The sequence below is a fragment of the Papio anubis genome, chromosome 17, assembly GCF_008728515.1.
Source record: "Papio anubis isolate 15944 chromosome 17, Panubis1.0, whole genome shotgun sequence".
Taxonomy (NCBI): Eukaryota; Metazoa; Chordata; class Mammalia; order Primates; family Cercopithecidae; genus Papio; species Papio anubis.
The window spans coordinates 43653790-43780527 of NC_044992.1; the positions used below are offsets into that span (position 1 = coordinate 43653790).

Below are 126738 nucleotides of genomic sequence, written 5' to 3' on the forward strand. Positions count from 1 at the left end.
TAAACTCTGAACTGTCCATAAACTTATTTACTAAGAGAACAATTTCACTCTACCCAGCAATAACTAAGATTACCATCTCAGTAGCGTTGTTTATTACATGGAAAGTTTTGACTGGGATGCAAAACTTGATTCTCCCTGACAGATGTGCTGAGCGTTTTTTAAACAAAAGCTCAGCCAGCTGGAATTGCAAATCTATATCCAGTAATAGGGGAGTTTTCATGGGACCTATCCATTTGAGTCCATGCTGCACCATCATCTAACTCTTTCATTAAATTTGAGTATACTGAAGCTGATAACTTCACATCATGTTAAGCAGGCTTCCAAACTAATTAATGACTCATTAATCTGCATGATGTAATCTGTAGCAAATGATTGTAACCTCTGTATTGTACCCTCCAATGAAAAGAGGACAACTCAGGTATCAGGAGGAGTTACCCTCTCCCTTCTTTTAAACTTTTCTTTTAAAATCTACCTTGTGACAAATTCTAGAGCACCTCCAACTTTGTTGATACGTTTTCCACACCACTAGACCCTACCCTTTCTGAACTTCCTTGCTCTGAACTCTCAATTCTCTTTCTCCTCCCTTGCTTTTGGATCCTCCTGAGAAGCCCCCTGTCCATTCCAGACAAAACCTACTAACTGAGGCACACCTGCTCTTGTTTATACTCCCTGAGATAAAACAGAACATAAAAATTGGATCATAGCCAGGCACAGTGGTTCATGCCTGTAATTCCAATATTTTGGGAGGCCAAGGCAGGTGGATTGCTTGAGCCCAGGAGTTCAAGACCAGCCTGGACAACATGGCAAAACCCCATCTCTTCAAAAAATACAAAAATTAGACAGGCATACTGGCACGTGCCTGTGGTCCCAGCTACTAGGGGACTTCTGATTTCAGAAGAGAGGGATACCGAATGGATTAAAAAGGCTAATTGACAAAATCCTCTGGAAAACTTTAATAGAGTAAATGAGGGTATACAACAGAATAGAAGCTCGCACTTTAGCCAGAGAACTTTTAGATGCCATCCCAAAAGTCTCTCCCCAAAACACGTAGATTGGGTAAAATTTGGCAATGTTGTCAAGGTCCTAACATAAGAGATTTAGATCATTTTGAAGGATTCAAAAAGACACTTAAACAATACTCTGGTGTGTCTGATAACAGTGTTAATAATAGAAAAAAATGAGTCTATGTTAAGCTCAGCTTTTCTTACTGGCCTTGACTAAGAGTTTGTTACCCTCGTTAAGTGACATCAGATAAATTGGGTAACCACTCAGACATGTGATCTAGTTAATATTGTGGCCTTCTCCACAAAAAAAGAAAATTCTAAATCTGCTAGGATTACAAGCTTTCAAGTAGCAACAGTTGGCCAGTCCACAACAGGGATTTCAAAAACAGCCATTTCAGCAGTTCAGAGAAACGTATGTTTTTATTGTAAGAATCCTGGTCACATCAAAAAGGATTCCAGGAAGCTGAAATGGCAACCAGAAGAAAAGGCCATGACAGAACCATCAGAGTAGGACTGCTCCGAGGAAATTCCAGGGTCCTTTCCTTTCCTTCTAATGCCCTTGGTGAAATGAATTTAACTATTAATGGTGAAAAGACCAAGGTTTTAACTGATACTGGAGCAACTTTATCTGTTTTAAATTCCACCTCCTGAAAGGGCCTCTTCCTTGGAGTGCAGAAACCTTAAACATGGTGGAAATTTCTAATTGACCCATGACCAGGCACAAAACCTTACTGTTGCCTTTCCAATTAGATACCTTAGTCCATTATCTTGAATTTTTGCTTCAGCCCCAACTCACCTTCTTGGGAGAGATTTCCTAGAATTACACAATGCACGTATTTCTTTTTTTCCAAAGGGATAATGTATTTGAACCTGTCAGTAGAACCAACTGAAGCAGAACCAACTGATGTGTCACTTAAATTTTTCTTCCCCTGCTTATTCTATTTAAATTTCTTCAGCAACCTCTGGCGCCTCAGAAAAGTCTTCTGAGTCCATGAAACAATTGCTTGATACCTTGCTAGCCCATTGTGGTCTCAGTCTTTCACTGATATTGGGGAAATTCTTTCAGCTACTACCATTAAAATGGAAGTAAACCCTTAAAAATCAAACATCAAGTAGTATCCTTTGTGACCAGAGGCACTCTAAAGAATTAAACCCATAATTGAAGAGTATATCAAGAAGGAATTTATCCTTCTGTGTACCAGTCCATGCAGCACCCCTATTCTGCCTGTTCAAAAGCCTAATGGTGAAGGATGAGGATTTGTACAGGACTTAACGGCTATCAGTAACACTGTAGTGCCACAGCACCCTGTGGCTCCCAATCCGCACACTTTGTCAGCTAACATTCCCGAGAATCCCGAGAATAGCACTATTTTTATAGTAGTATACTTACGTAGAGTCATTATTAGAATTATTGTGGATCCTAATAGCCAGTATCTGTTTGCCTTACTCAGAATAATTGACCGTATACTTGGACTGTTATACCTCAAGGGTATACTGAAAGCCCCATTTATTTTTCACTGATCCTGAAAGTTTATCTAAATGATGTCTCACTTGAAATGTTTCCACTTTACTTTAGTACATAGATGATTTACTTCTTTGTTCACCTAACTTGTTTGTCTTTCAGCAGGATAGCCTGCATCTTTCTAAAGATGTTTTATTTTTAATTATTATGGATACATAATAGTTGTACATATTTATGGGGTACATGTGAGGTTTTGATATAAGCATACAATGTGTAATGATCAAATCAGGGTAATTAGAGTTATCCACTACCTCAAACATTTAAAATATACAATAAATTATTGTTAACAATAGTCTCCCAACTGGGCACAGTGGCTCACGCCTGTAATCCCAGCACTTTGGGAGGCCAAGGCGGGTGGATCACAAGGTCAGGAGTTCAAGACCAGCTGGGCCAACATAGTGAAACCCCGTATTTACTAAAAAATACAAAAATTAGCCAGGCATGGTGGCACATGCTCGTAGTCCCAGCTACTCAGGAGGCTGAGGCGGAAGAATTGCTTGAACCCAGGAGGTGGAGGTTGCGGTGAGCCGAGATCATGCTAATGTACTCCAGCTTGGGCAACAGAGTGAGACTTTGTCTCAAAAAAAAAAAAAAAAAGTATCCCTATTGTGCTACCAAATACTAGATCTTATTTCTTCTATCTAACTGTATTTTTTTACTCATTAACCATCCCCTTTTAATCCCCCTCCCCACTACCCTTCCCAGCTTCTGGTAACCAGTTTATCAAAAGAACATCCACACTCCCATGTTTACTGCAGCACTATTTACAATAGCCAAGATATGGAATCAACCGAGGTGTCCATCAATAGATGAATGGATAAAGAAAATGTGGCACATACATGCAATGGAATATTATTCAGCCATAAAATAGATTGAAATCCTATCATTTGCAACAATGTAGATGGAATTGGAGGACATTACATTAAGTAGCTTATTTAAGCCAGGCACAGAAAGACAAATACCACATATGCTCACTCATATGGGAGTACCTGCATCTTCTAAGGCAACTCACAGGCAAATGTCACAAATTATCTAAAGAAAAACTCCAGTTATGCCAAGAACAAGTTAAATGTTTTGGTCATTCAATATCTAAGGAGGGGTTTTCCATCAACTCTGATAGAGTTAAAGGCATAATTGTCTTTCTAAAACCAAACACCAAGAAATGGTTACGAGGCTTCCGCTGATTGGCAGGACATTGTCAAAACTGTAATCCTAATTTTTCTCTAATGACCCAACCTCTTTGTGAATTACTAACAATTGACCAGCCAGAGCTATTAATATGGACAGAAAAAAGTCAGAAATCCATAAATCAAATTAAACAAGCCCTAATGGAACTCCAGCTTTAGGACAGGCAAATTACAAAATGCCTTTTTATTTGTGCACTAGACACATAGGAGTGCCTTGAGAGTTCTTTTTTTTTTTTTTTTTTTTTTTTTTGAGATGGAGTCTTGCTCTGTTGCCCAAGCTGGAGTGCAGTGGCACGATATCAGCTCACTGCAACCTCTTCTTCCCAGGTTCATGACATTCTCCTGCCTCAGCCTCCAGAGTAGCTGGGACTACAGGTACCCGCCACCATGCCCGGCTAATTTTTTTTGTATTTTTAGTAGAGACGGGGTCTCACCATGTTAGCCAGGATGGTCTCAATCTGCTGACCTTGTGATCTGCCCGCCTCGGCCTCCCAAAGTGCTGGGATTACAGGCATGGGCCACTGCGCCCGGCAAGAGATTCTATACAAAAACATGGGAATCATAACAGAACCACAGGGTATTACAGTCAGAGGTTGGACTCAGTGGCTCAAGGCCTGCCCCCATGTCTAAGTGCTATTTCAGCTACTGCCCTGCTATTTAGGTCTATAGAAGAAACGATAATGGGTCCCCCATAACTATACACGCTCCATTCATTCCACTGAAGCACTCTTAAATGCATATCACATCCAATGTTAATCAATGAGTCCACTGACTTCTTATGAGATCCTTTTACTTTCATCTCCTAATGTAACTATTACCCAATGCAAGAGTTAAACTCTGCTACTCTTTTGCCCTTTCCATTCAACGTATCTCACCATAACTGTCTGACACTTAACTGCTCAACTCCTTCTCCCCAGAGCTGATTTACAGGAAAGACCCTTGGACAATCCAGATTTTATTTGGTTCACAGATGGATCCTACTTGAGAAATAAAGATAGAAAATTTTCTGCAGGTTATGTAGTAGTTTCAAGTATGTGATCGAGGACTTTTATCGAGGATGGATGGCTCCCTAATGTTTCATCAGCCCAGCAGGCAGAATTAGCTGCTTCAACTCATGTTTGTTTCTTAGTTGAAGGAAAAACCACAAATGTTTATACTGACAGCAGGTATGCCATTGGTGTGGCTCAGGATTTTGGTACGCTATGAAAACAAAGAGTATTCCTCACCTCTGCTGGGCAGAGCATTAAAAATAAAAAACAAGTTTCAGAGCTCTTAGGTGCTGTTCAAAAAACCTAAAGCTTTGGCCATTATCAAAGTCCTGAAGCCAAGTGCAGTGGCTCACGCCTGTAATACCAACACTTTAGGAGACCGAGGCAGGCAGATTGCTTGAGCCCAGGAGTCTGAGACCAGCTTGGACAACATGGTGAAACCCCATCTCTACAAAAAATACAAAAATTAACCAGGTATGGTGGCACACCCTTATAGTCCCAGTTATTCAGGAGGCTGGGGTAGAAGGATTGCTTGGGCCTGGAAGGTCGAGGCTGCAGTGAGCCATGATTGCACCACTGTACTCACTCTACTCTGGGCAACAGAGTGAGACCCTGTCTCAAAAAAAAAAAAAAAAAAAAAATTATCCTGAGACACTCTAAAGCAAGCTTGTCCAACCCACAACCCACGGGCCACGTGAGGCCCCGGACAGCTTTGAACGCAGCCCAACACAAATTCATAAACTTTCTTAAAACATTATGAGTTTTTTTGTGATTTCTTTTTTTAGCTCATCAGCTATTGTTAGTGTTAGCATATTTTATGTGTGGCCCAAGACAACTCTTCTCCTTCCAATGTGGGCCAGGGAAGTCAAAAGACTGGATACCCCGCTCTAAAGGAAATGAGCCTGAAGCTAGAGGCAACTATTTTGCAAATCAGGTGGCTAAAGAAGCTGCCTTAACTAAGAAATTTCGTTCCCCAAACTCTTATTTCATACAAATATTCAAATTAACCCCCTCAATATTGAGGGAGGCTCAACAGGCTGCCCCAGATACAAAAATAAGGTTTGGGAAGGAAAATGGAGACAACGTGCTTCCCAGACTCGTATATGGTACGGCCCAGATCCAGGTAACAAACCCATAATGCCCACTGGATTGCAGTTTCCATTGTTGGAGTGTGTATACAAGTTGGGGACCCATTGGGGTCCCAAAAAGATGAGTGAACGGGGATTGAAAACCATCATTTACTGTAGCAGAGAAGGTGGCATCTAGATGTATCAACCAGTGCCCCTGGTTGCAAAAGATTATCACCTGGGCAAGTCTTTCCATAGCACTGCCGGGCACTTTCCCTTATCCTTTGGACCTTCTGAGATGTGGCAACTGGATTTTATCCAGATGCCACCCTCCCACAGCTACAAATATGTCCTGGTTATGATTTGCATGTTTTCTTACTGGGTGGAAGCCTTTCTATGCAGAAGGGCCACCACCTTCACAGCAGGAGGAATGCTATGAGAACACATTATCCCATGTTGGGGAATCCCCTTGGGACTCCACAGTGATGAGGAATCATTTTATAGGACAATCATGAAATCAATTTGTGAAATCTTGCCTCTTATACAACACTTCCATTGTGCCTCCAACACCCAGTCTCCTGGGTTGGTCAAGCACACTAATGGGACTATAAAAATCCAACTGGCTAAGCTAACAGAAGCTTTTAACCTTATATGGCCTAAGGCTCTTCCACTGGTCTTGCTTAACATGAGATCCACTCCTTTTGGAAAGCACAAATTGTCTCCTTATGCAATCATTACTGATTAGCCTTCATCATCACAGGACCCTAGTTTTAATTCAACAGGACTAAAAGGTGAAATTCTACACTATTGTAAAAACTTTGTTAAGTTTCTTAATAACAGCTGGCTGGTAATGGACTTTCCATAGAGCACTTCCAAGAGGTGAAGATAAAAAATTTCATAACTTACAACCAGGTGATTTTGTATCCTGGAAAAGATTAAGGATTCTCTCCAGCCTCGTTGGAGAGGTCCTTATCAGGTACTTCTCACACTCCTGCACTGCAAAATTAAAAGAAGTCCATTTTTCTCATTTTAAAAAATACTAAATATCCTGAGTGGGTTGTTTCATCAAAGAGTGACCTCCAGGTCAGGAACAGTGACTCATGTCTGCAATTCCAGCACTTTGGGAGACCCAGGCAGGAGGATCACTTGAGCGCAGGAGTTCAAGACCAGCCTGGGCAACACAGTGAGATTCTGTCTCAATTTTTTAAAAAAATTTAATTAGCCAGGCAATCTTCCTGCCTTAGCCTGGGCACCACAGGTGTGTGCCACCATGCCTGGATAATTTTTTATTTCTATTATTTTTTAGTAGAGATGAAGTCTTGCTATGTTGCCCAGGCTGGTCCCAAACTCCCGAGCTCAAGTGATCCACCTGCCTAGGCCTCCCAAAGTGCTGGGATTACAAGCGTGAGCCACCATGCCCGGCTAGCACTTCGATTAAACTATCCCAAAGTATTGCCACTGGAGGAAACATAGCCGATTGCTGGATCTGCCATATGATTCCTAGATCTATTCATTACCAATATATGCAATTAGTGACACCTGTCACTGATTTTCCAGATGTCCCTGGTGTCACCACTTATTTAGAATAACCCTTTGGGGATTAACTTTCCAGGTCTAACTTCATAACCCCAATACTATCACCCCCTGTTTTAATTTGTCTCTGGGTTGTTAACGTTGGCCTGAGTTTTAACCCAGGCTATACCTTGATCCACGTGTTATTGGATAAACAAACGTGTTAAAGAAGATAAAAATGAGCCTCTACTATGCCAACAATATAAATCAATAGGCTACCGCATACATGGATTCCGGAAGGCTTGCAAAGGAGGAAATTCCTGATTTAATTTGTTATTGTTACTCCCCATGAATTCGAATTAGTCTATTAACAAAAATACCTTGAGGGGAATCACCTGCCTCCCATGGGTTCTGTGTTTGTATGTGGCATTGGGACTGATTTGCCTACATAAGGATGGGCACGTTGCTTTAATAGCTGGCAGATAGAAGGCGTATGCTTGTTAGGACATTTTCTAAATCCCTTGTCATTGCATAAAAATAAATGAAAAGATCCCCTTTTTCCCTCTCTTACGGAGCTAAGAGGACTACATCAAGCTAAGAGGATCTACATATGATTAGAAACACGTCAGCTACTATTGATCAGATAGCTGGAGACACTGGAAAAAGCATTGTAGCTCAACAAAAGTCTTTAAATTCTTTAGCCCAGGTAGTACTAAATAACAGAATTGCCTTGGACTATTTATTGGCTAAATAAGGAGGTGGCTGTACAGTAGCTCATACTACCTGTTGTACCTATATTAACACCTCTACAGAAGTGGAAACTTGAGAAATAGTAACTTAAAAGGCTAACTGGTTACAGGCATAATTACAAACTGATCCTCTAAATAACTTTTTTTGTTGGTTACCCTCCGGACTAAGTTTTGTTTGTTTGTTTGTTTGTTTTTGAGACGGAGTCTCGCTCTGTCGCCCAGGCTGGAGTGCAGTGGCCGGATCTCAGCTCACTGCAAGCTCTGCCTCCCAGGTTCACACCATTCTCCTGCCTCAGCCTCCCAAGTAACTGGGACTACAGGCGCCCGCCACCTCGCCCGGCTAGATTTTTGTATTTTTTTTTTTAGTAGAGACGGGGTTTCACCGTTTTAGCCAGGATGATCTCGATCTCCTGACCTCGTGATCCACCCGTCTCAGCCTCCCAAAGTGCTGGGATTACAGGCTTGAGCCACCGCGCCCGGCCCGGACTAAGTTTTTATTCCATTCTGGTCTTCAAGTTGTTATTACTAAAATCATAAGCATAATTGTTATTTTCCTGAATATTAAGTTACTAATGAATTACATTTTCGTTTGCTTTAGGTCAAAGACTAAGGCCAGAATACTGCTCTCCTAGTGCTGAGGATGATTCATTATTCAAGAGAATAACATGAGAATAGCCTCAAATCACGACCTACCCCACTTTGCTAGCAACCTGGCCCACCTGCAATAACAAGGCTCTTTCTCCCCTGCTGAGAAACATGACTTCCTGCCAATGAGACTTCCCAGTGCCAAGGAATGAAGAACTTTCACCCCAACCTAGCTGGTACCACAGGTATGTGCCACTCCAACCTAAGCAGAGATTGATCACCAGTGTTTTCATGGGAAGAGTTTTGGTGCTTTTTTTTTGGTTTTTGGTTTTTGTCTTTTTCAAGACAGAATCTCACTCTGTGGTCCAGGCTGGAGTGCAGTGGCGCAATCTTGGCTCACTGCAACCTCCACTTTTCATGGGAAAAGTCTGATCAAAAGGGGGGAATTGATAACCTGCAAGTCACATTATGTTAAGCAGGCTTCCAAATCAATCCACCTTGGAGAGGTCTTGTGACTTGGAGATACTCTGCCACTGAGTAAGGAATCTTATTGTAAGTTCCTCAGATTGTTGATGTACTGATCATTGCATGGCCTGTTGACATTGACTAGGACGCTGATTTAGGATTAGCTGAAGTATGAAGTTCTACTGAGTGTCTTTCATGTAGACCTTTCTTTAGCCTGTATGATGCAATTTGTATCTAATGATCATAACTTCTATATTGTACCCTCCAATGAAGAGGGGAAAACTCTGGTGTGAGGAGTCTCCCTCCCTTCTTTTAAACTTTTCTATAAAAATCTTTCACTATGTGACAGACTCCAGAATACCTCTGACTTTGTTGATGTGTCTTCTAGGTCAATTCTCACATTTTGCTTTCAATAAACATTTATAAAATTATTTATTGGTACAGAGGCATATACCCATAGTCCCAGCTACTCAGGAGACTGAAGGGAGAGAGTCGCTTGAGCCTAGGAGTTAAGTCCAGCCTGGGCAACATAGCAAGATCTTGTCTCTAAAAAAACGTGTGTGTGTGTGTATGTGTGTATGTATGTATTTCTGCCTCAACATCCTCAATTCAGTTGACAAGGTCAACCCTCACAAAGATTGCATCAATTTCCTCATTGCTTGGATGGATTTTGCATTTCTTTCATTTTCTTAAGGAGCAGTAAGTTAGGGTAATAAGGTGGGTAAGAGTATAGACTCTGGAGGCAGACTGTCTGGGTAAATTTCTCTTCTACTTTGTAGCTGTGTGACAATGGGCAAGTCCCTTACCCTCTCTGTGCTTTAGTTGCTTTATCTGTAAATTGATTATGATAATAGTACTTAAAGGGCTATCAATACATTGGGAGTTAATACAAGTAAAGCATTTAGAACAGTGTTTGGCAAAGGAGTGAATACTAAATAGTTATATATACTTATTTGCTAACATTTTTAAGACTCTAAAGGTTTCTTTAATGTTATTTCATTCACTCCTTCACATCCTTACATAATTCCACCATAATGTCTTCAAATTCTGTATCCTGAGCACATTATCCCTTTCTCTCTAGGCCTAAATGCACCTGAATGAATCTGCCCCCCTCCAAGGCTTTGCTTGGCATTACACAACACATGGAAAGAGCAAGATGAGACAAATGGCTTGAGTCACAGAGTACAAGAGCTGAGTGGCCTTGATCTCCCTAACATTGTTCCAGACTTTCCCACTAACACTCATTTCTAGAGTTAACAAGGAATGAGATCTTCCTCAGAGACAAGGAATGACCTAGGGATAGGAAGGTGGCTTCTGGGATTCCAGCAACATTTCTCCTTCTGAAGCAAACACCACCAGTTCTGAAATTGTTGGAATTCCTAGCCTGGAACTTCCACACTTAGGAAAGGAGTTTGAAACATCAGGATTCCAGCAGTGCTCCTCTTGTGCCAGACTTTTCTACGTGGCTCAGCCAGGGGCTAGGCCTGGGGCTGGGAAGAAGCTTCGGGGAAGTGTACCAGGAACCTCAGGGAAAGATTCCCCCAAGAAAGAGAGTTCCTGACCCACTCACTCCATCTGGGGAGATGCCGTCTTAGTCTCCACCATGAAGAGAAACACTGGCTAGAACAGCAGAGCAGGAAAAGAGTATGAGCTTAGGTCCTCAGTGAGTCACCGAAACCTCCCTGGAGCAGGCTGTCCTGGCTCCAGGCAAAGTGGTGATCAATGGCCTGGCTGCTGTAGCTGTTTTAGCCAGGTGTTAATTATAGCTGAAAAAAAATTCATTAATATGACACTGGAGTTTGCCCAGCTCTTAAATTCATATCTACAGATAACAAACTAAACGTGGAATAAAGGACAAAGTGGATTTATGAGGATCCACAGATCTCATTGGGCTATCTAATTGTGGCAGAGCCCTTAAGCCAAGATGCAAGAGACCCAACCCTGATCCCAGCTCCAACCGTGCCCAGCTCTGTGTGCCCTTGAGCAGGTCACTTCACCTCCCTGGGCCTCAACTTCTACTCTCTCCTCTTGGCCCATCCTTTCCCTATAATATGTAGAGATTATTTAAATCTCCACCTTCTCACACCAACACTCTTAGAATAAAGATAAGAAGAATAAATATTAATTTGCATATTGATGGCACTTGATACGTGATTCAAAGACAAGAGGTGTAACTAATATACTAGATGACAGAAACAAAACCAATGTTGGCTCTATCTAGTAATGAAACGTTCAGAGGAACATTCAGATTTGTGCTGATGGTCTGTTACTGGAAAATGGACTCAGGGAATAACCACACCACTTGTGAAAAGGATGAGGGAATTGATGTCACCTCTAAGTTCATTATCAATCGAGTAGGACCTGGTGAGGTTCCTCTCCTAGTCACAGTTCAAGTCCTACTTGTTCCCTGTGTCCCCTCCTCCCCCATTCTCAGAGCCTCACCCTTGCGATAGTCTCTCAGTCTCCTGTATCTTCAGCTTTCCCTCTCTACTGGACCCTTCTGGGCAATATTTAAACATGCCCATATCTCTCTTATTAAAAACAAAAAAGTCTGCTCTGTTTTTCTCTTCAGCTGCTGTTCTCCTTCCTTTATTCCTCCCTTCCTCCAGATTTTCCTAAAGAGTTGTGTATCTTTGATGCCGCCTTTCCCCCACCTGCCATGCTTCTTAATCCAGGACTCCATGCCGCTGTGTCACCAGCATTGCTTTTGCTAAGATCACCAATGATCATCATGTTGCTAAGTCTAATGTATGCTTTTACACATCAGACATGTTTTTATCTTTCTCAACCTCTCGGCTAAACTGCTGATGAACATTCCACCTACAGTAGATGGTGTTTTTTTGTTTGTTTGTTTGTTTGTTTTTGTCAGAGTCTCATTCTGTCACCCAGGCTGGAGGGCACTGGCGCCATCTCAGCTCACAGCAACCTCCACCTCCCGGGTTCTAGCGATTCTCCTGCCTCAGCCTCCTGAGTACCTGAGATTACAGGCACAAGCCACCATGCCCAGCTAATTCTTGGATTTTTAGTAGAGATGGGGTTTAGTAGAGATGGGGTTGGCCAGGCTGGTCTCGAACTCCTGATCTCAGGTGATCCACCTGCCTTGGCCTCCCAAAGTTCTGGGATTACAGGTGTGAGCCACAGCACCTGGCCGAGGTAGATGATAGTATAGTTCCTAGCTGTATCTGTGCTCTCTGTGATGTGACTTTGTATTAGTAGTTCCTCTCGTCAGAGGTTAAGTATACTTTCCCAGTCCACTAGTGTTGGGATTGGCCATGTGACTTGCTTTAGCCAATGGGGTATGGGAGGAAGTGTGCCAGAACAAGCCCAGAACTTCAGGGGCATTGCATGTTTCTATTAACTTTGCTTATGCCACTGCAATGTCACGGGAAGAAAATGTTGCGGCTTCTGAAGAATGAGAGACGCATGAAGCAGAGCTGCTCTGGCTGACCCACTGACTGACTGTAAGCATGAGTGTGATATTTACTGCTTACTGTTGGTCCCACTAACTTTGCAGTGGTTTGTTACACAACACTGTTATGGTAAACAGTAGCCTTATACACCTCCTTAAAATAGCCATCGGCTTCAAAAACTGGTCTAGAAATCAAAGTTGTTCACCAATGGCTTGCTTTTTTAATTTTATTTACTTATTTTGAGACAGGGTCTTGCTCTGTCACCCAGGCTGAAGTGCAGTGGCACCATCACAGCTCACTGCAAACTCCACCTCCCAGGCTTAGGCAATCTTCCCACCTCCACCTCCCGAGAAGCTAGGACTATAGGCACATGCCACCACGCTCAGCTAAGTTTTGTATTTTTTGTAGAGACAGGGTTTCATCAGGTTGGCCAGGCTGGTCTCTGAACTCCTGGGATCCTCTCACCTTGGCCTCCCACAGTGCTGGGATTACAGTGTAAGCCACTGCACCCAGCCAATAGCTTTCTTAAGACTCCATTTTTTCTCTTTCTATATCTGAGTACTGGAAGAAAATGGAAGGTTCCAAGGAGAAGACATGTTGGCTTTTGAAATGTTATGAGAATCCCAAATTTCAACATAAGAATTTGAGATCTAGGATCTGTGGGTTTGGACCACATGGGAGGTGATTTTAAGCATTAACATCACAGCTTTCTTACCCAGAAAGCACCAACCAGGACATAAGGTAGCTGAACTTTCACTTTTCTACAAACAGGTGTTCTTTTTTTCTTGGTTGGCATTTATGACCATAAATTCCCAGTGTTTGATATTTATAAACATTAACACTGTTTCCTATACTTCTGAAAATAGTAAAATGTTTATTATTAAATTCTGAAACCACGTCCCACAATTTCTGTTTCCAAGTTATGTACCTTTCTGGCACCAGTCACAGAGTTTCATCAGCAGCAGTGATTTCAGCTGTATTTTATAGCTAAGGCATAAAGCTTTTATTTTAAAATTATTCCATCCTTGCAGTACCAAGCTACTACATTTCTTAGTGATCTTTTTCTAATATTTGTGGCCTATCCATGAAAATTGTGAGGGAGAATTGAGCTGGCTCCCTAAAGAAGTACCCGTCATGGGGCCGGGCACAGCAGCTCATACCTGCAATCCCAGCACTTTGGGAGGCCAACGCGGGCGGATCACGAGGTCAGTAGACCAACATGGTGAAACCCCATCTCTACTTAAAAATACAAAAATTAGCCAGGCGTGGTGGCACGTGCCTGTAGTCCCAGTTACTCAGGAGGCTGAGGCAGAAGAATTGCTTGAACCCGGGAGGCAGAGGTTGCAGTGAGCTGAGATGGTGCCACTGCACTCCAGCCTGGCAGAGCAAGACTACGCCTCAAAAAAGAAAAAAAAAAGTACCCTTTGTATATATGTGTATATATTATATATATATATATTTGTACACACACAAGGGTATATTATATATCTTATCTATAATATATAAGTATATATCTTATCTATAATATATAAGTATGTATCTTATCTATAATATATAAGTATGTATCTTTAATATGATATATACTATGTATCTTATATATAATAAATATGTATCTATCTCATATATAAGATGAGATATGTATCATATATTATATATAATTGTATATAATATACAAGTATATACATCTTATAAATTATATATAAGTATATGTCTTATATATAGTATACATCTTATATATAATATATAAGTATAGACATCTTATATATAAGTATATAAGATATATACTTATATACACATATATGTATATATACTTATATACATATACTTTTATATATACTTATATACACATATGTGTATATATATATTGTGTGTGTGTGTATACACTTTTTTTTCCATATATTCAGTACCTGGCTCTAAAGGGGATTTCTATGGCTGGATGAGGATGTTAAATACTACATCAGGTTATAAGCTAGAATCCTCGTGTCAGAGACCGAGTGTTAACTGATACCAGTGTTTTCCTCTTCGACACACAGCTCAATATCCTCCAGCCTATGCTGCAGGAAGCCATGTGATTTTTTTTTTTCAGATGAGGTCTCACTCCCTCACCCAGGCTGGAGTGCAGTGGCATGATCATGGCTCACTGCAGGCTTCACTTGCTTCTTGGGCTCAAGTGATCCTCCTACCTCAGCCTCCCAAGTAGCTGGGACTACAGGCATGTACCATCACACCCAGCTAGTTTTTTGGTTTTTGGTTTTTTGGTTTTTTGGGTTTGTGCGTGTGTGTGTGTGTGTGTGTGTGTGTGTGTGTATGTGTGTAGAGATGAGGTTTCACCATGTTACCCAGGCTGGTTTTGAACTCCCGGGCTCAAGCAATTCTCCCGCCTCGGCCTCCCAAAGTGCTGGGATTATAGGCATGAGCCACCATGCCCAGCCCACACAAATTTTAAGAGAGAATTATCCTTGTGCCCTCTTCTGTTTAGCTTCGGTTGTTGCTCATTCTGGCTAATTTATAATGCCCCAAGCAGTGGCCGCAACTCTCTCACGTCTCTTGTCCTGTGTAATGGAGCCACACAGTCTTTATGCTATCATGCCCATGAATCTCAGGCCCCGGCTAGATTTGGAATATTTAATAAACATCCATTCCTTCCATAAATCCTCAGCTCTCCATGTACCACTGACTCCCCGTTCTACTCAAGCATGTTAAGAAAGTCTCTTGGTTTGTCAGAGCTGTGACTCTCTTAAGGGGATCTCTTCTGCCCATGCACAGGCCCAGACAGGAAAGCAGGGACAGAGATGATCTAGGGGCACTGCTTTTCATCACCTGGACCTGGCAACTTCTTCTAAAGTAAATAAAGAGAGCATAGTACTAGTAGGAGAGCCAGTCACAATTACCACCAAAGCTACACAGGCGACTTTTGTCCATGCTTGGAGTCATTCATCCATTACTCAGTGACACCCTCATCAGCTCCCAACTTCTCTAGGGCCATTTTGCTGAGGAACAAAATGACCTTCCACTCTAAAGCATTGTCTGCCTGTAATCTGACTCCCCTGGGAATACCACACAGTTGCATTTATTCCATGGTTAGTTCAGAGGCTCCACTGAGAACCCAGGTAGTCAAGTGACGAGTGTGTAGATTTTGTTTGCGGTTATTTGTAAACATATTTTCTACCTGCACAGTTTACAAAGGTGACTCTTCCAAACAGGTGGCACTGCGTAAGCCTCAGGGTACCTGACATCACAAGGTTTGGTGGGTGCCTGATGGCCGTGCTGTAAGGTCCCAGGCCTAGGAACCGCAGGAGGACTACAGAGAAGTGGTGAGCTGGAGTGGAATTCTGCGTTGCTTTGGATTTAACCATAGGAAAAGTTCCACGAGCTCCTAACCACATCTGTGATAGATTAGCAAGCCAGGGCTTATCTGTCCCATTATTCAGTCTTGTTTATACCCTGTCTCTGTTTATGCACATACTCTCAGGATTCTAAGCTCCTTTTAGCTTTGAGTACTTAAAGACTGCTGGGGGGCAGGCATGGTGGCTCATACCTGTAATCCCCCCACTTTAGGAAACCAAGGTAGGAGGATTACTTGAGCCCAGGAGTTTGAAACTAGCCTGGGCAATCTAGTGAGATCCGCCCTTTAAAAAAAAAAAAAAAAAAAAAACATACACGCTTGTTCCAAAGATTTTGGGTTACATGCAGGGTCAGGAGATCGAGATACTTGAGCACATGGAAATCAGTTTCACTAAAAATACAAAAATCAGCTGGGGTTGTGGTAGTGCTCAGAATTAGCTACCGGGAGGTTGTGGTGAGATGGAACTCGGGAGGCGGAGCGAGTGAGTTGCACCCAGCCTGCAACACAGACTGTATTCAAAAAAAAAAATTCACACACACAAAAGAGACTCTGTCGTGACTTGAATGTGGCTGAGACGGAGTTCGGCCTGTCACCCAGGAAGGAGTGCAGTGTCGATCTCAGCTCACTGCAAGCTCCCGCCCCGGCTCACACCATTCTCCCGCCTCAGCCTCCCAGTAGCTGGGGACTACAGCCTCGCCACCGCCCGCCAAGTTTTTTGTATTTTTAGTAGAGACGGGTTTCACTGTGTTAGCCAGGATGGTCCTCCCGGATTCTCCTGACCTCGCGGATCCTACTCGCCTCGCCTCCCAAAGTGTTGGGATTACAGGCTTGAGCCACCACGCCCGGCCTGCTGTTTTATTTATCTCACATAACTCTGAAAACTGTGGCAGCTTTATCTCATATAATAAGTCATTCAGAGGAAGGTAATTCAGAGCCGATAAGGCAGTTTTACATCACAAGGGACCTAGGGTCCTCAAGCTCCCTACTCTTTATTTTTTGAGACAGTGTCTCACTCTGTCGCCCAGGCTGGGGTGCAGTGGTGCAATCATGGCTCACTGCAACGTCTGCCTCCCCAGGCGCAGGTGATCCTCCTACCCCAGCTTCCCAACTATCTGGGAATACAGACTCAAGCCATCACACCTGGCTAATTTTTGTATTTTCAGTAGAGACAGGGTTTCGCCATGGTGCCCAAGCTGGTCTTAAACTCCTGAGCTCAAATGATCCACCCTCCTTGGCCTCCCAAAGTACTGGGGTTACAGGCGTGAGCCACTGTGCCCGGCCTGAGCTCCCCGCTCGTATTCCTAGGGTGAGCTTTCAACCTCATGTCTACCTAATGGCTGCTAAGATGGAGGCAATTCCAGTAGGGGCGAGGGAAGAAACAGCTAAGTACAAAAGGCTGGGATTGCCTGTTGAGTCGACCTCTTTTTAGCAAGCCAGTGATTTCCTCTGCCATCTTATTGGCCAGAATTGTATCATGACCACCTCCAGCTTCAAGATAAGCTGGGAAATGTATTTTTTTTAGCTGGACTTTTTGACACCTTGAATAAAATTGAGATTCTGTTACTAAGAAAGAAGGGGAAAATGGATATTGGCAGGTACAGCAGTCCCTGCCACACTAGGCAAAGGCTTTGCCACTGGACTTGGGGACACATACAACACCTATGGGGAGGAAGCTACTCTAATACCCCTAATGGGAGGTGTCTACTTTTGCCCAAGGCAGGAATTAATTTGAGCCATTTATTGATCCTTACCCTTTTAAAAATAAAGCAACTATGTAAACATCTTTGATAAAACTGAGTTTGCACTGCTTACCTGTGGAAACTCTCAGCTGTCAAACTAAATCAAAAACTGAGGCCGGGTGCGGTGGCTCAAGCCTGTAATCCCAGCACTTTGGGAGGCCGAGACGGGCGGATCATGAGGTCAGGAGATCGAGACCATCCCAACATGGGCTAACATGGTGAAACCCCGTCTCCACTAAAAAAATACAAAAACTAGCCGGGCGAGGTGGCGGGCGCCTGTAGTCCCAGCTACTCGGGAGGCTGAGGCAGGAGAATGGCGTGAACCCGGGAGGCGGAGCTTGCAGTGAGCTGAGATCCGCCCACCGCCCCCCAGCCGGGGGGACAAAGGGACGCCCCACCGCCAAAAAAAAAAAAAAAAAAAAAAAAACTGAATCAGGCACAGGCACAGTGACTCACACCTATAATCCTAGCACTTTGGGAAGCCAAGGCAGATGGCTCATTTGAGGTCAGGAGTTTGAAACCAGCCTGGCCAACGTGGTGAAACCCATCTTTACTAAAAATACAAAAATTAGCCAGGCGTGGTGGTGCATGCCTGTAATCCCAGCTACTCGGGAGGCTGAGGCAGGAGAATCACTTGAACCTGGGAGGCGGAGGTTGCAGTGAGCCAAGATGGCGCCACTGCACTCCAGCCTGGGCAACAGAGCAAGATGCCATCTCAAAAAAAAAAAAAAAAAAAACTGACTCCAAACAGAATCCTGTATGACCCCAAAAGAGGAGACCACAGAAAGATACCACAAGAACATATTTCTAACCAGGGATATTAATGAGACTCCTACAAGAGAGAATACCCTGAGAGACACCCCCCAAAGAAAAACTCAGGAATAAAAATTACAAAATATAGAGGAAATCCAATACCATGAGAAATAGTTAGCAAATGCAACAAATTGTGAACTAGAAATCATAAGACAATTTGGAATCCACTTTAAAATAACTGTGTTTACATTTTTCAAAGAGAATAAAGGAGAAATTAAATCCATAAAACAAGGCCAGGGCATTATGCAAAAACCAGCAGGCAGATATGAGAAAGATTCAAATAGAAAATCTATAAAGTTTTTTTTAAATAATTAAAATTGTCTGGGCGCAGTGACTCATGCCTGTAATCCCAGCACTATGGGAGGCCGAGGCAGACAGACCACATGAGGTCAGGCATTCGAGACCAGCCTGGCCAACATGGCGAAATGCTGATTCTACTAAAAATACAAAAATTAGCGAGGCATGGTGGCGCATGCCTGTAATCTCAGCTACTCAGGAGGCTGAGGCAGGAGAATCACTTGAACTCAGGAGGCACAGTTTGCAGTAAACCGAGATCACGCCACTGCACTCCAGCCTGGGCAACAGAGCGAGACTCCATCTCAAAAAAATAAATAATTTAATTAATTAATTAATTACATAAAATAATTAAAATGAAAACTAGTGAATGGATAAAAGCAATTTGAACTTAGCTGAAAAGATATTACATAAACCAGAAGACAGATCTGAAGAAATTCCCCAGAATAATACGTAGAGAGTTAAACAACAGGGCTAGGCCCGTGGCTCACACATCTAATGCCAGCACTTTCAGAGGCTGGGGCGGGAGAATTGCCTGGGCCCAGGAGTTCCAGACCAAACTGGGCAACATGGTGAAACCCTGTCTCTACCAAAAAAACAAAAATTAGCTGGGCGTGGTGGCATGTACCTGTGATCCCAGTTACTCTGGAGGCTGAGGCAGGAGGATTGCTGGAGCCCAGGAAGTCAAGGCGGCAGTGAGCTGAGACTGCGCCACTGCATGCCAGCCTGGGTGACAGAGCGAGACCCAGTCTCAAGTAAATAAATATTTTTAAAATTAAAAGTTAAAAAGAGAATTAAACATCTGGAAAAAATGGAAAATAGGGTAAGAGGCATGAAAGTTAAATGAAGAGGTCCAGAAAACATCTGACAGAAGTTCCAGTAGAAAAAAATAGCAATAATTGGCCAGGCATGGTGGCTCACACCTGTAATTCCAGCACTTTGGGAGGCCAAGGCAGGAGGATCGCTTGAGGCCAGGAGTTCAAGACCAACCTGGCCAACATGGCAAAACCCTATCTCTACTAAAAATACAAAAATTAGCCAGGTGTGGTGGTGCACACCTGTAATCCCAGCTACTCAGGAGGCTGAGGCACAATAATTGCTTGACTCCAGGAGGTGGAGGTTGCAATGAGCCAAGATTGCACCACTGCACTCCAACCTGGGCAACAGAGCAAGACTCTGTCTCAAAAAAAAAAAAAAAAAATTAAAAATAAGAAAAGAATAGGCCGGGTGCGGTGGCTCACGCCTGTAATCCCAGCACTTTGGGAAGTTGAGATGGGTGGATCAGGAGGTCAGGAGCTCAAGACCAACCTGCCCAATTTGGTGAAACTCCATCTCTACTACAAATACAAAAATTAGTCGGGCATGGTGGCGCATGCCTGTAATCCCAGCTACTCGGGAGCCTGAGGCAGGAGAATCTTGAACCCGGAAGGTGGAGGTTGTAGTGAGCTGAGATCGCACCATTGCACTCCAGCCTGGGTGACAGAGCAAGACTCCATCTCAAAAAAAAAAGAAGAAGAAGAAGAAAGAAAAGAAAAGAATAGCAATAACAGAAAGGCACAACATTTAAAAAAGTGAATAGCTAGGAATTGTCCAGAACTGAAGAAAGGAGTATGCATCCTGTTTGAAAAACACATGCCAAGTTCTGAGCAGGATAAATAAAAATAAATCCATAGATTGTGGTAAACTGCAGAAGACCAATGATTAAAAGGAAAAACTTAAAACTGCCAGAGAAAGAGGCAATTGCTAATAGGTTTCCTTTTTATTATTTTTATTTTTTATTTTAAAAATTTTTTTGGAGACAGAGTCTTGCTCTGTTACCCGGGCTGGAGTGCAGTGGCACAGGCTCAAATGTAATGGCCCAGGCTCAAGTGATCCTCCCATCTCAGCCTCTACAAGTGTGCACCACCACGCCCAGCTAATTTTGGGTTTTTTTGTTTTTTTTTTTTTTTTTTTTTTTTGGTACACTCGGGGCTTTGCCATGTTGCCCAGGCTAGTCTCCTGGGCTCGAGTGATCCTCCCGCCTCAGCCTCCCAAAGTGCTAGGACTACAGGTGTGAGCCATCACAGCCGCCCCAAATAGGTTTCTAACAAGAAAATGATACCCAGAGTGGCAGCAGCCTTTTCATTAGTAACAACAGATGTCAGAAGACAACTGAATTACACCCTCAAAGTGCTGGGGAGAAATAACTGTCAGTTTAGAATCTTATACTCAACTTCAAGGGTGAGGTGAATTAGACATATTCAGACTTAACAAAGACTAAGAGTGTTTTTTTGACACCAATATTCCTTCTGAAATATCTACTAAAGGAAGTACACGAGTGAAAGAAAATAAACCCAGAAAGAAGTTAGTGGGATGCAACAAGAAATATAAGCGTAGAAGCTAATAAAACAAATTGGTTTGTCTAAATATTAATAATTGCATGATTAAGGCCAGGCGTGGTGGCACACACCTATAATCCCAGAACTCCGGGAGGCTAAAGTGGGAGGATTGCTTGAGTCCAGGAGTTTGAGACCAGCATACGCAACATAGTGAGACCCTGTCTCTACAAAAAAAATTTTTTTAAATAGCTGGGCATGGTGGTGCACGCCTGTAGTCTCAGCTACTCGGGAGGCTGAGGTGGGAGAATTGCTTGAGTCCAGGAGGCTGAGGCTGCAGTAAGCCATGACTACACCATTGCACTCCAGCGTGGGCCACACAGCAAGACCCTGTGTCAATAAATAATAATAATAACAATAATAACATGATTATAAATGATGACTATTTTGTGTGTGCCTGTATTCATCAAAGTTCTCCAGAGAGATGAATAGGAGATATATATATATATATATATATAGAGAGAGAGAGAGAGAGAGAGAGATGAGAAGGGATTCATTAGGAGAATTGACTTACATGAATTTAGAGGCTGAGAAGTCACACAACAGGCCATCTGCAAGTTGGAGGCCCTGGGATACTGGCGGCATGGCTCAGTTCAAGTCTGAAGGACTGAGAACCTGGGGTGTCACTGGTCTATGTCCTGGAGTCCATCGGCCAGGGAAGCTAGAGTTCTGATTTCCAAGGGCAGGAAAAGGGTATACCCCAGCTCCAGGAGAGAGAGACCAATTCACCTATCCTCTGTTTTTGTTCTCTCAGGGCCCCCAACCAATTGGATGGTGCCTGCCCACATCAAGGGTGGGTCTTCTCCACTTAATCCACTTAGACTCACACATCAGTCTCCTCTGGAAACACTTCCCAGATACACCCAAAAATAATGCTTTACCAATTTTCCAAGTATTCATTAATCCAGTCAAGCTGACACCTAAAATTAAACAGCACAGTGCCTAAAACTCTAAACTTTAATATTAAATATTTATAAATGTAAGTATTAGAAAACAAGAGCATAAAATATGGAAAAGGAATGTTTGGAGTGAAGCAACAAAGGGAGTAAAATTCTCATCTTGTTTAGAAAGACAAAAGGTGTTTTAATCAGCATGAGATTTTGATGGAAGACTATAAGGATGAGCACATTATATTAAAAATGTAAGAGTAATAGTTAAAAGTATAGAAATAAATGCATATCTTCCAAACCAATAGAGAAGGGGAAAAATGAAAAAGAAAAAAAGTCTTAATCCAACAGAAAGCAGAAGAATAATAGGGAGTAGGAAAGTAAAAAAGCATGGATATCCAAAAACTCCAAATAAGATGTTAGAAATATGTCCAACTGTATGAGAAATTACGATCAACATGAATGGACTTAACTCATGTAAAAGACAGTCTTGTAATAGGCTATAGAATCTTCGTAAGGGACACCTAAAAACAAAAGAAAAACCATGCAGCAAGATTAAACAGGAAAGAATGGGAAGATATTTACTAGGCAAGTAACTAAAAGGAAGCTGGTAAAACAATACTAAGATCAGAAAAATAAAATTTTAGACAATGTCTATTGACAGAAATAAAAAATAGCATTTTGTAAAGATAAAAGGAACACTCTTACAAGAATATATACCAATCAGGCTGGGCGTGTTCGCTCATGCCTGTAATCCTAGCACTTTGGGAGGCCAATGCAGGCGGATCACAAGGTCAGGAGTTCAAGACCCACCTGGCCAATATGGTGAAACCTCGTCTCTACTAAAAATACAATAAAATTAGCCAGGAGTGGTGGCAGGTGCCTGTAGTCCCAGCTACTTGTGAGGCTGAGGCAGGAGAATGGCATGAACCTGGGAGGCGGAAGTTGCTGTGAGCCGAAATCACACCACTGCACTCCAGCCTGGGTGACAGAGCCAGACTCCGTCTCAAAAAAAAAAAAAGGGGGGGGGCTGGGTTCGGCGGCTCACCCCTATAATCCCAGCACTTTGGGAGGCCAAGGTGAGCAGATCACGAGGTCAGGAGATCAAGACCATCCTGGTGGCTAACACGGTGAAACCCCATCTCTACTAAAAATGCAAAGAATTAGCCGGGCATGGGCGCCTGTAGTCCCAGCTACTCTGGAGGCTGAGGCAGGAGAATGGCGTGAACCCGGGAGGCGGAACTTGCAGTGAGCTGAGATCGCACCACTGCACTCCAGCCTGGGCAACAGAGCGAGACTCTGTCTCAATAAAAAAAAAAAAAAAAGAATACATAGCAATCAGGAACTCACCAGTCCCCTTATAACAGGACCTCAAAAAAATAGAATTATAAGGAAAAATTCATGTGTTCAATTGTAGCTGGAGATTTTAACATAATTTTCTCAGTAACAGTACAAGTACACAAAATTCTAGTGAGGGCCAGAAACTGTGACTCATGCCTGTAATCCTAGCACTTTGGGGGGCTGAGGCGGGCAGATCACTAGAGGTCAGGAGTTCGAGACCAGCCTGGCCAACATGGCGAAAACCTGTCTCTACTTAAAATACAAAAATTAGCCAGGCATGGTGGTGCACACCTATAGTCCCCTACTTGGGAGGCTGAGGCAGGAGAATCGCTTGAACCCGGGAGGTGGAGGTTGCAGTGAGCCGAGATCACGTCACTGCACTCTAGCCTGGGCGACAGAGACTCTGTCTTAAAAAAAAAAAAAAAAAAATATATATATATATATATAGTGAAAATGTAGTAGACTTGAACAACACAGTTAAGTTTGGTCAAAATTTGTATATGTAGCCGGGCACAGTAGCTCACACCTGTAATCCCAGCACTTTGGGAGGCCGAGGCAGGCAGATCACCTGAGGTCAGGAGTTTGAGACCAGCCTGGCCAACATAGTGAATCGCTTGAATTCACTGAATCGCTCGATTCAAGAGAATCGCTTGAACTCAGGAGTCGGAGGTTGCAGTGAGCCGAGATCGCATCACTGCACTCTAGACTGGGCGACAGAGTGAGACTCGGTCTCAAAAAAACAAAACAAAAAACAATTGTATACACACACACACACACACACACACGCACGCACCCCCAAAATAGGGAATGCACCTTTTTTCTTTTTTTTTTTTGAGACGGAGTCTCGCACTGTCACCCAGGCTGGAGTGCAGTGGCGCCATCTCGGCTCACTGCAAGCTCTGCCTCCCGGGTTCACGCCATTCTCCTGCCTCACCCTCCCGAGTAGCTGGGACTACAGGCGCCCGCTACCACACCTGGCTAACTTTTTGTATTTTTAGTAGAGATGGGGTTTCACCATGTTAGCCAGGATGGTCTCGATCTCTGACCTTGTGATCCACCCACCTCGGTCTCCCAAAGTGCTGAGATTACAGGCGTGAGCAACCGTGCCCTGCCTACTTTTTTGGGTTTTTTCTTGTTTTTTTTTTTTTTTTTTTTTTTTTTTAGACAGTCTTGTTCTGTCGTCCAGGCTGGGGTGCAGTGGTGAGATCTCAGCTCACTGAAACTCCGCCTCCCAGATTCAAGCGATTCTCCTGCCTCAGCCTCCCAAGTAGCTGGGATTACAAGTGCACACCACCATGCCCGGCTAATTTTGTAATTATTTTTAGTAGAGAAGGGGGTTTCACCATGTTAGTCAAACTGGTCTTGAACTCCTGACCTCAGGTGATCCACCAGCCTCGGCCTCCCATAGTGCTGGGATTACAGGCGAGAGCCACCGTGCCCAGCCAGGAATATACATTCTTTTTAAGCACACACATGAATATTTACAAAATGGACCATAGTAAATGGACCATTTACTATGAGCAAAAGAGTTTCCCCAAAAATGGATAAATTACAGATCATATTCACAACCACAATGCACTGCAGTTAGAATCCGCACGCACACAGGCCAGGAAATTAAGACGCACAATCCTAAAAATGAACAAATTAAAGAGAAAAATCTCAACTGAGGTTGCTATTTAGAAATGGACTATGATGTGCTTCTGGTTTTTACCAATATGCCGAACTAACCATAGAGGAAAGACACCATGCAATGGGAAGTTTGTGAAAAGCCCCAGAGGCGTAGGGGTCTGTGCCAAGCATAGGGCAGGAGCTTTGGCTGGCGGCCAGACGCCTGTGGGTGTTTAAAGTAGGAGAGTAGCCGTCGGAGTTGTGCTTTTGCTTCTCCCCCACCATTACCTTGGGGCAAATGTTGTCTGCCTCACATCTGTGGCCACTCCGGAGACCCTGGAGTTCTGATTTCCAAGGGCAGGAGAAGAAGCGTGTATCCCGGCTCCGGGAGAGAGAGACCAATTCACCTTTCCTCTGTTTGGTCCAGGTGTCCTCAGCAGTAAAATCAGGGCAGTGCAGGTGCAAGGGGGAGACAAAGGAAAACAAGGAGGCCAACTAACTTGGATATTACCTCTCTACCACCCTTTGCATCTCTCTTTCCAAACTTTCAGAAGGCAGTTTCAGCTCCTAATTCAGAAACCATGACCGTGCATTCCAACAAGAACACTCCTCTGTGCACTAGAACCTTCATATCCCCCAAACTCAAGGTCGTGGGGATGGGAAGCAGAAATTATTCAAGCAGGCTACGAGGTATAATAGTGAGGGAGATACTTCAACCTTCGCGCTTTGTTCCCCAATCCACGCACCTGGGCTAAAGCAAAGAAGACAACATGTTCCAGCCACTGGTTTACGGTGGATGCCGGTTAGACCCTGGCAAAAGGGGCCCTCACTTAGGCCCGTGTTTCAGAGGACCTGCTGTTTCTCCTGTGACACTGACCTCACAGGATGAGGAGTCTATGTCAAGGGGTTGTACTTGCTTAGAGCCCACGTGCCGCCCACCCCTGCCCCAGCCCAGGCACCTCCAGTGCCCAGGACCCTACAACTCCCTGCCCACTTCCAGAGTCTGTGCCGTGCTCTTCCTGAGATGTGTGCCACTGCCAGCAGTGTGCACACCCCTGGGCCCAAGGGGTGGCCCCGAGTCAGCTGTTTGCAGGACATGTGGACAGAAGCTTGGGGGTTCATACCATATTATGAAAGGACAAAACCAATGATTGGAGAGGGAAGGGAGTGGCCCACAGGCTGCTGTAGGGAACTGACTTGCCTTGCACTGCAAAGACAAAAACTCTCAGTTCAAATCTGGGTTCACAGTTCCTTACGAAGATGTCATTGTTAAGACAGGAAGGCAGAAGGTGAGCCTCATTTATAACTTTAAAATATTTAGACATACGGTGTGTCTGCCTCTACTCCTATTCTTGCCTTAGCCCTGCAATGTTAGGGGAGGGTCCGTGTGCTGCAGGGCAAGCCCAAAGGCACAGGGTGTGGGCTCCAGGCCACTGGGCCTTCAGCAGACCCTTCCTCTGTTCTGTCACGCTGCTGCTTCCTGCTGAGGGGCCACTTGCCAAGACAGGGAATTCTGTGGGCATTGGCCCATTATCACACTTCCTTTGCCATAAAATGTGTCCCCTGGTTGGCATTTTACATTCTGTGAGGGACACGAGGGTGTTAGATGAAGCGTTCTATAAGACCATGAAAGAGGATGCCGGTGAAGCGCTGAAGATAGGGCATGCAAATCCGTAGCCGGGATACGTGTCTATCCCCAAGTGGACAAAGTGCTTCTCCCCACCCCCATGATGGGAAAGGGCCCAGTGAAATCCACTTGTCCCTGGTTAGCCAGCTGGTCCCCCAAGGAATTTCAGGAGCTTAGTGTTGATCTCTGCTGTTGGTGGGTTGGGCACTCGGAGGTAACCAAATCCACCTTGGGAAGAGAATAATGTGTCTCCACTATGACCGCTTTGTACCTGGACCCATTGAGCAAACACTGGTATGGCTGAGCAGGAAAATAAAACCCATGCCTGGAATACATGCTGATATGGTTTGGCTTTGTGTCCCCACCCAAATCTCATCTCGAATTATAATCCCCATGTGTCAAGGGAAGGACCTAGTGGGAGGTGATTGGATCATGGGAGTGGTTTTCCCCATGCTGTTCTCATTATAGAGAGTTCTCATGAGATCTGATGGTTTTATAAGGGACTCTTCCTCTTTCGCACACTCTCTCTCACCTGCCACCATGGAAGACGTGCCTGTTTCACCTTCCGACATGATTGTAAGTTTCCTGATGCCTCCTCAGACATGTGGAATTGTGAGTCAATTAAACCTCTTTTCTTTATAAAGTACCTAGTCTCAGGTAGTATCTTTAAAGCACTGTAAGAACAGACTAATGTGCATGGCAATTCCAGTTAGGGCAGATCACTACCCACTCCAGAGCAGAAAGGCTCTGATGTAATCAACCTGTCTCTGAGTGGTAGATTAATCTCCTCAAGAGACAGTACCATATCAGTGGTTTAGCCATGGTTTCTGCTGCTGACAGGTCAGACATTCAGGGGCAGCAGCAGAAGCTAGATCAGGCTTGTTCAAGGGAGCCCAAGCATAGACCCATGCATAGCCTACACCCCTGCCACCACGGATACTCTGCTGACAGAGCCATTTGTTAGCCAGCACTGGGGTACGGAGGAGCAAAAGAGAACAGCTCATATCCACTAAGTGAGTTAGTGTATCCACCTGGCTATTGAGATTTCTGAGGTTGATGCCTGGTATTATTTGTCTCTGTGTCCCCACCCAAATCTCATGTCCAATTGTAATCCCCAGTGTTGGAGGTTGGGCCTGGTGGGAGGTGATTGGATCATGGGGGTAGATCCTTCATGAATGGTTTAGCACCATCCCCTCAGTGCTATTCTCGTGATGATGAGTGAGTTCTCACAAGATCTGCTTGTTTAAAAGTGTGTGGACCCTCCCCACTTTATCTTTTGCTCCTGCCCCTGCTCCTGCCATGTAAGATGCCTGCTCCCGTTTTGCCTTCCACCATGAGTAACAGCTCCCTGAGGCCTCCCTAGGAGCAGATGCTGCCATGTTTCCTGTACAGCCTGCAGAACTATGAGCCAATTAAACCTCCTTTCTTTGTAAATTACCCAGTCTCAGGTATTTATTTATAGCAGTGCGAGAACAGACTAGTGCAATGCCCTCTGATAATTATTGACAGAAAACATACGTGTCTCCAATGCTGGTTCTTAAAAATAGACTACAAAAAAATTTTATATATATATATATATATAAAATATATATATGTGAGATATATATATATCTCACATATATATATCACATTATATATATATAACTTTAAAAAATAGGTCAGGCGTGGTGGCTTATGCCTGTAATCCCAGCACTTTGGTAGGCCGAGGTGGGCAGATCACTTGAGGTCAGAAGTTCAAGACCAGCCTGGCCAACATAGTGAAACCCCATCTCTACTAAAAACTACTTAGGAGGCTGAGGCAGGAGAATCGCTTGAACCTGGGAGGCAGAGGCTGTGGTGAACCAAGATTGTGCCACTGCACTCCAGCCTGGGTGACAGAGCAAGACCCCGTCTCAAAAAATAAAAGACAAATAAACAAACCAAAAAAAACCCTACTTGTAATTGTTGCTAAATGGAGCATATATTCAGGACAACTTGAATATATGCTCCCAGGTTGCAATCCTCAGTCTTGGCCCAAATATACTCTCTACTTATATTAATTTTATATTAATTTTACCTGAGCTTCTTCGTTTTAGGTCAACAAATGAAAACCTAAAATACACAATAATGGCCTTGAGAACAAGCAGCCAATAAGTAGCAAAGATATACAGAGTGTTGGGAAAATGGTGAACTACTATATAGCAAGACACTTGGTCTAACTGCTGCCTGGCAAAACCTTTGGTAAAATTGCAGACTCACATCTCAAGAAAGATATGAGCTTATAAAATAACTGGCCAGTTTGCAAACAGTCAAGAGGAAATATGGACAGTGCAGAAATTAAAATTGTTTAATTTGAAATTAAAATTGAAATTAAATTAAAATTAAAACTGTTTCCTAGCATATGAAAGGCATGGCCATCAAACTATAGCCTCAAAAAACACCCAGATGCAGCTGGGTTCGGTGGCTCACGCCTGTAATCCCAGCACTTTGGGAGGCTGAGGCGGGTGGATCACGAGGTCAAGAGATCGAGACCATCCTGGCCAACATGATGAAACCCCATCTCTATTAAAAATACAAAAATTATCTGGGAGTGATGGTGAATACCTGTAGTCCCAGCTACTTAGGAGGCTGAGGCAGGAGAATCCCTTGAACCCAGGAGGTGGAGGTTGTGGTGAGCTGAGATGGCACCACTAGACTCCAGCCTAGCAGCAGAGCAAGACTCTGTCTCAAAAAAAAAAAAAAGAAAAGAAAAGAAAGAAAAGAAAAACACCCAGATGCTGCCATTAAGACATTAAGACACAGCCTGTATTCGTTAGATTTTGCTGCATAACAAACTACTCCAAAACCTAATGGCATGAAATATGCATTTTTCTCACAATTCTGTACAGGTTGACTGGGCAACTCTTCACATCTAGACCGGCTTGGCTTGGGCTGAGGCTGGATAATCAAAGAGTCTCACCCACGTGTCTGACTGTTGTCAGACTGAGTAGCCTGAAGAAACCTCAGCTGGAACTGCTGATCTCTGCTTTATCTGGTCTGTCATCTTCCAGAAGCCTTCTTCACAAGTGGCAGAAGGGTTCTAAAATGAACAAGCGAGGGCAAAGCTTTTTCAAGTCTCTCCTTTCATTGTTTTGCTTATGTAGAGCAAGCCACCGGCTAAACCCAGATTAAAAGCATGAGAAATCAAATCCACCTTTTATTGTGAGAAGTGGCAGAATCACAATGCAAAGGGGTGTGCGTACAGCAACCAGAGGAATTTGCGGCCATTTTTGTAATCTACCACATGGCTTTAGGGCAAAGACTAAATCAAGGGTGTGATTATCGCACCCTATTTTGAAGATCTATGTAAGGATTAAGGTGGTGCCATTCAGCTAGACAAAAGAGTTCCTAGAACGATGAACTGTGTGGTCCCACAGAAGCCTGATATGCCTATTATTTAGTATCTGGTATTAAGTCTAGAGAGGAAAGGATGAAAGAATTGTGAACATGGCTTTTGGCCCATGAAGTTGTCTGAAATCAAATACATAGAAAATACTCAGTTCAGCCAAGCGTGGTAGCTCATGCCTGTAATTCCAGCACTTTGGGAGGCCGAGGTGGGTGGATCACCTGAGGTCGGGAGTTTGAGACCAGCCTGACCAACATGAAGAAACCCCGTCTCTACTAAAAATACAAAAATTAGCCAGCCATAGTGGCGCACATGCCTGTAATCCCAGCCACTTGGGAGGCTGAGGCAGAAGAATCGCTTGAACCCGGGAGGCGGAGGTTGTGTTGAGCCAAGATCTTGCCATTGCACTCTAGCCTAGGCAACAAGAGCAAAACTCCAAAAAAAAAAAAAAAAAAAGGAAGGAAGGCGGCAAAGTGCCCCCAACTTGGACTGAAGGAGACAATGTGTAAAGTAATATCTATGTCCCCAACTTTCTACAGACAGAAAGAGGCTAAAAAAGCTTCCAGCCAATACAGAGGGCAAATGTTCCAGTGCCCTCTTCCACAGTGCCCAAGGAGGAGGATGAAAAAGGAAGGACTTTGTGAATATCGAGGAAGGTGACAAGAAGGACACCCAGGGGTAAATACTCTACTGAGAATTTCGTGTTGCCAAATGCAATGTTCATGTAACTGTAATAGGTTTGTTTCCCGATGCACACAGCAAATCAATAGGCCAAGACACTGGGCCACAGCAGAGAAACAGGTTTAATCATAGGACTGCTGAATGAGGAGATAGGAGGAAACCTCAAATCTGTCTTCCCGAGGAATTTTGGACTACGGTTTTAGGGGTTTGGAGCAGGCTGAAGTATGATCATTGGTTGGTCAAAGAGTAAAGGATGAAGTTATGGGACAGGGAGATAAAGAAACTGTATTCTCATGCTGATTCTATTCCACTGGGGAGGTCTTCAAACTGATTGGCATCAGCTGTTTCACTGGAAGTCAGGATCTGCTTAAGAAATTTTTAAACAAAAGTCTTATGATTCCAAAACCAGAGATCCTATCTTAAGCAAAAGCCTTAGGATTTTTTTTTTTTTTTTTTTTTTTTTTGAAACGGAGTTTCGCTCTTGTCACCCAGGCTGGAATGCAATGGCGTGATCTCGGCTCACTGTAACTTCCGCCTCCTGGGTTCAAGTGGTTCTCCTGCCTCAGCCTCTCGAGTAGCTGGGATTATAGGCGCCTGCCACCAAGCCTGGCTAATTTTTGTATTTTTAGTAGAGACAGGGTTTCACCATGTTGGCCAGGCTGGTTTAGAACTCCTGACCTCAGGTGATCCACCTGCCTCGGCCTCCCAAAGTGCTGGGATTACAGCTGTGAGCCACCTCGACCGGCCTCTGAATTTTTTTTTTTTTTTTTTTTTTTTGAGGCGGAGTCTTGCTCGGTAGCCCGGGCTGGAGTGCAGTGGCCGAATCTCAGCTCACTGCAAGCTCCGCCTCCCGGGTTTACGCCATTCTCCTGCCTCAGCCTCCCAAGTAGCTGGGACTACAGGCGCCCGCCACCTCGCCCGGCTAGTTTTTTGTATTTTTAGTAGAGACGGGGTTTCACCGTGTTAGCCAGGATGGTCTCGATCTCCTGACCTCGTGATCCGCCCGTCTCGGCCTCCCAAAGTGCTGGGATTACAGGCTTGAGCCACCGCGCCCGGCCCTTTTTTTTTTAAGACATGGTTTCACTCTGTTGCCACACCAGGCTGGAGTGCAGTGGCACAATGGTGCTCACTGCAGCCTCAGCCTCCCAGGCTCAAGCCTCCCAAGTAACTGGGACTACTCTTACCTCAGCCTCTCAAGTAACTGGGACTACAGGCATGCACAACCATGCCCAGCTAAGTTTTGTATTATTTGTAGAGATTAGGTTTCACCATGTATCCCAAGCTGGTCTTGAATTCCTGGGCTCAAGTGATCTGCCCACCTCGGCTTCCCAAAGTGCTGGGATTACAGGTGTGAGCCACCACACCAGGCCCAAAGTCTGATGATTCTAACATCAGAAATCCTATTTATAGGAACCATGAAGATACAAACAGCCAGTATCTAGTGCTGCTACATGACTTTCAGTGACAAGGAAGGGGATCAAAATGTAGCCTGATGATTAATGATAACTATATTTCTGTTCAGAATTCTTGTTACCCCTGTGAGGCTGGCTTCAGTCACTTCTCTGTGTTCACACTATTTGCCTTCTTGGAAGATTTTAGCACAGTTGACTTCTCTCTCTGATTTGGTTTAAATGTTTTGTTCCATCTAAATCTCATGTTGAAATGTAATCCCCAGTGGTGGAAGTGGGGCCTTGTGGGAGGGAGGTGTTTGGGTCATTGGGTGGATACCTCATGAATGGCTTGACACCCTCCTCTCGGTAATGAATGAGTTCTCACTCTGAGTCCATGTGACATCTGGTTATTTGAAAGGGTAGACCATCCTGCTCTTGCTTTCTCTCTCACCATGTGACAGGCTTGCTCCTGATTTGCCTTTCTCCATGAGTAAAAGCTCCCTGAGACCTCACCAGAGACTGAGCAGATGCCAACACCATGCTTCCTCTATGGCCTGCAGAACCATGAGCCAATTAAACCTCTTTTCTTTATAAATTACCCAGCCTCAGGTATTCCTCTATAGTGACAGAAAACAGACTAACACATCCTCCTTCTAGGAGCCTGTACTTCTTTTGGCTTCCACTGTACCACATCCTTCTGTAACCACCTGACAGGTTCCTCCTGCCCACTGCACAAACAAAATCAATTCATGGGGACCATGGCATTGAGTAAAGACAGAGTTTAATTGACCCAAGGCCAGCCATGCCACACTGGAGATAGTTATTACGTAAATCAATCTCCCTGAAGGCTTAGAGCTTAGGAGTTTTACAAAGATAGTTTAATGGGCAGGGGGCTACAGTGGAGGAAATGCTGATTGACTGGGTCAGAGATGAAATCATAAGGAATTGAAGCTGTCTTCTCGTGCTGAGTCAGTTCCTGGGTGGGGGCCACAGGATTGGTTGGCAGGTCCAAGTGGGTCCATCCAATTGTCAGAAACGCAAAAACCTGGAAAGACATCTCAAAAGAGGCCGATCTTAGGTGCTACAATAGCGAGGTTATCTGCAAGAGTAATTGGGAAAGTTGCAAATCTTATGACCTCTGGAACCATGGTTGGTAATTATTTAGAATTCAAGCCCCTCTCATCCTCCTAACTTGATGGCCTTTCATTAGTTTTACAAGAAGAGTTTAGTTTTGGGGGAGGGTTATTATCATTTAGACTATAAACTAAATTTCCCCCAAAGTTAGCACGGCCCGCGCCCAGGAATGAGCAAAGACAGCCAGCCTGGGAGGCTAGAGGCAAGATGGAGTCAGCCATGTCAGATTTCTCACACTGTCATCATTTTGCAAAGGTGGTTTCACTTCAGGTCATTGAGGCTCAGAAGCTGATACCCCAAAATATGGTACTTTGACATACTGAACTGAAGAAAGCTTGTTATCTCTCTGACCATCTCCCCACACCACACTATCTCCTTTATCTGCCTAAGATCCAGACCCACCAAAAAGAACGATTGTTTTTATTTCCCCTCCCTGTAAGACCAAGAATGTAACTATACCTGAACAGACCCTTTCACTGACAAAGAGAACTATTTACAAGTGAATCTCTGTTCCTGAACCCATTCATTCTCCCTAGTAATCCTTTACTGTCCCTCAACAGTATTCCTCTATCCTGACCCCCTAATCTGTTTTGCCAGCATGATGAATCCCATTGCAGGGTAGATAATCACTCTGTGGTTCTCCCCATGTACATGTTAATAAAATTGGTATGCCTTTGTCTTCCATTAATCTGCCTTTTGTGAGTTTCTTTTTCAGCAAACCTTCAAAAGGCAAAGGGGAAGTTTCCCTTCACCCCTACAGTTGCCTCACTGATGCAGGATTTTTCTCAACCACTTTGCCAACCAGGGTCCTCCACGGCTGGTGACACCCCCATGCCCAGGCCTCACTTGGTCCCAGGCCTGTCGCTGGAGGTGCCTCACCAACTCAGCCCACCTGTGCTATAGCTCGTACCCACATACTGTGGTCCTGAGCTCTTGTCCTGCGTCCAAGAAGAATGAGGATATGCTGACAATTGAAAGGTGAGGATGGGCAGAGAACAATTTTATTGAGCAATGGAACAGCTCTCAGGGAAGAGGGGATGTGGAGAGTGGTCTCCTATCCCCTCAGTGGGGTGGTTTCTTTCTGTCAGTGTGGCTGAGTCTGGGGCTTTTATGGCTCAGAATAGGGGAGTGTGTGCTGATTGGTTTGTGAGTATGTAAAGAAAAGCTAAAGCAAAGGCACCACTCAGAGGTGGGCACGGCAGTATAGAAAACCAATTAGGAAAGGGTTGGCATATGTAAAATAGGCAAAGGGTAGGGATCAATCAGTGGAAAGTGCACCAAATGGGAAGACAGGTTCTCAATTCAGTTGGAGACTTATAGCTAGATTTTAAACTGTCTTCAGCTTGAAGGTGGGGTTTCACTGGAGACCCTCCCGTATCTGCCTAGGCATTTGCCTGCCTCCTGCCACTATCATCGCCACCTCTTACTCCCTGAAGAATGTAAGCATCCTGAGAGTAGAGACCTCGCTTATTTTGTTCATTCTATTTCCCCCATACCAACACCAGGCCTGGAACATAGTAGGCATTCAGTGAATGAAGAAATTAAGTGAACTATTCTTGCCCAGCCTAAGGCTAAGGTCTCAGTTTGTCGTCATTGCCCTGCATTCCCTGGCCTTTCTGTCTTGGAACAGCACAACTGGAGTTTACTGTCATCATGTTTGTCTGCAAAACCAAGATATCTTGCACATATCTTAGTGGTTTCTGATCCCAAAAGAAAGCACATCTGATGACTCAGAAAGGGTGTGGAAGCTGTGCCTGGATGTCACAGACGCCCTTGATGTTTGCCTTCGCTCTTTCTGCTGCTGTATTGCATCCTTTGTCATTATTACTGCTAACGTAAGGGTACTGCATGAAGTCTCATGAATCCTTTCTTCCATCTAACTATCAGAGGTGTTTGAACCACAGTGACTCCATCTTGAATAAGGACTGGGTAACATAAGGCTGAGACCAACTGGGTTGCATTCCCAGGAGGTTAGGGCATTCTTAGTCACAGGATGAGATAGGAGGTCAGCACAAGATACAGGTCACGAAGACATTGCTGATAAAACAGGATGCAGTAAAAAAAAGCCAGCCAAAACCAAGATGGCAACAAAAGTGACTTTTGGTTGTCTTCATTGCTCATTATACACTAATTATAATGTATTAACATGCTAAAAGACACTCCCACCAGTGCCATGACAGTGGCAACATCAGGAAGTTACCTTATATGGTTTAAAAGAGGGAGGAACCCTCAGTTCCAGGAACTGTCCACCTTTTTCCTGAAAAACTCATGAATATGTCCTTTGTTTAGCATATAATCAAAAAGTAACTATAAGTATTATCAGTCAAGCAATGCAAGCTGCTGCTCTGCCTATGGAGTGGCTATTCTGTATTCCTTTACTTACTTTTTTTTTTTTTTAAGTGAAAGCAAGTTTATTAAGAAAGAAAAAGAATAAAGACTGGCTACTCCATATGCAGACCAGCCTATTCCTTTACTTTCTTAATAAACTTTCTTTCATTTTACTCTATGAACTTGCCCCAAATTCTTTCTTGCACAAGGTCCAAGAACCCTCTCTTGGGGTCTGGATCAGGATCACTTTCCGATAACATCTTCCTGTGGAATCACAAAGGCACTATAATGAGGAGACCCCCGACCCAAAGGAAGTAGACTGCAGCACCAATTGGCCGACCTTGGGTAAGTGGTGGGATACATTTTACCCAGTTAAAGGATGGGATTGGGTTAGAGTCCTTCCTAAAACAGAGAGGGTAAAGGTCCCTCTTAATAATAAGGCAAGGATGCTTGACCAAACTTGTATTTGAAGCCCAACTTAGGAAGGTTAGAGTCCTTCCTAAGATTTAGGGGGTTAGAGACCCCTTTCAGTAAAGGCCCTCTTGGTTAAAAATGAATTTGGCGACCAGGCGCGGTGGCTCATGCCTGTAATCCCAGCAGTTTGGGAGGCTGAGGCAGGTGAATCACAAGGTCAAGAGATCGAGACCATCCTGGCCAACATGGTGAAACCCTGTATCTACTAAAAATACAAAAAATCAGCTGAGCGTGGTAGTGCGCGCCTGTAGTCCCAGCTACTCAGGAGGCTGAGGCAGAAGAATTGCTTGAACCCCGAAGGTGGAGGTTTCAGTGAGCCAAGATCACGCCACTGCACCCTAGCCTGGCGACAGAGCGAGACTCCATCTCAAAAAAAAAAAAAAAAAAAAATGGATTTGGCATTATGGGATGTTAACCCTTAGTCTCTTTGGATTAATCTGTCTTGCACTCTTTGCTGATGGCTGTGAGTGACAGGATTAGGCATGTACAGGATCATTGGACATGGGGAGCTTTTTTCTCCCTAAACAGGGAAACTTGAGAGCTAATGGGACTGCTGGGAAAGATCCCTTCACTACCAACAAGGAACTGCCTGAACTTTTGATTCAGTGTGGCTGCAATGGGTGGTTTTTTCTCTGGCCTCCCTGAGCTCCTTGCCTTCCCCATCCTGCCAACCACCCTGTCACAGGAAATGTCTTCCTCCCTTTCTCTCCTTTCTCTTTCCTACCTTTTCTGTTACTCAGGGCAGCTGTCTGCTCTTTCATCTTGCCCAGAGACCATATGTTAAATCTCCTGGTCAGAAGATCATTCCACCCCACCCTGAGTCGATCAGAGTTCACAGGGCCCAACCAGGGGTAAGTTTGAGCCTTGCCAGGTCAATATTGCAAGCTAAGTGGAGTGGCTAATGTCTATGTTTTATCACATGTGTTCTGCTCTGGCCAGAATGGAAAATGTTAATTTGGTTACCCCATGTAAACCTCTTGGGCAGCATCTTACAGAACTAAGAGGATTTTGCCTATGGTTCCATGAAACAGAAAAAGATGATTTTCTTTTGTGTGGTGGCTTGGCCTCCAGGGCTATGGTGTGGCGAGCAGGGAACTGCTCAGGGAAAGGGAACCCAGAAGCCTGGCATGTGCCCAAAGGGTAAGAATTTCTTACCAGTCAGGCTTTTGGTCTCTCTCTTGCTATGCAAACTGGTTGAATGCATGGTAAAAATCACTGTTTATCTCCTCTGTAAGGTTTTAACTAATGGGAAAAGGGATTTTTTTTTTTTTTTTTTTTTGAGACGGAGTCTCGCTCTGTCGCCCAGGCTGGAGTGCAGTGGCCAGATCTCAGCTCACTGCAAGCTCCGCCTCCCGGGTTCCCGCCATTCTCCTGCCTCAGCCTCCCGAGTAGCTGGGACCACAGGCGCCGCCACCTCGCCCGGCTAATTTTTTGTGTTTTTAGTAGAGACGGGGTTTCGCCGTGTTAGCCAGGATGGTCTCGATCTCCTGACCTTGTGATCCGCCCGTCTCAGCCTCCCAAAGTGCTGGGATTACAGGCTTGAGCCACCGCGCCCGGCCGGGAAAAGGGATTTTTGAGGCTGGTCTTAAGCCACAGCAAATCTGGTATACTTTGTGCTATAAATGTATCTTGCTGTATCATTCAGTCATAAAGAGGAGTACTTTAGGATAGAACATGGGCTTAGGACCCCATAAGCCCACTGTTCAAGCCAGCCCAGCAAACTGGCCAGTAACAAACTTTGCTGCAGGTCCCTGAAATTAAAAAACAAAACAAAAGACTAGATGAGGGCTCCTTCTTGTTTTATGTCCTTGGGAGCTTGACCTTGTAACCACACGGCAGTACTTTCTCTTGGTCTTCACCATTCGGAAGACAGGAATTTTGGATTTCATGTCACAGTTACCCCTAAAACTTGTCTTGAGCATTTAAAAGCCATTGCAAGCACAGAATTGGCTGCTTCTAGGATCCTTGTGGGAAGAGCAGTGGTGACTGCCCATTGCTGTAGCTCATTAGCTACAGCTTTCTCTTTTCACAATGGCATCCAGGGTTCAATTCCTGGCTTAAGGAATGAGTCTTTTCTGGTTTGATATCTGCACGACCTTTACCATTTGTTTATTCTCTTCCCCTCCACAAACTGTCTTGAATTTTCCTTTCTCTGAGCACCTGGGAGGTTACCTTTGGTAAAGTTCAAAAAGCCAGAAATATTGGCTGTTTGGCATGGCTAAAGTTGGGTAATAAGAGATTTTAAAGGATTTTTTTAGTGTTATGGCTAAAAGTCAGCTTAATTCAGGCCAGGAATGGCAGCTCATGCCTGTGATCCCAGCACTTTGGGAGGCCAAAGTGGGTGGATCACTTGAGGTCAGGAGTTCGAGACCAGCCTGGCTGACATGGCAAAACCCCATCTCTACTAAAAATACAAAAATTAACTGGACGTGGTGGCACACATCTGTAATGCCAGCTACTCAGGAGCACCAATGGGATGGCACTAAACCATTCATGAGAGATATGCCCCCATAATCCAAACACCTTCCAGTAGCCCCACCTCCAACAGTAAGGATTTCATTTCAACATGAGATTGGAAGGGTACATCCAAACTATTTATCAATGAGGAAAAGTGGTGCGTGTGTGTGTGTGTCTGTGTGTGTCTGTGTGTGTCTGTGTGTGCCTGTGTGTGTTTTGGAGACAGGGTCTTGCTCTGTCACCCAGTCTGGAGTGCAGTGGTGCAGTCATAGCTCACTGCACCCCCCAACTCCTGGGCTCAAGGGATCCTCCCCTCTCCACCTCCCAAGTAACTAGGTCTATAGGTATGTGACACCACACATGGATAATTTTTAAAAGCTTTCTGTAGGGACAAGGTCTTACTATGTTGCCCAGGCTGCTCTCAAACTCCAGGACCCAAGTGATCCTCCTGCCTTGGCCTCCCAAAGCACTGGGATTACAGACATGAGCCACTGTGCCCGGCCAGGAAAAGTTTTTATTATAGAAATATTTCTGCTAATACAAAAAAAAGAAGAAAAAAAAAGAAATATTCCCACTAATAAATAAAGAAGAAACCAAACATGCTGGTGTACACTTGTAGTCCTAACTACTCAGGAGGCTGAGGTGGAAGAATCCCCTGCACCCAGGAGTTTGAGTCCAGCCTGGACAACATAGTAAGACCTCATGTCTAAAAATAAATAAATACATCCATAAATAAAGAAGGAATGGTGGCATTAGAATATCAAAATAAAGAAGGAATGGTGGAATTAGAATATCACAATATTGCATTCTCTAATGAAATAATGAATCTAGGCAGTGATTAAAAGCAGCTGCTAGCTGGGCGCGGTGGCTTACATCATACCAGTAATCCCAGCACTTTGGGAGGCTGAAGTGGGCGATCACCTGAGATCAGGAGTTTGAGACTAGCCTGGCCAACATGGTGAAACCCCATCTCTACTAAAAATACAAAAATTAGCTAAGCATGGTGGCAGGTGCCTGTAATCCTGGCTACTCGGGAGGCTGAGGCAGGAAAATCACTTGAACCTGGGAGGTGGAGGTTGTAGTGAGCAGAGATCAGGCCATTGCACTCCAGACTGGGCGACAAGAGTGAGACTCCATCTCAAAAAAAAAAAAAAGCAGCTACTGATGAGTGGGTAGGGTGGCTAATGCCTGTAATCCCAGGACTTTGGAAGGCTGAGGCAGGAGGATTGCTTGAGGCCAGGAATTCAAGACCAGCTTGGCCAACATAATGAGACCCCTGCCTCTACAAAATAATTTTTTAATGTTTTAATTAAAATAAATAAATAGACCAGGCATGGTGGTTCATGCCTATAATCCAGCCCTTTGGGAGGCTGAGGTGGGCGGATCACTTGAGGTCAGGAGTTTGAGACCAGCCTGGTCAACATAGTGAAACCCTGTCTCTACCAAAAATACAAAAATTAGCCAAGCATGGTGGCAGGTGCATATAATCCCAGCTACTTGGGAGGCTGAGGCAGGAGAATCACTTGAACCGGGGAGGCAGAGGTTGCAGTGAGCCGAGATGGCGCCAGCGCACTCCAGCCTGGGTGACAGAGCAAGATTGTCTCAATCAATCAATCAATCAATAAATAAAAGCATTAGGTGAAAAGTTGTATGTATTTTCATTGTTGCTTATGCATAAGAGTAACATATAATGGATAAAACAATGTCTAAATAAATCTAAAAAGGCTCTTTCAATAAGATAAAATGTCTAAGTGACTGGAAGCAATGGCAATTCTCCCCATGATGAGCCATCAGAGAAATGCAAATCAAAGCAAAATGAGGCACCACTCCACACTCACTAGGATGGCTACAATCAACAAGACAGTCATAAAGAAGTGTTGATGAGAATATGCAGAAATTGAAACCCTCATGCATTGCTGGTAGGAAAGTAAAATGGTACTGCTACTTGCAAAATTTTGTCGGTTCTTCAGAAAGTTAAACATAGAGCTACCATATAACCCAGCAATTCCATGCATAGGTATATACCCATAGAAACAAAAATATATGCCCATGCAAAAACTGATACAGGAATGTTTACAGCAGCATCATTTATAGTAGCCAACAAGTAGAAAAACCCTAAAATATCCATCAACTGATAAATGAATACACAAAATGTGGTATATCCATACAATGAAATATTATTTCATAATGAAAAGAAATGAGAAGCTGATCTATCTATGACAAGAATGAACCTTGAAAACATTATGCTAAATGAAAGAAGCTAGTCATAAAAAGCTACTTATATCATGATTCCATTTATATGAAATGTCCAAGATAGGTAAATCTATACAGAGAGACAGAAAGTAGATTAGTTACCAAGGATATCAGAAGAGAAAGAAAAAAGAAAAGAAAAGGAAAGAAAAAAGAAAAGGAAAGGAAATTAAAAAAGAAAGTAGGTTAGTTGTTGCTAGGGATCAAGGGAAGGGAGGAATGGAAAGTGACCACTAACAGGATTTCTTTGAGGACGGGAGAATGAAACTGTTCTAAAATTAGACCTTGGTGATAGCTGCTCAACTCAGAATATATTAAAAACTATGAGCTGAGCATGGTGGCTCACTCCTATAATCCCAGCTCTTTGAGAGGCTAAAGCGGGAGGATCACTTGATCCCAGGAGTTCAAGACAAGCCTGGGCAACATAGCAGGACCCTGTCTCCACAAAAATGTGTTTTAGGTCAGGTGCTATGTCTCATGCCTGTAATCTCAGCACTTTGGAGGCCAAGGCGGGTGGGTCACTTGAGGTCAGGAGTTGGAGACCAGCCTGGCCAATATGGCGAAAACTTGTCTCTGCTAAAAATACAAAAAAAAAAAAAAAAAAAAATTAACTGGCTGTGGTGGCACGCACCTGTAATCCCAGCTACTGGGGAGGCTGAGGCAGGAGAATCGCTTGAACCTGGGATGCACAGATTGTGATGAGCCAAGATCAAGCCACTGCACTCCAGCCTGGGTGACAGAGTGAGACTCCATCTCAAAAAAAAAAAAAAAAATTATTTTAAAAATGAGCTGGGCATGGTGGTGCATGCCTGTAGTCCCACCTATTCAGGAGGCTGAGGTGGAAGGATTGCTTGAGCCCAGAAGGTCAAGGCTGCAGTGAGCCAAGATCATGCCACTACACTCCAGCCTGGACAACAAAGCAAGACTTGCTGTCTAAAAACAAAAAAAAAGAGAGAAGCAGTGATGACATTTTCCTTTCATGATGATATATAAAATAAAGCTGCATGCTGCATCTTACAATTGATGACATCTTAGCATTAAGTATGGTTGTTGGTTTTCTTTTTTCTTTTTCTTTTTTTTTTTTTTTTTTGAGACGGAGTCTTGCTCCATTGCCCAGGTTGGAGTGCAGTGGCGTGATCTCGGCTCACTGCAACCTCTGCCTCCTGGGTTCAAGCGATTCTCCTGCCTCAGCCTCCTGTGTAGCCGGAATTACAGGCATCCACCACCATGCCCAACTAATTTTTTTGTATTTTTGTAGAGACAGGGGTTTCACCATGTTGGCCAGACTGGTCTCGAACTCTTGACCTCAGGTGATCCACCCACCTTGGCCTCCCAAAGTGTTAGGAATACAGGTGTGAGTGGTGTTTGTTTTCCTAACTGTGAAAACAATTCTGGGACTTAGTATTAATACGTGTCTCTTGTAAAGTGAACAGCCATTTTCCTGTATGACTCCTACATTCTGCCCAGGGAAAGTCTGAGTAATTGCAAACCCAGGTTAGTGCAGAGTTAGGCAGGAAGCCAGCTGTAATATGAAGGAGCAAAATCAAGCCCAAGCCTAGGGGTCTCACAGAACTGCTTTGGACTCCAGGAATCCAAGTGGAGGAGAATTAGACAGATGTCAATTTCATCCAGAAGAAGACATAGGCAAAAATGGAGCTGGAAACAAAGTATCATTATCCTAAGCTCAGTAGTTCCCCAGGAACCTGCCTGGTGCTGGCTATGGGACCCACTCTCAACCCTCAAGCCCCAGTGTCAAGGATGGAGTCATCATAGGCCTTCTCTGTTTACCCCCATCCTGAGGGCAACACCACCAGCTGTGACTCTCCCTCAGAACGTTTTACCCTGTTCTGTTGGAACGTTACAACCAGAAAACTTTTTCTCTCTTCCGCATGAGAGGCCCAGGAGTTTAAGACCAGCCTGGTCAACATAGTGAGACCCCAACTCTACGAATTTTTTTTTTTTTTTTTTGAGACAGAGTCTCACACTGTCGCCCAGGCTGGAGTGCAGTGGCGTGATCTCAGCTCATTGCAAATCTCTGCCTCCCGATTTCAAGCCATTCTCCTGCCTCAGCCTCCCAAGTAGCTGGGATTACAGATGGCTGCTACAGATGCCCGCCACAGATGCCGCTATTTTTTTGTATTTTTAGTAGAGATGGGGTTTCACTACGTTGGCCAGGCTGGTCTCAAACTCCTGACCTCATGATCCACCCGCCTCAGCCTCCCGAGGTGCTGGAATTACAGGTGTGAGCCACCATGCCTGGTGAATTTTTTTTTAATTGGATGGGCATGGTGGCACAAACCTCCAGTACCAGCTACTAGGGAGGCAGAAGCAAGAGGATAGCTTGAGCCCAGGAGTTCAAGGCCACAGTGAGCTAGGATTGCACCACTGTACTCCAGCCTGGGTGACAGAATAAAACCCTTTCTCTAAATAAATAAGCCATTCTGAGTCATCATAGACCTCTGTTCTCCCCCTTCTTGGGGGTAACACCACCAGCCCTGATTCTCCCTCAGAACGTTTCACTCTGTTCTGTTGAAACATTACAACCAGAAAACATCTCTCCTCCCCATGAGGGGCCTGTCCCCTTGGGCATGGCGTGGGTTCTGGCTTAGGAGAAGCCTGCAGATGCTCTCACAGGCTAGGGGCTTCGTCTTTAACTAAATGCTCTTATCAGAGGCTTCCTCCCCCAGCCCATCCTTAGTGCACAGCAGACAGCTGTTTGGAGAGTTTCTGGAGCCTCATTTCAAGTGATGGCTTGGGACTGCGTTAGAATTTTGGCTTCATACAAGTAGCAAACCAGCCACAACAGCCATCTGAGCAAGGGGGAGGGAAGAAAAGGCAGATGAGTAGGTGTTTGCTTAAGGAGGTATAGTTTCATCCCCAGATGATATCCAGAAAACAAGGATCCTCTGAGCAAGGCCGGGATTCCTGGAGGGTAAAAATAGTATCTAAAGCCATTCCAATGGCCAGGTACAGTAGCTCATGCCTGTAATACCAGCACTGAGAGGCTGAAGCGGGAAGATCACTTGAGCCCAGGAGTTCAACACCAGCCTGGTCAACATAGTGAGACCCATCTCTACAAACATTTTTTTTTTTTGAGACAGAGTCTCGCTCTGCCGCCCAGGCTGGAGTGCAGTGGCGGGATCTTGGCTCACTGCAAGCTCCGCCTCCCGGGTTTACACCATTCTCCTGCCTCAGACTCCCGAGTAGCTGGGACTACAGGCGCCTGCCACCTCGCCTGGCTAGATTTTTTGTATTTTTTAGTAGAGACAGGGTTTCACTGTGTTAGCCAGGATGGTGTCGAACTCCTGACCTCATGATCCGCTCATCTTGGCCTCCCAAAGTGCTGGGATTACAGGCTTGAGCCACCGCGCGCGGCCTACAAACATTTTTTTTAAGTAGGTGGACACGGTGGCACAAGCCTGTAGTTCCAGCTACTCAGGAGGCTGAGGTGGTAGGATAGCTTGAGCCCAGGAATTCGAGGCTGCAAGGACATAGGATAGCACCACTGTACTCCAGCCCGGGCGAGAGAACAAAACCCTGTCTCAAAATAAATAGATAAGCCATTCTGAGTCCCCTCTCTTTCCTGACTTCTCTGGGTTAGGAAAAAGAGCTCGGCCAAGCGCAGTGGCTTAAGTCTCTAATCCCAGCACTTTAGGAGGCCGAGACGGGTAGATCACTTGAGGTCAGGAGTTTGAGACCAGCCTGGCCAACGTGGTGAAACCCCATCTCTACTAAAAATATAAATTTAGCTAGGCTTGGTGGTGCACTTCTGTAATCCCAGCTACTCGGGAGGCTGAGGCAGGAGAATCATTTGAACCCAGGAGGCAGAGGTTGCAGTGAGCCGAGATCACACCACTGCACTCCAGCCTGGGCAGAAAGAGCGAAACGCAAAACTCCATCTTAAAAAAAAAAAAAAAAAAAGCTCTGGGTTCCAGCTTTTTTTTTTTTTTTTTGAGACAGAGTCTCGCTCTTTTTTTTTTTTTGGAGTGCTGTGGCCGGATCTCAGGTCACTGCAAGCTCCGCCTCCCGGGTTTACGCCATTCTCCTGCCTCAGCCTCCGAGTAGCTGGGATTACAGGCGCCCGCCACCTCGCCCGGCTAGTTTTTTGTATTTTTTAGTAGAGACGGGGTTTCACCGGGTTAGCCAGGATGGTCTCGATCTCCTGACATTGTGATCCACCCGTCTCGGCCTCCCAAAGTGCTGGGATTACAGGCTTGAGCCACCGCGCCCGGCCGGTTCCAGCTTTTTAGACCAGTTTTCTTGTGTGTCTCCCAACCCCAACTCCCCTGAAATCTGCTGTATTGCATTCTTTTTCCTTTCTGAGGCTCAACTTTGCCCTTGATGGCATGGGTAGATTTACCCTGCCCTGGTAACTATTGCGGCTGGGAATTTGCCACCTCCTGGTTCTTCCCAGCCTCCTGCAAGAGCATCTGTTCAAACCTCCCTGCCCTGTCTGCCCCTGCCACTGCTGAGCTGCCAGGACTCTGCTGTGGGGTTCCTCTTATCCTGCATTCTCCCTTCAGGGTGGGACAGACGTAGTCTGTGCCTTGGTCAGGAAAAGACCGACACACGGTTCAGACAATTGGAATGAATAGTGCAGCACCTAGAATCAGTTCGCACTGCAGCATGGCTCAGGCTTCCAGGTGAAAATGTTGGTGGTAGAATCTGTACACCTGAGGCCGTCCCTCTCATTACCAAGAGAATAATGACTCAGCCCTGGGCTAGGTTTACGGAGGGGAACCCCCAAGGGGGCCTTCTCTACAACTTCTTCGGGAGCTGGCCTTATACCTTGTTGCAACAGAAGAAGACCCACTTGGTGGGGTTTAGAAATAATAGGAAGGCCTATCTAGCCCCACAAATCTCTGCCCACAGCACTTGAATCCCTCTGCTTTGTCAAGTTGCCTGGCTTAGCCTCATTAGGGATGCATTCCTTTGAGTTAATTGAATCCAGAGTACCACCCAGGTGGCCAAGATTGTTAGGTTTAACCTAATCTAATATAAATCAGTTAGCTTTGCATAAAGGAAAATGCCATTGCTAGACCACTGCATCCCATTAGGTTTGCTCCAGCCCAGGACAGGATGCAACATCAAAATATGATGGAGACAGAGGAAGACGGGAGTGGCTTAGTCTACCATGGGGGTGCTTGGGGCATAGAGAAAGAACCCAGGTCACACAGGACTATGCTAGGAACACCTTAGGAGTTGTCACCTTGTATTCATTGATTATTATCATCAGTGTTCATAGTTGCCCAAATCCAGCAAGCATAGCTGGGAAGGAGAGTACGACAAAAGGACCACGAGGTTAGAGTAGCCAACCTCCCTCTCCAGATCTTCTTTGTTACTTGCAAGTTCCAGGAGCCCAGTCTCCCACGGGTAGATGTGGATGGGAAAAGGTAGAGTGAAAATGGTTAATTGTGTGCTTCAAGTCTCTTACAACCATTCTGGGCCTTGTCCCCTCCTTCTCAACATTTTATTTAGATAGGAGGTACCTTTTTGGGAATTGCCACATTCAGAAACAAACTGTGGGTCTTTTGTTTTGGGAGGTGTGGAGTTTCGCTCTTGTCGCCCAGGCTGGAGTGCAATGGCACAATCTCGGCTCACTGCAACCTCCGCCTTGCAGGTTCCAGTGATTTTCCTGCCTCAGCCTCCTGAGTAGCTGGGATTACAGGTGTGCAGCACCACACCCGGCTAATTTTTGTATTTTTAGTAGAAATGGGTTGCACCATGTTGGCCAGGCTGGTCTCGAACTCCTGATTTCAGGTGATCCACCCACCTCCGCCTCCCAAAGTGCTGTTATTACAGGTGTGAGCCACCACACCCGGCCTAAACTGTTGGTCTTAAGTGTATGTGGTGCTGGGAGCTGAAGTTTGGTTATCCAATTATCCATTCCAACTTTTCCTTTTCCAAGAATCGATACCATCCTTTAATGGCACCTGCTACCTGGGGACAATATGGGGCCTGAAAGGTCCAGTGAATGTCCCAGGTGCTGCTCACTGCTGGGTAATTTTTGCTCTGATGTCACCATGGTTTGACTGGATATGTTCAAGGAATCAAAAATGTAACATAGTCCGTCTAAGAGTCCTTGCATAGTATGGCACTCATCTACTGTGCAGATGGAGATAGTAGTGTCAGATCCTGAAGAGATATCTATAGTAGGCAAAATAATGAACCCCCAAAGGTGTCCAGGTACTAAACCCGGGAACCTGTGAATATATTGTGTTACATAGCAAGGGACATTAGAGATACAGATGTAGTTAAGGTTGCTAATCAGCTGAATCTGAGACAAGGAGATTATCCTGGATTTCCCGGCTGGGGCCAATGTGATCATAAGGGTTCTTATAAGTGAAAGAAGGAGACAGGAGAGTTCGCATCAGAGAGAGTGAAGAAGGGCTGGATCAGCCGGGTGCAGTGGCTCACGCCTGTAATCCCAGCACTTTGGGAGGTTGAGGAGGACAGATCACTTGAAGCCAGGAGTTTGAGACCAGCCTGGCCAAATGGTGAAACCCTGTCTCTACTAAAAATATAAAAATTAGCTGGGCGTGATGGTGGGCACCTGTAATCCCAGCTACTTGGGAGGCTGAGGCAGGAGAATTGCTTAAGCCTGGGGGGCAGAGGTTACAGTGAGCTAAGATCATGCCACTGCACTCTATCCTGGGCGCCAGAGCAAGACTCCATCTCAAAAAAAAAAAAGAAAACAAAAAAACAGAAGGACCAGATTGACCATGGCTGGCTTTGGAGATAGAAGGGGACCAGGCACCAAGGAATGTGAGCCGCCTCTAGAAAAGGTAAGAAAATTATTTCTTCCTAGGACCTCCAGAAAGGAATGCAATCCTACCAACATCTTGATTTTAGCCCAGCAGAGACTCATTTTGTGCTTCTGAACTACAGAACTGTAAAATAATACATTTATGTTGTTCTAGGCCTCTAAGTTTGTGGCAGGTTGCTACAGCACCAGTAGGGTATGAACATGGTGTCTGCTGCAGTCAGCGCCCAGCAGTACTCTTACAAAGAAGGGTCGATGTAGTCCATCGCCAGGACTAACAGGATCCGGTACCCCTAGCTATATGCTCTGAAGTTCACTTTGCCACTCAACTATGTGGCTGACATTTCAGGCATGTTTGCCAGGCTTCCTTGGCCTCAGGTGCTGGAACCACTAGGCCTGGTTTTGGGGCCCAGTCCTGAATTGTACATGAATTACATGTGTGACGGTATATCCAGGGAGCTATGGTCCTCTCCTGGGCAGCGCAGATCTGATTACCTCACTGATTTCATTGATGTTCATCCTTGAAGGGTCCTTTCTCAGGGGCATCCACATGGGTCATGAAGTGGGGGTAGGGGTAACAGGCTACATTGGCCGGGTGGGGTTGTGTTAACAAGGACAAGTGCCACAGCCTGCCACCCTGCCCATCGAGCCGAATTCTCTTGCCCATGCACAGTTTGAAACTGTTTTCTTTGAGGCTGCCCAGCAGGAGTGGTCCAGGACACTCCATCAGCCATTAACTAAGTGGATCCATCCATGAACCAGGCCCAGGCATCTTCAGGAACTTTGTGTACCAAAGCCCCCAGGAAGCCCAAGACGCCAACATAGACTGGCATCTGGGGTAGCCACATCTGGAGTGTGACTGGTCACTTTTTCATGTTGCTGTGGGGCACCACTAATGCTCAGTTTACTTCTTTCCCAAATATACCGCTTGCACTTAATCATGAATGACTGCTGGGCAACACCCACATGTTGGCGTTCTCATTTCTGATGCATCCAGTGATAGGGCTGTCAGCGCCTGACACCACCTGTGTTGATTTATTAGTCTCTCGGTGTCTGCTCATCAGTGATGTCCAGTAACAAGCCAGTAATTGCCTCTCAAATGAAATATACTGGGTGGCAGCGTCAGCCACATGCTGTACCAAAACCCCAGGGTGCCTTTTGCCACAGTCTCCAGTCTGCATAATTGTCAGTCACTGACACGTGTAGTTCAAATAGCTCATTAGGGCTGATGGCCCCAGCAGAAGTCTATACAACTTGTTAAATAGTTTCTAGGGCCTGTCATTGGTCAGGGTGCCATTCAAAGGTGGCTGCCTTGTGAGAGATCTTATGAAATGGGTTGAGCAGGGTCCCCATGGGAGGTAGGAGCTGCCTCCCATACCCAAATAGTCCCATTAGATGCTGTGCCTCCTTTTTGTTTGCTGGAGGTCTCGAGGCTGACAGTTTTCCTTCAACAGTTTCCAGTATTGTTCTCTGAGGATCAGCCCACGTGGTTCCTACATTAGTCTGTGAGGCCTGCCACAGGCAGGTTTGTGTAAACCACACTGTGTGGTTTAAACAGCAGAAGTTCATTCTCTCACACTCCTATTTTCAATTTTTTTTTTTTTTTTTTAGAAACAAGGTCTTGCTCTGTCACCCAGGCTGGAGTACAATGGCATGATCATGGCTCACTGCAGCCTGAACCTCCCAGGCTCAAGCAATCCTCCTACCTCAGCCTCCCGAGTAGCTGGGACTACAGGCACATGCCACCACACCCATATAATTTTTGTATTTTTGTAGAGACAGTGTTTTACCGTTTTACCCAGGCTGGTCTTGAACTCCCAGGCTCAAGTGATTGGCCTGCCTTGGCCTCCCAAAGTGTTGGGACTACAGGCATGAGCCACTATGTCCAGCCTCAAATTGTCTTTTTTTTTTTTTTTTTTTTTTTTGAGACAGAGTCTCGCTCTGTTGGCCAGGCTAGAGTGGAGTGGCGTGATCTCAGCTCACTGCAACCTCTGCTTCCTGGGTTCTCCTGCCTCAGCCTCCTGAGTAGCTGGGATTACAGGTGCACACCACCACACCCTGTTAATTTTTGTACTTTTAGTAGAGACGGGGTTTCACCACGTTGGTCGGGCTGGTCTCGAACTCCTGACCTCGTGATCCGCCCGCCTTGGCCTCCCAAAGTGCTGGGATTACAGGCGTGAGCCACTGCGCCCAGCAAATTGTTTCTTCTTAAAAGGATGCCAGTCAGATTGGATTAGGGCCCACCCTAACAGCATCGTTTTAATCACCCCACTACAGGCTCTATTTCCAAGTGCATTCTGTTGACAATGGGGATTAGAGCTTCAACATATGAATTTAGCAGTTCAGCCCCTAATAGTTCCCCAGAACTTGCCTTGGTTGGCTGGCCCCTGCTTCATGTTGGAGTTAATCTTCTAGCCCTATTTACTCAGGTATTGAACCATCTTATCTAAGCCATTAGTTTGCTTGCCCTTAGCCATTAGTCTCCTCTTTGGAGACCCCCTGGCATAATTGCCAGGTCTACATTGCCCTGTGGTCTGAACCTTCAATTTTTCTCTTTCTCTTCCCTTTAGCCTGAAGCACATTTACCTTGGCCTGTATCCAGGCTTCTATTGGAGACAGTTTGTTGCCCAGTAGCTGAATGGCTTTCTGGACTTAATTGTCCATGACAATGCCATTTGAACAAACTGGTCAATCTGACCCTGAGTGACTATGTCATCATCTGGACACTTGTGTTTTCATTGTAAACCTAGCCCGTGGTTACAAAGACCCTAAAAGCTATGGGGTCTGTTTCCCATGAGTGCTCCTCAGACAACAGAAGCTTCTCTTGGGTAGGCCACTGTTTTCATTGTAGATATAAATACTCACCGACTGTGCAAACCTAAAATACCCTAAGGAAAAAAAGGCAAGGCATAGTGGCTCACTCTTGTAATCCCAGCACTTTGGGAGGCTGAGGCGGGCGGATCACCTGAGGTCAGGAGTTCGAGACCAGCCTGACCAACATGGAGAAACCCCATCTCTACTAAAAATACAAAAGTGGTTAGGGCATGAGGTGAGGCAATGCCTGTAATCCCAGCTCGGGAGGTGAGGCCAGGGAGAATTACCCAGACAGGGAGGTGGGGGTTAGGGGTGAGGAGCCAAGGTCCATGCATTGCCTCCAGCCTGGGCAGCCAAGGCCCGAGAAACTCTGTCTCAAAAAAAAAAAAAAAAAAAAGAGAACTCTAGCTTAGCCGGGCACAGTGGCTCACACCTGTAATCCCAGCACTTTGGGAGGCCGAGGCAGGCAGATCACCTGAGTCAGGAGTTCGAGACCAGCTTGGCCAACATGGCAAAACCCCATCTCTACTAAAAATACAACAATTAGCCGAGCTGGTGGCAAGTGCCTGTAATCCCAGCTATTTGGGAGGCTGAGGCAGGAGAATCACTTGAACCCAGGAGGCAGAGCTTGCAGTGAGCCGAGATCGTGCCATTGCACTCCAGCCTGAGTGACAGAGCGAGACTCCATTTCCAAAAAAAAGACTCACTGACTGCAACAACCTTGATTAGTCTTTTTTTTTTTTTTTTTTTTTTTGACAAGGTCTCACTCTGTCAGCCAGGCTGGAATGCAGTGGCGTGATCTCAGCTCACTGCAACTTCTGCCTCCAGGGTTCAAGCCATTCTCGTGCCTCAGCCTCCAAACTAGCTGGGATTACAGTTGTGTGCCACCACGGCCCAGCTAATTTTTTGTATTTTTAGTAGAGATGGGGTTTCCTGATTGATCTTTACATGTTCTTCCTCCACGTTCGTGTCATCAGCAAGGTGGAGGTGGCCAGGCTGGCCTGGAGCTTGGGGTCAGTCATTAGGCAACCAAGTGATTTCTATTCCTCAAATAGCACAACCTGTGTGGCTTCCTAATCTATAGCCCAGGAAGCAACCTCTCTAGTCTCAACCCTCCTTTCACACTCACTGCAAAAGTGGACCTCAGTGCATCTCTGCATAACTGACTGCTCTTGATGACCAGGGAGCATCTCATCTGTAGTCATGGTTACTGGTCAGAGGGAAGCAGTTTTGCTTTCCCAGTAGCCCTAAAGGGCCTTGAACAACAATCACAATGTGCTTTTCATAGCTTTATGGGGCCCTTTTCCCATTATCTCTAAGTCCAACCACCAATGCAAACCATTAAGTTTTTCAGGGCAATAGGCGAGTGCCACTTGTCCCCCTTGTCACTAAATGCTTCAGCATGCAGGTCACTACCATCCAAGTGTCCTGATCTGTACCTGGCTGGTTGGCCTGCTGATCTCACCTGTCTTTCTACAAAAGGGCATTGTGATCTTACTTCCTCCAGGAGGAAAGGGTTAAAAATCCAATGTTGCCAGCCTGTCAGGAGCAGGTGGCCCAAAGCTTCTTGTAGTATGACCTCTGTCATGGGTTAAATGTTGTCCCCAAAAGACAGGCCTACTGGGGACCTTAGAATGTGACTTGGAATAAGTCCAACACTTTATTTGGAATAAGGGTTCTTGCAGATATAATCAAGGTAAAGATTTGGGGTTGAGATCAGCCTGGATTAGAGGGGGCCCTAAATCCAACAATGAGTGTCTTTATAAGAGAGAGACAGACACCAGGAAGAAAGCCATGTGAAGAGCAGGCGGGGTAGAGTGATGTGTCTACAAGTCAATGAATGCCAAGGATGGCGAGGAGAGAGACCTGCGGTGGATTATCCTTTAGGGCATTCTACCGACACCTTGATTTTGGACCTCTGGCCTCCACAACTATTGTTTTCAGCCACACATTTTGTGGTAACCTGTTACAACCACCTTAGGAAACTAATAAAGCCTGTATTACAGCAAGACAAACAGGCCTTCTTTGGCCAACTTTTGCTGAGTTAGAAGTTCTGTATCAGGAACGTAGAGTTTCTTACTTTGTAAAAGACAGAAGTTTCTCCTGGACTGCCAGAGAAATTCAGTGTTGTAAATCCACCTACATTGTTTTAAAATACTTTACTTGGCAAGCAGGCCCTGAGTGTTACTGGGGCTTATGGGTCGGGGCTGCTCCCACTGGCAGGCAGCCAAGGCCACTAAGAATGAGGCCTTTAACTTGCCAGTCAGCAAGACATCATTATAGACTGGAAATTCTGGACACCAGAAGAATTTTCCAGCACTTTATGCACATTCAGAATCAAAACATGTAGCTACTCTGGGCACACTGCCTACAGCCCTGCTCTGCAAGGGGCAGGAAAAAGAAAAAAAACAAAACAAAACAATTCAAACTTGTAACACATTTCAGCACCAATGACACATTTTTACAATAGTTCATTACAGTGAATGGGCTGGAGTCTCATTTGCAAAGTCACTTTATCCTTTTTCCCCCCTCTTCGCTGCAAGTTTTTTGCCTAATATGTTAGGTAGTTTTTTTACAGAAACACAGACCAAGGACTTTTAACACAGGTACTGCAGGAGTTATGTAGTAGCTAGAAGCACACGGAGTAATGTACACTAGGGAGCACAGCTTTGCACTACTTTTGGTTTTAAGTGACCATTAACTCAGCCTCCAACTCACCTTCAACACCTGGGCGCCAATCCTACCTCTAGCTGCTGGACCTCCCAATGTGGATCCAATACATTTTTTGAGTTTTGTTTAAATTTTATTTTATTTTATTTTATTTTATTTTATTTTTTGAGATAGAGTCTCCCTCTGTCACCCAGGCTGGAGTGCAGTGACACAATGGTAGCTGTAGCTTCGACCCTCGGGATCAAGGAATTTTCCCCTCAGCCTCCTGAGTAGCTGGGACTATAGCCATGCACCACCATGCCCAGCCAATCTTTTTAATTTTTGTAGAGACAGGGTCTCACTGTGGTGCCCAGACTGGCCTTGAACTCAAGCGCTGTTCCCGCCTCAGTCTTTCAAGTGCAGGGATGACAGGTGTGAGCCACCACCCTGGCCTGCCTCCCAATGTTTATCAACAAGGTGGCATGAGCTGCCAGCTCCCTGGAAGTCCCATCCCCTAACTGGATCCACGCAGCCCCTGAACGAATAGGAGAGTGGGAAGATCCTACTCCTTCTCTCTCACCTGCCACTCAGGTGAAGGCCATGCTAGCAGATACTGGGACACACAAATCATCCCCTTATATTATCTCACAAAGCCTCAAGTCATTTTTTTTTTTTAAATTTTATAAAGTAGAGACAAGGTCTCGATTTGTTGCCCAGGCTGGTCTCGAACTCCTGAGCTCAAGCCATCCTCCTGCTCTAGCTGGGATTACAGGTGTGACCCACCATACTCAGCTTTGGGTAATCTTTTAAGGGCACTGTAACTTTACAGTCCCCACCATTGGGTGGCAAATTTGTCAAACTCCTGAGTACAAGATAAGGCAAGGCCAAGATCTGACTGATTCAACCAGTAAAGATACAATGAGGCTGGGTGCGGTGGCTCATGCCTGTCATCTGAACACTTTGGGAGGCCGAGGCAGGTGGATCATGAGGTCAGAAGTACAAGACCAGCCTGGCCAACATGGTGAAACCCCATCTCTACAAAAATACAAAAATTAGCCAGGCGCGGTGGCGCCTGTAATCCCACCTACTTGGGAGGCTGAGGCAGGAGAATTGCTTGAGTCCAGGAGGTGGAGGTTGCAGTGAGCCGAGATTGCACCATCGCACTCCAGCCTGGGCGACAGAGCAAGAATCCGTCTCAGGAAAAAAAAAAAAAAAAAAGATACGAGTCACTCTTAGATTTCCACGTTAGTACTTACATCAGTGGTGAAAAGAAGGATAAGCCAAAGGCACCTGCTCCCATGATCCTTGTCCTACGAAGCATGGAACACCCTACTGAGGAGGAGCCAAGCTGAGGCTGCAGCTCTGTGGTTTGGTATCCTGCACTCTACTCTGAGGGAGGGAGGGGGCAGACTGAGTAATCAGAATCCAGGAGTCATGAAAAACAGTTTCATGACAGTCTTCTGGGAGAGAGAGGCAGGTGGGAGTTGACCTCATAGTAGCCCTTTACAGGCCTGCAGTCCCCTCGTGTTCTGGGAGGATCACAAGGCATTCTGCCAAAACTCAGGGAGGCTGTGTCTCAAGCCTTTGCCTGCGTGAATACATGCAAGGTCACCATGGTGCCATAGCAGAGTTATTCCCCTACTAGAAAACAGAACAGACAGAACAAAGATCCCTGCCTGCATGGAGGTTAGATTCTAGAGGTATGGCAGAGAGCAAATAAGTTAGAAGCCAGAATGGTGGCAACCTTTGCTGGGGATGGGAAAGAGATGAGCATGAGTGGCTTTCAGGGGTGCTGGTGATGTCCTCTTTCTTGATCTGGGTGTTGGTGATAGCGGTACATTTTCAGTTTGTGAATTCGTTAATTCACTTATGATCTGTGCACTTTTCTGTATGTGTGCTATTCTTAAATTCAAAAGGTAGGGCCGGGCGCGGTGGCTCAAGCCTGTAATCCCAGCACTTTGGGAGGCCGAGACGGGCGGATCACGAGGTCAGGAGATCGAGACCATCCTGGCTAACACCGTGAAACCCCGTCTCTACTAAAAATACAAAAAACTAGCCGGGCGAGGTGGCGGGCGCCTGTAGTCCCAGCTACTTGGGAGGCTGAGGCGGAAGAATGGCGTAAACCCGGGAGGCGGAGCTTGCAGTGAGCTGAGATCCGGCCACTGCACTCCAGCCCGGGCTACCGAGCAAGACTCCGCCTCAAAAAAAAAAAAAAAAAAAAAAAAAAAAAAAAAAAAAAATTCAAAAGGTAAAATAAATATACAATGAAGTACAGATTAAATAAGGAAAGTATACAGTATGTCAGATAATGGTAAATTAGAGAATTTTCTTTTTTCTTTTTTTTTTTTTTTTGAGACGGAGTCTCGCTCTGTCACCCAAGCTGGAGTGCAGTAGCGCGATCTCAGCTCACTGCAACCTCCACCTCCCGGGTTCAAGTGATTCTGCTGCCTCAGCCTCCCGAGTAGCTGGAACTACAGGTGCGTGCCACCACACCCAGCTAATTTTTTTGTATTTTTAGTAGAGACGGGGTTTCACCGTGTTATCCGGGATAGTCTCCATCTCCTGACCTCGTGATCTGCCCCGCTCAGCCTCCCAAAGTGCTGCGATTACAGGAGTGAGCCACCACGCCCCAGTCAATTAGAGAATTTTCTGTAGAGAAAAATTGAAGTTGACAAAGGGAAGAGAGCATGTTGGGTTTGGGAAAGAGGTTGCAAGACCCCTCAATGGTCATAGAAGGTGTCTCTGAGCTCTCAGGTGACATTTCAACAAAAACCTGAGGCTGGCCACCATGTCCCTCCTATCTCCCCCAGGTTCCATCTCAGGCCTCTTGTTACCCTCTGCCTTGCTTTTCTATTCCAAATAGCTGACCTCTTTTCATTTTCTTTCTAAATCCCTTATTAAAAAAAAAAAAATCCGACATGCACCTGTAGTCCCAGCTACTCAGGAGGCTGAGGTGGGAGGATCACCTGAGTCCGGGAGGCAGAGGTTGCAGTGAGCCCTGCAGAGGTTGCCACTGCACTCCAGCCCAGGCAATAGAGACACAATCTTAAACAATCTTAAAAAAAAAAAAAAAGCTATCTGTCTGTCTCCATCATCAGCACACTCACACACCGCTTGGTTGCTTCCTCCAGCTTCGTGGTGCTAATATTTCTAGACTTATCTCTTTATTTCTGGATTATAATGGATAAAACTTTTCTTTTTTCTTTGGCCTCAGTTAATTCTGTTAAGACAACAAACTCTCATACATCTCTTACAGTATCTCCTTGTCTTGTCTTGTCTCACCTCTTCTTTTTTTTTTTTTTTTTTTTTTGTGACTGAGTCTTTTTTTTTTTTTTGAGACGGAGTCTCACTGTGTCTCCCAGGCTGGAGTGCAGTGGCGCGATCTCGGCTCACTGCAAGCTCCGCCCCCCAGGTTCACGCCATTCTCCCGCCTCAGCCTCCCAAGTAGCTGGGACTACAGGCGCCCGCTACCGCGCCCGGCTAGTTTTTTGATTTCATCCAAAACTGCTTATTTGCTTGTAAGACCTTGCAGGACAAAACTTCTGAAGCCTTGCATTCCTGGGGATCTTACTACCAGGCACCTATATTTGAGCACTTTGGCTGGATGTAAAAAACCTGTATTTTAAGTTATTGTGCTTCCATATTTTTAAAACTTCTTTACTTCTCCAATATCTTCTTGTACCTAGTATTACTGTTAAAAAATATAATATCGGTCTGGTTTTTTTTTTTTTTTGAGACAGAGACTCTGTCTCCCAGGCTGGAGTGCAGTGGCACGATCTCAGCTCACTGCAACCTCCGCCTCTCAGGTTCAAGCAACTCTCCTGCCTCAGCCTCCCGACTAGCTGGGACTATAGGTACCCGCCACCACACCTGGCTTATTTTTGTATTTTTAGTAGAGACGGGTCTTCACCATATTGGCCAGGCTGGTCTCAAACTCCTGACCTCATGGTCCACCTGCCTCATCCTCCCAAAGTGCCGGGATTACAGGTGTGTCACTGCGCCCTTTCTTTTTTTTTTTGGAGACGGAGTCTCCCTCTGTTGCCCAGGCTGGAGTGCAATAGCACGATCTCAGCTCACTGAATCCGCCTCTTGGGTTCAAGCAACTCTCCTGCCTCAGCCTCCCGACTAGCTGGGACTATAGGTACCCGCCACCACACCTGGCTTATTTTTGTATTTCTAGTAGAGACAGGGTTTCACCATATTGGCCAGCCTGGTCTCAAACTCTTGACCTTGTGATCTACCCGCCTCAGCCTCCCGCTGGGATTACAGGCGTGAGCCACCCGCCCGGCCTCTTATTTCTTTATATGCAATTTGCTCTTAGAATTTTCTCTTTGGCTTTGATCTACTTAAATATCACTAGAATGTATGTAGATGTGATATTTTCCAACTCTATTAGCTTTGGCAAGCTATGGGCCCTTTCAATCTGAGGTTTGACAAGTTTGTGAACTCTCAGAAATTAATCTCTACTGTTTTTCTTTAATATTTCTCCTGCTATTTCTCTCTCTTAACACAAGTATCTGGATGTTAGCACTTCTACAACTATCCTTTGTATTTCCTAGCTCTTCTTTTCTATTTTGTATTGCTTTGCTCTTTTGCTCTTTTTTTATTCTAGATATCACTGCTGTGGTCTTCTAATTCTTCTTCTTATTTATTTATTTTAGATGGAGTCTTGCTCTGTCGCCTAGGCTAGAGTGCACTGGCTTGATCTTGGCTCACCGCAACTTCCGCCTCCCTGGTTCAAGTGATTCTCCTGCCTCAGCCTCCAGAGAAGCTGGGACTACAGGGACACACCACCACACCCGGCTAATTTTTGCATTTTTAGTAGAGGTGAGGTTTCACCATGTTGGCCAGGCTGGTCTCCAACTCCTGACCTCAGATGACCCACTGCCTCAGCCTCCCAAAGTGCTGAGATTACGGGCGTGAGCCACTGTACCTGACCCACTTATCACATTTTTTTTTTGAGACGGAGTCTTGCTGTCGCCCAGGCTGGAGTGCAGTGGCGCAATCTCGGCTCACTGCAAGCTCCGCTTCCCAGGTTCACACCATTCTCCTGCCTCAGCCTCCCGAGTAGCTGGGACTACAGGCGCCTGCCACCACACCTGGCTAATTTTTTTTGTATTTTTAGTAGAGACCTGGTTTTACCCTGTTAGCCAGGATGGCCTCGGCCTCCCAAAGTGCTGGGACTACAGGCGTGAGTCACCGCTCCCAACAGCCCACTTATAACTTTTAAAATTGTTTTTGTTTTTGAGACAGATTTTCGCTTTTGTGCCCAAGCTGGAGTGCAACGGCGCTATCTCTGTTCACCACAATCTCCGCCTCCCGGTTCAAGTGATTCTCCTGCCTCAGCCTCCCAAGTAGCTGGGATTACAATCATGCACCACCACACCTGGCTAATTTTGTACTTTTAGTAGAGACACGGTTTCTCCATGTTTGTCAGGCTGTTCTTGAACTCCTGACCTCAGGTGATCCGTCCGCCTAGGCCTCCCAAAGTGCTGGGATTACAGGCGTGAGCCACTGTGCCCAGCCTGGTTATTTTTCTTTAGGATATTTAAGTGACCCCTTTACTAAATTATAAGTTTATTAAGGGCCGGTACAGTGGCTCACACCTGTAATCCCAGCACTTTGAGAGGCCGAGGCGGGTGGATCACTTGAGGTCAGGGGTTCGAGACCAGCCTGACCAACATGGTGACACCCTGTCTCTACTAAAAATACAATTAGTTAGGCATGGTGGTGGGTGCCTGTAATCTCAGCTACTTGGGAGGCTGAGGCAGCAGAATCGCTTGAACCCAGGAGGCAGAGGTTGCGGTGAACCAAGATAGTGCCATTGCACTCCCACCTGCACAACAGTAAAACTCCATCTCAAAAAAAAAAAAAAATTTATTAACTTTTTCGACTTCCTGAAAATGCAGTATTAATTGCAAATAATAACTATGCTTTTTATATTAATTTTTTTCCATTTAGTATCTCACTGTATTGTCCTGCCCATAAACTTTAAAATGTAGTTATGCATTATCTTTGGGGTTTTGTTCTTGATCTTAATGGATCGGTTCAGTAGTCAGCATGAAGTATATTTGGACTGATTATTTGAATTAGAGTATCTTAATCATGTTATTAAAATATTTAAACCAGCTGTGGTGGCTCACACCTGTAATCCCAGTACTTTGGGAGGCCAAGGCAGGTGGATCACTTGAGGCCTGGAGTTTTGAGACCAGCCTGGCCAACATGGCGAGACCTCATTCCGCAAAAAAAAAAAAAAAAAAAAAAATTAGCCAGGTGGCTGGGTGCAGTGGCTCACACCTATAATCCCAGCACTTTGGGAGGCCAAGGCAGGCAGATCACAAGGTCAGGAGTTTAAGACCAGCCTAGCCAATATGGCAAAACCCCATCTCTACTAAAAATACAAAACTTAGCCAGGCATGATGGCAGGCACCTGTAGTCCCAGATACTCGGGAGACTGAGGCAGGAGAATCTCGTGAACCCGGGAGAAGGCTGCAGTGAGCCAAGATCACGCCACTGCACTTCACAGCCTGGGTTACAGAGCGAGACTCTGTCTCAAAAAAAAAAAAAAAAAATTAGCCCAGCATGGTGATACATGCCTGTAATCTCAGCTACCTGGGAGGCTGAGGCAGGAGAATCACTTGAACCTGGGAGGTGGAGGTTGCAGTGAGCCAAAATCGCACCACTGCACTCCAGCCTGGGTGACAGAGTGATATCCTCAAAAACAAACAATCAAAGAAAAAACCAAATTGGGAAAAAAAAAAAAAAAAATGGAGGGCAAGGTCAGAATAGACCTTTCCCTTAACAGGAAACCCAGAAACATAGGTCACTTACATGGTTTTTTTTCTTAGGGTGTTAGGAAGAGTGACACATCCTCATCACTTCTTGGACAGCTACTTCTCTGCAGTGATGTCCCAACATCTTCTTTAATGCTGGAACCCTCATTCCAAACACCTGACCTGCCCCTCCCAACATGCAAAGGTAATTAAGAGCAGGGCACCATTTAAAAACCACTCTTCTGTATGTTGAAGGAAAATGCCTACTTTGCATTTGGATGACTCAGGTCCCTGGGAACCAGGGCTCCCATGCTGAGGTTGAGCATCTCAGCTCCCAGACCCAAAAATCCTGAGACACAGACATACTTGTCTTTCAATATAAGTTTCCTTTTATTTTGAAATTGAAACAGCAAAATGAAGTGGTTTGTGGCTGAAACAACCTTCACGGGAAAGAAAACTGGAGTGTTCCTTCATCCATCAAAGAACAAACTCCAACGTGTGAGCCAGCTGCCCCACCTCCCCCAAAGCAATGAACAGATTAAAGGATGGGAGGAAGGGTACAATCAAAATCGGGTGGTGATGGCCGGCAGATTTCCAGTAAAATACAATTTTCAAAGTTGCTGCAACTACAGAATAAGGTAGCACTCATATTTTTAAAAAACCAGTCCCAAGCAGTAGGCCTCCAGCCCTTCCCGATTTGCACTCATCAAAATACATCTTTCCCTCTTCTGAGTAAGTGATGTTTCAGAACTGCTTACAAATCCACTTTGCCTCAGGGGAGGAAGCTCTTTTGATTCATTCTGGTTTTGGGGACCAGGATCAAGATTCTGGAGAAAAGGGAGACTCCAAATGTGGTAGAGGACATTTATTCATTATGGTAACACATAATCTGCTGAAATTCATTTTGAACGTGCTTTTACATAGCAGTGGCTAACATAAAATCTGCACAGAAATGTTACAAGTGGCTCCCCAGCCCCCAAAGCGGGGAAGTGCAGTCAAGATTTAAGCATCCCCAAAACAAAGCCTTTATTCCTAGGGGGCTTGTTGGCAGGGGGGAGGGGCGGGGGTGACTGAAGTCAGCTGGCTAGGAGGGGAGAAGGGAGAGAAGCACAGGAAGGACTCACTGGCAGGAATAGGGTGGGGGATGGGGTGAGACAAGCCAGGGGCAGACAGTGAAAGCTGTTACCTGTTAGATTAGCTGGCACGTTATCTTAAACAAGTGAAGAAAATCGCCAAAGAGTGAAACTTATTTATGGGGGGAAAAAAAGCTTGGGAAATTAAAACAATCCAGTGGTCACTGGAAAATGTCTCCCTCTTTAAAAAAAAAAAAAAAAAAAAAATTTTTTTTTTTGGTTTTTTTTATTTTATTTTTTGGAAAGTATTCTCAAGGTAATATTTTTTTTCCTTTGGAAAAAGAAATCTTTTTCCCCCCCTAACCTAAGCAAGTGGAGTTGCCACTACCTAATTTATCTATTGTTTTGCTAAGAGGTAGATAAAACAAAAGTGAAATGGGGCTTCTATGAGGAGGTCCATTAGAGGGTGGGGAGAGGCTGGGATCGCCCAGTGAAACTCCCCCAACTACAAAGACGGCCTGAATGAGTCCAAGGACTGGGCCCTCGGACTCAACCAGGGCAAAGGATCCTGCTCCACCTCTTCTCCTTCTAGAGCCAACTGGGCCTCCCTTGAAGACTGAGAAAGGGCCCAATGGAGGTGTAGGATCTCAAAGAAACCCTGTTGAAGAGGTCTCAGCTCTGGCTTCCCCAGGCTTCCTGACTTTGGGGCTGTGTGGTGGGTTCCAGGCCAAGCCCCAGGTCTCACTCCAGCCAGTCCCCTCTAGAAGGGAGGAGGCCATTCCCTTCCTCACCATCTGGTTCAACAAAGCTATAGAAAGTGAGAGAGAGACAAGCTGGAGGCCAAAGGGGTGACACATGGGCAAGGAAGGCAGAAAGTGGGGACCTCACAGCCAGCCCTCCCAGCCCAATCGATATGGGGGGGATCCTGGCAGGCCTGCCTGTTCCCCAAGGACAAACCTTTTGTGGCACAAGCCTCAACTCACTTGTCCTGGCTGGGATTCATACCCTTATGCACGAGTCCCTGCCCTTAGTTCCAATCTTACTGTAAGGATTGAGGTAGTTAATCCATTTATACTCGTAGCATCCATCACCTGCGGTTAATCAAAACACATGCTCCCGAGGAGCTTCCTGCTATTTCATTCAAGAAAAAAATTTTCTTTTGTCCGTCCGGAGTCAACCATACTAAGACGCCAGCAAAGGCGCCATCAGACTGTGCCCCAAAGCGGTGCACAGGGCCAAGGGTCAGGGTTGGGGCTCTAGCCCCTAAATCCCCCTTCAGACATGAGGCCTTCTCCCTGTCCCGTACCCCGATAGAGAAGCCTTATGTATCCAAAGGTAAGAAACTGAAGTTTTCAGCTGGTGTTACTCTAAGAGAAATGTTCTGCATCTAAATTATCGAGTATTTGGAAGGGAAATGGCTTTTATGTTCCCTGGCACTGATGAGGATTTTTCTTCAATCTTCCTGCAATTACTGTGACAGGCTGTGCTGTTTTCCTTCTACTGGTTTTCAAGAAACAGGCAACAGTCGAGTGGTTTGAATGGCAAAGCCACTAGGATCTCCCCATAAACACTTCAGGGGAAAGAAAAGAAAACCCCCACCCCTGATGAGAGGTGGGAGGAAGGGGTTGCCTAGAGGCACCAGCTTCTCCTGTGGAGCAAGAAGGCTCAAGCAGGCCCTCTGGGGCTCTGTGAGGTAGTTACTAGCACTGCTGGTTCCCAGTTTGGCAGAGGGTGTGTCTGGGGTGGGAGGAGGGGAAGGCACCCTTGAGAGCTAACTGAGGCCCCTCCTCACTGCCCGTCTGCCAGGCCTGAAGGGAACTTGGCGGTGCTATCTCTGCAGTAGGGGCAGGGGACCGAGAGCAGTCCCACAACAGGGAGCTACCTGGAGCCCCAAACTTCCTCTCCTTCCCCAAAGTGCAACCAGAAGCTGACAGACCAATTTCTCGGCTCCCTACCCCTTGGCTTGGCAAACACCACACCCTAGTCCCCCAGGAGCCTCTGAAGGGAAGGGCCTTACCCTTAGCTCCCAGTTTCCAGGAGGCCTTCCTCCTCAGACAGCCAGGTATGTGTCGAAAGCTGGCTATTGCTTTGATTCAGGAACAGCCTCTCTCAGCCTCTGTCTGTCTGTCTTTGGCACAGAGGAAAATGGACACAGAACCAACTAGAGGATCCCCCCCTCCAGTGTTCTCTTTTAAATGGGGTCTTTTCTGCCAATAGTGAGGCATAAACAAGAATAGTTCCCAACTGCCTCCAGAAGGAGGGGGTCAGGAAAAAGGAAAAAAGATTGATAAGGACTGGGAGGAGGGGAGGAAAGAGTAGAAAAGGGCTATAAAACTCCCTGTCCTTAAAAATGGCTCTCTCCTAACCAGACCCCTCACAGGAGCTGAGTCCACAACCCAAACTGCAAAAGGCAACCAGACCCGAGAGGGGATTAAAGCCATTTGGGGTGTAACTGGCAGATGCAGCTTCAAAGTCAGTCAGTGAATCAAACCATTTTGGTTATGTGTTTCAAAGAATTTAAAAATATATCCTAAAGAGATGGTCCTTTCTTAAAAATATATATGTAGCACACACACACACATATATATCTTAGAGCACAGAAGCATTTTTTTTTTAAGTCACTCTTCTCAAATCATCCAAATCTCCCAAGTGCTTTTCGCGATAGCTTGTTATCTCACCAAGGATGGGGAAATGGAGGTGCTGAGCAGGAGGGCGAGGAGTTGCCCTAAGACCTAGCCTATGGGACACAGGAGGGCCCGGCCCACCAAGACAGGTCCTTCATCCCACTAAACCTTAACCACCAAACCATGCTCCTTTTGCTTTCTGGTGGTATAACTTTCACGATTTTCCTGCTGGGCAAATATCAACGAGTGGAGCCTTGCCTAATCCAAGCAAGTGAAGTTTTCCAGTCCCTTGCCACACACTTCCTGGTCTCTTCTGGGAGCTGAATCAGCCAACGGAAAAGGACTTTGGCTCAAGGTGTGAAGGGAGCAGGCCCCCAAGGAAACTGAACACTGCAACAATCACATTTCAGGTACTGTGGGATTTTTTTTTTTTTCTTCCTGATGATAGTCTGAACCAGATATCAAAGCATGCTTGCTGCTGGAAATTCGCTTTAAATTATTAAATGGCCGACGTCTGAACGTTATCTGCTTTGTTTTGGGACAAAGCATACAGAGCCAGAGATGGAGAGCTGGGAGACCCTTTTTATGGTTGGGACAGGTGGAGAGGCTTAATTCTACTGGCCTGATGTGATCCCTAAATGCTTTTCTGCTTCTCTTCAATTTGGGCCAGTTCTGGGGGCTACAAGGGAATGTCCTAGGGAGAAAGTGATAAGGCAGGAACCTGTCCCAGTCACGTCCCCATATTCCCTGCCCCTCCTTGCCAGGAGCCACCCTAAATCAAGAATTCCCTAAGTTTGGGTCCACTTTTAAAATCAATCAGACCGATCTAAAGAAGACAGGGAGACAGAGGTGGGGGCAGTAGTATCTGTTTGCCCCTTGGATCTATGGATATAGATTAAGAAGAACAGCAAGACTGAATTGAAATGAAACAGTAACAACAACAACAAAAAAAAATGAAAAGCACTGCAATGACAAACCAGGTGGACCTCTCTGAGGGCGAGAGGGTGGCCTTGTCTTTCTTCCATGAACGGAATCTCGGCTCCCATATTTTTAGACGGAGAAATATAGATTTTTTAAAAGGGTATATTTTTTAGTTATTATTTCTCTCCTCGATAAAACGGAGGCAATATTTTAAAATATCTCAACAGCACCACTGGTGGGAAAAGCTTGCTGAGATGCTGTTTAACCAAAGGAGGAAAGAGAAGAGACCAAGGGCCAGGTGGTTGGTTGTTGGGCACTGTTTAACCACTGAGAGCCCCCAGCTCTGCTAGGCCTTTTAATCCTATCAGGTAGGATATTCCAGCAGTGGCCAGCAGCTGGGGCTCTAGAAGTCAGGGATCAGGGCCAAACAAGGCTCTGGGCTCTGCCCCTCTGGGCTCTCTCAAACCCAGGCCTTTCCTCTTAGCACTAGCCTCCTCCTAAGGGGGCAGCCCCCAAAGCCTTTCCCATCAGGCCTGTTCTCCATAGAGAGTTCCTAAAGGGTTACTGGCTCATGTAAGAAATTATGAAACATAACTTTGTTTTTTCTTTTCATTAAAAAAATAAAATATTCAAGACTATCAGCTTCTCTTTTGTTTTTTCTTTTTTATATAAAATATCAGCAAGCCGCAAAAAAACAAAAATAAAAAAAATTTTTTTTTAATGGGGTTGGGGGGAACAAAAAGGAAAATAATTGCTGAGGTAACTTCATACCTTGAGGTAGTTTACTTCGCACACAGCATTGCCTGACTACGCCCACATGTTGCGGTTGTCTTGTTGTTACTGTTGTTGCAATGTTGAAAGGAGGGGAACTCCACGCATGGGCTTTTCCATATGTAGAGAGGCCTTCCTCCCTTCCCACACACTTGATAGCATTGTCCAGGGTAGCTAAAGTGCATTACCTGGCTAATATGCATTGTCAATCAGTATATTAGGAGGGGAGGCCTAGCCTCATTTAACTGATGGCTTCTGTCCCCTACAAGGGCTGAACACTCCATAGGATCTTATTAAGCCTGGTAAATTAATAATAAATTATATTTATCCCTTGCTGTACAATGCTGCTGGTATTCTGAATTGTTTTTTAGACACACCTTTCATCATGCTGATAATGATTCATAGAGACAGAAGCCATCAGTTAAAAATTCCTCTCAGATACAAACAGAAGCAAGTACTCTCCAATTTACTCAATTTGCCAGATGATGGACTTTAGCTTTATCGGGAGCTCAGGGTTGGGTTCCAAGTCCCACCACCAAGGAAACAGTGCCGTGGCTGGGAGTGCCCCACAACCCCTGCCTCTAGGAACCAGCCCTTATGGGAGCACATGGGCTGGGGTGAGGGCACCGTGGCAGCCTTTAGGGCCACTTAAGTCCTCCATGGAACTGAGACTTTATCAAGGGGAGTTAGCGTCCCCTTCCCAGTGCTCATATCCAATCATTAAAATAGACTTTAAAAAAATATAAAATCCGCCTGAGAACGATGGGAATCAGGGACAGTGGTCAGCCCCTACCCTGCTGAGCATTCAATACCACCTATGTGCACCTGGACATAATGTGAAGCCTACACGGGAGAGGGACGTGAATGTGGTGGGGAAGCCCCAACACAGTGGGGAAATTTCGGTTGTGCCAATTTGAAGATGGTGATCTGGAACAGATCAGCCACAAGGGCACTTCTTTTAAACGTGGATTATTATGTGTTTTAACCATCTTTCTCCCCATTTTCCCCTCTTTTTCATTCCCTATTGTACCTATTGGTTAGGGAGTGATTGGAATTAATCTACAGATACTGACAGTTCTTTTCCCTTGAGTCAATATTGTAAGCAAAGCAATGCATTCGTTCGCATTTTTTTCTGGTAGCAATAAAGATAAAACAATTAGTGTAAATATAGAAAGAGGCAGGAAATGGAGGTATTTTAATCAACTACCCAAGTAGGGGGAAGAAAATTGGAAAAATGTTAAGGTCAAGAAATGAACCATCCTTTAAGGCTGATTAAAACACCCCTCTGCATGTTTTTAAAACCTGAAGGAAATTTTATTTTTCTTCCCACTGAGGTGTGATCCACCCTCTTGGTGGGGCCTGGAGAGCTTCTATAAACAATCCACGTTTAAAAGTGCCTTGCGCTAGAATTTCTGACACCCCGAGGGGCAGAGAATGTTGGGCCAATTGGGTGGGTGTCTGGGGCTAAGAGATCAGGGTTCCTCACTGGAACATCTTTCTCAATCAAGTGGGCAAACCTGATCTACAGCCCGGCCCAGGTGTCCCAGATTCCCACTCATTCTCAGGCCTGCCGGGGAGAGCACACTCTCGATTTCTGCCCATTGTTGTCCTGGACTCGAAGGGACAGGGAGGGGCTGGTCACTTCCTCCGTGCCTGGGCCTGGTTACTCTGTCCCTTCTGATGCTGCTGCTTAACCTGGGCCAGGATGTCTCGGATCTTCCGCTGAGCCATCTGCAGCAAGAACAGGCAAGAGGGTGGGTGTGAGGACCTCCAAGGAGACAGCCTTCCACGGAAGAGAGGTCATCAGGTCCAGACACAGGCAATAAACAGAACAGGTCACACGGGACTCAGAGGAAAGATAAAGAGGAAGAAGGAGGAGTGGGGTGACCTTACATTTTTTTGCCTCCAGTGGAGCCTGAGCATCCTCTGGAAAATACAGCAAATGTGGTGGGTTTAAGTGGGAGATGGGGTTGGGGGACATGAAGGAAGGAGAAACAGTAGTATTAATCCATTCATCAGAATTTAAAATTTGACAAAGTTGATACACATTACCAAACCCAAAACAGAATGCCTAGAGTTTCTAGGCAGAAATATATTACGCATTGTACAGCAGTGGTCCCAACTCCCAACTGTTCTGGCACCAGGAACTGGTTTCATGGAAGACAATTTTTCTTCCACGGATGGAGGTGGGGGTGGGGAAGTGGTTTCAGGATGAAGCCTCAAATCAGCATGCATTAGATTCTCATAAGGAGTGTGCAACCTAGATCCTTCGCATGTACTACACATCCCTGGAGCACTTCACAACAGGGTTCACCCTCCTATGAGAATCTAATGCCGCCCTGATCTGACAGGAAGCAGGGCTCAGGAGGTAATGCCCGCTCGTCCGCCGCTCACCTCCTGCTGTGCAGCCCAGTACCAGTCCGTGGCCCGGAGTTTGCGGACCCCTGTTATAGAGGGTCATAACTTAGGAGACATCATCAGAAATCCATGCTTCATTTTAATACCCCAGGAAAAGGAATAAAATGTCCAGATATGGCCAGGAGCGGTGGCTCACGCCTGTAATCCTAGCACTTTGGGAGGCTGAGGTGGGTGAATCACCTGAGGTCAGGAGTTCGAGAGCAGCCTGGCCAACATGGTGAAACCCAATCTTTACTAAAAATACAAAAATTAGCCAAGCGTGGTGATGCGCACCTATAATCCCAGCTCTTTGGGAGGCTGAGGCAGTGAGATCACTTGAGCCCAAGTGTTTGAGACTAGCCTGGGCCACACAGTGAAACCTCATTACTACAAAAAAATACAAAAATTAGCTGATTGTGGTATCTGCCTGTAGTCCCCGCTACTTGGGGGGCCTGAGGTGGGAGGATCACTTGAGCCTGGGAGGTAGAGGCTGCAGTGAGCTGTGGTCACACCACTGCCCTCCAGCCTGGGTGGCAGAGCAAGACCCTATCGCAAAAAAAGAAAGAAAGAAAAAAAGGAAAGTTGATCTAGGTTGGGAAAATAATGTGGAGGTCCAAGGCCGGGCGCGGTGGCTCAAGCCTGTAATCCCAGCACTTTGGGAGGCCGAGACGGGTGGATCACAACGTCAGGAGATCAAGACCATCCTGCCTAACACGGTGAAACCCCGTCTCTACTAAAAAATACAAAAAACTAGCCGGGCGAGGTGGCGGGCGCCTGTAGTCCCAGCTACTCGGGAGGCTGAGGCAGGAGAATGGCGTGAACCCGGGAGGCGGAGCTTGCAGTGAGCTGAGATCTGGCCACTGCACTCCAGCCTGGGCGACAGAGCAAGACTCCGTCTCAAAAAAAATAAATAAATAAAAAATTAAAAAAAAAGGTCCAACTCCATCAACCATGGCTTGATGTTTTACACAGCTTTTCATTTAATTCTCCTTCTGATCAGCTAAAATTGCTTCCGTGTTTAATATTAATATATCCTGGCTTTGTGCATCTTTGGATATTTACTCTCTTAAAAAAAACAGCGGCCGGGCGCGGTGGCTCAAGCCTGTAATCCCAGCACTTTGGGAGGCCGAGGCGGGTGGATCACAAGGTCAGGAGATCGAGACTATCCTGGCTAACATGGTGAAACCCCGTCTCTACTAAAAATACAAAAAACTAGCCGGGCGCGGTAGCGGGCGCCTGTAGTCCCAGCTACTTGGGAGGCTGAGGCGGGAGAATGGCGTGAACCCGGGGGGCGGAGCTTGCAGTGAGCCGAGATCGCGCCACTGCACTCCAGCCTGGGAGACACAGTGAGACTCCGTCTCAAAAAAAAAAAAAAAAAAAAAAACAGCTGAATTAAAGATTCACATTTATCCTCTTAAGCTTCATTTATAAAATGAAATTGTTGTGAGAATTAAATGAGTTAATATATATAAACCACAAAAAACAGTGCTGGGTATATCCAAAGGCATCCATAAATCTTAGATATTATTATTATTTTATGGCTCTTATTAATACTTCCTTTATTTGTTATTTTATATATATATTGTTGAGATGTAACAAAAGCCTCTTATAAATACTTCTCAAAGGGTTACCAGAGAAAGTTACTTATCCAAGGTCACATAGCAGAAAGGCTATATATGTGAAGTTTGAGGTCAAAGCTCCCTGGCTCCAAAACCTCCATACTTGATGCTATACTATATGGCACTGGAAGCCAAAAAACCAAGAGCCAGTTTGCCCCAATTGCTCTAGCAGCCCCAGCAGACCACAAGCCTGCTAAGATCTGGATATCCTCTATGAATTTTAGGAACTGTGATCAACAGTCTCCAAAGTTCCTTTCCAGTTCTAACACTGATGGATTTAAGACTTTAGGAAAACACCATTAGCTGTCAACCACCTGTTTGCTTGCCTTGCTGAGGTTCAGCAAAATTTGAACCTGATACTGGCCTTCCCTTCCAGGCTCTGAGGCCTGTCCAAGTGCTGAATAGCGATGATGAGTTCTGGGAAAGGAATGGGAGGGTGAAGAGCAGAAACCAGAGAGAGAACAGCCATTCTGAGAAAGGCAGAGGGACTACATTTCAAAAAGTAATCAATCCAGGGTATTAGTACTGTTATCATTATTCCATGAACAAAACCAATCTTCTTTCATAACCAGTGCAGAAAGGGGTTAGGGAAGGACTAATGTAGAACATATATATCTATGAAATATATATACATTAAACTTGTCAAATCACTTTCCCTAGAGAATAATAAGAGGGGATATGTCATCTACACATCCCACTTCTGCACCTGAAAGAGGGCAATAACCTAGCCCAGAGGCAGGCAGATGTGGCTGAGGCCCCAGGACTTGTCAAGGTCATGCAGGTCAACCTCTGGAGTCTCTGCTTCTCTGCTCCCTGGGCTCCTGCAGCCCTCCCGCAATGGGGGAGCACCATATGTACCTGACTGGCATAGAAATGTCCGATGATTTTCACGATGACCTGGTCGTTCTCATCAGGGGTCTGGTCTCTTGGTACTACCACCTCAGCTGCCGTCAAATTCTGCAACTCGTTCACCTGGGGGTGGCCAGAGAGGAGCTCAGGGTGCCATCAAGAAAGCATGGGTGGGGTTGGAGAAAGGAACCAGGGTTAACTAGTAGGGAGAAACTGGAAGAGTCAGGACCTGAGCTTGGGGAGTAGAATCAAGTAAATGAGCAAATCAGGAGTCCTGAGATTGAGCAGCACAGGAGGCCAGAGAGAGCTGTTGAGATTGGAGACCATGGCCCAGGGCTTTCAACCTGGCCCTCACAGCTCACCGTTTTGCCACCTTTGCCAATGACCCGGCCAGCTGCTGATGCTGGCACACGTATGTGGGTCTCCAGCTTCACCTCCTCCTTGGGACCAAAGAAGTTCTCCTCCTTGAGTTTGCCGTAGATTCTTCCCTGAGCCTGAAAAGAGGAGGTAATTGTTAATCAGTGGTTCATATATCTATGACAAAAGGGAAAAGTGGGAAAAAGGAAGCTCCAGCCCATATTTTCTGGCCCACAGGCCCTCCCCATCCTGGGTGGGCTAACCATCTAAGGCAGGTGAAGGGCAAGGCTCAGGTGGGCAGCTTGTCAGCACTCCTTCTGCTTAGCTATCATACTGGAGACCCTGGGTGGAGATTATGAGTTATGAGTAACTGAATAAACACTTCCCAAGGGAAAAAACAGTTCCCAGAGGAATGGAATTCACAAGCTACAAACCAGACCTATGGAGTCTGGACACGGCACTGATCAGCATTTCAAGGCCCTGAATGGCAACTAATCAAGTCATACAGAGAGCAGGCCTGTCTGACTCTCCAGTGGCCCAGAGAGCTGTCCCACTCCTCTATCATCACATATGTTAGGTTAAGCTAATTGATGGTTTATTTTTTGGCTGTCTGATCAGAAGTCCAAGAACCTTAGGATTTAGTGGGGACATAAGAGAATTTGGCATTAAAGGCCTTCCTTAGAAATGAAGGCAGAGTGCAAATAAGATGCCCTTGGACTTCTTTCCTTCCCATCTTCTTCTATGGACCTTAAAAAGGGAAGACGAAGTCAACAGAAATCCAGTTTGATGTCAATTTGAAAATAGCTTTGCAGCCCTTTATCCTGCATGGAAGGCTTAAAGATGTGATGAGGACTTGATGGCTAATGGGAAACTGCCCCAGCCTTTTTCCTACCTCAGGGGAAATACTCAACCTCAATTCCTCCATGTTCAGCTTGCAAAACAATAAAGACCAAAACCTTGAATTGGGCCTCTGGCGGTCCAGTGATGATAACCATACGGACTTTGGAGTCAGGTGTTTCAGGTGGTGCAATCTAAAAAGCAAAAAGCTTGTCAATGAAGGACCCTCTATGGGAAGACCCCCACCATGTCCACAGTTGCCCTTCTACCACCCTTACTCCCAACTACCCATTCTGAAGACTTAGGGAAGGAAGAACAAAGACTCTGAAGCCCACATCATTACGCCTGCACACCAGAATTATTAGGAGGGCAGAGGTGGTCAGTTAGAAGGGCTGGCTTCAATGACACTTTCTAACTAGGGCCTCCTGCTCTCTCCACTTACCAATCTCCCAATCTCCAAGAGAGGTTTCAGTGGAGTCCTGCCAACAGGCAAGGACACAAATGAAATGACCAACGGATAGAGGGCAGTGACTGCACCTCCAGTGGAGAACAATCAAGGTTTTTGCTCAAAGCTTTTAAGACAACTAAAGCAACTGGATTTAAGTTTGTGAAAATTTAACAGCACCCTTGTTTCACTATGACAGATTCTCCCTTCTCTCTCCCCTGGACCTTGACCAGGGAAGGCAACAGACAACTAACACTTAACTTGGTGTTAGTAGGTGAGCGAAGGGCTTTCTTTGGCTACATAGCTTCATAATATTGTACTGATGAGGAAAGTGAGGCTCGGATCATATAGTGTATTGGGAGAAGGGGGTGATGAGGTGGATCTGGGATTTGAACCCAAGTCAATTGGTGTTAGAACCTAAGTTCTCTTTCTATGTTATAACCCTGCCCCTGCCCAGCCTGAAAACCCAGAAGCACTGAAGCCATCCCATGGGAACCAAGCAAGGTCAAAAACAAAGAGAACTTTGATTCCATGGGAGAAAGGTCCCTCACATGACACACAGAATTCTCAAATGAGTAGGGGGAATGTGGGAGAAAGTGCAGAGTGATAAAAGCAGAGCCCCTTCCCTTTCCAGAAACAGGAAGACCCACAGAGCAGATCACCTTGATGGAGGCGCTGGCAAACCGGGAGAGCTGTTTGATGTGCTGCCCCTTCTTGCCGATGATGGCGCCCACTGCCTGGGCGGGAATAAACACCTGCACCATCTCCTGCTCGGGAGCCTGCTGCCAGGACAGGGGGCGTTACTACCAGGGGGCCCAAGTAGCATGGCCCAGAAACCCTCCACTCCCCTGCCTTGCATCCTCAAGAAGGAAGGAGTAGACACCAAACTGCCACCCTGGGGTGCCAAGGGATGCTGTGAGCTCTTTAGCTCTTCCAATGCCCAGCAGGGCTAAAGGGAAGAGGCCAGGAAAGAGTGAGGTTACAGTGCTGCCTATGCCCCGGGAGCTTTCTAGGCAGACATTTGGGAGCCTCAGAGCCAGTGGCTAGGAGCACTGGGGAGGAGGGATGCCCATGAGACCTTCCTTCCCTCTCCCTGCAAAGTTGCCAACTCCCATAGGGTGTTGGGTCCCCCCTTAAGGCAGGCCACATATGGGCCCAGGGGTCCCGTGTAATAAGACCTTCCACCTACCATAAAGGAGCTATAGGGAGCAGCCCCAGTAACGCTGCTGGGAGGTGGCGGGACTGCGCTGGACGAGGCTGGGAAAAGACCTACAGCAGCCAGGTTCAGGCCAGGGATCAGGTGAGACTGCAGCTGGGGAAGAAAGGTGAGGACGAGGAGTCAGCACACCCTGACAGGCCCTGGCTGTACAAAAGGCGAGTAGCCCCAGGGGGAAGTGGACCAAAAACATGAATTACATGATTTTGCACAAAAGCCTATTCTGTGCTTTTCATACACTCTCACCTACACACTTCGGGTGTGGAATTTTAAGTGATATGATGTTCTCACTGGACTAACGGCTAGCAACTGCAACCAGAAATGCCAAACAGTTATACACCCTCAGGAGTTCTTCCTCTCTGGCTGTTCAGACTGCTGGAGACAGACGATAGACTCATGACACTGTACTATAATCCCCCTACATGAGAAAAAGGCGTGGAGACAGCTCCATCTGACTTCTAGGGCTGTGGTTCTAAACATTTTTGGTCCTGTACACCAACCCCAAGTCTCCTTTAAAAATCAGATGAGTTACGTGCAGTGGCTCATGCTTATAATCCTAGTACTTTGGGAGGCCAAGGCAGGAGAATCGCTTGAGCCCAGGAGTTCGAGACCAACCTGGGTGACACAGCAAGACCCTGTTCCAAAAAATACAATTTTTAAAAATTAGCTGGGCATGGTGGTGCACACCTGTAGTCTCCTAGGTACTTGGGAGGCTGAAGCAGGAGTATCCCTTCAGCCCAGGGGGTCATGGCTGCAGTAAGCTATGATTGTGCCATTGCGCTCCAACCTGGGCAACAGACCAAGACCCTATCTCAAAAAAATTAAAAAAAAAAAAAAAAAATCAGATGACAATAATGGATCCCCGCATTTCACTAAAGTGCACACAAACACAAATTGTACACATACTTGGAATCACAGGACTCAAAGCCCAAGATTGGACCCCTACTCTAGGAACCAGGTGAAGAATCCTTGCTAATTAAATACTATTTAAATACTATTTCTGACAGTCGAGATCCAAAACCATCAGCTAAAGCTCCAAAGCCGCACGGCACAGGGCACGTGTCCATCACCCCCCACCCCACAAGTTGCTGTTGCTAAGACTCAGGAAAGGATAAGCAGAGGGTACTACCCAGCACTCACGCTCATGGCGGCCACATCGTTCTCATAGGCCTCCCGAACTTTCTTCATTATTTCCTGCTCGGCCCTGCAACAATTCTCAATGGCCCCCTTCACAGTGATGGTCCTCTCAGGGTTGTAAAGAGTAAGGTCTTGCAACCTGGCAGGAAGAGCAGAGTCGTGTCCTTTCACTGGCAGGCCAGGACCAGGCCCCGGCAGGAGCAAAGACGAGAGGCCAGCTGAGTCATACGCCCACCACTTCTGCAGCCCATTCAACTTCTAGCAAATAACTCTGCATCTCCAGTCTTTGGTGTCCCCAGTTTTACCCAGGGCAGGGAGTAAGATGGAGGGAGATGACAACACCCAACTCAAACCCCTCTGTTAGCAATGGATCCAATGTCAGACAGATTATGGTTGTGTTTCTAAGTTTCTCCCTTGAGTCTACATAATCCATGTCCTGTACCTTTTTGGACAAGAGCAATTACTTTGCCCACAGGCTAGTCTCTGATGAAATGAAGAAGCACACTGCTTGCAGGAGCAGCCCACCACAGACAGAAAAGGGCCAAGGTCACTTCTCACAGTGACAGACAGGACTAAAGCCCTGAGTCCCTGGCTCCTAGCTGCAGGCTGTCAGCAAGCCACAGGGAAAGAGGGCTGTCATGTGGTTGAACGTGGACTGTAGAGGCAGCACCCTACAACACCCCACCCCATATGGCAGTGGGAATGGGCAGATCCAGTCCTTACAGAGATTTTTTGAATGTTCTTTATCACTTCTACTATTTTTCCTTCAAGAGGCAGAAAGAGCATCCATTTTAAAAGAGCACATGTCAAGGTTCCATGATGAAATACTGACCCTGGCCTCCATGCATCCCCCACTCATAAATAGGGAAATAGAAGAGAGCCTTACGAGGAGATGGTGATTTTTGTCTCGGTATCTTGCTCTACCTTCTTCAGGTTCCGTCCTTCCTTGCCTTATCACTTCTACTATTTTTCCTTCAAGTGGAAGACAACAGCTCCTTCAATTGTGGGCATCATGAAGACTCAATCACCATGACACCCTAGACTTGGCATTTCCAAGTAAAACATCTCGAAACTTACCAAACTGCATACTTTAAAAATATGTATGATTTATTATACATCAATTGAACATCAATAAAGTCAATTTGCTTTATTTTATTTTTTGAGACAGGGTCTCACTCTATCACCCAGGTTGGAATGCAAGGCTCACCACAGCCTTGACCTCCTGGGCTCATGCGAGCCTGCCTTCTCAGCCTTCCGAGTAGCTGGGACTACGCACACGCCCAGCTAATTTTTCTATTTTCTGTAGAGGTGAGGTTTCACTATCTTGCCCAGGCTGGTCTAGAACTCCTAGCCTCCAAAAGTGCTGGGATCAGAGGCATAAGCCACTATGCCCAGCCAATAAAGCTATTTTAAATGGCACAAGTGTATAAAGGAACATGTCTAAGCAGATTCCTTGCATCACTGTTTTATGATAAGGAAAAGTTTAAAACAATTTAAACACCAATCAAGAAATAGGAGATTGATCACATGAACTATGGATAAGCTATACTGTGGAATTCTATGCAGTTATAAAAAGTTATGTACTAATATACGTGCTGATACAGAAAACGAAAAAAATATAGAACAGCCTGTTCAGTGTGATTCTTTGAGCTAAAACACATGTGCACACACGCACACATGAATACACACAGGCACACATAACCATACATGTAGGCACGCATACACAATATACACACACTTGTGAGTGCACAGAATTTCTAGGAGGTCATACAACAGGAGTAAGAAGGGGTGGGGTATGGTGGCACACGCCTATAATCCCAGCACTTTAGAAGGCTGAGCTGGGTGGGTCACTTGAGTCCAGGAGTTCAAGACCAGCCTGGGTAACATGGCGAAACCCTATCTCTACAAAAATCACAAAAAACTAAGCAGGCGTGGTGGTGCATGCCTGTTGTCCTAGCTACTCGGAAGGCTGAGGCGGGAGAATCCCTTGAGACCTGGAGGCAGAGGTTGCAGTGAGCTGAGATCATGCCACTGTACTCCAGCCTAGGTGACAGAGTCCCTGTAAGAAGATTTCTCAGTTTACATCTTTTTGTGCAATTGCTGACTGTATTTCTTGTATGTCTGTATTACAGCTTGGAAGTTGAGTTGGGGAGGCTAACTGGACTAGCAGTCCCTGAAGAGCCAAGAAAAGCTGGAGACTTACGTTTTGGTGTCCTTGGCCTCTTTATGCATAATCTCCAAGATCATCTTGCAAGCGGAGGAGCAGCCCTCAGGGGTGGAGTGCACACTGATGGCTTTTTCAGCTGCACCTGCATTCTCCTTCCTATGCACGTCTATCCTGGGGGCCACAAGGACAAGGCTGGTTACTCGTCCCCAGTGATACCAGTACTTCAGGCTCCCCACCTCCACCACCACTCCTCAGTCAAAGGCATAGAACCTGCTCTTCTTGGAAAAAGGCCAATCAAGTACAAATTTGGGAAGGGCAATGAAAGGACTGGAGAAACATGACCCATCTGTTACTATGGATTCTGTCTCAGACCAGCAATGCCTCAATCCACAGGTGGTTGGTGGCCAGGCACCGTAGCTCATGCCTGTAATTCCAGCACTTTTGGAGGCCAAGGCGAGTGGGTTACTTGAGGCCAGGAGTTCGAGACTAGCCTGGCCAGCATGGTGAAACCCCGTCTCTACTAAAAATACAAAAAAATTAGCTGGGTGTGGTGGTGCACACCTGTAATCCCAGCTACTAAGCAGGTTGAGGCACAAGAATTGCTTGAACCTGGGAGGAGGCTGCAGTGAGCTGAGATCACACCACCGTACTCCAGAGCCTGGGTGACGCAGTGAGACTCTGCCTCAAAAAAATAAAAAATAAATAAATAGATAAATAAATAAGTGGTGGCTGGGGACAAGAACACAGCAGGGGTGGGAATGACACAAATGCAGGGGTGGGAACTACCAGCCCACAATTCCAAAGCTGCATTTCCACTTGAATTTCGTATGTCCCCCTTGAAACAAATATAAAGAGAGGACACAGTGCCCCAAACTCAAAGTAAATAACAAGAGTTACTATGATAAGGACATAATGTGGCATGTCCTTTACCACTGAGTACACTGATAAGATATAACGATTAGAGAAAAGGCCTGGTGTGGTGGCTCATGCCTTTAATCCCAGCACTACGGGAGGCTGAGGTAGCCGGATTACGAGGTCAGGAGCTCCAGACCAGCCTGACCAACATGGTGAAACCCTGTATCTATTAAAAATACAAAAATTAGCCAGGCATGGTGGCACGTGCCTGTAATCCCAGCTACTCGGAAGGCTGAGGCAGGAGAATGGCATGAACCCGGGAGGCACAGGTTGCCATGAGCCAAGATCACACCACTGTACTCCAGCCTGGGCGACAGAGCAAGACTGTCTCCAAAAAAAAAAAAGAAGAAGAAGAAAAAAAAGATTAGAGAAAGAAGGTGGCAGTGGCAGAATGGGAGATGGGACACAATTATGAGGGTCCTAATTTTGGACAGGTTGGCCAGCCCTGTTACCACATTAAGTGGTCATGAAATCACAGAGGACTGAGGAGTGGCTGACTCATCAAAATGAGGTTTGCTTGGAGACTTTTTTATGAAACTGCACGAAAAATTATAGAACCTCTCTTGCTAATACAAGTGTGTGGCCCAGCACCCCAAGACCCATTCTCCCTCCCTATCTGCCCTCCCTTTCCCAGGAGGCTGGTATTGGAAGCAGTGACCCCTGAATGCTCCAGGCAACATTTCCTAAAAGGTAAATGTTGATGTCCCCAGCATGCTTCCAGGCTTCTAGTGGGCCTCTTTAGGTACCAACCACTGTTCCCTAGCAACCAGCCTCCATTTCCCAAGAGCCAGGACTCACTTGGACTGGGTCTGTTTTGTGATGTTGCGGATGGTGGCCCCCTCCTTGCCAATGATGGCACCCACATACTGGGTGGGCACCAGAAGCCGAAGGGGGATGTCCACTTGCTGCTGCTTGGCTGGGGCCCCCGCTGCCACAGGTGAGCCCTGGCGGGGCTGACCCCGAGAGCCAAAGCCCCCTCGGCGCCCATTCTCAGGTCCCTGTGCTATCTGCTCATCAGGGATGTAGGAGACCTTCAGAGCATGGTTCTCCAACTGGTGGCCATTCAGCTTCATGATGGCTCTGGGGACAGAGTGAGAGTCTACAGTCATTCCAATCCACGCCAATCATACCAGATGCTCTCTTGGCCAAAGCACTCTAGTAAGTTACAGCTTGGAACACACTAAAGAAAAGGAGATAGTCGCCTGCCCACTACTCCCACCTCCATTTTTCAGAACTTTCCAGTCTAAATGGCATCAGACTCCAAAGGAAAAGTAAATAAATACAGTGTTCCCTAACTTAGTTGGGATTTAATGTTCACAAAGGCCTTCCACTGGAACCATCAGAGAAATGGGCTTCTAGTCCAACAGAGTATAGGGTTCTGTCAGCCTAAAAAGGAAGAGCAAGCCATAGATCTCAAAGTCCTCCCATGCCAACTGGAGAGCATACCACAGACCTGAAGAGGCTCTGCAAAGCTAACACGTACACTTTCTGGATTGAGGAATCCCTACCACAGGGTGAGGAAACCGACTGCTAACTACTACATTATCCTAACTTTAGAGACAATGAAACCAAGGTCAAAGGAGACTGAGATGTATATATGTAGAATTCAAATGTTAATCCTGCCCTAATGAAGTGTGGGGTTTTTGTTTTTGAAATAAAATCTTTCAGGCAAAAATTAATATTTCCATAATTAAGATAGAGCAAACACACATTCTTGAGTCCATTATTTAAGCAAATTTATACTATAAATGACTTCCATGAATATTAGAGTTCCTGAATATGATTTGAATATTTGCCTACAGGCTTATAGGAAGTTTCTGTAGCCTTCTCTTTGTAGAAATTCCAGTTTTTCTAAATTTTTCCTTCCTTCAGGTTTTCCATTTTGCATTCTTCATAAAAGGCTGGATCACTGTAGTGAGCAGTTAGACATTCTTTTAATAGAGGATTTTCTTTATGGCATTTTCCTACTATAAGGATTCCAGAGTTCTTGCAACATTTGGTAAAATCTTGAAGTTGTTCAGAACACCTCTCTCTGGCCTTTTCTCTCATTATTTTAGGGATCCAAACATCTTTTTCAAGATGTCTGAGATGCTGCTTTAAAACTTGCAGTGTCTTCCCATTGTTTCTCATATAAAATTCAAACTCCTTAGGCCGGGCGCGGTGGCTCAAGCCTGTAATCCCAGCACTTTGGGAGGCCGAGACGGGCGGATCACGAGGTCAGGAGATCGAGACCATCCTGGCTAACATGGTGAAACCCCGTCTCTACTAAAAAATACAAAAAACTAGCCGGGCGCGGTGGCGGGCGCCTGTAGTCCCAGCTACTCGGAAGGCTGAGGCAGGAGAACGGCGTGAACCCGGGAGGCGGAGCTTGCAGTGAGCAGAGATCCGGCCACTGCACTCCAGCCTGGGCGGCAGAGCGAGACTCCGTCTCAAAAAAAATAAATAAATAAAATAAAATAAAATAAAATAAAATTCAAACTCCTTGAAATGCTTGAAATGGTTTACATGACATTTCATGATTCACAACTGAAACCCCTCCATAGCCATGGCACACACTCCTCTTTGATCTCAATTATTTCTTGTGGCCTTTGCTTAATTAAGCCACCGTTTTGGTTTTTTTTTTTTTTTTTGAGACAGAGTTTCGCTCTTGCTGCCCAGGGCTGGAATGCAACAGTGTGATCTCGGCTCACTGCAACCTCCGCCTCCCAGGTTCAAGCGATTCTCCTGCCTCAGCCTCCCAAGTAGCTGGGATTACAGGCATGTGCCACCAAGCCTGGCCAATTTTTGCATTTTTAGTAGAGACGGGGTTTCTCCATGTTGGTCAGGCTGGTTTCGAACTCCTGACCTCAGGTGATTCGCCCGCCTCAGCCTCCCAAAGTGCTGGGATTACAGGCGTGAGCCATCGCGCCCGGCCCAAACCACTGTTTTTCAAATTTCAGGGCAACCCATCAGAGAGTTGTTAAATTAATCTGCCAGGTCCAGCGCCATCGCAGCGGGTGGAGAAGCAGCAACTGGGGAACTCTTCTGAGCTGCTGGTGCACCAAAAAAAAAAAGTGCCGTCTCGAAATTCTAGCTCCTTCGCAGTCTCCCACTGTCTTTTTAAAATATATATATATAGATTGATTGATTGATGGAACGCTTCATGAATTTGCGTGTCATCTTCGCGCAGGGACCATGTTCATCTTCTCTGTACCGTTCCAATTTTAGTATATGTGCTGTCAAAGCGAACACCTCCACTGTCTTTTGTGCTACCCTTTCTTCCACAGTCTCCAGAGACCCCTAACTGCCCACTTGGCTCTGGGGCCACAGTCTCACAACCCTCCCCAACCCATTGGGGTAAACCAGCGCGGTGCTGTAATACCACACGCCACCAGCAGATGCCGCAGCTCCAACACTTCACAAAGCCAACTTTCAAAATTACCGCTGGCAGCCATTTACTATGCTATATACTTGCCAAGCTTTATGCCAGTCGCTTCCAGTCAACCCTGCACCAGTTGGCCCAGCTGGGAAATGCGGCCACTGTGAGGATTAAGTTAGTAAAATGGTACACAGTGCCTTAAACAGTGACCGGCTGGCAGCGTGAAATTATTACCAGGCCGAGACCAGCCTGGAGCCGCGGCCTCCACTCCCGCCTAGTGCAGTCCTGTCCCGGGCCCTCCTACAAGGACGTCCGGCCCTCGGGGTTGCCTTACAGCCAGTTGGGGCTTTTGCCCATTTTCCTGTCACCTGCCACCAAGCTGCTGCTACGTATCCCGGCTGGAATCTGACTCCCACTCCAGCAAAGTGGTCGGGGGGCAGGCCTGGGTCAGCGTGGCCACATCACCAGCTTCCTGCAGGAACTTCTAGAAGGCGAGCAGCCCAGAAAATGGCACGGGCGGCGGCCTGGGGGAGACCTCGGAGGGCAGGGAATCCCTGCTCCCAGGTGCCCCAGCCACCCCCACCGTTGCAGGTGCACGCCCACAGGGCGGCGCCACGTGCGTGCGGGGAGGCTGCGCAGTCCCTGTCTACCCACTGCAGGCCGCTGCCACCTGCCAGCGCACCACGCATCCGCGTCCGCCCAGGCTCCCGGGGCAAAGATAACTGAGTTAAGACACCAGTATTCCAATCTTAGTTCTATTGCTCACTAGCTACGTAAAGCAGGAAGCTTACAACCTAGTCTAGACCTAAGTCTCATCAACTGTAAAGGGAAACTGATACTTGTGCCCTGCCTACCTTACAGCTAATACATTTAGGTCTGTAATCCATTTTGAATTAATTAGTATGCTCAGTGTAAGGTAGAAGTCCGAATTCATCTTTTGTCATGTGGATATCATCGAATTGCCCCAGCATCATTTGTTGAAATCACCTTATCCTTCCTAATAAATTGTCTTTTTAGCACTTTGTCTGAAAATAAAAACAAAAACCAGCCGATCATAAACATAAAGGCTTATTTCTAGGCTCTGAATTCTATTCCATTGATCAGTATGTTTATCCTAATGCCAGTACCACACTAATTTGATTACCGTAGTTTGATGTAAGTTTTAAAATTTGGGAGTTTAATTCTTCTTTGTTCTTCTTATTCAAGACTGTTAAGGTTTTCCTGCATTTCCTCAAGATCAGCTTATCAATGTCAGCCAAAACTGCGTATCTTACAGGATTTATGTGACAATCACAAGTGAAAACATTGTTTTTACATATTTATTATGTAAATTAAGGGATTTATCGTTTTTACACCTATTAAGTCTGGCACCTTCTTTGGTTGAATCCACCTCTGTGGATTCCATCTTGAAAAGTTTTGTTTTTGGTTTTTCAGTTTCTGTTTTGTTTTTGTTTTTGTTTTTGGAGACAGGGTCTTACTTTTTTACCCAGGCTGGAAATTCAGGGGCATGATCTCAACTCATTGCAACCTCCACCTCCGCCTCAAGCAATCCTCCCACCTCAACCTGCTGGGTATGTGCCACCATGCCCAGCTAATGTTTTGTAATTTTTGTAGAGATGGGGTTTTGCCATGTTGCCCAGGCTGGTCTTGAACTACTGAGCTGAAGCAACCCGCCCTGCATCGGCCTCCCAAAGGGCTGAAATTACAAGCACAAGCCACCAAGCCTGACCGCATTTTGAAATATTCTGAGGTTTTTAAAAAAATAATAAATAAAAAAGGCAAGGTGCGGTGTCTCATGCCTGTAATCTCAACAGTTTGGGAGGCCAAGGTGGGCGGATCACCTGATGTCAGGAGTTCAAGACCAGCCCAGCCAACATGGGGAAACCTCGTCTTTACCAAAAAATACAAAAAATTGCCGGGCATGGTGGTGGACACCTGTAGTCCAGTAGTCCCAACTACTCAGGAGGCTGAGGCAGGAGAATCACTTGAACCCGGGGGGTGGAGGCTGCAGTGAAGAGATCGCATCATTGCACTCCAGCCAGGGCAAGACTCCATCTCAAAAAAAGAAAAAAAAAGAAAAAAAAAAAAAGGCAAACCATTATATAACTCTAGCACTTTGGGAGGCTGAGGTAGGAAGATCGCTAACGCCAGGAGTTTGAGACTAGCCTGGGCAACATAGTGATACTCCCATCTCTAAATATTAAAAATGTTTAAATTGGCCCAGCATCGTGGTGCATGCCTGTTATCCCAGCTGCTTTAGAGGCTGAGGCAGGAGGATCCCCAGCCCAGGAAGTTGAAGCTGCAATGAGCTGTGTTTGCAACACTGCACTCCAGCCTGGGCAACAGGGAGAGAGTGTCTCAAAAAATAAAATAATTATTATTTTTTTAAACTGTGGCAAAGACGTAGGAATTGGAGACAGAATGGCTTGCTTACCACTTGGAGACTAGAGTCTCAGTCTATTTGGTATGTCTGTAAAATGGGGCTGAATAAGACTAAAGGGAGGGCACAAGCATCATCCATTCCCAAAGCTGACGCTGGTTAGAAATGTTAACAAGGCAGCTGGGTGCGATGGCTCACACCTGTAATTCCAGCACTTTGGGAGGCTGAGGTGGGTGGATCACTTGAGGTCAAGAGTTCGAGACCTTCCTGGCCAACATGGCGAGACCCCATCTCTACTAAATACACAAAAATTAGCCAGGTGTGGTGGTACACACCTGTAATCCCAGCTACTCAGGAGACTGAGGCAGGAGAATCACTTGAACCTGGGAGGTGGAGGTTGCAGTGAGTCGAGATCATGCCACTGAACTCCAGCCTGGGCGACAGAGTGAGACTCCATCTCAAAAAGAAAAAAATTAAAATTAAAAGATTAAAAAAAAGTTAGCCAGCCAGGCATGGTGGTGTACCACCTGTAGTCCCAGCTATTCAGGAGGCTGTTACAGACAAGACTACACATTTTGCACATTACTCATTTTTATTAATATCCGAGCCTGTTATAGGCTTTTGCCACATTTTCCTTTGGGCTTTCTTGCACAAGAATTGCTTGAACCCAGTAGGCGCAGGTTGCAGTGAGCCAAGATTGCGCCACTGCACTCCAGCCTGGACGACAGAGCAAGACAGAACAAGACTCAGTCTCAAAAAAAAAAAAAAAAAAAACCAGAAATGTTAATGAGGTAACAAAGGGCAAGTGAGGTGGCTCAAGCTTATAATCCCAGCACTCTGGGAGGCCATGGCAGGCAGATCACTTGAGCCCAGGAGTTCGAGACCAGCCTGGGCAACATGGTGAAACCTTGTTTCTACAAAAAATACAAAAATGAACCAGGCATAATGGTGTATGTCTGTAGTCCCACCTACTTGGCAGGCTGAGGTGGGAGGATTGCTTGAGCCCAGGAGGTTGAGGTTGCAGTGAGCTGATACCATGCCACTAAATTCCAGCCTGGATGGCAGAGTGAGACTTGTCTCCAAAAAACAAGAACAAGGCAACAGTAGGCAGGAGAGAATGAGCAACTGTTGACATGAGCTTTAAAGCCAAACCCTGGTGGCCACAAGGGGCAGTAGGAACCTCTAGAAAATTCTGAGCCCAGGAGGATCTAAAAGAAAATGGTAGGTATTTTAATAACAGGTAGGATTTTACAAAGTATTATTAGATTGGAGAAGGCGGCATGTTGAAGAAGCAAGAAAGCCCAAAGCGAAATATGGCAAAAGCCTATAACAGGCTCAGATATTAATATGAGTAATGTGTAAAATGTGTAGTCTGTCTGTAACAGCGAGTGAGAAGCATAATTGCTCAACCAAAGGGCTAGGAGCTAAAATTGTGGGTACGATGGGACTAAAAGGACCCCAAAACTATCACCAGCTAGGTTCACGACCATCACTGCAATAAAATGTCCCAGCATCCCAAGGTTGAGGAATCTTTTTGGAACCCTGAAGTTCCCCTTCATTATCACTAGATGGCGCCAAGAACACAACAAAGGACTCTAAGGTCCCAGAGCAACCAGAAACCTATCAGCGGGGAGGGGACATTTTCTCTGCAAGGAATTTCCCACTTCTCTGGGAGGGCTTTGGGTCCCTTCCTTCTATATATTTTTGCTATCGATCTTGATGTTTCTGAGCCTTTGAGATCCCTGAAACAACGGACATGAAGGAGACCCCCTGAAGAAACCTTTTATGCAAGACTCTCGGTTTGGCTTGGGCTAATAACAAACAGAACCCTGGATGGGGACCCCAGCCTGCCTAGACCCCCTGAGGAAAAAAGTGGGACCAGGCTCACACCACCCCCCTCAGAGCGCCCCCCCCCCAACCGCCCCCAGCCCCACTTTCCAACCCACTCACTGCCTGGTCTGCTCCCGGTTGGAATAGGTGACATTCACCACTGCCGTCTCACTCTCAGTGTTCACTGCAGAGAAAAGAGAGGACAGCGTCAGAGCAGGGAAATCTGGAGGCCCAACCAATGAATCTCCAACTCCAGCTTTCCACATTTTGAGATCAAGAAGACATCTGGCAGGCCAGGCGCGGTGGATCACGCCTGCAAATCCTAGCACCTTGGGAGGGCGAGGCTGGCGGATCACTTAAGCCCAGGAGATCAGCCTGGCCAACACAGTGAAACTCTGTCTCTACTAAAAAATACAAAAATTAGCTAGGCATAGTGGCACGCGCCTGTAGTCCCAGCTACTGGGGAGGCTGAGGCAGGAGAACTGCTTGAATCACTTGAACCTGGGAAGCAGAGGTTGAAGTGAGGTGAGATCGTGCCACTGCACTCTGAACCTGGGCAAGAGGGAGATTCCGCCTCAAAAAGAAAAAAAAAAAAAAAGACATCTGGCAGATACTCCAACTTGAATAAAAAGGCAAAAAAAAAAAAAATTTCCCCTTTCAAGGGAGCTACTTGAAAATTCAAATTTACCAGGCAGGGCATGGTAGCTCGTGCCTTTAATCCCAGGACTTTGGGAGGCAGAGGCAGGTGGATCACTTGAGCTTGAGAGACCAGCCTGGTCAACATGGCAAAACCCTATTGCTAACAAAAAACACAAAAATTAACCGGGCGTGGTGCTGCACCCTTGTAGTCCCAGCTACTCAGGAGGCTGAGGTGGGAAGATCACTTGAACCCAGGAGGCAGAGGTTGCAATGAGCCAAGATTGTGCCGCTGCACTCCAGCCTGGGTGACGGAGTGAGACCCAGTCTCAAAAAAACAAAGAAAGAAAGAAAATTCAAATTTACCTTCTTGCTTTTTGTAATTTGCTCAGTCGGTTCCCAAGAGAGTAGATACACAAATGGGTGTAGCCGCCCTATCAGCAGTTGCACAACAAGGCTATATGGCAACGCAAACACTACTACCCACCTCCACACACTCTAAAGGGAGTAAATTCCCTTTAGAAAGTTAAACTAGTTGGCCGGGAGTGGTACCTCACACCTGTAATCCCCAGCACTTTGGGAGGCCGAGGCAGGTAGATCACCTGAGGTCAGGAGTTTGAGACCAGTCTGACCAATATGGTGAAACCCATTTCTACTAAAATTACAAAAATTAGCTGGGGGCCGGGCGCGGTGGCTCAAGCCTGTAATCCCAGCACTTTGGGAGGCCGAGACGGGCGGATCACGAGGTCAGGAGATCGAGACCATCCTGGCTAACACGGTGAAACCCCGCCTCTACTAAAAAAAATACAAAAAATCCAGCCGGGCCAGGTGGCTACGCCTGTAGTCCCAGCTACTCGAGGCTTGAGGCAGGAGAAATTACGTGAACCCGGAGGCGGAGCTTGCAGTGAGCTGGAGATCCGCCACTGCACTCCAGCCTGGGTGACAGAGCCGGTGACTCCGCCTCAAAAAAAAAAAAAAAAAAAATTAGCTGGGTGTGGTGGCGTATACTGTAGTCCAGCTACTTGGGGAGGCTGAGGCAGGAGAATCGCTTGAACCCGGGATGTGGAGGTTGCAGTGAGCCAAGATCGTGCCACTGCACTCCAGCCTGGGCAACAGAGCAAGATTCTGTCTCAAAAAAAAAAAAAGTTGAACTAGTTAAAAATCAACACATGCGGCCGGGTGCGGTGGCTCATGCCTGTAATCCCAGCACTTTGGGAGGCCAAGGTGGGCAGATCACGAGGTCAGGAGATCAAGACCATCCTGGCTAACACAGCGAAACCCCGTCTCCACTAAAAATACAAAAAATTAGCCGGGCGTGGTGGCGGGCGCCTGTAACTCCCAGCTACTTGGGAGGCTGAGGCAGGAGAATGGCATGAACCTGGGAGCTTGCAGTAAGCTGAGATGGTGCCACTGCACTCCAGCCTGGGCAACAGAGTGACATTCTGTCTCAAAAAAATAAAAATAAAAAATAAAACACATGCTGAATGAGATTAGCAATTTATAGAAGTAAACATCCCAAGAAATGGCCTGCAAAGATATGGCTGACAAAACTTGTAAACACCTAAATCCATTCTAGCAGTCTATGTATTCTCAAGGACACAAGAACCAACGTGTATTAAAATCTAGCTAAACAGAGGCCGGGCACAGTGGCTCACGCCTGTAATCCCAGCATTTCAGGAGGCCGAGGCAGGTGCATCACTTGAGGTCAGGAGTTCAAGACCAGCCTGGCCAACATGGCAAAACCCAGTCTCCACTGAAAATACAAAAATTAGCCCAGTGTGGTGGTGCATGCCTGTAATCCCAGCTACTTGGGAGGCTAAGACAGGAGGATTGCTTCAACTCAGGAGGTGGAGGTTGCAGTGAGCAGACATTGCGCGCCACTGAACTTCAGACTGGGTGACAAAGCGAGACTCTATCTCAAAAAAAAAAAAAAAAAAATCCTGCTAAATGGACTGACAGGAATGGCTGTAGAAGTCTAGAAAGAAAAAAAATAATTTGCATGTTTTCCAGGGGAAAGGATTTCCTGTCTTGGATGTGGCCATTGTAGCCTCAGGATGCTAACCATTGATCCCATCAAAATTCTTGGCTCTAGGAGAATGGTTTGGCAAGCTGACATTAGAATCCCAAGCAATCTAGAAACATATTTCTCACTTACAATTATTAAAATTAACCGTCTGAGGTGGGAGAATCACTTCAGAAGGTCGTGCCAGGAATCTGAGACCAGCCTGGCAACACAGGGAGACCCCATCTCTACAAAAAAATTTAAAAAAAAAAAAAAAAAAAAAAAATCAGCCGGGTGCAGTAGTAAACACCGACAGTCCCAGCTACTTGGGAGGCTAAGGCAGCAGGAGAATCACTTGATCCCAGAGGTTTGAGGCTGCAGTGAGCTATGATCACACTGCATTCTAGCCTAGGAGGCAGAACTAGACTCTGTTTCAAATAAATAAATAAATAAATAAATAAAGTTAACTTTCTTTCTCCTATACCAATGTCTTGTGAATTTCGGTCCCCTGGGCTTGCTCAACCATGGGGTGGGGGACCATGGTTTAAATTAAGCCTCTGCCCCCACAACACTGAGGACAGAGAAGGCACTTGATCACAAACTTCAGTGCAAAGAATCTGTCATCCAGGCTGGAGTACAGTGGTGTAATCAGAGTTCACAGAAGCCTTTAACTCCTGTGCTAAAGCTATTCCTCCCCTCTCAGCCTCCCAAAGTCCTGGGATTATAGGCATGAGCCACCACGCTAGGCCCCAGACCACTCTTAACTGCTCTGGCCTGCATCAGCAGGTCTCTCCCTCCTCAGTGGTAAGGAAGCTTCTGCAAGAACAATCTTCCAGTGACTGGAAATACAGTAGTAAACCAAAAAAACCTCTGCCTTTGTGGAGTTTATGGAGAGAGAGACAACAATAAGCATAATAAATAAGCAAGTTCTACAGAATATTTGACAGTGATGACTGCTATGGAGAAATATAAATCAGATGAGGTCAGGTGTGGTGGCTCACTCCTGTAATCCCAGCAGTTTGGGAAGCCAAGGCGGGTGGATCACAAGCTCAAGAGACCAGCCTAGTCAATATGGTGAAACCCCATCTCTACTAAAGTACAAAAATTAGCTGGGTGTGGTGGTGGGTGCCTGTAGTCCCAGCTACTTGGGAGCTGAAGCAGAAGAATCGCTTGAACCCAGCAGGCAGAGGCTGAAGTGAGCCGAGATCACACCGCTGCACTCCAGCCTGGGTGACAGAGACTGTATCTCAAAAACTAATAATAATAATAATAAATCACATGAAAGAGGATGAGATAAGTAGAAAGAATGGACCTCACTCACAGTGACTTTTGAGCAGACTTAAGGACTTTCTCTATTGTCCAACAAAGTCAAACATTTCCCACACGGTTCTCTCCAAGTAGCAGATATCTTTCCAGATAGGATGTGTTACAGCTCCCTAGTGAGCCTTGGATAAATTTAAACTAGTGTTGACTCCTTATACACCACTCAGTGAAATTCAGCATGCACTTGCTTCCAAGCCACTGCTCAATCTTACTGTTTGTCCAGGAGTAACGTATTCATTAGTCTAAACTGTGAACAGTACTGAGCAGTAGTTATCAGTTAGTCCTGCTGCATCCTGGCATTTAAGATAAAGGGCAAGCTACAAGATTAGAGCAGGTTAGAACGTATTTGATAGGTTCATCAGTTTACTCTTGGGTGGGTGAAGGTTTTCATCATTTATAATCATTTATAGCTTGCCCCTTTCCACAAATAATTTGAAGAGGAATATCTAAATCTCAAACCAAGTGATTATCCACTTGTTTCTTTAAGATCTCCAAACCTAACCCAGTATCTTGTCTGCCTAAAGACCACCTTATATCCAACCAAAGTCACTTTCCATTACTAAATGGACAAAACTTGTTTCATTTTGTTTTTGAAACAATAAAGAGTCTTGCTGTCACTCAGGCTGGAGTGCAGTGGCACAATCACAGCTTACTGCAGCCTTGGCCTCCTGAGCTCCAGCAATCCTCTTGCCTCAGCCTCCCTAGTGACTGGGACTGCAGATATCCACCACCACTCCCAGGTAATTTCTTGTAGACATGGAGTCTCACTCTTTCCCAGGCTGGTCTCAAAACTCTTGTGGCTCAAGATATCCTCCCAACTTGGCCTCCCATAGTGCTGGCATTACAGGTGTGAGTCACTGCACCCAGCTGGCAAACTTTTTATGACCTAGAATTCTTTTATCATTTTTCCTTCTGAGGGCCTACTCTTCAAACGATTTTGCTTACCTATCGAACTACATTAACTAAGTATTAAATCCTCTGCTTTTTTTTTAATTGACCAAAGACATACATTCCTACCAATCAGAGCTTCTAAAAAGAGACAACCGGTTGATTATTCCAGCCAAAAACAAGAAACATGAAGCTTTTAAAGTAAAATGGCTGCAGGGTAACTCAGGTTGAATGCAAGATTTCTGTTCTTAGACTATTTCTAAAATCCTGGGATAGCCATTTCTACCTTGGTTGATCCCTAAGAACCTGGAGACTCCATGCTGGGAAGGAGTGGCTTTGTTCAAGCCTCCTGCTAAACAGAAGAGAAACCCAGTTCCACAGATAACTAAGACCCAAAGCCGAGGCCAAGAGTCCAGGCCCCCAATCCAATGTACTTCCCTGTGTAACACATTCTATCTGCCTTTCTTCTTTTGGTTTTCAATGTTGATTTGATCATGGAAAGTGAAGCAGAGGCCGGGCGTGGTGGCTCACGCCTGTAATCCCAGCACTTTAAGAGTGTGAGGCGGACAGGTCACAAGGTCAGGAGATGAGACCATCCTGGCCAACATGGTAAAATACGTCTCTACTAAAAATACAAAAATCAGCTGGGTATGGTGGCACGTGTCTGTAATCCCAGCTACTCAGGAGGCTGAGGCAGGAGAATTGCTTGAACCCAGGAGGTGGAGGTTGCTATGAGCCAAGATCATGCCATCTTCACTCCAGCCTGGTGACAGAGCAACACTCCATCTCAAAAAAAAAGAGAAAAGAAAAGAAAAAAGAAAAAGAAAAAGAAAGAAACAAAGTGAAGCAGAATAAATGCACCAAACTCCTCCAACCCCCACCACAAGCACCACCCCATGCCCGGCCCACTCTTACCTTGCTCACAGTTCTCTACTGTCCCATACTGAGCCAGCAGGCTGTCCAGTACCTAGGAGCATGGAGAAGGGAAGTACACTTAACTCTGAGTCCCAGGACCCTTGCAAAGCAGCCACTGGACACCCTGCATCCTAAAGCAATGGGGCATACACAGAGTCATAGGAGTGTTTGAGCATTATTACCTGTCCAGTGTGACCTTTCTGGGGTGCTAATGCGGATGGGGTGTCTTTGCAGGACTGTACTTAAGTTCTGCCTTAAGGGCTTTTTGGGAAGCAGACCTGGGCTGCCTGGGTCCCTAAATTATCTTCTGCCACATTACCAAGTTTAGGGCTTAGGAAACACTCATCTACCATCTCCCTAATGCCTCTCACCATAGGGACAACCTAAAAGATGGGGCTGTGGGTTAAGAAAAGATAAGGCTGGGCGCAGTGGCTCACTTGAGGTAAGGCATTTGAGACCAGCCTGATCAACACAGTAAAACTCTGTCTCTAATAAAAATACAAAATTAGCCGGGCATGGGGGTACACGCCTGTAATCCTAGCTACTTGGGAGGCTGAGGCAGGAGAATCGCTTGAACCTGGAGGAAGAGGTTGCAGTGAGTCAAGACCACGCCACTGCACTCCAGCCTGGGCAGAGAGCAAAACTCCATCTCAAAAAAAAAAAAAACAGAGAGAAAGGAAGAGGAAGGACGGACGGAAGGAAGGACGGATGGACGGACGGACGGACGGGACCCAGGCTTCCCTGGCCTGGCCCCAGACCTCCCCAATCATTTCTGGCAGCTCCAGCTGGTCCAGATGTACTTTCTAGGCTCCAGTATCCCATTCCATTTAGAGTTTCCCCCAAATACTTACTTCCCATCGGAGCTGAGGTGGAATATTTCGGATTTGAATTTTCCGGCTCCTGAAAGTAAAGAGGGAGCAGAATTAAAGAAAGCTCTGAATACATGAGGGGTCTGTAAACTTGCAGTTTCTAATCCTTGCCCCAGTTTCTATTTCCCTACCTTCAGCTCACCAACACCATAGTCTTAAAATCTAAGAATAAACTTTTAGGAATGGAAACTTGCAGTAGGGGTACCTTGCTTTAGAGACCAAAATTATCATGAATGCTACCACACCTAGGAATGCAGAATCAGGTGTTCTAAGCACTCAGTTAACATTTCAAACAAAAAAAAAAAACACACACACACACAACTGTTTTGTTTATCCCACTACTTTCTCACTCATTCCTTTATTCAGTAAGCAGGTTACCATAACTATGTTCCGGGCACTAGGAATACAAAGCTAAATAAGACATTATTTTTTATTTTTTATTTGTTTTTAAGACAGAGTCGGCCGGGCGCGGTGGCTCAAGCCTGTAATCCCAGCACTTTGGGAGGCCGAGACGGGCGGATCACAAGGTCAGGAGATCGAGACCATCCTGGCTAACTTGGTGAAACCCCGTCTCTACTAAAAAATACAAAAAACTAGCCGGGCGAGGTGGCGGGCGCCTGTAGTCCCAGCTACTCTGGAGGCTGAGTCAGGAGAATGGCGTGAACCCGGGAGGCGGAGCTTGCAGTGAGCTGAGATCCGGCCACTGCACTCCAGCCTGGGCGACAGAGCGAGACTCTGTCTCAAAAAAAAAAAAAAAAAAAAAAGACAGAGTCTCGCTCTGCCACCCAGGCTGGAGTGCAATGGCACGATCTCGGCTCACTACAACCTCTGCCCCCTGGGTTCAAGCGATTCTCCTGCCTCAGCCTCCCTAGTAGCTGGGATTACAGGTGTGCGCCACCACATCAGGCTAATTTCTGTATTTTTATTAGAGACGGGGTTTCACTATATTGGCCAGGCTGGTCTTGAACTGCAGGCCTCAGGTGATCTGCCCATCTCGGCCTCCCAAAATGCTGAGATTACAGGCATAAGCCACAACACCTGGCCCAAGGCATTATTAATTAATCTAACAACCATTTAATTAATACCTACTTCACATACTACTTTGTTCCAGATGCTGGAAACACAGAAATAAACAAAAGAGACAAAATGCCTGGTTGAAGGTGTTCACAATTTATTAGGTGAGATAATATACACAAACAAATCACAGCAGGATATAGTGCAGTGGTTAAGTCCTTGGCACAGATACGGATTTAAACCTATGCTCCACTTACTAGTACTGACCTTTACAAGTACTTACTAGTACTAAACTGACTGTTTAACCTCTTCAAGGCCATTTCGTTCACAGGGTGGTAGGTGATGCTAGAAAATGTAAGTACTTAAAGTGTAACAATAGATGTATCTGTGAATACTAAGGTGGGAGTGATTAACACAGGTACAAGTCAGCATAATGCCACTACTTTTCTCTCTCCCAATAACTATACAATATTTTTTTCTTCCCAGCTTTATTATGACTATTATTTACTAACAATCTTGTAAAGTGCTCTGTCACCCAAACTGGAGTGCAGTGGCATAAACACAGTTCACTGCAGCCTAGACCTCCTGGGATCAAGCGATCCTCCCACCTCCCACCCTCCTGTATAGCTGGGACCACATGTGCATGCCACTATGCCCAGGTAATTTCTTCTTCCCATCTTTAAAATGTAATTTTTAGGCAGGTGTGATGGCTCATGCCTGTAATCCCAATGCTTTGGGAGGCCGAGGCAGGCCAATCACTTGAGGTCAGGAGTTGGAGACCAGCCTGGTCAACATGGTGAAATTCCCTCTCTACAAAAAAAAAAAATTAGCAGGGTATGGTGGCACGTGCCTGTAATTCCAGCTACTCAGGAGGCTGAGGCAGGAGGATTGCTTGAACCGGGGAGGCAGAGGTCACAGTGAGCCAAGATCAAACCAGTGCACTGCAGCCTGGGCAACAGAGTGAGACTCGTTTTAAAAAAAAAAAAAAAGCTAATTTTCCCTAAGGAAGGCTTTCAGGTTCAGGACTGACTCCCAGATCACTTGCTCACCACCCCAATCAATGCTCTAATCCCTGTGTTTAAGACTTCTAAATTGACTTAATGCATTGGTCAATTGCATTTGTATCTTTGTTTATCCTTGATTACAAACTCTTTTTGAGACGGAGTCTCGCTCTGTCACCCAGGCTGGACTGCAGTGGCCGGATCTCAGCTCACTGCAGCCCTCCCCGGTTCACGCATTCTCCTCGCCTCAGCCTCCCGAGTAGCTGGGACTACAGGCTCACCACCTCGGGCCTCGGCTAGTTTTTTGTATTTTAATAGAGACGGGGTTTCACCGTGTTAGCCAGGATGGTCTCGATCTCCTGACCTCATGATCCGCCCGTCTCGGCCTCCCAAAGTGCTGGGATTACAGGCTTGAGCCACCGCGCCCGGCCCCTTGATTACAAACTCTTAGTCCAAGGACAATGTCCAAAAAAACTCTAGTGGCTTGAAGGAAAACTGAACTAGAAACTAAGAAAGTCTAGTTCTAGCCCTTAACCTGCCCCTGACTGGCTGTTCCTCTAATTAAGCCTCTCTTAAGCTTCGGGCCTCAGTATTCCTATCTGACATGCCAGCCCTTGCCAAGCCTGGGGGAAAGGGTGCTGAAAACATAAGGGACCAGAGAAAAGGGATGCTAAGCTCTAGCTGTAAAAGCATTGACCTTGGCTATCCTGAGCCAGTTCACTCACTTCACCCATGTGACCTCAATATCTCCAGCTTTACAGTGGATACAAGCAAGGTCTCTATGATATTTTCTAGCCTGCCATTCTAAATATGTTAAGGAAAACTCTCTGAGGGATGAAATAATGGGGAAAGAAGGAAATAAGTATTGAAGAGAATCTCTGCGGCTTTCTTTGGTTTGTTCATGAACTTGACCTAAGTAGGTCAGATTATAGCAGGACAAAATAATAAGATACAAATCCAGTTCCAGGTCCCCAAATGCCATCAGACCACCTTTTTGTGATTCAATTCATTGGCCAAGAGGGAACCCCTGCCTCTACCCTTGTGAGGAATTTCCCAGAACTCATTTGATGACCAACTAGACAGACTGAAAATGTAGAAGCCCTCACAATGAAAGCAAAGCTGCTGGAAGAAATGAGGAAAAGAAATGGCCATGCCATTGGAAGACTGAGAACACAGACCTAGTTTAACACCTATAACAGGTATTGCCCAGGCCCAGGCCCAGGACCTCCCTCAAGGGAACACTTCTGGATGAAGGGCAGAGAGGTCGGGGTGGCTTACCTGGGAGTTCAAACCAGTAAGGGCCTAAGGGAACCCCAGTTTAGGAGCCCAGTTTGAAGTGTGCTCTTTCAAGATGGTCCCTTAGTACAATCTAAGGTCAAAGGTCAAAATTCCCTCACACTTCAAACTCCCAGTTTTAGAGGCTTTCTTTCGTGGAGGGGATGGGGGGAGGAGAAGGGTGGCAGTGGTGAAATCAAATCTCTGCTGGGATGTTAATCCATATCCTGAAAGCAATGGCAGGCAGATCGTCTGGAATGTCTGGAATGTTCCAGGAGAGGGAGGGGGAGGAGGGCAGGGCCACCCAACCAATGAAAGAAAAGACATCCTGGCAGCCCTCCCCCACCCCCAACCAGCAGAGACTCACCCAGCCCTCCAGGGCACACACCCCACCCTGGGAACCCACTCCAGGCCCCTCCAGGCCTCCTTTCAGCAAAGCCCCCAGCCCTGATTAAAACACAACGAGGGGGCAGGGAGGCACAGAGGCCATGAAGAACCTTTGTCTTTTAAGCCCTTGGCCCAGTTTCTATTAAGTATGGTGCTACCTAATTTCTTTCAGGCCCAAAGCACATGGGGCATTGCTGAGAACTGTAACCTGTATTTTCCTTCGCTTGGTCCCAGTCTCATTCATTCCACAAACACTTAGAGAAGGCCTGGTGTGGGCTGAGCTCCGGCAATGTATTGGGAACTTGGGGAATCCAGATGGAAGCTAAGAGCACCCTAACTGGTTACTTCTTCACTCTGAACCTTAGTTACCTCCTATGAAACTTGAATAAGGCTTTTATGAAGACTTCAAAGAGAAGTTGTATAAAACAAGCTGTTTGCCATGTAGTAAGCACTCAGTCCATGTCCAAGTCCCCAGTCCCAGGGAACTGGAGTATCCAGACTAGCATGGAAAGAGGCAGGCAGGTAGGGTTGACAATAGTAACAATTATTAAGATTTTACTTATGCACTGGTGGGGAAAATAGTGAAAAATACCACTGCCTAGAGCCCCACCCCACTCCCCCATCTCCCCAGTTAAAGGGTCCAGGTACCAGGGACCAGGGACCCACTCCAGTACTTCAGTAGATCAGCTTCTACCAGAGCTACAAAGTGCCTTTGCCCTGTGGGCAGTATCTCCTGGGCACCTTCTATGTGCCTGGATTGCCGAAACCAATGAACATCCATTGTTCAGAAAAGGAAGGTGAACTCTGAGTTCATTAATTCCCCCCACCCTCTTCCACCCTCCTATAGCTGATAAACCTGTGGATTCAAAGAATGAAGCAACCAGTCCCTGGCAATAAAGGCAACAGTTGCACCAGCCTATTTTCCTGGGTGTCAACATGCTGTGGCTTCTGGTGCCCTCTGCCTGCCTTGATCTACAGAGCAGTTATCAGATCCTGGGCCAGGGGTGGGGCATGTGGGGGCAGGGGCGGCAGCTTGCCAGATACATAGTAGCTATTGAGGATTCACCTCTCAAAGGCTGCTGGGCCAAGGAGGGGGCATAAGAGCAACAAAGACGGAGTGACCATTCTCCAGAAGCCCAGGGGGGATTCAGGAGAAAACAGAGGGAAAGAGCATCCTTGCAACAGCTTAAGAAGCTATGTAGGAAGTAAGAGATTCAGGGAGCACAGGGAGAGGGCCCCTGGGAGGAGATGAGATTGGGAACTCTCCCTAGGCTGACAGTTCTCATCCTTTCATACCTCAAGAGTTCAGAGAAGGCCGGCCGCGGTGGCTCAAGCCTGTAATCCCAGCACTTTGGGAGGCCGAGACGGGTGGATCACGAGGTCAGGAGATCGAGACCATCCTGGCTAACACGGTGAAACCCCGTCTCTACTAAAAAATACAAAAAACTAGCCGGGTGAGTTGGCGGGCGCCTGTAGTCCCAGCTACTCGGGAGGCTGAGGCAGCAGAATGGTGTAAACCCAGGAGAGGGAGACAGTGAGCTGAGATCCGGCCACTGCACTCCAGCCCGGGGGACAGAGCGAGACTTCGTCTCAAAAAAAAAAAAAAAAAAAAGAGTTCAGAGAAGTGTCACTGACTTGACTTACACCAAAGAGAAAAGAAAACAGTTCTCAATTAGGGAAGAGCCTACTTTTTTTTTTTTCTTTGAGACAGAGTATTGCTCTGTCATCAGTGCAGTGGTGGGATCTTGGCTCACTGCAGCCTTGACTTCCCAGGCTCAAGTGATCCTCCCACCTCAGCCTCCTGAGCAGCTGGGACCACAGGCACATGCACCATCACGCCTGGCTCCAATTTTTTTTTTTTTTTTTTTTTTAATTTGTAGAGATGGGGCTTCACTATGTTTTCCAAGCTGGTCTCACACTCCTGTCTGTCCTCAAGCGATCCTCCCACCTCAGCTCCCAAAGTGCTGAAATTATAGATGTGAGCCACCACACCAGGATGACAATAATTTGACGTCATCAAATACCTAGTCAATGTTCAATATGCCAAATAATCACTTTTCAACTAACTATGGAAATAGGAAGCTGGGAAAAGAAGTTAATAGTTTAAAGAATTATAGGTGGGATGTTTTGATTTATCGGAGTGCAATTCCATGGCACAGACCCACTGTTCACTGGGTCATGTGAACTCTTAAAGTGTTTTCTATTTTGTCCTCCAGCCTAAAGTGAGTTTACTTTGGCAAAGGCCTTCTGTTCCCTTTATGTCTTCAAAAAGGCAGCACAGGGACAGTGCAAAGAGTCTGGATTCAAACAGGCTTTGGGTTCAAATTCTGGCTGTGGTTCTGTGTGGCTGTGTGACTCAGACAAGATACTCAACCTCCCCATCTCAGTACCCTGGTCTGTAAAACATCCATTGATACCACCTTAGCGGGTAGGGAGGATTATATGAGATAATGAATCTCAGAGCCTGGCATGTTAATTCCCTTCGGTTAAAGTAGAAGTTAGGGCCGGGTACTGTAGCTCACGCCTGTAATCCCAGCACGCTGGGAGACCGAGGTGGGTGAGTCATGGGGTCAGGAGTTCGAGACCTGCCTGGCCAACATGGTGAAACCTAGTCTCTATTAAAAATATATAAATTAGCTGGGCATAGTGGCGCACACCTGTAATCTCAGCTACTTTGAAGCAGAAGAATCGCTTGAACGAGAGAGGCGGGGAGGTTGCAGTGAGATCGCACCATTGTACTCCAGCCTGGGTGACAGAGCATGACTCTGTCCCCGACCCCACCTTCCCCAAAAAATACATATATATATATACACCCCAAAAAAAAAAAATTAGCCAGGCATACACCTGTGATCCCAGCTACTCAGGAGACTGAGATGGGAGGATCACCTGGGCCCAGGAGGCAGAGGTTGCAGTTAGCTGAGATGGCACCATTGCACTCCAGCCTGGGTGACAGAGTGAGATCCTGTCTCAAACTAAATAAATAAAGTGTAAGTTAGGAGCCAGGCACGATGGCTCACTCCTGTTGTCAATCTTTTAAAGTCATATTGTAATTCTTATATTTTAGAAATACATACTGAAAGTTACAAATAAAATGACATGTCTAAGATTTGCTTCAAAATAATCAGAGCGCAGGGGAAAATGAAAACAGACTGCATATGCATGGTAATTGTTAAAGCTAACTGATGGGTGGTACATGGAGGGGTTATTACATTATCCTTTCTACTTTTATGTTTGTATTTCTTTCCATAATAAAAAGGTAAAAACAAAAAAGACTGGTAATTCCAGCTCACCCAGTTCTGAAGTCATAAGCAGTTCAAAATTAATAGAAACTAGTATGAAGTAATGAAATTTTCCTTTTGGTGTTCTATTCGAAAGAATCCAGAGCATTGAGGAGCTTACGGAGGCTGGAAGGAGACTAGGGCTTGGGGTCCAAGGGAGGAAGGAGCAAATGCACCAGATGAGACGGTCTCAGAAAGAGGCCTCCCAAGAAAGGAGTGTGCACAGTGTGAATGGGAACTCTAGGTCTCAGGGAGGGAGGCTGAAAACAGCCCCTGGGACTGGGATTTCTCTAATCCTCTGCAAACCTGCTTTCAACCTCCATACCCAGAAGCAAGGATGCCATTTTCAATCACATTTATGGCCTCCCTCACCCCTCCCTAGAGGGAGAAGTGCCTTTAAACTGGGGTGGGGCAAGCCAGTTGAAGGAAGGGAGGAGGGCAAGGTGGGAGCAGGTTTTGGAATCTTGTCAAGTTTGGGGCCCCAATTCCCCTAAGGCCCCTGTCATGAGTCAAGCCTGGACTTTCATCTCCAGCAAAGAAGTAGGATTAAACCGGGATCTTCAGATTAGAACCTTCACCTCCACCCTTCCCCCAGGCCAAGCTTCCGGCTCCATGTGTGGTCTTGGACAAGTCAAGCCTTCAAATCTGGACCTCAGTTTCTCACATCTGGGAAACTAGGAGTAGGATTAATCCATCTTAGAGGGTCCTGTGTCCCCAGACAGGGATCAACCCTGTCTACCTATAAGAAAACACCTTCTTAATTAGACGGATTGTCTGTGCCCTAATAGTCTGAATAACTGGTTCTTAACTTTTTTTTTTTTTTTTTTTTTTGAGATAGTTCCAGTTAGGATAAAAGGCAAGAACACTCCACCAGAAAAATGCACTTTGCACGTCATTTCAAGATTTCAGGGGTTAATGAACACTTTCGAATTCATCCATAACCCCAAAGTAAAGACACACTGCTTAATGCCCATCCCCACCTAACACTTTTAACTTCATCCCAATGATATCTAAGTCTTCAGTCAAGGCTGCAGGCATCTCAAGAAGTAGAGAAGGCATCAGCCTGAAGCAATTAGAAAACAAAGCTAGACTGGGAGCCGGTTTGGGGTTCCCCGGATGCTGGAAAATGAGCAACAAACATGTTTCAAACCTGCAAAAACACACACACCATGCTCACATCATCTAACAGGTACCAGATTTCTAATCAGAAGTCAAGAAGCTGGTGGTTTCTGGTAAGAGTCCAGCTGCTTGGAGCCATTTCTTCGTTGTTGTTGTTGTTGTTGTTGTTGTTGTTATCTTGATAGCTACTATACACTGGGCCTTCTCTGTCCACTACAAAAACCACTAATTACATTTGGCTGCTCTGCTGAGGCTCTTGCAGTGTGGCCAGTCCAACTGAGCAACTGAATTTTTCATTCTGTAACTTTAAGTGTTAGGCCGCGCGTGGTGGCACACACCTGTAATCCCAGCACTTTGGGAGGTCGAGGCAGGTGGATCACCTGAGGTCAGGAATTTGAGACTAACCTGGCCAATATGGCAAAACCCTGCCTCTACTAAAAATACAAAAATTAGCTGGGCATGGTGGGCATGCCTGTAAATCCCAGCTACTGGGAAGGCTGAGGCACAAGAATCGCTTGAACTTGGGAGGCAGAGGTTGCAGTGAGCAGAGATCGTGCCACTGCACTGCAGCCTGGGTGACAGAGCAAAACTCCGTGTCAAAAAATATATATATATAACTATTTAACTTTTTCAACTGTAAACTTTATGAAATTTAAAAACAGAGCAAGTGTTTCCAGTCAAAACGTAGCATCTGAATTTGGAACGTGTTGTTAAGTATAAAATAAAATATGGCCGGGTGCAATGGCTCACACCTGTAATTCCAACACTTTGGGAGGCCGAGGTGGGTGGATCACCCGAGGTCAGGAGCTCAAGACCAGCCTGATCAACATGGCGAAACCCCATCTCTACTAAAAATATAAAACATTAGCCGGGTGTGGTGGCAGGTGCCTATAATCTCAGCTACTTGGGAGGCTGAGGCTCAAGAACCACTTGAACCCAGGAGGTTGAGGTTGCAGTGAGTTGATTTCATGCCACTGCACTCCAGCCTGAGCAACAGAGTGAGACTCTGACTCGAAAAATAATAAATAAATAAATAAAAATAATTTTAATCTAGTTTAGAATACTAGATTTCTAAAACTTGAGTACCCTCCAAAAAAAGATTAAATATCTCTTTAATAATTACTTATACTGATTGCATGTTGAAATCATTTTTTATATGTTGAGTTAACTATCTTTAAAATTAATTTCACCTGTTTCTTTAATATGGCTCGTAGAAAATAAAAACTTACATGTATGGCTCACATTGCATTTCTATTGGACAGTGCTGGGCACTGTGCTACAGTACCCAGCACACAGTGATTGGCATGGTCCCTGCTTTCACCAGGTTAAAAGTCCAGCAGGGGACTTGGTTTGATTTGGTTTGGTCTGGGATAAGAGAACAGACAAAGCTAACTGGGGAGTGAGGGAGGGATGCTCACTGGACCCCTTCAGAAGTAGATGATTCTGCTAACTCTTCAACAAGAGGGTTCCATGTGGCTGACACCAGAGTAGAAGACCCCTCCCAAAGCTGGCCCTTCTCCCAATTGTCCCTCCCATCTGGAAGTTGCCCTAAGGTGCCAACCTCTGCCTTTTCCAGAAAATCACAACTGACTCAGCCCTTCCTCCCCACCCCACCTCCTTATCCCTACAGGGTAGAGAGGCGGTGAAAAAAAAAAAATTGTCCAAGAAAACTTCTGAAGGGGGCGGACCTGGCACGCTTCAGGCATGGCAGTAGCTGAGAAAAGGGGCGGGGGCGGGGAAGGGAGGAGGAGCTGGCCAAAAGCCCAGGGCTCTGTGCCAGGCTGATCCAGAGGCAGGGCAGCCAGACAGGCAGGAGGACAGGCAGGAGGACAGGCGGGCGGGCGGGCTGTCGGGTGGCAGGCTGGCAGGGGTAGAGGCCAGAAAACATTGACCTACTGGGAGATGTGGGACTGAGCAGAGCAGATGCCACCACCACAAAGAAAGCCAGAGTGTGAGGGGACTGGAAGGCAAGGACACCACTGGAATGCAACTATCACCCTGTGAACAAGGTCTTTTAATGTATGTGGCATACACACACTGCCTCCTTCCTATACTCCTTGTTGGGGAAAAATAGGAAAGAAAAGCAGGTCACCAAGAGCTACTCTGGGCTGAACCCTTCTTCCCACTCCTCTAGAGGGCTCTTCTACCCATGTTTAGGGGACAGAAGGGAATCACTTAGCTTATATGACCAGACACACACACACACACACACACACACACACACCCCTTAATCTGTCACCAGTAAGTTCCAGTTGAAAAACATCAGATTGATACATTGAGGTAGAAAGGAAAGGGGGTAAGCCTCTGAAGCCTGAGAGGATACTAAACAGTCACCCTCATTTCACAGATGGAGAAACTGAGGCTCAGAGAAGGAAACAGACTTGCCAACTTGGAGGCAGGACTAGTAGCCTGCTTGTGCTCACTGCACCAAACTCCTCTGCTTTCTCTCTGAAGACAAGTGTTAATACAGCAGAAGCCTGAACAGCCCCGACGTCAGGAGCAGGAAAAGTGCCCATATTCTGTATGGTTAAGCGCGTGCCAACTGGCTTTTACTGCATGCGGCTCTAATTTGGGCACGGGATTTCACTTGCAGAAGAGCTAAGTGCCCTATAATGCGGCTGGATGGCTGTCAGGGAGATTTTTTAGCGGGGTGAAAGGGTGCTCACCAAAAATTCCTACCATGCAAAATGTCATCTTGCTCTGGGGGAGGAAGAAAGCAACTTGTGGAAGGTACTAAGTGGCGGGGGTCAAGCTAACCTCAGCAAGAACACTTTGCTCAATTTGCCTATTTGGGAAATAGTTTGACAAGAAAGCCCATCTGAGCAGCCCCCAAGGAGGCCAAAACGAAGCTCTGGGACAGCCCAGCTCTTTCCAGACAATTCCACATCAGCCTGGGCTAACTGCCACCCTCTCCTCCATCTTAAGTGACTCCCAAAGGGGAGAGGTGGTCATGTGGAAGCACAGAGAATATGGGGGGTCCCTGGGGTGGAGTGAGGGATGTGGAGAAGAAACCATCAGGACAAACCTAAAGTATGAGGACAAATGGAAAAGAGATGACCCAACAGGAGCTGTGCAACTGAGCCTTCCTGCTGGAAGCAGAGATGGGGAGGCCCCCCTCAGGCACACTGCTCACCATCCTTCTCAGACTGGCAGAGGGAAGGGAAGAGTTTCAGAATCTTCCCCCGGGGTCGGGAAGGTTACTAAGCTCCGACAGAGGGATAGGTGGGGGGCAGGAAGACCATCTCCGGCCCGGCCCCGCCTCCCTGGATGATCCCAGCACTTTGGGAAGCCGAAGCGGGCGAATCGCTTTAAGTCAGGAGTTCGAGACCGGCCTCACCAACATGGTGAAACCCCGTCTCTACCAAAAATACAAAAATTAGCCGGGCGTTGTGGCGCATGCCTGTAATCCCAGCTACTTGGGAGGCTGAAGTTGTAATGAGCCGAGATTATGCCACTGTACTCCAGCCTGGGCGACAGAGCACACGCTTGGGCACTCGGGGGCTCAGAGGCCCGGCCGAGGATGGAGCTGGTGCCCAGTGGAAGGCGTCATGCGAGGTGCCTTGGAAAGGGACAGAGTCGGGCTCTGTTCCGTGAGAGGGACAGCCGAGGTGGCCCTCTCAGGAGCAAGGAGAGGAAACCAGACCAGCCTCCAAAGCAATCAGTCTTCGGCAGCTTCCCACTGCACCATGAGAAGGACCCGACGGACATCCACGTGCTCCTCGTGGTCCTTAGTGCCCCCTGGTGAGGATGGGCAAACATCTGGGCACCAGCCAAGCAAGCGTCTGCGTATCCGTGAGTGGCGGGCACTGCGCAGGAGCCCTCAGGGATCCGCATCTCCCCCTAGCTGCCAACCATGACCTGCTGGTGGGAAACACGCACTGCCGCTGGCTTCTTCCTGGCGGGCGCTTCGTCAGCCAGTCTCTCCCCTGACACCGGCCCCTGCGTGGCCCTCCTCCCCTTCAAGTGCCCTCTCAGGGTAGGTCTTCCTCCCCAGGGCTCCGCACGGTCTAGAATGTTCTACCACCAAGGATCCTGTCTGGGAGGACTGAGTGCCTTCCAAGATGGTTCTCGCCTATCCTTGGCCAGGAGGAGGGGACAGCCAAGAGGACCCAGGCGGTGAACACGGCCCCTCGCGGTGGAGCAGGGGAAAGCGCAGCAGAGCGGGCCACTGAGGGGGACGGCGATATGGGGCTGAGACTGAGGGGAGACTGAGGGGGACAGGGACTGAGGGGGAGAATGAGAGAGAGACTGAGAGGGAGACTGAGGGGGACGGGGACTGTGGGGAGAACCACTAAGGGGGATAGTGCGGTGCCTGGGAAGGGCGGCGGCAGCTGAGGCGGGGGAGGGGCGCCCTCGTGAACGGGCAATTGAGAACTGAGATGGCGCAGCTGAGGGGCGGGCTATCCCCGCCTGTGCCCACAGCCGCCCCCTCCCCAGCCCCTCTCACCTAACCCGGGAAGCTGAGCACTCGCCCTCCCACCCCGGCCTCTGGGTGGGCTGAGGCCACAGCGCACAAGGAGGGGGACAGAGCAGCCACCCAGCCCCTCCGCTACAAGGCTCCGCACAGTCTCGAATGTTCTACCGCCAAAGCCCCCTTGGGCGCCCCGACTCGCTCCAAACCTGTCCGGCAGGCACCAGCGGCCCTCGGCTACCCGCCCTGGGCCCCGAGGGGGAGGGGACCCGCGCCAGGGGCTGCGGGGTGGGGGTGGGGACCAGGACTTTGCCCTTTGTCTCTCTCCAGAGCCACCGGCCGGTCGAAACCCGACCCCATGTAGAAGCCAGGCAGCCGGCGAGGGGCAGTCTCCCCCTCCGGGGTCCTTTAGTAAATCCAGACCCGACCTCCCTGTGGTCAGGGCTGTGACTGAGGTGGTCCTGTGGGGGAAGGGGGCTTCCCGCCTGCACCAGGCCTGCAAGCATTTAAGTGGCAACCGGTTGGGGGTAGGGAGCCCGGGAGAGGCTGGAAGTGGGGCCGCAGAGGCTGGAGGGGAGAAAATGGCCCGGGAGGCGGGATTCCTTAGAGACCTTGGCTGGGCCGCGGGAGGAGGCGGCACCGGGCGGGAGGCCTCCCACTGTGAGGCCAGGAACTAAGGCCTGGGAGCAGGGTGGGGGCACGGAACTAGGAGCCTTCGGCGCCCGCAGAGGAAGAACGCTCTCCTCCCGTGAAAGTCCCCAAGGCCTTCTGGGAAGCTCCATAGCAAAGTCACAATAGAAGTCATACTCGCCCCCATGCAGAGTAGGGCATTTGTTTGCGGGTGAGAATGACCTTTCAGCCCTTTTGGGGTATCATCAATTAATGATCTTGTTAATAACTCACCTTTGCATGGTGCTTTAGAGTTCACAAGGTACTTCTCTTTGCCCACACTATGAATCTGGAACCACTACAAGAGGCTGAGTTGAGCCTCTCAACAACAGGGGAGACTGAGAATATTGCTACTTTCGTTCTGCAGATCAGAAAACTGGCTCAGAGAGGTCAAGGTGACACTGGCCAGCAAATGTCACTACATTGTGCAGCCTGTTCCTACTTGCCAGGAAAAAAAAAAGTAACTGGGTTCCTGATTTTTTAGAAACTAAAACGTATGGAAGCCAGGCGTGGTGGCTGGTGCCTGCAAACCCAACACTTTGGGAGACTCAGGCTCTTGCTTGAGCTGGTAAAGTCAAAGCTGCAGTGAGCTGTGATCGTGCCACTGCACTCCACCCTGGGTGACAGAGGGAGACCCTGTCTAAAGAAAGAAAGAAAAACTAACATGTTGGAACTATGAATTATGATTCTGAGAACTTGTAACAAAGGTCAACTCTTTGTCCTTTCCTGCTGGGAGGAGGGAGGAGGAGAAGGAGGGAAAAGGAAGCATCTCAATTCCCGCCCTTCCCCCCAAGCTCCCATTTTCCCGTGGGTTGAACCCAAACAAAAGGGGGGGTGGGAGGATCAGCCTAAAGCTCCAGCCCTGGTACCTTCCAGAAGCGTCAAAGGATGGAGGCTCCTAGAACTCAAAACACTCATCCAGCTTATTTTATGAGGTTTCTGGAGATGGGGAGGATTCAGGTGAGGAAAGAGAGTCCCAGGAAAATAGATAGTGACCCCAGATCCCACACCTTACACATCTGCAAAAGGACAGGCTGAGACTGACACCTAAGTTCTAACACCACTCAGATCCTTCTTCCACTTTGTTCAGCTTCCTCTCAGTGTATTATTTCATTCCAACAGAATTTCCATTTCCCATCTTAGCCACCCAGACAAGGGGAGAAAATTTGGACCCATCCAATCTCAATTTTCTTCAACTGGCTTTATCTGCTAAGCTTACGCCCCACTTCCCAGCCCCTGCAAAAAAAGCTCAAGAAAACCTCCACCTCTCTGGGTATTGGAGGATCACCTGTTCCCAACCTTTTCCTTTTTTTTTTTTTTTTTTTTTTTTGGGACAGGTTCTCATTCTGTCACCCAGGATGGAGTGCAATGCCACCATCATAGCTTATTGTAACTTGAAACATGTAGGCTCAGGCAACCTTCCTGCCTCAACCTCCAGAGTTCGCACCTTCTAAGGGAGCTCAACTTTGGAAATAGAAATGCCTGAGTTTGAAATCCCAGTACTCCTACTTATTGAAGGTGTGACCTTAGTTCAGATTCTTCTGTAGAATGAAGATAATACCTTCAGAGTTCTTTGGGAGATTCGGTGAAGTAACAGCATGACCTGAGTAGATACTCAATAAATGCTCCTGCAATTGTAGAAAGAACTCATCTTTTGAGCCTTACCACCTCACAGTGCTCAGAAGCAAAGATGCTCAATAAGAGAAATAAACAGGAGTGGCTGCCCTGTTAACTGAGAGCCTCATTTCTGTGAATCCTCACTTAATGCCTCCCTCTTCTAGGTGAATGGTCTGCCCAAAAACAGCTTCCTGTCCATCCACAAGGCTGTATTTGTTTTTGTTTTGTTTTTTTGTTTCTTTTTTTGAGACACTCTCACTCTGTTGCCCAGGCTGGAGTGCAGTGGCACGATCTCGGCTCACTGCAACCTCTACTTCCCGGGTTCAAGCGATTCTCCTACCTCAGCCTCCCAAGTAGCTGGGATTACAGGTGCACGCCACCATGCCCAGCTAATTTTTGTATTTTTAGGAGAGACGGGGTTTCACCATGTTGGTCAGCCTGGTCTCGAACTCCTGTTCTCAGGTGATCTACCCGCTTCAACTTCCCAAAGTGCTGGGATTACAGCATTTTGTATTTTTAGTAGAGACGGGGTTTCAATGTTAGCCAGGCTGGTCCACGAGGTTCCTCTTAACCCATTCCTATATTTTTTCTGCCTTGCCTCCAAAACCTAGATTAGCTCTAAAGCCTCCCTCCTCTATTTTTGTTCCTGAGTTTGTGTGCCTCCCATTTTAGTGCGTGGACTCCTGGACTCTGTACTCTCAGCTTTTCCTGGATTTAAAGTGAAAATGCTGGAGGGCAGAAACTTGGCCTTGTACCTCTCTCTTTTGGGAGCCCTCTCAACCTCTATGTCTCACTTCCCCACCTGAAAAAACCCAGTAATGCTAAATAAAAACTCAATAAATAATCAGTATTTAATGCAGGAAAGGGACACACAAAGGCTTCCATTTTCTTTAGAATGAAGAGGTGACCGAAAAAGTAAAACTGGCAATAGTTTTTAAACGGCCATTTTTTTTGAATCCCAGCACTATTTACTGGAAATGACCAGAGGGAAGGAGGAATGGGTAATTTATTATTTGATGGGTACAGAGTTTCAATTTTGCAAGATGAAAAGTTCTAGAGATAGATAAAGGTGATAGTTACACAACAATGTGAATGGTTTTTTGTTGCTTTTTTTTCTTTGAGATGGAGTTTTGCTCCTTTTCGCCCAGGCTGAAGTGCAGTGTCGCAATCTCAGCTCACTGCAACCTCCACCTCCTGGGTTCAAGCAATTCTCTTGCCTCAGACTTCCGAGTAGCTATAATTACAGGCGCACGCCACCACGCCCGACTAATTTTTGTATTTTTCGTAGAGACAGGGTTTCACCATGTTGGCCAGGCTGGTCTCAAACTCCTGACCTCAGGTGATCCACCCACCTCGGCCTCCCAAAGTGCTGGGATTATAGGCGTGAGCAACCGCGCACAGACATGAACGTTTATGTCACTAAACTATATACTTAAAATGGTTAAGGTGTTAAATTTTACCTTTTTGTGTATTTTACAATTTTTTTTTTTTTAGATGGAGTTTTGCTCTTGTTGCCCAGGCTGGAGTGCAATGGAACGATCTCAGCTCACTGCAACCTCTGCCTCCCAGGTTCAAGAGATTCTCCTGCCTCAGCCTCCAGAGTTGCTGGGATTACAGGCATGCATTACCATGCTCAGCTAATTTTTGTATTAGTACAGACAGGGTTTCACATGTTGGCCAGGCTGGTCTTGAACTCCTGACTTCAAGTGATTTGCCCGCCTTGGCCTCCCAAAGTGCTTACAGGTGTGAGCCACCGCGCCCAGCCTAAAAATATTTTTAAAAATATATATATATATTTATATAGATAGATAGATAGATATACACACACACCAAGGATAAAGAGAAAAACCCACAAGTTTCCAAAGAAAAAATATCTGAAATATCTGTTAAATTATATTTCTAGCAGGGCACGGTGGCTCACGCTTGTAATCCCAGCATCTTGTGGGGCTGAGGTGGGTGGATAACCTGAAGTCAGGTGTTCAAGACCAGCCTGGCCAACATGGTGAAATCTGTCTCTACTAAAAATACAAAAATTAGCCGGGCATGCTGGCGCACACCTATAGTCTTAGCTACTTGGGGAGACTGAGGCAGGAGAATCGCTTGAACCCGGGAGGCAGAGGCTGCAGTGAGCCAAGATGGCACCACAGCACTCTGGCCTGGGCAACAGAGCAAGACTCCACCTCAAAAAAACAAACAAACAAAAAATTATATTTCCTTCCATCTGCACTGTAAGATCAGGGTCTTTCACTTGTTCCTCATTGTATTTCTAATACTTAAGCAAAAGGCATCTCATGCAATAGTAGACTCTTAATGGATAAAAGTAACTGGATGAATGTATGCATGTATGAATCAATGAATACATTAGAGGTACCAATTTTTGCAGCAATATGCAAGCTATCACAGAAGTCTGCAGCGTCTTATTAAATGTTTTCTCCCATGGCTTTTCATTGTAAATATATATTTTTAAGTTATTTTTCAAACAGCCAGTGACTGAGTGGCAAGGACCCGACACACACTCCCAGGCTACAGTTGCTAACCATGGGGCTTTTAAGAGAAGAGAGCAAAGGAGTTTGGACCTAGACAGACAGCATTCCTCTTTTAGTTAGAAGTTTAAAGGAAACTACTCATTCAAGATGGCCAGCAAGAGGGGCAAGGGTAGAAGAGTGGAACAAAGATTATCTCACAGAAATATTAGAGGTTTGTGAAGATCATTCTGTTCCACCTCCTGCCTACACCCAGAGCTCATTCTGGACAGGAATCACTCCACTCTATTCTAAAAAGCAGCAGCATATCTTAACCAAATGGTAATAAATATAGAGAGGAAGAAAACCCTATAGATAACCTCAGTCAGCTAGATTTTAAATAAATTTAAATAAGTTTCAGGAAGACCCTTAACAAGAGTACATTCTTCTGAATCTAGCTGCTTCCTCAGCCAACATCCTAGTACATCTAGTCTTTGTTTGGAATACACTGGCTGCAGCCACCAACAGCCATGTCTCTCTGTGAAGAATTATCTTTGCCCTTCAATTTATTTACTTTTTTTTACTTTTTTTACTTTTTTTTTTTTTGAAATGGAATTTCACTCTTGTCACCCAGGCTGAAATGCAATGGCACAATCTCTGCTCACTGCAACCTCTGCCTCCTGGGTTCAAGCAATTCTCCTGCCTCAGCCTCCCCGGTAGCTGGGATTACAGGTGCTAGCCACCACGCCCAGCTAATTTTTGTATTTTTAGGAGAGACGAGGTTTCACCATGTTGAGGTTTCACCATGTTCGTCGGGCTGGTCTCGAACCCCTGATAGGTGATCCACCCGCTTCAACCTCCCAAAGTGCTGGGATTACAGGCATGAGCCACTGCGCCTGGCCTGCCCTTTAATTTAGAACTTCGTCTCCAAATCCTGCCAAAGCAACTGGTCTCTATTACAGTTGGAGGTTCTCCTCCCAAGCAACTTAGAGACCTTAAGGAGGAAGTAGAATAAATATTTCTAACTTTGAATAGACATCCTCAACAAGTTTACTCCACCCAAAAGCTCCCATTTCAGTTCCTGTCTCCCCTCATTTTCTCCTCCTCAGAGTCCCTAATGGAAAGTTGACGAGCCCCAAGCAATCCCAAATGCCACTCTAGAAAGAGGCAACACACATCATTCTGCATAAACTAATTGTAAAACCCTTTATAGTAAATGATTAAAGTCACAAGCCTGTTAAAAGACTGAAAACCACATCCGGATGAGAAGCCCTTTTCCTCCCCATCCCAGTAAGAAGGTTCAACCCTTATTCCCAGGGCTGGGGCTGTGGACCTGTGTGTATGTATGTGTATGCATCCACCCATGTGCCTGCATTACGGCATGCAGCCTTTGAGCAGAGAGCTGAAATGAAGAAATGGGCATAAAAGTGGGTTCTGTGTGCATCTTTGGGAATTGGTTCCAGACCAGGGAACCAGGGAGAGAATGTGAGGACACTACAGAGGCAGAAGAAGTAGGGAACAATGTGTGCAGTCACCCCTGGGTATCTAGGGATCCCCAGTTCCTGAATGCCTATTTTGTTAGCTTACCAAGAGCAGGACATGAAAATAAACATACCCATCCCAGCAGAGGGGGGACATCGCTCTCATTTCTTCCTTCCTCAGACCCCCAGGAGGATTCATACAGTCCCTTTCATCCTGAATTCTTACAACACCTACCTTATATGCAGAGGTAGTTCCCCTCTTACCAATGTCCCTACTCTACATGTACCTTTGACAGTAGCCCTAAAGTGTGAAATTTCAGCTAGGAACCTGGACCAAGTTCAGGGCATAAATGGTAACAGAATAAATGGCCTGTTTCCCCTAATGAACAATTAGTAGCATTATCTGCCATGCTTGCCTCATCTCTCCAAGCCTTCTGTCTCAGAGAATGTACTGGGGGACTCTATAACCTAGGGGCTCTGTGGGGTTGCCCTGGTGAGCTTCATCTCTCTCCACTAAAAGATGGCTTTTCCTTTCAACATACAGGTAGAGTTACCAAAGCACCCTACACACAGACCCCCTTCAACATGCCTAGCCATCACTGTTCCTAGTGCCTTAGATATATAGCCCAAGCTGACACACACAGTTCAAACACAAACTCTCATGGACACATTTTCAGGCATCTGTACACTTGATCAGTTCTAATACTCATGGAGCTTACCACAGCTATATGGGGCTGAGTAGGATACAACTGCAAAGCTTCAAAGGAGGACAAACAATGGCTAGGGCAGGAGTGAGAGAAGTCAATATCTACAACAAAATAGTAACAATAAGAGCTATTGTGTACTACTATTAGGACCACCTCTTTACAGTTACAGAAATTGAGCTCAAGCTTTTAAACCCTGAATGCTCCTGGGAGGAAGACCTTCCTCCAGACCCCAGTAAAAGATGAGTGAGAGACCTAGGGTAGGTCATTAAGACTCTGACCTAACAGCACTTCTACCCTCCTGGAGTCTTAAGAATTTTGAATGATTCCTTTCCTCCTCATTCCTCTTTGCCAAAGAGCTCAGACCACACAAACAACCATTACACACATATTTCTGAATTCTCTGATTTCTCCGCTTAAAGATCCTAACTATATCCAATCAACTAAACTAAACTATCCAATCAAATTTCACTCAGACTTAACATTTTCCATTTCAAGTGGCCAAAACATCCAAATGAGTGACTGAGTTGGTTTCTGTTTTTATTTGAGACACAGTCTCGCTCTGTTGCCCAGGCTGGAGTGCAGTGGTGCGATCTCAGCTCACTGCAACCTCCACCTCCCAGGTTCAAGCAATTATTTGGCCTCAGCCTCCCGAGTAGCTGGGACTACAGGCATGCACCACCACACCTGACTAATTTTTGTATTTTCAGTAGAGACAGGGTTTCACCATGTTGGCCAGACTGATCTTGAACTCCTGGCCTCATGTGATCTTCCCTATTCGGCCTCCAGAAGTGCTAGGATTGCAGGTGTGAACCACCAGGCCTGGCTTGAATGAGTGATTGAGTTTTTAACTAAAATTAATTCAAAATGAAAAAAAAAAAAAAATTGAAGTTCTCCTTAATCCTCTTTTCATAAGGAAATGTGGAGAGGACTGACTAGAATCCACTAACCAGACGCGATAGAAAGGAAGAGAAAATGCAGAGCTTCCCCTCTTCTCCTGCCTCCTCTATTATGGGACTTTTCTCCACAACCCTCCTCTAAACTATACGCAAAATTTCCCAGCCATCCCATATCAGACACATCCCTTACATGCCTTCCAGCCACCAAAATGCCACTTGTCTAACAACCAGACTTGTCCTAAGGGGTCTTGAAAATATCTGCACAATCCACTCAAAACTTCTCTTAATCATCCAGCTGTATGCTCTCTATTTCAGTCAAAAGCAGTTTGCTTATGATCAGCCATGCTCCTGGGAATGTGGATTTCTGCAAAAGGACTGCATTTCTGATGGTGTTTGTTCTGCACACAGTTACATTTCAGTGTGTTGCAATCAGGTTTTTTCCAACTGTATGTATTAAAAGTATGAGGTCCAAACCTACTTTTCTGTGATTTACCTGTAATCAACACATATTCTGTCAGTCGACTATAGTTAGAGCAAAAGTTTGTTCCAGCCTGTTGTATTATTGCAAATCTACTGTGCTGCAAGGTAGTAAGCAGGTGTTACAAAGTTCGCTCTGCAATAAATTTTAATAGTAGGATGACCCCCTCTTCTATCCACTAATAAGTAAATAGTCCCCTCTGATTAAAAGCTGAAGGGCCATCCCAAGTTCTCCTAGTAGAATGAAGTCACTACCTGGGGACTAAATAGCTTCCTGCTGGCATTGTCTCCTTGCTATGGTGTGTATCAGGTGTTATCTTACAGGATCATTTTTAACCAAACCATCGGTAACCAAATGGGCATACACTTTCTTGAGTACAGGTTTGAGAGACCTTTCCTTCTGCTTTTTGTTTTGACACGCATTTAAAAAGGTAGAGGGGAGGAGAGGAAAGGTGGAAATGGATGGGGTGCAGTTTCATACTAACATGGAGTCGAAGACTGGCTGAGACCCTGAGAAAGATCCTCAGAGCCTTGCCAGTGGCCAACTGGAAGGCCTGTTGTCTCTCTTTCACAAGATAAACAAAATCCATGGATAGAACCTCTGACTACTATTACTGCCTCTGTTATTGTTTCAGTCAGCCTTCAGGACCTGTGGACAGACACAAACAGCTCATTTTGTAAAGATTGCAGGTTACTTAAATTGACACTTAACTCTTTTAAGGTTCTGTTTCTCAGGCCAAGACCTCAGCTACTGGGAGAGAGCAACAGCTACTTGCACTTCCATTTTCTCTCCAACTCTCTCATCCTATTTTCCCTTTACCCACTCTTCCTCTCTTTTTTGCCTCTTTTCACTTCACATTTACCCACTGGCTTTTTGCTTTAGAATGGAGAGCTCCTGAGGCAGCCCAGGTGCTGGAAAGGGTCTGCAGCCCGCAGCCGGTGGGGGGAACCCTTTCGTGGGGTATCTGCTGCAAGGTTTGCGATCTGGGGGTTCCCAGGACTAAGGCGCGCCACAAGCAGCCTGGGATCTCCAGGGGTCTCAGGGATCTGAGAGGGGAAGTCCTCTTCGGAGACCCAGGCCAGCGGATGTTCTCTGTCAGGGGCTTGTTAAGAGAAGGCAGGCGGGCGGCCCCACCTCAGAGCGAGCCGAGATTGCCGGGCTGGGACTGGCGCGGGGGCGGGCGGGGAAGGTTAGGGCCGCCGGGCCCGGGCAAGCGCTCCAGGAAGAGCCTCCAGCGCCGCCGCCACTTTCCCTCTTCTCTCTTTTTCAAAGGGGAAGGGAAGGCAGGCAACTCCAAAAGCAAATATAGCCTTGCCCTGCGCTGAGTCTACCACCCGTCTCGTCTCCGACCCCTCTCCCGTGGGTAACACTGTGAGCCTCCAGCCGCTCCCCTTTAAAAGGGAAGCGGGAAATCCACCCAACCCCGTATCTCCCCTCCCTCCCTCTCTCCCTCCCCCCTCCCCGTCTGGAATTTCCAAGCCGGGACTAACTCGTCTGATTTCTCCAGTCTCCCCCGCTGCTTTTTTCCTCCCCTTTTCTTTCCCTAACACTCCCATCCCAAATTCTAAGCTGCACTTTCTGGAAGACATTAGCCACATTTCAAGAATCTTTTAAGAGAATGGGGAACGAACAAGACTTAATTTAAATTCTAACAGCTGGGAAAATGTCCGTTCTTCAAATGCCTTTGGTTTATACATTTATTCTAACAACCCCATCACCACCACTACCACCCCACACACAAAAATCAACAGATCTAACCACTAAATAACTCTTCACAAAACCTTTAAACTTCAACAAATAGCACTTGCTGTTCCCCACTTCTCACTCAACTAAACCAGACCTGAATTTTAAAATGTTTTAAAATTGTATACTCACTAGACTATCTCAATAGTATCTTTGTCAACTGGCTGCTACACATTAAAGTACAGTATAAATACACTCTTAAAAAGTAAGCCTTAAAAGTACCCACACACATAGATTAAAATGATACATATTAAGGTAATTTTAAAAGATTAGAAGCTCAGAACCTTTGAATCAAGGTTCCTCCAATTGCTAATGTCATGTATTTCATCTCTGAAACATAATTATAAGAATGTTTTTTTTCCACCAAAAGCTGTGCCATTAAAACTTTAAAAAACTTTACCTTTTCAACAATTAACAATACTTTGAATAAATTAGTGATGGGAATTGCAGTTCTTCCCCTTTTTTATTAAAAAGTTCTCCATCTGAGAAGCCATTATGGTAAAATTTCATCTTTTTAATTTGGGTCAGAAAAATAAGGGGTTCTAGAAACCTACAATTCTTCTAAGGGACTTAGCTGCCACTGCCTTAGTTGCCACTGCCTTCTAAGGGACTTAGTTGCCACTGCCCTTAGGAAACTCTCATCTTGAAATACTGACCACCCAAATGAGAACAGTTAAGGACTTCTACCAGCAGTGAAGGAAACTAATTTATGAATTTGCAAAGTTTAATTTTTAGGTGGAAATTAAAATAGGGAAAGAATGTACCCCAGTTTCCACCTTTCCTCCAAACAGTGCACAAAAACTTAACATTCAACCATTTTTTTCACTTATGTAAAGCAAAAAAAAAAAAAAATTCTAACCTAATATTAATAAGAAAACCTTTTTAAATGAGTAATCAATTGTTTCTACTTCAAACTTTCTTGTTGAATAGCAGTCACATGTATCTTTTACCTCGTATGAGTTAAAAACTTTTTCATTTGGATACTAATCCATAATTACAACCATTAAAGTAAAAGTGCCTGAAAACCCTGCTGCTCTAATAGTTTTCATTCCCTTGTTTTTTAACCCCTCTTCATTCATTTTCAGCCCCAAAGTATAAGGTGGGTTTGTTTTTGTTTTTGTTTTTTTTTCTTAAGTGCAAATCCATTTCTGAAGGCAATTTTTAGGTTGTTTTGAAAACGTTTAGTGATCCAGTGATTTCTTCAGAACCTCGAGAAACCATTGTTAAAATATATTTAAAATATTTTTTGCCATTTATAAGACATCCCTTCACAGATTTTTAAAGCTGTTAACTTCAGAAAATTAAACTGTAAAAATAGGAATCAAGTTTGGACACTTTCTTTTGAGAGTTCTCAATTTTATGAATGGTTTATAAAACTAATTTTGTTTAATAGGTGGAAATTTAAGGGAGCTAGCCCACCTCATTTTAAGTCAACACAGAGGAAAAGGAAAGAAGGACCATTAATCTGCCTAAAGAAATCACCAAACTTAGAATTCCTTACTGTGAACACATTTCACCTTTAAAAAAATGATTCAGTGCATCTCTTTCATTTTTTTCTTAACAGTAACACCTTTTATTTTGATGACACCAGTTGACAGTGAATATGCTATCTTTAGGTCACATTCCTCTAGAAAAAGGCACACCACAGTGGCAAGCGTAACAAACGTTTAATTCCCTTAAAAAGCAAATCATGTCTCAAAGTAATCAAGTCACACTAAAATGGTACCCCCTTTACCTCAACTACTCCTCGGTCTCTCAGAATAAAACATATACAAGCCCTTTCCACAACTGTTTTTAAATGTATTTGGTTTTTCTCTTTTGTCTCAATATCTGGCAGTGAACATAAACAAATTCTCAACAAAAAAGCACAAATTGTTAACCAAATTCCAACACTAAAAGGGGGTTTGAGATGGTGATCTCTGAGAAATTTAATATCACCTCATTTAAAAAATTCAAGCTAATTGCTGTTTTCAGTTGAAATGCATAGTGTTCGGCCTCTTGAGTTCTTAAAAAGGTACAAATTATATGTATCAAATAAATTCAAACTGAGAACAAAATACATTAAGAGGTATTGTTATAGCATATCTTTTGTTTGATTTCCCCCTCTTAAAAAAACAAAACCACCAGGAACATTTAGTTGTTGGGTTTTTATGAATTATCTTAGAAACTGAAATCATAGTTCATTTGGAACTGAATGCCTCAAGAAGAGTTCATAAGGAAAATACAAGAGTACACATATACACAAAATATTATTTGTGTAGTTCATTTTGCTTAGAATGTGTTAGTCATAATTAACTATTTCCTGTTCTATACATCCATGAGATGATGGAAAAAGTCAGTAACAAACCTAACTGACGAAATACTTTTCAGACACAGACTAAAGACACATACCACAACATACTTCCTCAAAGACACAAAATGATAGAGCAAACTGACTTAATGAAAACAAACTCTTTCTTTTTTAAATCTTGAGACTTCAAAAATTGATTCATTCTAGAAAAATGAAGTGCCTTCTCACCACCAACCAAAATAAAAAGCAAAGAAAACACAATTGACTCAATGTTTGGGCTAAAAAAATTATTTCAGGAAGGGGGAGAACACACAAAAGATCTAATTTAATATGGGTGTGGACAGAGATTTTTTTTTACCCAGTCTTCTCACAAACCCCCTCTCCATTCCAACTCAAAAAAGAGCCCTCAGTAATGCATTTTGGAGGGAACAAGAAGGAGCCTAGAAATGGCTTAAAAGCAAGCAAATGGCTTGGGGAAAAAGATTCATAAATACAGGGCACCATGAAAAAATATAAATGTTTTGAGTTCCATTTCATCACGTTTTGCTATTTCTCTTGCTTTTCACTTTATTCCCTAAAATTTAAACCATCCTCAAGAGCAAAAGAAAAAATTCACATATCTTAGAATTCCATTTATTCTGGATATTTTTCATCAACACTCAGCTTTCAGTTCAAATATCCATATCCTTTTCAATAAACCTGCTGGTGTCAGTGTATCTTCCTTGGTCACATCTCCAGAAAATGTTTCAAAATAGCAAGTAAGACTTCTTTTCTTCCTTCCCATTTTATTACCTCTTTACACCTAACTCTAATTGCCTTTCCAATAACACTATATTTTAAGCATTTGAAGTTAAATCGTAAGCTCTATAAACGTAATAACAAGCCATATTGATCTACAGACACAATAGTTCCAAGTTACTTAAATATCAAGATAAACCACTAAATAGATTTTTATCTTACATTATACTTTCTAGGCCCTCTTAATCGTCCCCCAAAAAAAGCAGTCACTACCCCCCATCTACCCACCCGGAAAAGGCCAGAGACCATTCTGAATTGTACCAAGTTTTCAGTTGAAATGGGGGGTGAGGAGGATCAAAGATTTACTGGGAGCTGCTTTCCAACTTGGGACATGAGAGCAAACTCTACACTGTCAACATGTTTAAAGTCTGATTTGAGAAAAGTGGAAAGACTCTGCCCTTACACTTCCCAGCCAGAGTTCAAGGAAAGATTTCAGAGTTCAATGCAATATTTGAAATCCACCATGAATTCTCAGTAAGCATGATGGAGGTACCCCATTTTGCTGAAGAGAGAGAATAGAAAGAGGGTACTGGAACACACACACACACACACACACACACACACACACACACACACACACCATTCAATTCATCCACGGAGTTCTAGACCCTCCAAAGAGCCCCAGCTCACAGCCTCAACACAAAGCTCTCACCCCAGATGGTCCCCTTGTAACAATGGGCTGAAGGAGTGGGGGTAGGGGGGCTCGAAAAGGATAGTACAGCCAAGGCATATTCTTTGGAAAATCCAGTTGGGGAGAACGATGATGTGAGATATGAGGGATTGGGGGTGGGGGGTCCATGGAAAATAAAAAGTCTTTGCCTGTTGCAGAAATATAAATAAAATACAAGCATAAGGGGATTCTTTGGGGGACGGGAAACTGATTCCACATCACTTAGGAGTAGAAGGGCAATCCACTTAAGAATTATGGTGTGGAAAGAGTGGGAAAAACAGAAAATGAGGCCTGCTACGAAGTTGCAGAAATCGCCCTGAGTCTGAACTCTTCGAAGATTTTAAGGTTCCCCACAAAAAACGGCCCCACAAGTTGAACAAACTCCAAAAGGTTTCTCCCCTATTGATTTTCTTTCCCCTTTAATTCTACAAGCAACATCTTTTAGCCCACCCCAGCCCCAACTTATTTTTTTTTACAAGCTGTAAACCACCCATTACAAGATCTTGGCCAATCTTCCCTCCCTGCCCCCAACATCCGGAGTTGGGGGTGGGAAAGACCAGTAATGGGTTTCTTCCACTGGAGACGCTATGGACCCCTGAACACAGCTTCTCAGCACACCCCCGCGGCCCCCCTACCCCCCCAGAAAAGAGCTCTTTCCTACCTTTGTTTTTTGGGCACCGAATGTTCAATCTCTAGGCGTTTTCCTTGTAATTCTACTTTCCCTAAAGATTAAAAAAAAAAAAAATTACCATGAGAGCGTTAACAGGGGTTGGGGGTGGGAAGAGGAAGGGGAAAGACACTAGGCTAATTCAGGAGTTACTGGGATTCGAGATCTTCCTAGGAATCCAGGCAGTGGCTTCTGCAGCCAGATGGGAAAAAGGTTGCTCTAGGAATGGTGGAGTCTATAAATCCGTTATTATTCATTTTTTAATTTTTGCTTTATTTAATCACTGAGGCTCGTTGAGTGGATCGCTCTGGAATCCCGATTTGGGAAAGGTGCGAGGCCATTTGTGTGGGTGCGCTGCCTACATTGCTCCCAGATGTGGGGAGAAGGAGCTAGGAGAGAAAGGGCTCCCCGTTCCTCAGAAAGTGGGGCGCGGGGCGGGAGGCGGTGTGCAGAACGAAACTTTATTTTTCTCTGTTGGCCAGGAAGAAGGGCTTGGAGCCGCGGAGCGGTCACCTGTCGGGACTGGTTTGGGAAGGGGTGGACCTGGGGGAGCGGAGCGGGGCCCGGCGGGGAGGGTGCCTCGCTGCCGCCGCGCGCGCCTCTCGGCCCAGCCTCGGCGTCTCGGGAAGCAGCATGGCGACCCGGCGCCGCCGCCGCCGCGCCACTCCGCTCACGCCCCACTTTCAAATCAAAATGGCTCAAGCCCCAGGCCCTAGGCAGGAGGCAGGACCCCCTTCCTTGCAAGTCCTGCTAGAGGGCTGCATTCCCCACGCTAAACGGAGAGATCGCAAGCGGTCCGGGGGACCCCTTCCACGCCTGGAAAGGCCTAACACTGAGGAAGGGGAGCCAGGGTTTTCCACCTGGGGGGCCGTCCACCGGCGGACAGGGAGGGGCTGGACGTGGAAATAACACCCAGCCGGGGGTCATCTCCGTGTCCCTAAATCCACCCCCCACTACTGCCAGTGGGGGCTCCCGCCCCGTCGGTGGGGAGGAGGGATGGGGGAAGCCAGAGCTGCTTATCTCAGGCTGGGAGGAAGGGATGAGGAAATCCCGAATGTTTCTGCGCGGGGGTGGGGGGCGCAGAGCGAGGGAGGGGGCATCGAAGGGGGTAGGTCGAGGTTGGGTACAGAGGCCAAGCCCCGCAGGCCCGGGAAGAGAGGAGTTGGCGGGAGAGGAACCGGAAGGTGCGGGTCTCCGTTGTTCGGGGCTTTCGTTGTGGCTTTTCCGGGAGGTGGCTGTGCTCTTACCGGAGAAAGTTTCGATGGCCTTCATCGCCCAGTGCTCGTCTGGGCAGTCCACGAAGGCGTAGCCGGATTTGACCAAGAACTGGCCGCTGTAGGAGATCTTGTGCTCCGCAAACACTTTCTCCAAGTCCGCGGGGGTCACGCTCTCGTTGAGGTTGCCGATGTAAAGCTTGTTCATGGTGGCGGTCTCGGGGCAGGACGCGGTCCCGGGCAAGGCCAAACGAGTGGACGCGGGCAGCAAGCCTCTTAGGCCGAGAGGCGGGGAGGCCGGCGGCAGGAGCCGCAAACTTTCTTTGCACCCCACCCCAGAAGTTGTCCCGAGCCCAGGTGGGGGAAGGCGGCCTGAGGGCGCGCAGAGGTCGCGGGAGAGTTCGGGGAGAGCCCGGGAGAAGTGCCCGCGGCGCGCAGGGAGACGGACGACGCGGCGCAGCTCTTTCCCTTCGGTCCGAAACCCCTCCGAGAGGGCTGGTGTGTCACGTTTCTCCGCGGCCGCCCTGGCGCCGCCTCTAAATAAAATCGACTTGAAAAAAAATGGAGCGGAAAAAAAAAAAAAGGAGAAGCCACGTGGTGACAGCCCCCACCCACCCTGCAGGGGAAGACCCCCGACGCCACAGGGCCCCTCGGCCCTCCGGCCAAACCCAGCAATCTCCCGCCTGAGGGTGGGGAACTCAACTCACCCCCGTGGTAAACTGGGGCGGTGGGGCAGCGTCCCTGAAGCTCTATGGCCCCTTCCCCCTTTGCAAGAACCTGGCCCCTAGGGAAGCGCCCCGCCCCCACCCATCCCCCTACCCCAGCCCGAACTGGGGGAGGATGGTCCAGCCCAGATCTCCCAGGTCTTAAAGGGTAAAATGTACGGTTATTTTTTATTCGTTTTGGGGGCGGGGTTGCTCACCCCACCCCGGTTAACTGCTAGCCACTGACAGGCGGGGGACGGCCGAGATAGACAAAGAGAAGCCGAAGACTCTGGGGTCTTCAGGAGAGGGTCGCACGAGCTGGTGATTTAAAAAGAAAGCCACCTTTTCCCTAGATGTTTAAATGGGGGGGTCTCCGCCTTCACCACCCCAGCCCCACTAAACTCCCCCGCCTCCGGGGATGCACGACGGGGGGACCCTGCGAGCGCAGGACTGGGAAGCTGGGAACACGGGGGATCCCAGTGGAGAACGAGGAAGCCGCGGGAAATCATGTTTTGAGATCCCCACGGGAGAAAGGGTGGTTCGCACCCGGGGTCCGGCTGTTAAATGATAACGTTACGGGGTCCTGGGGGAAACTCGCGGAACTGGCCGGAGATGACCCCAGGAGAGAGGGACAGTGGGACAGAAGGAAGAGGGGTGATAGCTAGGGCTAACCCGAGCGAACCGAAGGGGGAGGTCTTAGGGAGGGAGTGACCGGGTGGAGATTTGAATGGTCCCCTTTTCCCTCCGAGTCGGGGACAGACAGGTGGAGTTTCCAGCACCCGCACCACCCAGGACACTGCTGGCAGCTCTCTGGGCCCTAGGTTCGGGTCTCGGAACTTTGTTTGGGGTGCAGGATTCCGAACCCGGCGGGAAGGCGGGAGAGGGACGGAGGGCGGGGGGCTAAGCGCGAAGCCCCGCCCACGTCCCCAGGTCAGACCCGCGGGGGGAGGGGGTAATTTCCGCTCCGCGCACTGGGAAGCGAGGGGCGGGAGCTTAGGGGAGGGGGCGGTGGCCCCTCCCCTCCCCCTCCCGCCGTTCCTGGGGAGGGGGAAGCGGATCCGCCCGGGTCCCTTCCCTCGGCTTTGACCAACTCATTCCGGATCCTCCAGCTCCGGGAGCCCGAGGGAAGGACCCGACTGGGCAAGGGGCGACACGTGGGCGGTCGCACCCCAGTCTGGGCGGTGGGGGAGGGGGCTGCTCGCCGCGCGTTTCGGAGTCCCGGATACGCGGCGGAGAGCGGGACGCGCGGTCCACTCGCAAGCCCTGGCTCCACGGCGGAGCGGCGAGCGAGACCAACGAGTTTCTAGCGGCGGGGGCTGGGATGGCGCCAGGGGTGGCGGAGAGCGCGGCCCGGAGACCCTGGAACCTCCTCGCCCAGGGAACGGGGAAAAAGGAGGGGTCGACCCCCAGAAATTGTGGAGTCCCCTTAAGGCGGAAACTGGGGTGTTACTCCGGACTCTGCAGGAGGGAGAATAATTCTGTCGGGGGCACGCGTGCTGGAAGGGCAGGTGAGGAAGGGGGTCACTCCCCTTCCCCAGTCCCCGACCCCATTGTCTCAGTCGCCGGCGGCCCGGGCAGACTCCGCAACACGTGTTGACTACACCGATATGAATGCCTTGAATTTTTTTTATTGTTATTATTTTTCGTTTGCAGAGTCTGAGCTGACTCCGACTTCGGCTCACCGCTCTGCTGCCGGACGATTGTATGCCATTCAAAAAGTCGGGAGTTGAAAGACAGCACGCAGCACCTTTGTCCCCCTCCCCGTTTTCCCGGCGCACTGAAAAGAAATGGGGCTGGGACTTGGGGGCGGGGGAGGGCTTCCAACTCGGTTTCTCTATCTCCTCCACCACCTTAGAGCCCACCCTCCCCAATGAGCGTTTTGTTCTACCCAGCCACGTGTTTGTCGGATTTTTGTTTTTGTGGGGTTTTTTTCCCATGGAACAACAAGAATTAAAGTACTAGAAGCTATTTGTTGTTGAGTGGAAAGAGAATATTTTCTGTCCAACAAGGTGGGAAGACATCTGTGTCCCACCCCCACACACACACCTCCGACCCTCCCCCCTTATCTGACTCTTAATACTTAGCTCTTGATCACAAGCATTATTTTTAAACAAACCAATGAGCTGGAAACAGTGCCTGCCACATAGTAGGCACTCAATAAACATTTTTTAAATGAAAAACAAGCTAATACAAACAGCACTGCAAAGAGAATTCATGAAAATTAGAGTCCAGGGAGGGAAAAAATTATCTTGGCCAGAACATGTGGCTCTGTTGCCCGGGAACTTTTCTTGGTGATGTGTGTAGACTTTTGAAAGGACTAAAAGATGGTCTCAAAAAGGCTGTTGTATTTCTTGGCCTTTTCCTAAAGAGGAGCCCCAATCTTCTTAAATCTTTTCTGTTATATTGGGGAACAAGGAGGAGGGCAACTAGGCAGAGCATCCCAGTTCCCAGAAACTTTAAGTGCTGTTTCCTTCATTTTATTTGAGTCTCTAGGTGCTAATGAAAGCACTTCTCAGATTGTCTCCCTGGGGGACATATCCACTACTCTGTCTCTGTATGCCTAAAACAAAAGCAAGTTACACCCCACAAAAAATCTCCATCCAGACCTCTAAACTCCTATAAAATGTAGTCCACTTTTTACTATCCTAGAGTCAATGGGAAACAAAATTTTTTAAAATAACCATTGAATTCAGTTCACTTTTAGGTTGATTTTTTCCATTTAAAAATACACTAGCTAAATGTTAGCTGAAGTCAGTTTTAATGTATTTAAGATAACGTTGGAAGAGAACATGTAAATTCACTGGAACAATCTATTTTAAAATCCTTTTAAATATTTAATTAAAAATTATCAATTATTGCTAAATTGAAACTGATTAGTTCTTTTTTAAAAATCAGCTGTTTTACTGAATTCTAATCCTCTCCACCCCCCCAAAAAAAAAAGGCTTATGTGTGTATAGTCAGAAGCTGCAAAGGCTGCAGGAATACAAGAGAGGAGACAACAGGAGTGAGATACAGATCTTTTTAACCCCCAAATCAGTTTTGCCTTAGTGACCTGGGTATTTTAGGCTGGGGTTGGGGGAACTAAATCACGTTGATTGGTGTTTTATCTCTCCCTTCTGAAGGAGCCCAGCACTCACATTAAGGGTTATTTCTTGTCTAGACTGGCATTCCTAGGTTAGGGATAAAAATGGGCAGACTTGAGGTACCATAACTTTTCATCTTTCTTTGTTTTTGTTAACATTAAAGACTACTATCAAACATTGTATTTATTTTCAAATTTTGTTCTACCTTGCTTCTTTGGGACAGATAAATCTTTAGTGCAGAGTTAACTTGGGTAAGAGTTAAAAATATAGCTACAGGATTAAATGTTCTTTTTTTCTTTAACAATTATTATCCTTTATAATACATATCCTATATAATGTATATTCTACACAGTAATGTTAATACTGTTACACTTCTTCCTCTTGTTCTCCTCCTCTTCCTCTTCTTCCTTCTTTATTTTTCCTGGAGAACAGTTTGGTCTAGTTATGGAATTTAATTATCTGAATTCAGAAACACTGAAATTTGACTCAATTTTAAAGATAGGATTCGAATCCATTTTCCTCCAATGTGAACATACAAATACATGCAGAGAGAAAAAAAGTTTGAGAGAATAAAACAACTTTTTTAAAGATGAAAATAAAATAATATTTTTTTCTTGGAGAAATAAGCTAAGTTAAAAAAGGAGAAACAAAAAGGAAAGAAAAAAGTTTAAAAAAATGAAAAAATAGAAAAATTAAAAATCAATAATTTCACTATTGTGATAGAAAATTAATTTTACTTGTAAATGTTTATTTTTCAGCATTTGTCCATTTATAATGATTTCAAATTTTTTCATTTTTGTATCTTCATTGTTCACTTGCATTTGTACCATAAGTATTTCCCCAGGCTGCCTCCAAGTTTTCATAACTATCGTTTTAATTCAGTCCAGTTATATATGTAAATTATTAATCATGATATTTAGATATACATTTCATCAAATTTTTTACTTTTGTAAACAATGCTGAACAGATATTTTGATGAATATAAATTTTTCCTTTTTTGGGTTAGCTCCTTTGCATAAATCCCCAGAATATATATTGCATTTTAAATCTAACACTTATTGACTCTTCTATTTTTAAAGTTTAGCATGTTTTACAAAATAAAGAACAAAACAAATGGAAAGCAGCTAGGAGGGAAATACATTAAAATACACTTTATTTTCTAATGAATCCATCGATTTTGGAATAAAATTATGGTTGCTACAAAATACAAAAAAAGAAAAGCTCACATTTCCTGATACATTGCTGCTTTAACCTCAAAGTTTTTAGAGGAATTTGTTTTTTGTTTGGTTGGTTTTTGTTTATTTACTTTTGTTGTTGCTTGCTTGGTTTTTTACTGTTACTACTTTGGGATGTTTTGTTTCTTCTTGCAACTTAAAGTCTTAGTGTGGTTCTTTTAAATGCCTATAAACTTTGAGAAAGTGGAAATTAGTTCCAGTTTAAAAGCACATGCAGCTTTTTCTCCTGTCAAATAAATAAGGATAAGTATGTGTTTAGGATATCTCATAAAATGTAAGCAAACTGTAAGCAGAAAAGGAAATTTTTCTCCTTCAAATTGTTGTTCATTCAAAAGTGTTCAGTGTTTAAGACCTGAGAAAGAAATGTATTTATTCCAGAGATAGAAGAGGCTCAAGGGGAAAAAAGAACTTTAAGTACAATCGTTTGTTTTTCTGTGGGTCACACAGTGTGTTTGACAAAACCTCTCAATTTTTTGTTTTGGTTCAGGTTTACAATGTAGAAACTTTTAGGTAAGGAGGGGGATCATTTATTTTATTAACTTTAAAAATAGATATTTTCAAATTCATTTTGTTAGTAAATTAAGCTACTCCACCCAACCCCTGTTAATACATGTAGAAGAAATGGTCTGTAACATCCTTCGCATTACATTCTTATTACCTTTTGCAGTTTTTTGTACTCCAAAGTCATTGGATTAAAAGATAATGTACAATTTTGTTTGGTTCCTGCAGCACAAAATACAAAATATGACTGATTCATTTGGCGGGGAATTGTGTAATTCAAGAAAAGACAAGGAAAAAATGTTATTTTTCAAAATGAAACAAATTGTAAAAAGCAACAAAAAAGAAGGAATCCATATATAAATATTAAGGTGGAAACAGTAATGAGACAGTTTTGTACTTGAAATCAACATATCTTCTAAATATTTAAATTATTTTAATTTAAAATGAATCAGTTACGTGTCAAACTGCATGAAGTTTCCATTTTAGCTACACAACATCTATACATTTTAAGACTAAAAGAAATTTTTAACTCAACAGCAAATTATTTTCGTTTGCTTTTTTAAAAATTTTACCTCTAATGATGAGATTAATTGACTTTACTCCTGTTTAGGATTTTTTTTTCAGGAGCTGCCACAAGTATTTCAGAGTTACCAGGGATAATGTTGCTATGTTGGGGTTTATTGTTGTTGTTTTAAAATTTAAAAATTAAGACATATTATTTCACTAGTATTTCATCACCAAAAAATTAATTTAAAACAGTTCAATCTGTCTTCATATACAAACCAGATTTACAAAGAGACTCAGCCTAATAGTATGGCATTTTTGTTTAAAATGATTGTTTGACTAAACTGAGATACAATTCTAAAAGTGACTCCTAATTTTCGTGAGTTAACAATCTACAGAGAATTTTGGTTCACCCAGCTCTCCTATAAACACCCCCACCTTTTTTTTTTTTAAAGAATTATTATCGACACAACTTAATTTCCACTTTTAAACACAATCTGAAAATATTTGGTGAGCATTTATATAATAAATTATTGAGTACATTGTTATGATTTTCTTTTCATTTCTAAAATGTGTTTATAAAGTGTATAGGGAAAAAATTTAGAGTTATTTCTAAATTGCTTTAAAATGAGGTTCCTGATCCATCTTTTTTCCTACCTTCCTCTTCCTCCCTGCCCCTCCCCCTACCCCTCCCCTCTCTCTTCCTCCCCCTCTCCTTTTGTTCCTCCATTTTTCTTCCCGCTCTGGACACTGTCAGTTCCTTTCCTCCTCCCCCTTTACCTTTACCCTCTTTTGAATTTTTCTTTTTCTTTGTTGCTTCCCTTTACCCTTTTATTCTTCTCCTGCTCCTCTGCCCCTCAACTCATTTCTTCCTTCTTTTAAATCAATATACCTATCCAAACGTTCTGTCCTTTTTCTTCTCCCTTTCCCACTATCACTAACTTGTTCTCATTCAAAGTTATTTCTAGTGAAAGGGAAGGATGCAGAGATGCTTGAATTATTTTATACACCAAAAGGGGAAACTTGTTACATTTTTTAGGAGAACCTCAGGGTGATTCAGGTCCCAGAACAACCCCGCCCCAATACTCCCAGTTTTTATTGGCTGAACATTCATCAGACATTTTTACTTCTTTGTGTCATGTTTCCATGTCCTACTTTGCTTATAACTAAATTTGTAATTAGCATTTTATGTACCAAATCCTTGAGGGCAAAGACTCTGTATCACCCAGGGTGTCTAACAGTGCTGACAGATGTCCAATAAAAATCTATTGAATAAGTATATTTGATACTATCTGAGAAGATGTGATCATTGTGATCAGATAAGATGCTGTTTTCAGCCTGTGAGCGCCTTTTTCTTTTAAATAAATACAACACAAACAGATGAAATACAGTTAAATGCAGTCATTT

General features: G+C 45.8%; 1 protein-coding gene, 1 non-coding gene and 1 pseudogene across 2 annotated transcripts; all 3 read right to left on the reverse strand.

Moving 5' to 3' along the window:
- Nucleotides 1–59964: 59964 nt before the first annotated feature.
- IGF2BP1 (insulin like growth factor 2 mRNA binding protein 1) lies at nt 59965–119878 on the reverse strand. The gene is made up of 15 exons (XM_031656960.1): nt 119338–119878; nt 118085–118145; nt 91110–91158; nt 90259–90310; nt 84615–84678; nt 77725–78006; nt 76047–76182; nt 74731–74795; nt 73848–73983; nt 72681–72803; nt 72154–72273; nt 71166–71240; nt 70215–70346; nt 69862–69975; nt 59965–66718 (listed from the first exon to the last, which is right to left on the reverse strand). The coding sequence occupies exons 1-15, from the start codon at nt 119510–119512 to the stop codon at nt 66626–66628; spliced, it is 1677 nt and encodes a 558-aa protein (XP_031512820.1). The 5' UTR covers nt 119513–119878; the 3' UTR covers nt 59965–66625.
- Nucleotides 78024–79137, reverse strand: LOC110741603 (annotated as a pseudogene).
- On the reverse strand, nt 80051–80157 carry LOC116271207. The gene has a single exon (XR_004179629.1). It is a non-coding gene; the product is annotated as a U6 spliceosomal RNA (small nuclear RNA).
- Nucleotides 119879–126738: the final 6860 nt, after the last annotated feature.

Bases quoted from the DNA above. Each gene is read 5' to 3' on its own strand.
- IGF2BP1 (XM_031656960.1), bottom strand. From the start codon at position 119,512: ATGAACAAGCTTTACATCGGCAACCTCAACGAGAGCGTGACCCCCGCG. The intron at 74,796-76,046 runs TAAGTCTCCAGC...TAGAAGTGATAA, and splicing joins AGGCCAAGGACACCAAAACG to GGCAAGGAAGGACGGAACCT. The intron at 72,804-73,847 runs GTGAGTGCTGGG...TTTCTTCCCCAG, and splicing joins ACGATGTGGCCGCCATGAGC to CTGCAGTCTCACCTGATCCC.